Below are 144,179 nucleotides of genomic sequence, written 5' to 3'. Positions count from 1 at the left end.
AAAACTCAGGGGCTTGAGTTATTTGAGTATGGGTCGGAATTCTTTAGTTTTTGATATTGATCCCCAATGGGTACCTCCTTTCCAACTTTCCTGGATTGAGTTATCATTTTGCAAACTAGGGCCTCGTTTTCCACAGTGGCTCAAAACACAAAAAAGGATTGAATTTTTACAATTGGCTTATGCAAACATCTCATATAGCATCCCTGACTGGTTCGAAAACATTTCTTCCAATATTGTAGGATTGGATCTATGTTATAATCAGGTGTTTGGAACCTTGCCAAATTTGAGAAAATCAAACAAATCTGATATTTATGATAGGAGCATATTATTGAAATCTAACAAGTTTGAGGGTTCTTTAACCCAATATCATTCTGATGCAAGAATATTGGATATCTCCGACAACTTGCTCCACGGCCAGATTCCCCAGAAGATCAGCGAAATGATGCCAAGATTGCGATTTTTATCCCTCTCCAACAACTATTTGAATGGTTCCATTCCAACTTCTTTATGCAGGATTGAGTCGTTTGAAATTCTTCGTCTTTCGAAAAATCATCTGTCAGGACAAATACCTTCATGTTTGGGAAATCTTCAATCGTTAAGGGTGATTGATCTGTCAAATAATATGCTGACTGGCCATGTTCCAATATCCTTGGGTTCTCAACAGTTTCTTGTTTCCCTGCATCTGCAAAACAATAATCTGCAAGGAAAGATCCCAAAGTCATTAAGGAATCTAGAACAATTGGAGACTCTTGATCTTAGCATGAATGCTTTTGATGGTTTTATTCCTTCGTGGATAGGTGAAAGCCTATCTTCATTGAAAGTACTCAGTTTTCAAAACAATAAATTTGAAGGTGAGATTCCTCTGCAGCTTTGTTACCTTGCTTCTCTTCGCATAGTGAACTTGGCAAACAACATGATGACTGGAACCATTCCTTCTTGTTTTGGCAATTTTACTGCGATTGCTATGCAGTAAAACAAAGAAAATTGGGAATATTACGCTAATGTTGATCCTTATGCGGGTTTTGTAAAAGATGGCTATGCTGAGAATGTTCAGGTTCATGTCAAAGGAAGAGAGCTTGAATATACTAGAACACTTCGATTTCTCTGTTCCATTGACCTTTCAGGAAATAACTTTGTTGGAGACATTCCAAAAGAGTTGATGAATCTTTCAGGTCTACAAAACCTGAATCTATGTGGAAACAAATTAGATGGGCATATCCCTTGGGACATTGGCAAGTTAAAATCACTAGAATCACTGGACTTGTCTAAAAATGATCTCTCTGGCTCCATTCCATCCAGCATTTCTGATTTGAACTTTTTAAGTTACTTGAATTTGTCATTCAATCACTTATCTGGGAGAATTCCTTTGGGAAACCAACTTCAGACTTTGGATGACAAATCCATCTACATTGGCAACGATGGACTTTGTGGACCTCCATTGAATAATTGTTCAAAAGATGTAGAAGAATTGCCTAAAGTTCCCGAAAAAGTTGGGAATAGGGGAAAAGATGACTCTGAAATGCTTTGGTTCTACAGTGGTTTGGGAATGGGCTTTGTGGCTGGATTTGTTGGAGTTTGTGGCGTTTTGTACTTTAATGACTCATGGAGGTATGCTTGTTTTCAGCTAGTTGACAGAGTTTACAACAAGCTTTGGGTAACAGTTGCAATTAAGGCAAATCACCTGAAGAAAAAGCTTCTTAGAAACAAATTTGAAGGGAATGCATGAAAAGGTTAGTTCTTTCTCTAATCACTCATCTCATTATTCATGAATGCTCTTATGGGCAAATTAAACTTTAGTGATAATGTGAGCTAATTTGATAATTAATCTGCTTTATTGTTTTAGATATGTGAATGAATGAAATTTCAATTGCATGATCTTAATTCTTTCTGTGTTAATTCTTGATGATAGTTTTTAATGTAGGATCCAAGGTTGCTGCAGATGTTGAGAAAATTTTAAATAAAGCCCTAGTCAAGATTGGAAGAATGGAAGGCTGCTGACATGCATTTCTAGATAATTTTCTTTGAAGGGTATAAATATTTTTACGTTTTTGTGTGATTGTTTTCAGCATTTGATAACCTCCTTGTACTTTTTCTAAGGCATGAAATGTTGCCCATTGTGTAATAAAACTAAAAGTACTCATTAAAACATGTATTATTTCCTTTTGGACGGTTCATGCATTAAATGATAAAATACTATCAATCATGGTAGTCCCATACAATAATCGAATAAAATATTATCAATATTCAACCAGTTAATTATTAAAAAAATTAATTAAATAATATATTTATTAATATAAATGAATAAATTTAATTTTATTTTTATTTTTAAAACAAGTTTTCAACATATATTAAGTTATATTAATGTATATTTTAATTATATTTTAAAATTTTATAAAAAAATATTAAAAATATTTAACATATCAATGATATTTTAAAAAAATTTTAAGTTAAAAATATCAATAGGTCATAGGATCACACGAGTAATTGATTCAATTATTGAATTATTTTATTTTTTAGGTATTTTTTAAATTGATTTAATTAAAAAATTGGCCTGATTTTATATTTGGGTCAACAGGCCTAGCCCATCTGAGTTTTATAACAGTGATCAATATAGAACCTGAGGGTGGAGATCATTTATTTTTAAGGAATTACCTTCATTTAATTATTTTACATTATTTTAATTATTTTATCATCTATAATTTTTATTTTTATAAAATCTCATTAAATTTTAAATATATCTCTATTTAAATTAAATAATTATAATTTTTAATATGATATATATGTGTGTATTGCTATCAGTTTTTCTGAATCCGCCCCGTGCACTAGATATTGGTTGGGTTGTCTTCTTTGTTTTCAAATACAACTGTCTTGAGCATGTGCATTTAGTTAGACTAATCAAATTTTTAATTAAGTTTAAAATTTAATTAAATTAAATTAAAATTTAATATAATCAATATCAAAAATGTTTTAGTAATAATGGGTTATAACACCCTTGGAATCTCTTACTCGTGCCTTATCCATAGATATAAACTTCACAATATATAAATCTTGTGTTTGTGCTATGTTTACCTTAAAACTTTCATACAGTCATTTCACATATAATAATTTTATTATAATCATTAATTATAATAAATTCTATCATAGTTAATATCAAAAAATTATTCATTATATATAATAATTGCATGAAATAATTTATGATCCCAGCATATTATGTAAGCACCCCAAGATCAAGATCAATCCAAACTAATAGTTTAACTTTATTTTTCTAGTTTTAGTTTCTGTACTAAACAAACTTTTTCCAACCTTGTTTCAGCTTCTCTGTAGATGGAATTCAAGAACTTGGAGAGCATTGGTGTTCCAATCGATACACAGAATCCTTTGCTTGTTCTTTCTCCATTCTTTTTGAGATTCTACTATATTTAGAACCTAGTTAGTTCTAGTCATTATAAATTACAATAAATTTTTTTTACCTAAATTCGGTTTATTACGAATTCAAAAAATAAAATATATGATGGAACCCAATTGTTATGACCCAACCTATGGGCCGGACCGGCACTAGGACCTGGGTCAGCCTAAAGCCTCCGAGGCCCGTAGTAAGCTTAACTATTCCTTAACCCAACTCTAAGTCCCATTTGGGCCCAATTTCAAAAATTCAACCGGACAGAGTCCGACAATAAAATGGACCATTTAACGTGGAGTTTTTGACTCGCCCGATTTGTAAACACAATATATAATAAATTAGGGAGTTCAGCTTACCCTCTACATAATCAAAATGTCATAACTCAAATGAGAGCTCAGCTCTCTCATCCAATCCCATAATGCATACAATTAATAATTTTACAAGTCCAACATAACTTTTATAATACAGGCCTAAAATAAAAATAAATGCTTCTAACACATGCGAAGTCTAAAATTTAACTCAATTGTACAAAATACATTAAATACTATTAATGGAACTACGAAGAAGAAGAGCAGGTTAGCCACAACAAATAATCTCCCTGTAGCCTGGAAAAATAGATGAACAGGAGTGAGCATTTGTGTCACGATCCAACCTATGGGCCGAACCGGCACTAAGACCTGGGCCAGCCTAAAGCCCCCGAGGCCCGTAGTAAGCCTAACTATTCATTAACCCAACTCTAAGGCCCATTTAGGCCCAATTTCAAGAATTCAACCGGACAGAGTCCGGCCATAAAATGAACCTTTCAACGGGAAGTTTTTTGACTCGCCCGACCTGTTAACACAATATATATCAAGTGGGGAGCTCAGCTCACCCTCCACATACTCATAACAACATAAAAATAAATGGGAGCTCAACTCCCTCATCCAGTCCATCAACATGCATAAAATAATAAGTTTACAGGTCCAAAATAACAATTTATATTACAGACCCAATTCAATAAATACTTCTAACACATGCGAAAATTTTAGAAGTTTATAGAATTACACAAACATGAATAGACGACCTGCGAGGGAGAAAAGCAGGTTAACCTCAAAAATGTCCTCCTGTGGCCTGAAAAAATATTGAACAGGAGTGAGCGTTCGACTCAGAGAGTAAAATATCAATTTTAACCATAATCTCTATAACTATCTAAAACTAATGCACCCTGTAGAGTGAAATGCAACATCAGCAATAATTTCACATCACAACATCAAAAAGGTAATTTGGAGCACTCACACACCCATTAATATCAATCATAATATATGGGAGCTGATCCCCTATACAGCTCTCTTAAATCCAACCTGTGCCAGCGAAGAACTCAAGCCGGACTTTCGCTTAATAAACCAAATCGGGGTCCCAACGAAGAACCCAAGCCGTGTCTACCTCGAAGGATCGGGTCCCAGCAAAAATCTCAAGCTGTGTCTACCCATCCTATCCATAGTCAACTCCACATCACACGCACGCCAACGCACGCACACTGCTCCAAATTACCACAACAACATCCATGGCACTTTATAGTTATGAATGCAGCATAAAATGTGCCTAGAGTTTAACTACATAGATACATACATATAAGTGATGCATGGGCATGCTTGAACATATAATAATAGTGAAATTACAATTAAAATTAATATTTTACTCACAGTACACCGATGACTATTGTGGCTGCTAGATGTAGGAAAATAGCTGACATCGATCACCTAATAATTAAATTATAAATTTATTAGTACTAAGTCAAAATAAAATTCTAAAGAGGCAATAGACAGCCTAATTTATGCCAGAAATTTGACTGAATTTCTCCTATACCTGGGACCTACCCAACCTGCAAAAAGACTCAAATAACACTTCTAAATTTAAGTCATATCTTATCATCATTATATGGCCCCTCCTGGGCCCTCCAAATCAAGCAATACTCAAAACCTTAAAAATTACATTTTAGTCTCTATAATTGACATTTTGTAAAAATCCACTCAAACATGCTCTAAAAATTCTAAAATTTTGTCCCGCGGTCCTTAATAATATTATAAGGCTATTGCAAAATGAATTGTAATTTTCTAATCACCCATGAATATTTTATTCAAGAATTTTACTCAATTCCATAAGTTTCTAATAGCTAACATATTCTTAATTCAACCCAATTCAATATTCACATATTTAAACCTCTATCTTAAGCTTCAACCAATCATATAAAATTTAAATATCATAAATTTCAAATAATCTTATATGCCCATACGCTAAAAATCTAACTAAAATCCATCTATATTTTTCAAAAATATTCTACAATCACTCAAAAAATTCAACAAACACTATAAAATATCTCCAAATAATTTTACTTTCATCATATATTTTTCTTAGAATTTTTCTCCAATTTTTCCTATTTAAGAAACACTGTATTTGTGCTCAACAGACAGAGAAATAATGAAAATAGTCTTACCCGAAGTTTATCTGTGTCTCAAAAATTCCAAAAATTTATGAGGAAGCCTATGGAAGTTGAATTATCTCCATAGCCCACCGGAGCCACCGCCAGAACCACCGCGCACGGTGGCCGGTCGCCGGTCGCCGGTGACATTTGCCAGATCTGATCATACCACCATGTTCCTCTCCTCTTCCTCAGTCCATAGGTGGTCTCGGATCGTCAATCCAACGGTCGAATCGTTCTAGATCTGACGAAAAAGCTTGAAAAACCCGAAACTTCTCTCCTCCATATCTCACTCATCCGACCTCCATTTACTGTAAAATTGGTATCAAAAGAAAGCTCTCGGAACAAGCTTTCCAATGTCACCTGAATCGGCTCGATCGGACGTCGGATGAAGCCAGAATCTCGCAGGAAAGCCGCTGCCCACTATGCGCGTGTTTTCTCTCTCTTCTCCCTCTCTTGCCGCCGTTTCTGACGGTGCTACCAGCCGGTTGGTGGCTCGTCGGCGTCGCCCGAAGCCGCTTGGTCGCTGGTCAGTGGTGGTTGACCCCTCACCGGTCGGAAAGTGTAGAGAAAGGGAGAGAAGAGATGAGAGAAAGAGAGATGCGTGAGGGAGAGAAGGGGGGGGGGTCTGCTGGTTCTGTCTGTTTTTTTTTTTTTTTTTTTAATTATGGGTTGTTACAGTTTGACTCAGAGAGTAAAATATTAATTTTAACCATAATCTCTATAGCTATCTAAAGCTAATGCACCATGTGGAGTAAAATGCAACATCGTAAAAATTTTCATATCATAACAACAAAAAGGTCATTTGGAGTACTCACACACCCAACACTGTCAAGCAATACATATATGGGAGCTGATCCCCTATACAGCCCTCTTAATCCAATCTCTGCCAGTCGAACTTTTGCTTAATAAATCAAATGCGGGGTCCCAGCGAGTGTCTCTCAAGCCGTGTCTACCCCGAAGGACTGGGTCCTAGTGAGTATCTCTCAAGCCGTGTCTTCCCATTCTGTTCATATCCAATACCATACCACACGCATGCCACACACATACACTACTCCAAATTACCACAAACAACATCCATGGCACTTCAACAATTATGAATGTAATATAAAACGTTCCTAGTGTTTAACTACATAGATACATATTTATAAGTGATGCATGGGCATGCTTGAACATATAATAATATAGAAATTACAATTAAAATTAATGTTCTACTCACAAACTTGAACCGAGGTCACTGAGGCGGCTGGGCGGAGGAGGAAGGCTGTCCTGTCACGACTCAACCTATGAGCCGGACCGGCACTAGGACCTGGGCCAACCTAAACCCCCGAGGCCCGTAGTAAGCCTAACTATTCACTTAACCCAACTCAAAGGCCCATTTGGGCCCAATTTCAAGAAATCAACCAGACAGAGTCCGGCCATAAAATGGACCTTTCAACGGGGAGTTTTTGACTCACCCGACCTGTAAACACAATAAATACTCAATTGGGGAGCTCAGCTCACCCTCCACATACTCATCAGCATAAAAATAAATGGGAGCTCAGCTCCCTCATCCAATCCATCAAACATGCACAGAATATTAAGTTTACAGGTCCAAAATAATAATTTAGTTTACAGACCCATATCAAATAAACATTCTTAACACATGCGGAAATTCTGAGATTTAACAAGTTTATACAAACATTAATAATCGACCTGCGAGGAAGAAAGCAGGTTAACCTCAAAAATATTCTCCTGTGGCCTGGAAAAATATTGAACAGGAGTGAGCGTTCGACTCAGAGAGTAAAATATCAATTTTAACCATAATCTCTATAACTATCAAAAACTAATGCACCCTGTAGAGTGAAATGCAACACCAGCAATAATTTCACATCATAACATCAAAAAGGTAATTTGGAGCACTCACGCACCCAATAATATCAATCATAATATATATGGGAGCTGATCCCCTATACAGCTCTCTTAATTCCAACTGTGCCAGCGAAGAACTCAGCTCGAACTTCCACTTAATAACCAAATCGGGGTCCCAGCGAAGAACTCAAGCCGTGTCTACCCGAAGGGTGGGTCCCAAATAAGATCTCAAGCCGTGTCTACCCGTCCTATCCATAGTCCACACCACATCACACGCATGCCAACGCCACGCTGCTGCTCCAAATTACCACAACAACATACATGGCACTTTCACAGTTATAAATGCAACATAAATCGTGCCTAAAGTTTATCTACATAGATATATGCATATAAGTGATGCATGGGCATGCTTGAACATATAATAATAGTGAAATTACAATTAAAATTAATATTTTACTCACAGACTTGACAACGGTCCTTTGTGGCGGTGGCGGAGGAAGAAGGCATCGGCTCACGACAATTACATTATAATTATTTAATACAAATGACTCAATACAATTCAAGAAAAGACCAAATACGTCCTAAGTCGTGCCGAAAATCCGGCAGAGTCTCCCCCATACCTAGGACCTACCCAACCTGCAAAAGGGCCCAAAACACACTTCTATATTCACAACCCATATATCCGCAACTCAATCACATCACACAGCCCCTCCTGGGCCCATCAAATCAGTCATCCATCACAATATGTAAAATTTCAATTTAGTACTTATAATTTATCATTTTTGCAAAAACTACCCAAATAAGCCCTAAAAATTCTAAAACTTTGCCCCGCGGTCCTTAACGATATTACTAGGCTATTGCAAAAAGAATCATAATTTTCTGAGCTACCACGAATATTTTATGGATTTTTAATCCTATTTAAGTACAAGAAAATTATGAAAAAGCAAGGTTCGGGTTTACCTTTGCCGATTCTGACTCCGGGGACGCGCTCGGGACGTCTGACAATGGGGGGGTAGCCAAAACCTCAGTCCAATTCGGAGACTTTTCCGGTAACGGGTCTGTCTGGCCGGAAATTCATAGACTCGGTCAACTGTCGAATTTTCGCGAATTGAGGATACCTACAAGAAGCCCACAACACGGGGGTTAGTACATAAATTTTTCAGAATTTTCTAAGCTCATTTAATTCTCGGAAAGACACTGCGAAGTTTTGTGGGACCCACCGAAAAACGATGTCGGAAAAATTCGAAATTTATGTCGCCGCGAAGCTCTTGACGAGTGGAGCGCTTTGGCACTCTCGGTTTTCTCGTGGGATTCACGGTTTGTGAGAAATCTAGCCCGAAAGTCAAAATGGGCTAAAACTTCCCGGGCAAAAATTGGACAAACCGCTTGATGGATTTCGGTGTTCTTGGTGTCTATGGAAAGCTCTCGATGAGTAGATGAGTTTAGACACAAGACCCGGTTCGATTGGTGGCCGGATCGGTCGGGAAGGCGAACGGTTGCGCGTGCACTGCGCGTCGCTTCTGGAGCCATTTTCCAGCGTTCCAGGCGGCGGCCGGCCGTGGGGGAGGGCTGAGGCGGCGCGCCGGCGAAGTGGGGTGGCAGGGGAGGTGGCGGCGCGGCAAGGGGAGGAGGGAGGAGAGAGAAAAAGGAGAGAGAAGGGGAGGAGGAGAAACGCGCGCGGGAGAGGAAGAAAAGGAAGAAGAAGGCCGATCCGATTCGACCAGTTCGATCCGATTTGATCAGTCCGATCCGGTCCGGTTCGATTTGGCCGGTTCGATTCAGAATACAAAATTTTAAATTTTTACTCTGCCTCGGCACCGAAAACGAGGTCCAAAAATTCCGAAAAAAATTTTAAAAAACTCAGAAAAATTCGTAGACTCCAAATATATTTTTAGTTTTGTCACGTGGTCTTTAAATAAATTTTTAAAAATCATCAAAGTTTATATTTTCAGAAAATCGAACCCGATTTTTAAAATCCGAAAAATCTCAAATAATTTCTTAAAATTTAAATAAAATAAAAATATTAATAATACTCATAAAATAATAAAATTTAAAATTTTGGGGTGTTACATTCTTCCTCCCTTACAGAAAATTCGTCCTCGAATTTTAAACAAGGCAGAATAAAGTACATGATTATACATTAAATAGATAAGAGTACTTGCTATGCATGCCCCGTTCTGACTCCCAGGTGCACTCTTCCACTGACTGACTCCTCCACGAAACCTTAACCATAGGGATCTGTTTTGATCTCAACTGTCTCACTTGGTAGTCCACTATGGCTACAGGTTGCTCCTCAAACGTCAAGTTCTCTTTTAGCTCAATTACATTCGGCTGTAGTACATGAGAGAGATCTGGAATGTATTTCCTGAGCATGGAAATGTGAAACACAGGATGAACATGAGAAAGGTTGGGTCGTAGCTCCAACCGGTAGGCAACTGCTCCAACTCTATCTGTAACCTCAAAAGGTCCAATATACCTGTAACACCCTCCCGGTAGCAACTCCGTACATTCTACTGTTCCGGTGACCGGTGTCAGTTCGGACAGCTAGAACGTCCGGAAAAATATTTAAACTAAAGTCAGGAACCATAATTAACTCAAATATTAATAAGAAAAATTTAGGAAAAATTTTTGAAATAAAATACAACCAAGTTAAAAGAGCCGGTGCCTAAGCGATGGGTAACCAGAGTGAAGTTGCGGTTCTCGCAACGAGGAGCCCTAGACCCGGGGAAAAATTCATAAAATAATTTTTGGGACTCCAGAGAAGGGTCATTGAGGTTCCTATGGCATTAGAATGCCAAGAAAATATTTAGAAAAATTTTACAATCGGTACAGACAATTTTGACCCGTTAAGCCAAACGGAGGGCATTTTGGTCATTTCGCCTCCAGAGACGATTTTTGGCCGACTTGTCCAGTTGAGTAAATAATTATTATGACATAAAATATGAATTAATATTGATGAAAAATTAATTGAAAGTTAGTAGAAAAGAAAAGAAAAGAAAATGCAATAAAATGCCAAATATGACATATTGTGATGTCATTTAAAAAGCTTCCTCCAATCACAATTAAACAATCCTTTAATTAACTAATAAAAGAGACCAAAGGAGACCAAAAATTCTGGTCATCTTCTTCTTGTTCAGCCAAAACGTGACCTCCCCTTTTCCATAACCCTCCATGAAAATTTCCTTTAATTTCTTCCATTTCCCATGAAATTCCACTACTAAACCCTAAGTTACCTTCACTAAAACTTGTCCCCACATCACAAGAAAACTCTAGGCAGCCAAAAAGAGGAGAAATTCTAGAGTTTTCACAAGCTCAATAAGTTGAGCAAAGAGGTTAGTGCTTAATTATGCATGTATAGCTCTTGTTCCATGTTAAGGACTTAAAAATGAGTATGAAATTGTGGATTAAATGAATGAAACTTATGGGTATGTATGCCATGGATTTCGGCTGCCCTAAGGAAGGAATAGGATTGAGTGTTTGTGATGGACTTGGAGTGAACTAGAAACCATGTTTAAAGTGTATAAATATAAGGATAATGAACTAGTAGTTAATTAAGGTAAGTTGTGAAAATTCATAATGGGAATTAGGGTTTTAAGGGTGAAAATTGGACTTGGCATTTGAATTGATTAATGGACATTCTAGTGGTCAATTAGTGACCATTTAAGGCAAGTTAATCATAATTTGAAGTGAGTTAATGCATGGCAAAGTGAATGTGTAGGCTGCCTAAAGACAGCAGCAGGGTGACTGAAATTTTAGTCCACTTGCACAGCCATATCTTTGGCTGTGTTGGTCCAATTGGTGTTTGGCCAATTGTACATGAAACTAGGCTTATAATGGCACATTTTTGCTGAAGAAACCATGCCCAAAAGACCAAAGCAAGAGGACCAAAACTTGGCCCCAATCCGGATACCCTGCAACAGCACCTGCAGAAATGACCAAATGAACAGTAACTGTTCATTTGGCCATAACTCACTGTAGATGTGGTCAATTGACCTGAAATTTTTACAGCAACAAGTTAAGACATAGAAAAACAACTTTAATGAAGAAATCTACCCCAAATTATGACCAGAACCTAACCCAAATGGCAGTGGCAGTCACTGTTCATGTTACTGTAGATATGGTAATTTCTGCAGAATGGAAATCCGGCCAGCTGTGGTTTTTGGATCATATCTGGAGCTACAAAATTCCAAATGGAGTGATTCAAAAAAGGAAATTCAACTAGACAAAATAAGGAACAACTTTCATGTTTTCCATTTCTTCAAATTCCCACTGCAACAGTGCTTAATGAAACAGTAAAGTTAAGCTTCACAAACTAAAAATTCTGCTTCCCTTGGTTTAAACTTAGAAATGGTAATAGTAATCAATTCCAACAAGTTTTAAATACAAAATGTGGTATGTTTGGGGTGTTAAAACCAATACACCTATTTTCTATCCAAAAGTCAATATTTTTGTTGACCAATGAGGTGAATAGTGACACCAAAACTTGAAATTCAAAATTTGGAAAATTTAAAAGTATCAAATGCCCTAGTATACCTAACTAGATTGGTTTGGATAGTTTGGCATGCCAATAGGTTATTGTTTTAGCAGTACTGCGAAAGGAAAGGCTTTGTGCCTGTATTCATGGCTTTATGCCCGTATCCATGGCTTTTATGCCCGTATTCATGGCTTTTATGCCCGATTATGTGATATCATAGCTTTTAGCTATATTGATCGTACGTGGTTGACATTCGTCCCATGGTATGACGCCCGAGGCATGGTGCCAGTGCCAACGACCGTTATCGATCCAGTCATCCAAAGATAGGTTACTTGGGCAACCAAATGAATGGAAAAGTATAACTGTGAACTGATTATTAAAGAAAATACGAAAATTAAGTATCAGGAATGATTACAAAAATACAAGGAAGCTCAAGATCATGAAAAAAAAAAATTAATGAAATGCATGAAGAAGTTAATATCATAAAACATGATTAGCCCTCGACTAAACAATAAGTTAGTAATTACTCATTTCTTATGAACACAATAGCAAGGAAATTATTATTTTTATTTGCATATTATATTTTCTTGTATTATTGGCACCACTAAGCTTTATGCTTAGTGCGTCGCTTTTGCAACGCGTAGGTACTGAAGATTTGGACAGAGGGCCCAGTAGACCACAGATTCGGTAAGGCAGTTCACAGTTCTGCATAGTGTCCGTGTCACCTCACCGTCTATAGTGCATTGGTAGGACACTAGGCTTCATTTTGGTATTTTGTAATTGATTTTTATTTTCGTTTGTGTAAATGAAACTTATGTAATGTATTTTGATTTTCATGTAAATAATGCAAAATTGTGTTTGTAAATGGAAAAGTGAATATTGATCTGTGACTGTTACATGACTATCAAATGTGATGAATGATTGAGAAACGAATGGTTGAAAAATATTGAGATTTTGATATTGGAGTTTGTGAATAGATGAATATGATTATTAGAAGTGTTTTTCACAGGTTCCGAAGAACTGTTTTCTCCATTTTTAGCCGGTACTCCGCCGGATTTTCTTTAAAATTTTTGGAACCTCAAATAAATTACAATTTCAATAAATGAATTATATTTCACAAGTTATATTCAAAACTACGATAAAAATGAATTAAGATAAAATAGAGTGCTCCGGCACACTGAGTGGCATAACTTGCTCGGCTACACTGTAGTCGGGTAAGGGGTGTCACATTTAGTGGTATCAGAGCACGGTTTAGGCGTTTCTGGGCCTAGATTGAGTCCATACCATGCATTGCATTTTTAAGAGTCGAGGTGACACTAATGCAGATCTGTTTGTCTTTCTTATTTTGAATAGGATATGGACCCTTCATCACAGAGAGCAGTCGAGGAGGAAGTGGAGAGTCATGCTCCACCTGTAGCAGCTGAGACTGGGGTTAGGGGAGAACCTACTCCACCAGCTCAAGTAGAGCCTGCTCAGCCTCCACAGGCCATGTTCCAGCAAATGGCCGATTTCTTTAGACAAATGGCCGGAGTAATGCCAGCACCACCACCACCACCAGCTCCACAGCAGAAATCACACCTGGAAAGGCTAAGAAAGTTTGGAGCAGTGGACTTCTATGGTAAGAGAGAAGATGATTCTGTTGCAGCCGAAAATTGGTTGAACAGAACAGGCAGAATTCTAAAACAACTCCATTGCACTCCAGAGCAAAACTTGGAATCTGCTGTATCTCTGCTGCAAGACGATGCATATGAATGGTGGGACACTGTGTCCAGTTGACATGGGACTTCTTTCTCTCCGAATTTAAGAAGAAATATGTGGGTACTGTATACCTAGAAGAGAGAAGAAGAGAGTTTATTAACCTGAGGCAGAGACAGTTGTCAGTGGCCGAGTATGAGAAGGAATTCGTAAGATTGAGCCGCTATGGAAGGGAGATAGTCCCTAATGAAGCTGAAAGGTGTAAGAGATTTGAAGAGGGATTAAATGATAATATAAAGATCATGATCACTGCCTTGGGGATCACAGACTTCGCCAAGTTAGTGGAAGCTGCATTAAAAGTGGAGAAAGTGAGAATAAATGAACAAAATAGGAAAGATAGGCAGCGTAAGAGGGAATTTGGACCAGGACAGTCAAGTATACCAACTGATAGTAAGAAGTTTAAGGGTTCTAGTTCACAAGATCAGACACAGGGCCACAGAGGCCAGATTGGAATATCTATAGCTAGTTCCCCGGGCACAATAACAAGGGGATCAACCCCAGTGCCTGAATGTATGCATTGTGGTAGAAGACACAGAGGGGAGTGTCAATTGTTAACTGGAGAGTGTTTCAAGTGTGGGGCTACAGATCATTTCATAAGAGATTGCCCTCAGAGGAGTGGTTCAATAGCTCCGGTACAAGTTGATAGACCTTTCCCTATAGTTCAAAGGGGTAAAAGATCGGGTAGAGCATAAATGGCTGACATTTCACAGAAGATTGTTTCTGAGACAGTTGAAAAGCCCGAAGTCAGGGTGGCACCACAAGTATATGCTATGGAAGCTCAGGAAGAGCCAAACCCAGACACTGATGAGGCGATACAAGGAAGTGAAGAAACAAGAAGGTAGCAACTCCCCGATTACTTAAGTCAGGTAAATTTCGAGGACGAAATTTAAATTAGAGGGGAAGAGTTGTAACACCCTCCCGGTAGCAACTCCGTACATTCTACTGTTCCGGTGACCGGTGTCGGTCCGGACAGCTAGAACATCCGGAAAAATATTTAAACTAAAGTCAGGAACCATAATTAACTCAAATATTAATAAGAAAAATTTAGGAAAAATTTTTGAAATAAAATACAACCAAATTAAACGAGCCGGTGCCTAAGCGATGGGTAACCAGAGTGAAGTTGCGGTTCTCGCAACGAGGAGCCCTAGACCCGGGGAAAAATTCATAAAATAATTTTTGGGACTCCAGAGAAGGGTCATTGAGGTTCCTATGGCATTAGAATGCCAAGAAAATATTTAGAAAAATTTTACAATCGGTACAGACAATTTTGACCCGTTAAGCCAAACGGAGGGCATTTTGGTCATTTTGCCTTCAGAGACGATTTTTGGCCGACTTGTCCAGTTGAGTAAATAATTATTATAACATAAAATATGAATTAATATTGATGAAAAATTAATTGAAAGTTAGTAGAAAAGAAAAGAAAAGAAAATGCAATAAAATGCCAAATATGACATATTGTGATGTCATTTAAAAAGCTTCCTCCAATCACAATTAAACAACCCTTTAATTAACTAATAAAAGAGACCAAAGGAGACCAAAAATTCTGGTCATCTTCTTCTTGTTCAGCCAAAACGTGACCTCCCCTTTTCCATAACCCTCCATGAAAGTTTCCTTTAATTTCTTCCATTTCCCATGAAATTCCACTACTAAACCCTAAGTCACCTTCACTAAAACTTGTCCCCACATCACAAGGCAACTCTAGGCAGCCACAAAGAGGAGAAATTCTAGAGTTTTCACAAGCTCAATAAGTTGAGCAAAGAGGTTAGTGCTTAATTATGCATGTATAGCTCTTGTTCCATGTTAAGGACTTAAAAATGAGTATGAAATTGTGGATTAAATGAATGAAACTTATGGGTATGTATGCCATGGATTTCGGCTGCCCTAAGGAAGGAATAGGATTGAGTGTTTGTGATGGACTTGGAGTGAACTAGAAACCATGTTTAAAGTGTATAAATATAAGGATAATGAACTAGTAGTTAATTAAGGTAAGTTGTGAAAATTCATAATGGGAATTAGGGTTTTAAGGGTGAAAATTGGACTTGGCATTTGAATTGATTAATGGACATTCTAGTGGTCAATTAGTGACCATTTAAGGCAAGTTAATCATAATTTGAAGTGAGTTAATGCATGGCAAAGTGAATGTGTAGGCTGCCTAAAGACAGCAGCAGGGTGACTGAAATTTTAGTCCACTTGCACAGCCATATCTTTGGCTGTGTTGGTCCAATTGGTGTTTGGCCAATTGTACATGAAACTAGGCTTATAATGGCACATTTTTGCTGAAGAAACCATGCCCAAAAGACCAAAGCAAGAGGACCAAAACTTGGCCCCAATCTAGATACCCTGCAACAGCACCTGCAGAAATGACCAAATGAACAGTAACTGTTCATTTGGCCATAACTCACTGTAGATGTGGTCAATTGACCTGAAATTTTTACAACAACAAGTTAAGACATAGAAAAACAACTTTCATGAAGAAACCTACCCCAAATTATGACCAGAACCTAACCCAAATGGCAGTGGCAGTCACTGTTCATGTTACTGTAGATATGGTAATTTCTGCAGAATGGAAATCCGGCCAGCTGTGGTTTTTGGATCATATCTGGAGCTACAAAACTCCAAATGGAGTGATTCAAAAAAGGAAATTCAACTAGACAAAATAAGGAACAACTTTCATGTTTGCCATTTCTTCAAATTCCCACTGCAACAGTGCTTAATAGAACAGTAAAGTTAAGCTTCACAAACTGAAAATTCTGCTTCCCTTGGTTTAAACTTAGAAATGGTAATAGTAATCAATTCCAACAAGTTTTAAATACAAAATGTGGTATGTTTGGGGTGTTAAAACCAATACACCTATTTTTTATCCAAAAGTCAACATTTTTGTTGACCAATGAGGTGAATAGTGACACCAAAACTTGAAATTCAAAATTTGGAAAATTTAAAAGTATCAAATGCCCTAGTATACCTAACTAGATTGGTTTGGATAGTTTGGCATGCCAATAGGGTATTGTTTTAGCAGTATTGCGAAAGGAAATGCTTTGTGCCTGTATTGATGGCTTTATGCCCGTATCCATGGCTTTTATGCCCGTATTCATGGCTTTTATGCCCGATTATGTGATATCATAGCTTTTAGCTATATTGACTGCATACGTGGTTGACGTTCTGCGTCCCATGGTATGACGGCCCGAGGCACCGCGGTGCCCAGTGCCAACGACCCGTTATCCAGTCCAGTCATCCAGTATAGGTTACTTGGGCAACCAAATGAATGGAAAAGTATAACTGTGAACTGATTATTAAAGAAAATACGAAAATTAAGTATCAGGAATGATTACAAAAATACAAGGAAGCTCAAGATCATGAAAAAAAAAAAATTAACGAAATGCATGAAGAAGTTAATATCATAAAACATGATTAGCCCTCGACTAAACAATAAGTTAGTAATTACTCATTTCTTATGAACACAATAGCAAGGAAATTATTATTTTTATTTGCATATTATATTTTCTTGTATTATTGGCACCACTAAGCTTTATGCTTAGCGCGTCGCTTTTGCAACGCGTAGGTACTGAAGATTTGGACAGAGGGCCCAGTAGACCACAGATTCGGTAAGGCAGTTCACAGTTCTGCATAGTGTCCGTGTCACCTCACCGTCTACAGTGCATTGGTAGGACACTAGGCTTTATTTTGGTATTTTGTAATTGATTTTTATTTTCGTTTGTGTAAATGAAACTTATGTAATGTATTTTGATTTTCATGTAAATAATGCAAAATTGTGTTTGTAAATGGAAAAGTGAATATTGATCTGTGACTGTTACATGACTATCAAATGTGATGAATGATTGAGAAACGAATGGTTGAAAAATATTGAGATTTTGATATTGGAGTTTATGAATAGATGAATATGATTATTAGAAGTATTTTTCACAGGTTCCGAAAAACTGTTTTCTCCATTTTTAGCCGGTACTCCGCCGGATTTTCTTTAAAATTTTCGGAACCTCAAATAAATTACAATTTCAATAAATGAATTATATTTCATAAGTTATATTCAAAACTACGATAAAAATGAATTAAGATAAAATAGAGTGCTCCGGCACACTGAGTGGCATAACTTGCTCGGCTACACTGTAGTCGGGTAAGGGGTGTCACAATACCTAGGTGCCAACTTCCCCTTCTTTCCAAATCTCATGACTCCCTTCATTGGAGAAACCTTCAGGAATACATAGTCGCCTACTGCAAACTCCACATCCCTCTGTCTGGGGTTTGCATAACTCTTCTGCCTACTGAAAGCTGTTTTCAGTCGTTCCCTGATTAAAGGAACTACCTCTGAAGTGTACTGCACTAGGTCTACATCATGCACCTTCGCTTCTCCCATTTCCGTCCAACACAGAGGAGACCTACACTTTCTTTCATATAGTGCCTCATAGGGTGCTACTCCTATGCTGGAATGGTAACTGTTGTTATAGGCAAACTCCACCAAAGCTAGCTGATCATCCCATTGACCTCCAAAATCCAAAACACTCATGCGAAGCATGTCTTCCAGTGTTTGGATTGTCCTTTCAGACTGTCCATCTGTGTGAGGGTGGAAAGCAGTACTAAAGTTCAACTGTGTGCCAAGTGCCTCCTGCAACTTCCTCCAAAACCGAGAAGTGAACTGGGGCCCTCTGTCAGATATTATGGAAGCCGAAACTCCATGCAATCTGACTATTTCTCGAATGTAGAGTCGGGCGTACTGTGCCACATAATACATAGTATTCACAGGCAAGAAGTGAGCTGATTTGGTTAGGCGGTCTACAATTACCCATATCGAATCATATCCTCGCGTGGTACGAGGCAACCTAGTCACAAAATCCATAGTGATCATTTCCTACTTCCATTCTGGGATAGGGAGCTCTTGCAGCTTCCCTGACGGTCTCTGGTGTCCAAACTTCACCTTCTGACAAGTCAAGCACTTGGACACAAAGTCGGCTATGTCTCTCTTCATGCCATTCCACCAATAACTATCTTTCACATCATGGTACATCTTGGTGGAACCTGGGTGGACACTGTACAGTGTATAGTGTGCCTCTCGCATGATTTCATCTCTGAGATTGTCCACATCGGGCACACATATCCTAGAACCTTGCATAAGGGCGCCATCATTGGCAAACCCGAACTCACCACCTTCACTTTGCTGTACTCTTTCTATGATCTTCATCAATTGTTGGTCTCTGTGCTGGGAAATTCTAACTCTGTCCCGTAAGTCTGGCCTCACTGAAAAGTGAGCCAACAATACCCCCTCATCTGAAAGATCTAGGATTAAACCTTGATCCATTAACTCATGTACTTCTCGAATCAACGGTCTTTTCTCTGCTGAAATGTGTGCCAAACTGCCAGAAGATTTTCTGCTCAAAGCATCTGCTACTACATTGGCCTTCCCAGGGTGGTACTGGATGGTGCAATCATAGTCTTTCAGAAGCTCCATCCATCTCCTCTGTCTCAAGTTTAAGTCCCTCTGTTGGAAGATGTACTTCAAACTCTTATGGTCGGTGTATATCTCGCACACTTCACCATACAGGTAGTGTCTCCAGATTTTTAGTGCAAAGACTACAGCCGCCATTTTCAAATCATGGGTGGGGTAGTTCTGCTCATGCCTCTTCAGCTGCCTTGAAACATAAGCCACTACTTTTCCATTCTGCATCAAAACACACCCTAGGCCAACTCTGGAGGCGTCACAGTACACAGTGTATCCTTTACCACTCATAGGTAGTGTCAACACAGGGGCGGTGGTTAGACACTCCTTAAGCTTCTAGAAGCTCTTCTCACAGTCATCTGTCCAAATGAATGGAACATTCTTCCGAGTTAACTTAGTTAGAGGAGCTGCTATCCTGGACAAATCTTGCACAAATCGCCTATAGTAGCCAGCTAGACCCAAAAAACTTCGCACCTCAGTGACTGTTGTAGGCCTAAGCCAATCAGTTACAGCTTCAATTTTCTTGGGATCCACTTGAATACCTTCACTAGAAACCACGTGTCCCAAGAATGAGATGCTTTCTAGCCAAGATTCACATTTTGAAATTTTGGCATATAGCTGGTGCTCCCTCAAAGTCTGCAACACCATTCTCAAGTGCCACACATGTTCTTCCTCGGTCCGAGAGTATACCAAATTTCATCTATGAATACGATGACAAAATGGTCCAAAAATGGCTTGAACACCCTGTTCATCAAGTCCATGAAGGTTGCTGGTGCATTAGTGAGTCTAAAAGACATCACCAAGAACTCATAATGACCATATCTTGTCCTGAATGCCGTTTTGGACACGTCCTCAGTCCTTATTCTCAACTGATGGTAGCCTGATCACAAGTCTATCTTGGAAAAGAATCTGGCCCCTTGAAGCTGATCAAACAGATCGTCGATCCGAGGAAGTGGATACTTGTTCTTCACAGTCACTTTGTTCAGCTATCTGTAGTCAATACACAACCTCAATGACCCATCCTTCTTTCTCACGAATAGAACAGGAGCGCCTCAAGGTGAGGTGCTCGGACGTATGAAACCTTTGTCCAATAGCTCCTGTAGTTGCTCCTTTAACTCTTTCAATTCTGCTGGGGCCATCCTGTAAGGTGGCATTGATATGGGGTTTGTACCCGGAATAACATCAATACAGAACTCTATTCCCCTTTCTGGTGGCAACCCTGGAAGCTCTTCAGGGAAGACATCCATGAATTCTCTGACAACAGGAACATTTTCTATGTTGACACTTTTTAGAGATGTATCTCTCACCAATGCCAAATACCCTTGACATCCACGCCTCAACATTTTTCTAGCACTAATTGCTGATACCAAGTTATATGGAGCCACGCTCCTGTCACCATCAAAGCTAAACTCTTCCATATCGGGTATGTGGAAATACACCTTTTTGTTCCTGCAGTCTAAAGTGGCATAATGAGTTGCTAACCAATCCATCCCCAAGATTACATCAAAATCTATCATTGGTAGAGGAACCAAGTCTGCTGGGAGGATCTTTCCATCCACTACTACTGGGCTACCCGGAAAAACCATATCTACATCTATGTTGTCACTAAGCGGGGTAGCTACAGACAAAGGGCATTCTAAAGTGGTAGGGTTTCTACCCAATCTCATGGCAAACACAGGGGAGACAAATGAGTGCGTAGCACCCGGATCTATCAACTACATTAGAAGCCTGAGCATCCTGGTGGGTCAGGGTGAAAACCCGAGCTTGACCCCTACCCTGAGTGGCAAAACCCTGATACTGACTTCTACCTCCTGATCTGCCTCTAAATCCACGTCCCCCTTATCCTCGGCCCTGTTGGCCACTGAACTGACTGCCTACCATGCTGGAAGCACCCGGATACAACTGACGAGGAACATTTGCAACAGAACCCTGTGACCCCATCTGTGGCTCACTGAACACGGGGCATTCCCTAGCAAAGTGACCTGGTTGGCCACACCTGAAGCATACTCCTGAACCCATCATACAAGGTCCTGAATGTCCTCTTCCACACTGTGCACAAGGTGCCAAGGAGGATCCTGAACCAGACCCAGATGCTATACCCCGAACTGTGACCACTGCTAGATCCGTACCCTGGTTTGAACCCTCGAGATTTGTGTCTAAAACCATTTCTCTTATTCCTGCTTCTTCCTCTGTAATTATTTTGGCCACCACTATCCGTAGTACCCATGTGGGGAACACCTGAAGAACCCTCTGCTCTGTTTTTCTTTGCTCTTCCGCTGTCATCCACAGCATAGCTAATCTCTATCTGTCTGGCTCGATCAACCACCACATCAAAAGACTGATCCGACATCATGGCCAGGTTTGCATACCTCCTGTCAAGCCCCTTTAGGAACCTCTTCACCTTCATAGTTTCTGTAGCAACTGCTGTAGGGGCATACCTGCTCAACTCAAGAAATTCTGTAGCATATTCATCTACAGACCTGCCATTCTGTCTTAAGGCCTCAAAGGCCCACTGCTTTTGATCCCTGAAGCTTTCTGGCACAAACCGATTGATGAACAGTTCCACAAACTGAGTCCACGACAAACCCTCCATCCGAGGTAATATGTAGTCATTCATCCATTGTCTAGGCATAGGCCCCATGACATGCTGCATACACTCTATTAGTCTTCTATCAGTCTTCTATTAGTCTTCTATCATATCGATGGTCCTCTGCAAACCAGCTAGAGTAGCTGCCATGGGGTCCATGGGACCCTGTGCCATGAAAGACTGATCCTGAACTGTTGGCAGCTGCTCTTCTACTTGAGCAGCTCTAGGCCTCCTACCCCGCCTCCTCGGGGCAGGCGCCTCATCCTGTGCTGACACCTCGTCAGGCACATCTGGTTCTGGTGCAGTGGCAGCTCTCCTGCTTCTACGCATTTTCCTGAAATTCAGCAGCATTAGCCCACAAAATTCAAAACTGCACATTAAATAGCTCTATAGACTCATATTTACCCACAATATATGAAGCAGAAACTAGAGGCAAAGATGACAATGCAAGACGAATGTGGACCCTATTTTCCGCATATGACTCCTAGTAGACTCTTCCCAATACTTTAGACAAACATTCTCTAAGAATCTGGAGCCTAGGCTCTGATACGACATTTGTCACGACCCAACCTATGGGCCGGACCGGCACTAGGACCTGGGCCAGCCTAAAGCCTTTGAGGCCTGTAGTAAGCCTAACTATTCACTTAACCCAACTCTAAGGCCCATTTGGGCCCAATTTCAAGAAATCAACCGAACAGAGTCCGGCCATAAAATGGACCTTTCAACGGGGAGTTTTTGACTCACCCGACCTGTAAACACAATAAATACTCAATTGGGAAGCTCAGCTCACCCTCCACATACTCATCAGCATAAAAATAAATGGGAGCTCAGCTCCCTCATCCAATCCATCAAACATGCACAGAATATTAAGTTTACAGGTACAAAATAATAATTTAGTTTACAGACCCATATCAAATAAGCATTCCTAACACATGCAGAAATTCTGAGATTTAACAAGTTTATACAAATATTAATAATCGACCTGCGAGGAAGAAAGCAGGTTAACCTCAAAAATATCCTCCTGTGGCCTGGAAAAATATTGAACAGGAGTGAGCGTTCGACTTAGAGAGTAAAATATCAATTTTAACCATAATCTCTATAACTATCTAAAATTAATGCACCCTGTAGAGTGAAATGCAACACCAGCAATAATTTCACATCATAACATCAAAAAGGTAATTTGGAGCACTCACGCACCCGATAATATCAATCATAATATATATGGGAGCTGATCCCCTATACAGCTCTCTTAATTCCAACTGTGCCAGCGAAGAACTCAGCTCGGACTTCCACTTAATAACCAAATCGGGGTCCCAGCGAAGAACTCAAGCCGTGTCTACCCCGAAGGACCGGGTCCCAGCGAAGATCTTAAGCCGTGTCTACCCGTCCTATCCATAGTCCACACCACATCACACGCACGCCAACGCACGTACACTGCTCCAAATTACCACAACAACATACATGGCACTTTCACAGTTATAAATGCAACATAAATCGTGCCTAAAGTTTATCTACATAGATATATGCATATAAGTGATGCATTAGCATGCTTGAACATATAATAATAATGAAATTACAATTAAAATTAATATTTTACTCAAAGACTTGACAACGGTCACTGTGGCGGCTGGGCGGAGGAAGAAGGCTGTCCCGGCTCACTTGACAATTACATTATAATTATTTAATACAAATGACTCAATACAATTCAAGAAAAGACCAAATACGTTCTAAGTCGTGCCGAAAATCCGGCAGAGTCTCCCCTATAACCTACCCAACCTGCAAAAGGGCCCAAAACACACTTCTATATTCACAACCCATATATCTACAACTCAATCACATCACATAGCCCCTCCTGGGCCCATCAAATCAGTCATCCATCACAATATGTAAAATTTCAATTTAGTCCTTATAATTTACCATTTTTGCAAAAACTACCCAAATAAGCTCTAAAAATTCTAAAACTTTGCCCCGCAGTCCTTAACGATATTACTAGGCTATTGCAAAAAGAATCATAATTTTCTGAGCTACCACAAATATTTTATGGATTTTTAATCCTATTTAAGCACTAGAAAATTACGAAAAAGCAAGGTTCGGGTTTACCTTTGCCGATTCCGACTCCGGGGACGCGCTCGGGACATCTGACAATGGGGGGGTAGCCAAAACCTCGGTCCAATTCGGAGACTTTTCCGGTAACGGGTCTGTCTGGCCGGAAATTCACAAACCCGGTCAACTGTCGAATTTCCGCGAATTGAGGATACCTACACGAAGCCCACAACACGGGGGTTAGTATATAAATTTTTCAGAATTTTCTAAGTTCATTTAATGCTCGGAAAGACACTGCGAAGTTTCATGGGACCCACCGAAAAAGATGTCGGAAAAATTCAAAATTTATGTCGCTGCGAAGCTCTGGACGAGTGGAGCGCTCTGGTACTCTCGGTTTTCTCGTGGGATTCACGGTTTGTGAGAAATCTAGCCCGAAAGTTAAAATGGGCTAAAACTTCCCGGACAAAAATTGGACAAACCGCTCGATGGATTTCGGTGTTCTTGGTGTCTATGAAATGTTCTCGACGAGTAGATGAGTTTAGATACAAGACCCGGTCATATTGGTGGCCGGATCGGCCGTATTTTGGCCGGGAAGGCGAACGGTCATACGGCCGCGCTGCCGCTCGGAGCCGTTTTCGGCGTTCCAGCGCGCCACCATGGGGAAGGGCGAGGCGACGCGACGGCGGGGCGGCAGAGGCGGCGCGGCAAGGGGAGGAGGGAGGAGAGAGAAAAAGGAGAGAGAAGGGGAGGAGGAGAAACGCGCGCGGGAGAGGAAGAAAAGGAAGAAGAAGGCCGGTCCGATTCGACCGATCCGATCCGGTCTGGTTCGATTCAACCGGTTCGATTCAGAATACAAAATTTTGAATTTTTACTCTGCCTCGGGACCGAAAACGAGGTCCAAAAATTCCGAAAAAATTCCAGAAAACTCAGAAAAATTCGTGGACTCAAAATATATTTTTAGTTTTGCCACGTGGTCTTTAAATAAAATTTTTAAAAATCATCAAAGTTTATATTTTCGGAAAATCGAACCCGATTTTTAAAATCCGAAAAATCTCAAATAATTTCTTAAAATTTAAATAAAATAAAAATATTAATAATACTCATAAAATAATAAAATTTAAAATTTTGGGGTGTTACATGTCCCAGCTCACCTGACAATTTCATTGTAATTATTTAATATCTTTGACTCAATACAAGTTTAGAAAAGACCAAAGACACCTTAAGTTGTGTTGAAAATCCGGAAGAGTCTCCCCTATACCTATGACCTACCCAACCTACAAAATGGTTCAAATAACACTTCTAAACTTAACCAATATCTCATCATCATTATATGGCCCCTCCTGGGCCCTCCAAACCAAGCAATAATCACAACACCAGACAACTCAATTATAAGATTTCAAAACTAATATTTTTCAAAAACTATCCAAACTAATTTTAAAAATTCTATAAACCTGCCCCGCGGTCCTTAACAATATTATAAGGCTATTGCAATAGGAATCGTAATTTTTTTATCATCCACGAATATTTTATAAATTTTATTCTAACCCAATATAAGGCAAAAATTGAGTATTGTAGAGTTTGAGTTTACCTATGCCAAATCTGACAACTGGAACGCGTCCAGAACGTCTGAAAACAGTGGGGTAGCCTATAATCTTGACCCGGTTCTGAAATGGTTCTAGTAGCTTATCTGCTCGGCCCGAAATTACAGATCCGAGTGACGATCGAATTTTCACGAAATGAAAGTATATACGCGAAGTCCACAATACCAGGGTTAGAATAATAATAATAATAATAATAATAATAATAATAATAATAATAATAATAATAATAATAATAATAATAATAATAATTTGAAAATTAGGGATATTACACCAATTATTAAATATATAAATATCATATATTTATATTTTAGATTTATAATAAATTGGGTCTATACAAAAGTTTTCCATTTACAAGATAAAAACAACATCATCACCATATAGGTTAGAAGAAGCAATATAGCATTCATTTAATTCTATTTAAAATTTTTTGAAATATTAAAAAAATAAAAATTTCTTTTTACAATCTTTTTATGTTTGTAATTAAAATTTTTACTAAAAAAAAGAATGAATAAAAAAAATATTATAAACATGAAAATAAAAAAAAAATAATAATGTATACTTTACTGATGTGCCTTGTGAAGGAGAGAATGAAATTAATTAGTTATGAAAAATAAGAAATTTTGTTGGAACAAATTGAGAAACAAGAAATAACTTTGAACCACTAAAAATAAGCCAAGATTAAGCAATATAACACCAAAATCAAACTTCAACTAAATTCGGTTAAAAAGAAAGGATTTCTTTTTGATATTTTATGAAATACGATGCAACAGTAATAAAAAAACAAAAATAAGAGGATAACTATATAATGTAAACTTTGATACGAGTAATCTTGTCACAAAGAATATAATCCTAATAAAGACGTCACACAATAAACTTTTGTGATAAGTTAGAACTTCGCTACAAACAAATACTATTTGATAAGAAAAGAGAAACAACACTTGCTATTGTGATAAAAACTCAAAACACTTTGAGCTTACAAGAATTGGCCTTTATATAGGCTGATTACAAGCACTATAAAGAAAAGATAGCAAGGTTACTAAATAGAAAATTAAATAGTCTTCTAAATAAGAAATAATATTAAATTTTTGAAAAAAAGAACACTTTCGAAATCTGTCTATATATTAATGCACGAATTTGAGGAGATTTGATTAACTTTTCAGCCTTATTTCTTTCCTTATTTGTAAGATATTATACTTTTCTTTTGATTTCTTTGACTTGGTTAATTCCAAACAGTAAATGGGGCCTGTTACACACATATGGGCTTGTTTTCTTCATGGTCGATCCATTATCTTTATTTCAACTTAAGTTCGAATATTTTAGCATGCACCCAACTCACATACCCCATGGATTTGCCAAGTCCTTCTTTAATTCTGAATATAAGCAAGCAAAGTGATGAGTTTGCTCTTAGACTAGTCAATGTGTAACACCCCCGTTTGCATAGCCTGGTAGATTTCACTGTTCCGGTGACCGGTGTCGGTCCGGACAATTAAGGGGATTAGAACCATACTTAAGACAACTAGAGAAGCCATAAACACAAATAATTAGTAATGTTTAATTAGTTAACTATAAATAAGAAAAACAGAACATAAGAGGTTAAACGAGCCAAGAGTCACAGCGATGAGTGACCTCCTTGGGAACGACTGCGAAGTCATTTTAAACTCAAATTTCGAACCGTAAAATGTGACGCTACGGTCCTTAGGACCCTTATGAACACAGTGGAAAAGAGAAAATCACGAAAAAGAACTGTTAAGCCAGTCAAATAATTAGGTCAGGGAGCCAGAAGAAATATGAAATTATTTATAAACCGAGTTGAACCGGTGAGGGGCAATTTGGTCAATTGACCCCGAGAGCTGACTCTGACCTAACTGTTAAATAAAATCGGAGAAAAGAAAATTTCAGAATCGAGAATTAAATTAAAAAACTAATAGAAAAATAGAAAAAAAAAGAAAAAGAAGAAGATGGAAAAGTCAAAGGTGATGACATCATGAATGATGTCAATAAGAAATTAATTAAGTTATTTATTAATTTGGAATTTTTGGTCTTCTAAAAGGGATAAGATTAAAGAAAAGAAAAAAAAAAAAAAGAAAAACCTTATTTTCTTCTTCCTTGGTGCCGCCCACTTTCTTCCCACACTTCCTCCATGAAAATCCTTCCCTTAAGCTTACACTAAGCTTAATTTCTCCTTACCCAACCTTAATAACCCTCATAAAAACTTTATTAGAGCTTGATATTGTAACTTGGGAAGAAGACTACAAGAAGAAAGAAGGGCTAAGAGAGAGATTTGAAGCTTTAAATTGAGGTTAGTATGTTAAACTCCTTATTCTTCCATTTAAATGCATGTGTGATGATTGAAATGAGCTTAGAAATTATGAAATGAAATAAAATCATGGGAGAAGGACTAAACTGAAATTTTGGCCTGGTTGATGGGAGTATGATTGGTATGGTTTGATGTGTTTAAAGGGAATTAAAGATGTTAATAAACTTACATTAGTATGGTGTTAAGATGGAAATGCACCAATTGTGATTGAATGAGTGAGTTAGGGTTTGAATGTTAGGGTTTGTGAACCAAATTTTGAAGAAATGCATAATTGATATCTTTGACCAATTGTGAACTGAAAAATGGTCAATAATGACCAAAGGAAATGTATGGGAAGTGTTAGAATGGAAGACAAATTCGTAGGTCAATTGGTCATGCTGCTGGCAGCATGACCAAACCTTCTTTGAAGGACCAAAACGGGAATTTTACAAGCCCAATTGATATGCCACCAATTAGGGATGAAAATAGACATAAAAGGACATAATTTTCATTAAGGAACCATGGCCAAAAACTGACTAAAACTTGGTGAACCAATTGACCAAAGTGAAATGAGAGCAAGCTGCCATTGCACCAAACTGACCAAATGAACAGTAACTGTTCATTTGGTCATAATTCGAACCATACAGGTCAAATTGACCTGAAATTTTATCAGTAATTAGATAAGACATAGATATAAAACTTTCATGAAGAACACTACCCCAAATTATGCCATTAACCTAGTCAAATTATTGAGCAAAGTTGAGTTATTAAACCTGCAACTCTGCAGAATTGCCATTGAGTAGTAAAGTTCCAATGGCTATAACTCTCTCTAGAAAACTCCGATTTAGGCGATTCTTAAACCGATGGAAACCTAAGACATAGTAGAACATTTCGTATGAAGGAAATTAGACCAAATTATGGACTTAACTTGATCAAATTATTGAATGAAGTTGGACCAAAAATCTGCCAGAACCATAGTTGCAGTATGAACAGTGCACATGAACAGTAACTGTATTTTGGCTATAACTTGAGCTACAAAACTCTGATTGCGGTGATCCAAAAATGAGAATATACTTAAGGCAATAAGGAACATTTTCTATGAAGGAAGTTTTGACAAATTCCAACAGTAGATTGACCAATGGAACAGTGCAACTTTGGAGCACTAAAACCGAAAATTGACAATTTTGCCAAAATGACCTAAGCTTTGAGAAAATGACCAAAACCAATAAGTTTAATGACCAAAATGTGGTATGTGGGTGAAGTTGGAGTTCCCATACCTATTAAGCCTTAAAAAGTCAACAATTTGACTTGAATAGTATAGTGAATAGTAACCCGAAACACAAAAACTTCGAGAACGTCGAATTTATCTCAATAGAGTCAGTTAAAATAAAGTGAAATTTATTTTTGGATTTATGCTAAGTTATGGTACTGAGACACTGTGAAATTATGTGTTTCAGCTGAAAAAGACTTGGAAGCCCTGAAAGACTGAGTCAAGGCCTAGAGGCGACTCCAGTCAGGTTTGTGCACAATAAATCCTATTCAAGCATTTTACCCTTGAAAAAAAATTTGATTTAGTACGCATTATAAATTTATGAACTTTTGTGTTGCCACCTTGTGATCAAATTGCAACTTTGGAAATTGATTTGATTTTTGTATGCAATATTTGAATGAAATGTTTGAAATGGATTTTTGATTCACACTTAGCATGACAGTTACTTATTATTCCTCCTCCATTTATGGGGTTGAGATCGTTTATTTTCCTCCCTCTCTGGCTTACCAGTTGAGGTCAAGATCGGATGAGTGCTCATTAGCTAGCTAGCCACCTCCCTCATTGATTTCGATTAATGGAGTTGAGATTGCTTTGTCGTGGTGTACAACACGGCATTGATCGGAAATTTTGTGTCATGGCTTAAGTTGTGTGTGACTTTGGCAACACTGTGTTTATGAAATTATTTGACTAAACTGTGTTTAATAGATTATTTGACAAAATGATGTTATTATGAACTTTAACAATTGTGAAATGTGATTGAGAAACATTTAAATTGTGTTTGGTAATGAATAATTTATTTATTGCATTTTAAATTTTTATTGTGCACCACTGAGTATTTTTATACTCAGCGATAGCTTATTTTGCTGTCGCAGATAAGAGCAAGGAGAAAGCAGCAGAGTGAGCTGCTGTTAAATCGAGGACTACTCTGATCATTTTGTACGGGTATTATTTTATACCCTTGTAGATAATCTTGATGTAAATATAGAAATGTTATTTGTATCAATGTAAGTTGAGCAGTTGTAAATAAATTGTAATGATATTATTTTGGACTTTCTTCTATAAATTTAATATTTGTACATATGAAATTCCTACTTTATGCTTTGTGAATGGAATTATTAACTATTCTGAGATGATAAATTTGATTTGGATTGTGGAACTGTTTTGAAATAAATTGATTGGAGTTGAATTGTGATTTATTGGAGGTTGGGAGTTGTGAAATATTTTTGGAAGTGCTTTTTACAAGTCTTTGAAGAACTGGTTTCTCAAAATACAGAGGGAACTCTGTCAAAATTTTTATAAAAATTGCGGCAAAATTTAAAATGGAAAAAATTTTTATTAGTATTTAAACTTGAACAAATGATTTTAAATTCTTATCAAAATGCTCACCACTTCCAAAATGTAAGAAAATTGTTTTAAAATCCCTTGTAGGGTACTTAATGAGTTATCGGTAGGTGAAGTTCGGTAGTTCATTAAGTATTCTACGGGATCATGTTATGCCGTACGGAGGGTTAAGGTGTGACACAATGAGCCCTCCTACATCATGTCATTATATGACACATCATTTTCGCCTTGTTGATTAGGATTTGCCCTCAAATCTAATTTTTTTTCCATCTTCAAAATCATCTTCTAAGTAAGGAGAAAGATCCCTCACATTGAAAGTATATATAACCGTTAAGTGTGGCCCACAAGATTGAAATTAATGGGTTCAAATGGGCCTTTTTTAATTTTGGTCAAAAAAAGAAAGGTATCTAATGGTAATATTGAACTAGTGGAAGCATGATTATTGGGCATTAGAACCTTGAATTTAAAAAATTATTTCTAAGGTTATATGCACCATACCAAGTTTCTTATGAACCTAATCAATTTTGAATGCCCAATTACGTATCAAAACATATTTTAGCATGTATTAAAATTTCATTTGCCATTAAAGATCATGAATTAACATTTAATTCTATCAAACCCTAACTAAAAGAGGGATTTTTAGGTACTAACCTCTTGATGTATAATTGATGCAATCTTAGGATGTTTTTAGGACCCCAAATGTTGTCCTTTTAGCTTGTCTACCACAAGCACACCAAGAAGCAACTATGGTAGTCCCAAATTTTGCCTCTCAAGCTTTGCCAACCACTTGAAAATGGGGTTTAGTGCTTTAGTGAAGGTTAATGGGTATTTAGGACACTAAAAACCTTTTTTAGCAATTTTAATTCAAAGAAAATAAGGTATTTTTCTTTGAATCAAGTGAGAAAAGAAGAGAGCAGATGGACTCACCAATGCACCATCCACTTTGAAGAGAGGAAGAACAATTGATTTCGTGTCATACCTTACCCCTCTGTAAGGCATAACATGATCCCGTAGAATACCTAATGAACTACCGAACTTCACCTACCGATAACTCATTAAGTACGCTATAAGGGATTTTAAAATAATTTTCTTATTTTTGATAAGTGGTGAGCATTTTTAATAAGTATTTAAAACATGTAATTAAGTTGAAAGCTAGTTGGAAATTTTGGCCCATTTTATTTTTTTTGCAAATTTTATAAAAATTTTGACAGAGTTCTGTCTGTATTTTGAGAAAATAGTTCTTCAATACTTGTAAAAAGCACTTCTAAAAATTTTTCTCAACCACTACTTCAATTTCACAATCAAACTCAATCCATTTCAACAACTCCACAATCATTTCAATCAATTTCTCAAGTTCAAAATTCAATAATCCTCAAAATACTAACAACATTTCATTCAAATTAAATAAAATAGTTCCTCTCATATTTTATTAGAGACAAAATAATTTATATATATATATATATCATTACAAAATTTACATCAAAGGAATTTCAAACTAAATTTTTATTACAAACTTCACACAAACTTTGTACAAGCTGCTCAAGACCCATTTTACATGTCCATACATTTATGTGCAATACAGACATCAAAAGAAATATTTACAGTTAGGGTATAAATTATACCCGGTGACTTCAAGCTGATAGCTCCTCACACCTCAACAATTTCGACCGCTACTCCTCTAGTCTCAGATTCTGACAAAGAATAGAAGCTATCGCTGAGTACTAGGACTCAGTGTTGCACAACATACTAAAATAATCTTTATACAAAACTTAAATCATATTTATTCAAAAATATGGCAGAACATGAGAATTAAGTACAAATCATGCATTATGAGAAATAATTTACAAAAGTTATACGTTATGCACAAACCTCAAGCGAGTCGCCTCTTGGCCTCCACTCGGTTCCTCGGGTTCTTTCTCGGTATCATTTTCAACTGAAACACACAATTTTACAATGTTTCAGCACTAGAACTTAACATAAACCCAAAATAAATTTAGCTTCACTTTTACCTAGCTCTAACATGCTAAATTCGACGTTCTCGAAATTTTTGTGTTTCGGGTTACTATTCACTATACTATTCAAGTCAAATAGTTGACTTTCTAAGGCTTAATAGGTATGGGAACTCCAACTTCATCCACATACCACATTTTGATCACTAAACTTGTTAGTTTTGGTCATTTTCTCAAAACTTAGGTCTTTTAGGCAAAATTGCCAATTTTCAGTTTTGGTGTCCCTAATTGTACTGTTTCATTGGTCAGTTTATTGTTGGAATTTGGCAAAACTTTCTTCATAGAAAATGTTCCCTATTGTGTCAAGTTTATTCTTCTTTTTGAATCATCCCAATTGGAGTTTTGTAGCTCAAGTTATAAGCAAATTACATTTACTGTTCATGCTACAGAATTTTGTTCTGGCAGATTGTTAATTCCAATTTCGTTCAGAAATTTGATCAAGTTAGGTCCATAATTTGGTCTAACTTTCTTCATATGAAATGTTCTACTATGCCTTAGGTTTCCATCGGTTCAAGAATCACCTAAATCGGAGTTTTCTAGAGAGAGTTATAGCCATTGAAACTTTACTATTCAAATGGTAAATCTACAGTCTGCAGATTCAGTGATCCAACTTGGCTCAGTAATTTGATTGGGTTAATGGCATAATTTGGGTTGGTGTTCTCCATAAAAGTTTTAGATATATATCTCATCTAACCATTGGTAAAATTTCAGGTCATTTTGACCTGCCTAGCTCGAGTTATAACGAAATGAATAAACACTGTTCATTTGGTCAGTTTGTGCAGGGCAGCCTGCGATTTCTCAACTTCAGTCACTTTGTTCAATAGGTTTTAGTCACTTTTTGGGCAGGCTTCCTAAATGAAATTTGTGTCATTTAGTGCCTATTTTCATCCCTAATTGGTCCCATATCCATTGGACTTGTAAAATTTCATTTTTGGTCCCTCAAAGGAAATTTTGGTCCCTCAAAGGAAATTTTGGTCATGCTGCCAGCACATGACCTTATCCAATCTGAATTGGCTTTTAATTCCAACACTTCTAACACACCTCATTTGGTCACAAATGACCATTTTTCACTTCACATTAGGTCAAATATATCATTTACCAATTTCGCCAAAATTTTTGCCTCAAAACCCTAGGTTTCAAACCCTAACCACACTAATTCATTGTAATTAACTAATTCAAAGCATATAAACACAATCTTTCAACTCATTCAAGCATTTTAACATGTTTAACTCAATTAAACTCATGCAAATCACTCTCCCCTCCCTGCTGGATGAATTTCAGTCTAGTCCCTCCCACATAATTTTTTTTTATTTTAAGTTTATTTACAAGTAATTCAAGCTAAAAACACAACAATTAATCTCAAACTTTCAATTTGATGTGCTTACCTCAACTTTGATATCCAATCTTCAATTTTTCTCCTCTTTTCTTCTTTCTTTCTTGTTAAATTTCTTTCTCAAGGGAAGGGAATAAGGTTTTATGGAGTGATTATGGAAGAAGTTAGGATTTGGTAAGGGTTTCAAAGCTTGAAGAAAAGCTTTAATGGAGGTTTAACTATGGAGATATGAGGGAGAGGGAAAGTGACATTTTGAAGAAGAAGACTTTGTGTTTTATTTTTTTTTTCTTTTCTTTCTTTATGTCTTTTGTCTTATGGAAGACCCAAAAATCCATTTAATCAAATTATTAATTATGGGATTTATGGCATCATGCATGATGTCATGCATGATGTCATTTCCCTACACCTTTTTCATTTTCCTTCTTTTTTTCTTTTTTTTTTCTATTAGTTCTTTAATTTAATTTTCGATTCCAAAATTTTCTTTTCATCGATTTTATTTGACAGTTAGGTCAGGAGTCAGCTCTTGGGGTCAATTGACCAAATTGCCCCTCGCCGGTTCATCCCGGTTTGCAATTAATTCCATATTTCTTCCGGCTCCCTGACCTAATTATTTGACTGGCTTAACAGTTCTTTTTCGTGATTTTCTCTTTTCCACTGTGTTCATAAGGGTCCTACGGACCGCGGCGTCACATTTTACGGTTCGAAATTTGAGTTTAAAATGACTTCGCAGTCGTTCCCGAGAAGGTTACCCATCGCTGTGACTCTCGGCTCGTTTAACTTCTTATGTTCTGTTTTTTTTTGTTTATACTTAACTAATTGGACATTACTAATTATTTGTGTTTATGGCTTCTCTAGTTTTCTTAAGTGTGGTTCTAATCCCCTTAACTGTCCGGACTGACACCGGTCACCGGAACAGTAAAATATACTAGGCTATGCAAATAGGGGTGTTACAATTCTCCCCCCCCCCCCTTAAAATAAATTTCGTCTCGAAATTTTACCTGGTATCAATCTTTGAACAGCTGTGGGTGCTGTCTCCTCATGTCCTCCTCTCGTTCCCAAGTAGCCTCCTGGCCCGAATGATGGTTCCACAGTACTTTTACCAATGGTATCTGCTTGTTCCGTAGCTGCTTCACCTCATAAGCCAGAATCTTAATGGGTTCTTCTTCATATGTGAGGTTTGGATTCACTTCAATTTCCTCTACTGGTAGTACATGAGATGGGTTTGATCGATACCTCCTCAACATAGACACATGAAAGACATTATTTATCTTCTCCAACTCTAGAGGTAGTGCCAACCGATATGCCAAAGGACCCACTCTTTCCAGAACCTCATATGGCCCAATGAAACGAGGACTTAGTTTCCCCTTTCTACCAAATCTCCTAATTCTCTTCCAAGGAGAAACTTTGAGGAAAACTTTCTCACCCACTGCATACTCAATATCCCTTCTTTTCAAATCAATGTAGGACTTTTGACGGTCTGATGTAATCTTAAGTCGATCTCTGATCACCTTGATTTTCTCTTCGGTTTGTTAAACACTTTCGGGTCCAATCATCTTTCTTTCACCCACGTCATCCCAACACAACGGGGTTCTACATTTTCTGCCATACAAAGCTTCATATGGAGGCATCCCAATGCTTGATTGGTAGCTGTTGTTGTAAGCAAACTCAATCAAAGGTAAGTGTGTATCCCAACTGCCCTCAAACTCAATCATACAGGCCCGTAGCATGTCCTCCAAGATCTAAATTACCCTCTCAGACTGGCCATCTGTCTGTGGGTGGAATGCAGTACTAAAGTTCAATCTAGTTCCTAGGGCTCTCTGAAGACTACCCCAGAATCTAGAAGTGAACCTAGGATCTCTGTCTGACACGATGGATACTGGCACTCCATACAGTCTCACAATCTCATCGATGTATAACTTGGCCAATCTTTCTAAACTGTAGTCCATCCGGACTGGCAGAAAATGAGCAGACTTAGTTAGTCTGTCGACAATGACCCATACTGCATCATGACTCTTCTGTGTCCTCGGAAGTCCCATCACAAAATCCATTGTTATTCTTTCCCATTTCCATTCTGGTACTGGTAGTGGATGTAACAACCTAGTGGGTACTTGATGCTCTGCCTTCACTTGCTGACAAGTTAGGCATTTGGATACAAACTCTGCCACACCTCTTTTCATACCCATCCACCAGTAATGCTCCTTTAGCCCCCTATACATTTTTGTGCCACCAGGGTGCATGGCAAAAGGAGACTCATGTGCTTCCTTCAAAATGATCTGCCTCAAATTAACATCATTAGGAACACATATTCTGCCCTGGTGTAGCAATAGACCATCATCACTGATTGAGAATTCTGGTTTCTTGCCCTTTCGGACTTCTTCCATCAGCTTCTGATACTTCTGATCATTCTGAGCTGCCATTCTGATATGATCAATCAATACTGGCTATACATGCCATGCAACTGCTGTCTGCCCATCATCATTAATCTCTAAGTTGGCATGTAATGATCTCAACTCATGTACCAAAGATAAAGGAGTAACCCGTAGACTTGCCATAGTCTTGCGACTTAAGGCATCAGCTACCACATTAGCTTTCCCTGGCTGATAGTCTATCAGACAATCATAGTCTTTTATTAACTCTAACCATCTCCTCTGTCTCAAATTCAGCTCTTTTTGGGTGCCCAAATACTTCAAACTCCTATGATCTGTGTAGATGTAACACTTTTCCCCATATAAATAATGTCTCCAGATCTTAAGAGCGAACACAATGGCTGCAAGCTCCAAGTCATGTGTGGGATAATTCCTCTCATGCGGTTTTAGCTGACGTGATGCATAGGTAATGACATTTCGATCTTGCATCAATACACAGCCTAACCCATTATGAGAAGCATCACTATAAACTGTATATTCTTTACTCGGAATAGGTAAAGTCAGGACTGGAGCTTCAGTCAAACATTTCTTCAATTCATCAAAACTCTGTTGGCATTTATCCGTCCACTGAAATTTCACATCTTTTCTAAGCAGCTTGGTCAATGGAGATGCCAACATGGAGAATCCCTTCACAAATCTACGGTAGTATCCACTAAACCTAAAATCACACTGTGACATTTCTGGGTGGCCTCCAATTAAGGACAGCTTTAATCTTACTTGGATCTACCTTAATGCCCTTTTCTGATACTACATGCCCCAAGAAAGACATCTCCTTCAGCCAAAATTCACACTTCGACAATTTGGCATATAGTTGTTTCTCCCTCAAAGTCTGCAGTACAATCCGCAGATGTCTATCATGCTTTTCTGCATTCCTCGAATAGACCAATATATCATCAATGAATACCACAACAAACTGGTTGAGGTATGGTCTGAAAATAGTGTTCATTAGATCCATAAAAGCAGTCGGAGCATTAGTTAACCCGAATGGCATAACCAAAAACTCATAATGGCCATAGAGGGTTCTGAAGTCAGTTTTTGGAATACTTTGCTCTTATACTTTCAGCTGATAATAACCTGATCTCAGGTCAATTTTGGAGAACACAGCTGCACCCCTCAACTGATCAAACAAGTCATCAATGCGGGGCAATGGATATCTATTCTTTATTGTCACCTTATTCAACTGTCGATAATCACAAGCGGAGAGTGCCATCTTTCTTCTTTACAAACAACACTGGCGCTTGTCGACACCATATTTTGGCTGATCCCCGAAATCAATAAACTTCAAAACCGATCCCCAGCACTGAGTCTCCCTTTGCCAGCCAATCACATTTCCGATCTCTCTTTGCCGGACAACCACATTTTCGATCTCTCCTCAAAAGGAATCGAATCAATACCAAGTCCCCATATCATTTAAAGCCTCACCGATCTCTCAAACCAATTGTCAAGTCTCCTGACCAGTAAATTACATTTCCGATCTCTCTTGTCAAACGAAATTGAACCAACATCAAGGCCTTCATGCCACCAGTCTTATTGCCGATCTCCCTTTTAAAAGTTTGGGGATAATCGTCTGATAAAGTTAAGGTTCCAATCCGTTTAATGATGATTCCGATCTTAAGTGTTCAAATCAAGTCCCAATTTTAATCAAGTCCCGTTTAGCGTTTGTTCTCAGCCGATCTCATGCTTACAATGTTTTCCGACCTCTTACACTTGGATTAATAATCGCTTTTAGTTATTGTAATATGTTCAGACAATCAAGTGCTTATGCAATTCAGATACTTTTCGATTCCATTCATTCATTGAACAAAAAGGGAATTTCATTTCATTTCAAATCGAAACATATACAAATCATTCGGCTAGAGGATCACCTCCAGCCTGTTCTACATTTTGTTCACCCCCTTTATCACCTTCGGCCTCCTCCTTGCTATCCTCTTCATCTTGGGGAGCCAGGTCCACCATCCAGGAGAAGTCCTTCTCGGGATAATGCTTCTTGAGCTCGGCCAAGAGATCCCCATGAGCATTCACATAAGCACCGGCCTCCCTTATCACTGCCTCTTCTTCTTTTGCTTTAAGCTCTTCAGTGAGGCGAGCAACTTCAGCAGCTCAGAGCGCCCGAACCTCTTCAAGAACATGAGCCTGCTCGACCATCTTATCCTCGTAGAATTTCATCCGCTCCTCAATTTCAGATATGTAGTTTTGGGCGGACAAAAGTTGAGATCGAAGGGAAGCAGCTTCCTGACCCACCTTCTTGACATCTTGCCTCAAGCGGTGAGCCTTCTCCCGAATAATATGTTGGTTCACCAGACTCTCAACGCTAAGGCTCATAGTTTGCGTCAGGATATCGTCGAGGCTGTTCAGGGTTAGCCTATCCCAATCCTCCCGAAGGCAGATGGAGGACCCCAAGACCTTAGCGAAACCCGAGTTTTTTCGAACCGTGCGGTTCTTCTCCAGCGAATGGATCAGGATTTGGGCACCGCGGGAAAGGGTCCTCACAGGTGGTTGGGAAGGACCCCCTTCCACACTCGAAGCAACTAGAGGGGGCAGTGGTGGCTCTTCTTGACGAGGAGGGGACCGAACCACTTCTATGTCAGGGATCGGCTGTCCCGAGGGTTGAGATGAGCCTCCTTCCATCTCCCCGGGATCATGCTTGAGCGTCTGAAGTAGCTCGGAATGATTCATCTCCCGCACCTTTCCGAAGACCTCTCTCTTCCGCTTCCGGCTCTCCTTAGAAGCCTCGCCGCTTGCCATACCTGCACAGAGAAAAGGTCAGTGAGATCGCTAAGGCCCAAAGATCAGAGATATAGAAAGTCTGGCCGAGGTCGAGAGTCAAGCCCGCGTTCTTGGCCAGTGACCAGCTGCATAGTCCAATGATGCAGTTCGGCTGTCACTGCATCTAAACAAGAGAATTTCTGTCTGGCCGCTTGATCTTTCAGTTCCATCACCATTAGACCCTCTTCCCTATTCAGGGTGATGCGCTTCGGAAGTAAGGGGCCCTGGTGTAGCCAGCAACGTGGGAAACCCTCAAAGCCATTTGAAATTTTGCTCCTTAGAATAAAAAAGTGATTCTTCCAATTATTCAGGGAGGAGGGCAGATCGGTAAAGAGCCCGCAATGTGGCGTTGCCTGAAAGAACCAGTACTCATCGTCCTTTCGGCGAGTTAGCCTATGTAGCTCTGTGAATACCTTCGCCGTTGGACTGAGTCCTTTGGCTCGGCAAAGGCCTCTGAAGGCCACTAGGATCAGCCATGAGTTCGGGTGAACTTGGGCTATGTACACTTGGTGAAATTTTAGAACTTCCTTGAAGAAGTCGTCAAGAGGGAATCGTTGCCCGGCTTTTAGTTGCTCTTCGTATACCATGATCATATCATTCTCTTCGAACAAGTGATCGGCTCGAAGATCGCCGTGACACTTAATGAGTTCGTATGAATCGGGCTGAATGTTATACTCTTGGCTGAACGACTGCAGGTCGGTTTCTTGAAGGATTGATGGCAGCTCGTCTATGGGAAGGTTTTCTCTCCCTGAAGAATGTGTTTACCTCGAGGATGCTGCTTGACCGCGGGCTGGAATGGAGGTCCTAGGGGGTTCAGACCGCCCGCTTGTTCCGACTAGCTCTACCTCATCTGACGACCACGAGACCTGAATAGAAAGGGGGCTTGCCGCTCTCTGACCCTCGGCGCCGCTCATTTTCAAAGAAAAGAGGAAATTTAAACTAAAAGAAAGATCAAAACCCTTACCGGAGTGTGATCGGTGTCGGAAGAACTTGAAAAAACTAGAGGATTTTGGAATCGCTCAGGTCTCGTGGTCGTCAGATGAGGTAGAGGTAGTCCAAGGGAGGAGAAAGCCATGTACAGGTACTGAGGAAAGTATTCGAGAGACTCAGGAAATATCAGTTGAAACTGAACCCTGCCAAATGCATATTCAGAGCTAGATCTGGGAAATTGTTGGGATTCATAGTGAGCAAGAAGGGAATAGAAGTTGATCCAGACAAAGTCCGAGCCATTCAAGAGATGCCATCCCCAAAAACAGAAAGGGAGGTGCGCAGTTTCCTAGGGAAGTTGAACTACATATCAAGGTTCATTTCCAATCTCACCGCTAAAGTTGAGCCTATTTTTAGACTACTCCGAAAGAACAACACCACTCAATGGGATTCAGTTTGTCAAGAGGCTTTCAAGAAAATCAAGCAGTACCTGTCCAACCCACCAGTATTGGTTCCATCGATGGCAGGAAGGCCGCTGATTCTGTATATGGCAGTCCAACAAAGCTCAATGGGATGTGTTTTGGGGCAACATGATGATACCGGCCGAAAGGAGAGGGCTATTTATTACCTAGGCAAAAAATTCAATGATTGTGAGTCAAGATACTCTTTCTTAGAGAAAACTTGCTGCGCGTTAGCCTGGACAACAAATCGCCTCAAACACTACATGTTGAATCATAAGACATGGCTCATCTCCAGGATGGATCCTATTAAGTATGTATTCGAAAGCCCATTCATGCCAGGAAGGATAGCCAAATGGCAGGTCATACTCTCACAATATGACATTGTCTATATGACCCGGAAAGCAGTCAAAGGTAGCATGATCGCTGAAAACCCTATCCAGGATTATGAAGCTCTGGATTTTGAGTTCCCTGATGAGCATATTAATGAAGTAGACTGCGGAGAAGAAGAGCCAGCTGATGTATGGGAAATGTATTTCGACGGAGCTGTCAATTTGTCCGGTAATGGAATCAGAGCTGTATTGGTATCCCCGGATGGAAAACACTTTCCTATAGCTATCAAGTTGAAATTTGACTGCACCAACAACGTCGCAGAATATGAAGCTTGTGTGATGGGTCTACAGGCTGCCATCGAAATGAAAGTCAAGAAGTTGGAGGTATATGGAGACTCAGCCCTGATCATTTATCAAGTCAAGGGAGAATGGCAAACTAAGGATCCGAAGCTAATCCCATATCAGAAGTACTTACTGGAGCTTATTAAGAAGTTCGAAGAAATCTCTTTCACTCACCTTAGTCGAGACAAGAATCAATTTGTAGATGCCTTAGCCACCCTGGCTGTTATGGCTCAAATGGAAGAAGGGCAGATGACTCAGGTATTAAAGATTAAAGCAAGGAGTGAGCCGGCATACTGCTTCATGATCGAAGAAGAACCTGATGGTAAACCTTAGTACCATGACGTCTTGCTTTACATCAGAACCAGAGAATTCCCCTCAGGGGCGAGCAAAAACGAAAAGAGGATGATTCAGAGATTAGCATTGGGATACTTCCCCAGTGAAGAAACTCTATACAAAAGGAGCTCTAACGGTGAATTATTGAGATGTGTTGATGCAAAAGAAGTGAAGAGAATCCTTTTCGAGACTCATGAGGGAAACTGTGCAACCCATGCCAATGGGCATATGATGGCTAAGCAAATCATGAGACGGGGATATTTTTGGACTACCATGGAAAAGGATTGCGTCGAGTATTTTCGAAAGTACCATAAGTGTCAAATTTACGCGGATCCGATAAATGTTCCGCCTCACCAATTGTTCAACCTTGTTTCACCATGGCCTTTCGCAATGTGGGGCATCGATGTGATTGGTCCATCAACCCTAAGGCATCCAATGGGCATAGATTTATCCTGGTGGCAATCGATTATTTTTCTAAATGGGTCGAAGCGACATCATATGCCCACATTACACAGAACACATTTCTCAAATTCCTCAGAAATAATATCATCTACCGGCATGGCCTCCCCAATGAAATCGTCACTAACAACGCCAAGAATTTGAATGGTCCAAAGATCCAGAGATTATGTGATCAATACAAAATCCGACATCTCAATTCCTCACCATATCGTCCCCAGATGAATGGAGCAGTGGAAGCTGCAAACAAAAATCTCAAGAGAATAATCCAGAAAATGACAGTCACTTGTAAGGATTGGCATGATATGCTTCCCTACGCCCTTTATGCATACCGGACTTCTATAAGGACATCAACTGGGGCAACCCCATACTCACTGGTTTACGGGATGGAAGCTATACTACCCATTGAGGTAGAAATTCCTTCTCTACGAATTCTGAAAGAATCAGGGATTGATGAGTCAGAATGGATCCAGTCAAGGTTGGACCAATTAAATTTGCTAGATGAGAAAAGGCTAGCGGCAGCTTGTCACGGCAGTTATACCAAAGAAGAATGGCCAGGGCATTTAACAAAGGTGTTCGCCCACGTGAATTTCAACCAGGGAACCTAGTCCTGAAGAAGGTGCTTTCGAATCAAAACGATCCCCGGGGTAAATGGTCACCAACCTACGAGGGACCCTATGTGGTTAAAAAAGCATTTTTTTGTGGGGCATTGATCTTGACCCACATGGACGGTGAAGAATTTTCAAGACCTGTGAATGCCGACACCGTCAAAAGATACTATGCCTGAAAAAAAAAAAAAAATGAGTAGGGGTGAAAACCCGAAAGGGCGCTCTTAGCAAAATGTGTGAAAGAAGGTGAAAAGCCTGGAAGGGCGCTTTCTGTAAAATGAGTGAGGGATGAAAACCCGAAAGGGCATCCTGAAAGAGCGAGCAAAAAAAAAAAAAAAATCTAGGGGTGAAAACCCGAAAGGGCATCCCAAGAACCAAAAGGGAGAAATAAGGAAAGGGGCAAGAAACCAAGGATGGAAATAAACCGTCACGGCATGAGGCTTCAGAGTACTTGAAATAATGGCAGTTAAGAGACTTCAAAGCTAACTACAAGGAATGTGTGAGATCTATCCTTGTACCCTTTTTCTTTGAAACTGTACCTTTGTTTCTTAAAACCATAATAAAGTCATACTTTCTTCGCGTTTGTCTCTTTGCTTTTATCTTTCCCGTATACTCACTCTTTAATATTGTCCTTCTTCAACCTCTTTATCTAATGTGCTATTAATTAGTTAAAATTTTGCCATGAGATTAGGATTTGAAAATTGATAACCTCACGTACTTTGCTGTGAGATTTGCAAGGAATGGGCTAAAAAAAAAAAAAAAAACTAGGGGTGAAAACCTGGAAGGGTGCTTCTAGTCAAATGGGCGAAAGGAAAGTGAAAACCCGCAAGGGCGCTTTTCACAAAATAAGAAGAAAGTCGAGAACAGAAAAGGGGCATCCGAAGAAATAAGTAAGGAAAAGGAGGTCGTAGGTCAAGTCTTGTAACTTGTCCTCCATTAATCATTAGCCTTCGGGATCCTGTTAAGTACACTTCGTCGTGGAGGAACTCCTCGTGTCGAGATTAGACTTGCTTTGTAAGTTGATTTTAATTTTCCTGCATTTTAAATTTCTTGTCCATCAACCTCTGGTTCCTTGATCTAAGTTGATTTTAATTTTCCTGCATTTTAAATTTCCTGTCAATCAACCTCTGGTTCCTTGATCTAAGTTGATTTTAATTTTCCTGCATTTTAAATTTCCTATCAATCAACCTCTGGTTCCTTGATCTAAGTTGATTTTAATTTTCCTGCATTTTAAATTTCCTGTCAATCAACCTCTGGTTCCTTGATCTAAGTTGATTTTAATTTCCTGCATTTTAAATTTCCTGTCAATCAACCTCTAGTTCCTTGATCTAAGTTGATTTTCCTGCATTTTAAATTTCCTGTCAATCAACCTCTAGTTCCTTGATCTAAGTTGATTTTAATTTTTCAGCATTTTAAATTTCCTGTTAATCAACCTCTGGTTCCTTGATCCAAGTTGATTTTAATTTTTAAGCATTTTAAATTTTCTGTTAATCAACCTCTGGTTCCTTGATCCAAGTTGATTTTAATTTTCCTGCATTTTAAATTTCCTGTTAATCAACCTCTGGTTCCTTGATCCAAGTTGATTTTAATTTTCCTGCATTTAAATTTCCTGTTAATCAACCTCTGGTTCCTTGATCTAAGTTGATTTTAATTTCCCTGCATTTTAAATTTCCTGTCATTCAACCTCTAGTTCCTTGATCTAAGTTGATTTTAATTTTCTTGCATTTTAAATTTCCTATCAATTAACCTCTGGTTCCTTGATCTAAGTTGATTTTAATTTTCCTGCATTTTAAATTTCCTGTCAATCAACCTCTGGTTCCTTGATCTAAGTTGATTTTAATTTTCCTGCATTTTAAATTTCCTGTCAATCAACCTCTGGTTCCTTGATCTAAGTTGGTTTTAATTTTTCTGCATTTTAAATTTCCTGTTAATCAACCTCTAGTTCCTTGACCCAAGTTGATTTTAATTTTTTAGCATTTAAATTTTCTGTTAATCAACCTCTGGTTCCTTGATCTAAATTGATTTTAATTTTCAAGCATTTTAAATTTCCTATTAATCAACCTCTGGTTACTTGATCCAAGTTGATTTTAATTTTCCTGCATTTTAAATTTCCTGTTAATCAACCTCTGGTTCCTTGATCTAAGTTGATTTTAATTTTTCAGTATTTAAATTTCCTGTTAATCAACCTCTGGTTCCTTGATGTAAGTTGATTTTAATTTTTCAGCATTTAAATTTCCTGTTAATCAACCTCTGGTTCCTTGATCTAAGTTGATTTTAATTTTCCTGCATTTTAAATTTCCTGTCAATCAACCTCTGGTTCCTTGATCTAAGTTGATTTTAATTTTTCTGTATTTTAAATTTCCTGTCAATCAACCTCTGGTTCCTTGATCTAAGTTGATTTTAATTTTCCTGCATTTTATATTTCCTGTCAATCAACCTCTGGTTCCTTGACCCAAGTTGATTTTAATTTTTCAGCATTTAAATTTCCTGTTAATCAACCTCTGGTTCCTTGATCTAAGTTGATTTTAATTTTCAAGCATTTTAAATTTCCTGTTAATCAACCTCTAGTTCCTTGATCCAAGTTGATTTTAATTTTTCTGCATTTTAAATTTCCTGTTAATCAACCTCTGGTTCCTTGATCTAAGTTGATTTTAATTTTTCAGCATTTAAATTTCTTGTTAATCAACCTATGGTTCCTTGATCTAAGTTGACTTTAATTTTCCAACATTTTAAATTTCTTGCTATCAACCTCTGGTTCCTTGATCCAAGTTGATTTTAATTTTCTAGCATTTTAATTCCTGTTACCAATCTCTAGGTCACTAACCTAAGTAGGCCTTAGTTTCCTAACCTTGAATACCCAATCGCCCAAAATATGGGTCTGAATCTTTACATAATTCCTACATGGGAAAATTTTTCCCTTCAATAGAAATTATGTAAAGAGGGGCAGCTGTCGACACCATATTTTGGCCGATCCCCGAAATCAATAAACTTCAAAACCGATACCCAGCACTGAGTCTCCCTTTGCCAGCCAATCACATTTCCGATCTCTCTTTGCTGGACAACCACATTTCCGATCTCTCCTCAAAAGGAATCGAATCAATACCAAGTCCCTATATCATTTAAAGCTTCACTGATCTCTCAAACCAATTGTCAAGTCTCCTAACCAGTCAATTACATTTCCGATCTCTCTTGTCAAACGAAATTGAACCAACATCAAGGCCTTCATGCCACCAGTCTTATTACCGATCTCCCTTTTAAAAGTTTGGGGATAATCGTCTGATAAAGTTAAGGTTCCAATCCGTTTAATGATGATTCCGATCTTAAGTGTTCAAATCAAGTCCCAATTTTAATCAAGTCCCGTTTAGCTTTTGTTCTCAGCCGATCTCATGCTTACAATGTTTTCCGACCTCTTACACTTGGATTAATAATCGCTTTTAGTTGTTGTAATATGTTCAGACAATCAAGTGCTTATGCAATTCAGATACTTTTCGATTCCATTCATTCATTGAACAAAAAGGGAATTTCATTTCATTTCAAATCGAAACATATACAAATCATTCAGCTGGAGGATCACGTCCAGCCTGTTCTACATTTTTTTCAGCCCCTCTATCACCTTCGGCTTCCTCCTCGCTATCCTCTTCATCTTGGGGAGCCAGGTCCACCATCCAGGAGAAGTCCTCCTCGGGATAACGCTTCTTGAGCTCGGCCAAGAGATACCCATGAGCATTCACATAAGCACCGGCCTCCCTTGTCACTGCCTCTTCTTCTTTTGCTTTAAGCTCTTCAGTGAGGCGAGCAACTTCAACAGCTCGGAGCTCCCGAACCTCTTCAAGAACATGAGCCTGCTCGGCCAGCTTATCCTCGTAGAATTTCATCCGCCCCTCAATTTCAGATATGTAGTTTTGGGCGGACGAAAGTTGAGATCGGAGGGAAGCAGCTTCCTGACCCACCTTCTCGACATCCTGCCTCAAGCGGTGAGCCTTCTCTCGAATAATATGTTGGTTCACTAGACTCTCCATGCTCAGGCTCATAGTTTGCGTCAGGATATCGTCGAGGCTGTTCGGGGTTAGCCTATCCCGATCCTCCCGAAGGCAGATGGAGGACCCCTAGACCTTAGCAAAACCCGGGTTTTCTTTTTACCGTGCAGTTCTTCTCCAGCGAATGGATCAGGACTTTGGCGCCGCGGGAAAGGGTCCTCACAGGTGATTGGGAAGGACCCCCTTCCGCACTCGAAGCAACTGGAGGGGGCGGTGGCTGTTCTTCTTAAAGAGGAGGAGACCGAACCGCTTCTATGTCAGGGATCAGCTGTCCCGAGGGTTGAGATGAGCCTCCTTGCATCTCCCCGGGATCATGCCTGGGTGTCTGAAGCAGCTCGGAACGCTTCATCTCTCGCACCTTTCTGGAGACCTCTCTCTTCCGCTTCCGGCTCTCCTTAGAAGCCTCGCCGCTTGCCATACCTGCACAGAGAAAAGGTCAGTGAGATCGCTAAGGCCCAAAGATCAGAGATATAGAAAGTACCGAGGCCGAGGTCAGAGAGCTGAAGCTAGCGTTCTTGGCCGGTGACTAGCTGCATAGTCCAATGATGCAGTTCGGCTGTCACTGCATCTAAACAAGAGAATTTCTGTCTGGCCGCCTGATCTTTCAGTTCCATCACCATTAGACCCTCTTCCCTATTCAGGGTGATGCGCTTCGGAAGTAAGGGGCCCTGATGCAGCCAGCTATGTGGGAAACCCTCAAATCCGTTCGGAATTTTGCTCCTCAGAATAAAGAAGCGATTCTTCCAATTCTTCAGGGAGGAGGGCAGATCGGTAAAGAGCCCGCAATGTAGCTTCGCCTGAAAGAACCAGTACTCATCGTCCTTTCGGCGAGTTAGCCCATGTAGCTCGACGAATACCTTCGTCGTTGGACTGAGTCCTTTGGCTCGGCAAAGGCCTCTGAAGGCCACTAGGATCCGCCATGAGTTCGGGTGAACTTGGGCTATGCACACTTGCTGAAATTTTAGAACTTCCTTGAAGAAGTCATCAAGAGGGAACCACAGCCTGGCTTTTAGTTGCTCTACGTATACCATGATCATATCATTCTCTTCGAACAAGTGATCGGCTCGAAGATCGCCGTGACACTTAATGAGTTCGTATGAATCGGGCTGAATGTTATACTCTTGGCTGAACGACTGCAGGTCGTTTCTTGAAGGATTGATGGCAGCTCGTCCATGGGAAGGTTTTCTCTCCCTGAAGAATGTGTTTGCCTCGAGGATGCTGCTTGACCGCGGGCTGGAATGGAGGTCCTAGGGGGTTCAGATCGCCCGCTTGTTCCGACTACCTTTACCTCATCTGACGACCACGAGACCTGAACAAAAAGGGGGCTTGCTGCTCTCTGACCCTCAGCGCCGCTCATTTTCAAAGAAAAGAGGAAATTTAAACTAAAAGAAAGATCAAAACCCTTACCGGAGTGTGATCGGTGTTGGAAGAACTTAAAAAAACGAGAGGATTTTGGAATCGCTCGCGAAAGGCTGAAAATGACATAAGGAAGCAACTGGCTGACCCATCCCCTATTTATACCCGTCTGAGCATTTAATGCTCACGGTGTCCCAAGCGGCGCATCGGTTCGCGGGATTTGCCAGCTTTTTCTGACATGTCTCACGAATATTTTAGAAATTCCATAATAAAAAGAGACAGCTAGTTACAGATCGGTGAATTAAGGCGGATGTTTGGAAGTGCGGATCGGTTAAGGGTTGTTTAGTTAGGAACCGAATCGGATAAACACATCAGAGATCAGAAAATAATCAATGCAATAATAATAAAATGATGGTTGTCAAAATAAAATTTTATTTCTGGAAGGTTAGATTATATCATTTGGGCGATCTCTAGAGATCGGATTACATTAAAAGTCAGATTACATCATTTGGGCGATCTCTAGAGATCGGATTACATTAAAGGTCTGATTACATCATAGGGGCAATCTTTAGAGATCGGTGGAACATCCTATCTAATAAAGGCCTATGTCAAAGCCTAGTCTAGTGGCTGAATCAAAAGATTTGTCCTGCCATAGACAGCGGATAGACGTACAGCTCAAATGGGGTGATTATGACTCTCATGAGGATGGAGAGTCATCTCCACTGTCATCGACTAGAACCGAACTGTAGTCGAGACACCCAATGTGGTGAGGAGCCAAATGAACTTCAAGGGTCAGTCACCGAAGTTAAGAGGAATATTACTAGTCTTCTCGCCCAAAATCAGTTTGCCGACTATATCGGTCGAATGATTTGAGATCGATACCATTGAGGTCCTCGATCCAGGTCGGCGAATTAGTCTGGTTCTCTCACTATCATCAAATGAGGTTATCATAATTCTCCGATCACCGGGATCGTAAATTTTCAGTCGAGGAATAAAGAGGATAATCAGAAAAAGATCAAAAGCAACTATCATGGCCGGGACTATTGTCGGAGCGGTTAGAATAGGAAATGTGAGAAGGAAAGATGGGAAAATCAAATGCGGAGGGGTTTCCCATTGAAGGTATATATATAGGGAAAGTTTGAGCATTTATTGCGAGCAGAAAACGAAGTGGATGCCTCGAAAATCGAAGGAATAAATGCATTGACTGAATCAGACTGGATAAAGGAGAAGACCGGAGTAGGAGAGGTCGGAAGAGGGGAGCCTGGCATGAGAGATCGGAAAAGGATCGTGTTAGAAAGATCGGAAGGGAGGGGAGGTCGGAAAACAAAGAGAATAAGACAACTTTCACTAATTGTCATCATAATCAGAGCCGAGGTAGTTAAAACGTTGCAGACGAAATCTTCACCACACGCCTCAGAATCGCCAACATTGCTGACAGATGCCAGAGTATGTCATGACAGTGCTGTACATCCCAATCTCCACCGTTGATCTTACTTGTAAGGACGAGCCCGGAGCCCTTGGATCAAAGAAGAAGACGACAAGACCGGCGCCTTTTATTCCTAGCCCTTGGATCGCCCTGGACAAGAAAATTTAAAACCGTCAGATTAGAAGAGAAAAAGGATAAAATTTCTGAAAAGGATCTCAGCCGTTCATTCTGATTCTCTTTAATTCCCAAGCGTCAAATCATGTCCTTCAAAATCCAAACCTTCCATCTCCCTCAAAATAAATCCTGACCCTTCATGGGGAGCACCCGGTCCCTATAAATACCTGCATGAAAACTGTTCAAGAAAGGATGAAAAAAAGGGTGGTGATTATAGTGGAAAGGCTCTAAAAATTAATTCAGTTTTGCTACTCTGCTATTTTTAAGCTAGAAAGACTTTAGAAACCAGTTTTCTAAAGTATTTTCTTTGAAGAAGTATTGGACACTGAGACTCTTGATTTTCAGTTTGTTCATTGCTCTGTGATACCCTTTCTTAAGTTTCAATTCTGTTTTCACCACCTTTATATCCACTTTTATTTTCTGAAGCTCAATCTTATTCATTATCATTCCGGTTTGATTACATGCTAACTAGGCATTCGTCATTTCAAGGCAAGCATTAGTCTCCAGACTATTAGCCCGAAACACTGCAACATTCGTGACTCAATAGTTAGTTCAATAGGTTCAACTTCCTGCAGTTGAGTGTCTGAACCGTTGCCTTATCCAGTGTTCGCTTTTATTTTCTTTTTACGCTCGTAATTTTTATTAAAGTTTGTTTTATGTTAGAAGGTCCCACGTGGGTGGTTACTCTTGAGTTTATCTTTGATATATCAGTTTATGTTATTTATTTGTTCTTGGTCATTTATTATTTCCTAATGTAGGTGTTCTGGTTACGGGTAACGTATAGGTAGTTTGATAAAGTGTTGCTAGTAGTATCTTAACATAAGATTTTTTTTTAATAAACGTTCGGATAATAAATCAAAGAGTTATGAAGTCGAATCACTAGACTAGCTCGAGAAGATGACTGGGTAAGGTGGAATGTCGGAATAAAATTGAGTTTCGGAATAGCAAATGAAATAGAGCAAATGTTGCCTGCCGAAAGGTATTAGTAAGGCGATCACATAGGAGGTCAGTCAAATTCAGTCTGATGTCCCCTATCTAGTCATGAGGTACCAATGAGTTGAAAGAAGCCTCATTCGGGTCCTCGGCATCGTCGGATGCCAGAACCCTTAGTCTTAGGCTCTTATGATGTGTAGTTGTAATCAAATTTTAAGAGGTCAGAAAAATCCTTATCCGACTCCCATTCAAGTAAAAGAGATCGGAGGAGAGTTCTTATCCGATTCTCAATAAAAACTCCAATCAATATTTGAAAGAGATCGGAGGAGAGTCCTTATCCGATTTTCAATAAAAACTCCAATAAATATTTGAAAGAGATCGAAGGAGAGTTCTTATCCGATTCTCAACCAAAATTTTAATGAATATTTAAAAGAGATCGGAGGAGAGTTCTTATCCGATTCTCAATAAAAACTCCAATAAATATTTAAAAGAGATCGGAGGAGAGTCCTTATCCGATTCTCAATAAAAACTCCAATAAATATTTAAAAGAGATCGGAAAAGAGTTCTTATCCGATTCTTAACCAAAATTCTAATGAATATTTAAAAGAGATCGGAGGAGAGTTCTTATCCGATTCTCAACCTAAATTTTAATTAATACCTAAAAGAGATCGGAGGAGAGTTCTTATCCGATTCTCAATCCAAAAAAATTTTAATAAATATCTAAAAGAGATCGGAGGAGAGTCCTTATCCGATTCTCAATAAAAACTCCAATAAATATTTAAAAGAGATCGGAGGAGAGTTCTTATTTGATTCTCAACCAAAAATTATAATAAATATTTAAAAGAGATTGGAGGAGAGTTCTTATCCGATTCTCAACCAAAATTGTAATAAATATTTAAAAGAGATCGGAGGAGAGTTCTTATCCGATCCTCAATCCAAAAAAAAAAACTTTATAAATACTTAAAAGAGATCGGAGGAGAGTCCTTATCCGATTCTCAACCAAAATTTTAATAAGTACTTAAAAGAGATCAGATGAGAGTTCTTATACGATTCTCAAATCGAATTTTTAACAAATATACAAAATAACCCCTTAAACAAAACTGATACGCAACAGTAACTCACTAAGGGTTGTCTCATTTATTTATGTATCTGGGTAACCCGAATTGGTGAAAAATCAAATATTCCCTTTTACCAAGAGGATTAACATCTCCGTTCGAACCTCCTAACTATCGATTTTAATTTATGAAGAGCTTACAGTTAAATCTGCTCACCCTCATTGAGGGACGAGGTGGGGTGCCTAACACCTTCCCCACCCGTTTACGGACCCCAAACCTAGAATCTCTGTTTTTGAAGTGGTTTCATTTTAATTTATTTTCACAAATGGTTTTCTTTAATTTCCCTCAAAATTAAAGTGGCGACTCCTCACTCTTTCCCACTTCGGTGAGGGTTCGTCCAGGTGACCGCAAAATACCTTGCGATAGCACTCCCCAAGGTGACACACTAGGGCAGATAAAGCCCTTGTCAAGCAATTCTTGCAACTGCACTTTCAACTCTTTCAATTCTGCAGGTGCCATGCTATATGGCGTTATAGAGATTGGGTCCACACCAAGCATAACATTAATCTCAAACTGCACCTCTCTTTCTGGAGGTAATCCTGGCAATTCATCAGGAAATAAATCCGAAAAGTAACATACAGTAGGGATGTCCCTTAGTGCTGGACTCCCCAATTGGGTGTCTATCACATGTGCCAAGTATGCTTCACACCCCTTTCTGATCATCCTTCTGGCTAGTGCAGCCGAAATGATGTTTGATGGCAGTAAATGCCTCTCCCCATGTATTACCACATCACTTTACAAAGGAAGACCAAAATTAACTGTCTTCAGTCTACAGTCAATCATGGCGTAATGCCTGGCTAACCAATCCATGCCCAAGATGATATCATACTCTTTGAAGGGCATTTCAATCAAATCTGACAGAAAAACATGTCCTTGGATCACCAAAGGACAGTCCCTATAAATTCTGTTGACCCGCACCTCTTCTCCTAATGGACTAGTTACTAGCACTTCAAAACCCATTTGCACACATGGAACAGCAAGTGAACTGACTATGCTAGCACTAACATATGAATGGGTTGAACCCGGATCAAACAATACAAATACTTCTTGATAAGAGATAGAGAATGTACCAGCTACCACATCAGAAGTCTCAGCCTCTTCTCGCTGTCTCATTGTGTAGATTCTGGTTGAAGCACTTTCTTGTCCCGACTGACCAACTGTGCCCTGACTGCCTGAAGTAGTGCCTCTACCTCTGCCTCTTCCTCTGCCAATTAATTGTGAACCTCTAGGAGTAGGACTCTGAATAGATCCCTCAGCAGTAGTAGGAGCTGGACCATATCTCGAAGACAGAGCACTAGTGCAGTCTCTTGCTAAATGACCCTTGCCTCCGCAGTTAAAGCAGGCTCCAGTGGCCCAATAGCATTCCCCCCCATGAATCTTGCCACAAGTCTCACAGGGGGGGTAGAATGTGAACCCCTGCTCGACTGCTGACCAGACTTAGGGGGTCTCTGTCTAGAAAATCTGCCCCTACCAAATCTTCCACCTCGACCCCTGCTGGGTCCACTAAATTTCTTTCTCTTTCCAGAGGTAGCACCAGAACTCTGTTCAACTGATTTTTCCCCCTTGTCTTTTTCTGATTTCTCAGCTTTTTCTGATTTTTCTTTCACTGGGGTTACTTCTGATTCAATTCTCTCCAGTTCAAGTGCTTGAGACATAAGCTCTGAGAAGTTGCTGTGTTGAAATCCCACAACTTGCATCCTTATACTGGGCTTCAAACCCGTCTCAAATCTCTTGCACCTTGCCTGGCTGGTAGTAAGGAGACTCCCAGCATAATGAATTAAGCGGGAGAACACCCTCTCATACTCTGCCACTGATCTATTTCCTTGTTTCAAACTCAAAAATTCTTGCAGTTTCTGGTCAACATATGCATCTAGGATGTATTTCTGTCTGAACTCTCTAATGAAGTCATCCCAGGTCAGCACTGGTGGTTCAACCAAGCTGTGGGGGATAGTCTTCCGCCAATCATACGCATCCCCTTGCAGTAGCCACACAGAATACTCAAACTTTAGTTCATCTTGGCAATGCAGCTTCTTAAATACTCTATCCATTCTTTCGAGCCATTGCTCTGCCTCTAAAGGGTCCACTGTACCCTTAAATTCTGCAACCCCATACTTCAATAACTTATCATACTGTCTGGATGGAGGCAGTGGTTGTGCCACAAGTGGTTGGGGTAGAGCTTGAACAGGCATACCCCTAGCCATTTGTTGAAACATCGCAGCCATCTGTTGTCTGGCGTCGTGAGGAATCTGCGACATTTGTGAAATTTGGTGCTAGTGACCCACTAACATTCGATAAAGCTGGGGCTTCCCCTTGTGCCTTAGCTTCAACAGACTGCTCAACTGAGCGATCCCCTTCTTCCATTTCAATCTGAAGTTAGGGTATCTCCTGAACAAATAACACATGGAGATTTCCCCCCGTTAGTTCATATTCATGATGTAATGCACAGTATGTAACAATTATGGACATTGAGCAGTTGTACTTAACAAAGAAAAGACACAAATTCATAGGTTAAAACATACTTCAAAAATTTGCTCTGATACTACTAAAACATGTCATACCTTACTCCTCTGTAAGGCATAACATGATCCCGTAGAATACCTAATGAACTACCGAACTTCACCTACTGATAACTCATTAAGTACCTTACAAGGGATTTTAAAACAATTTTCTTATTTTTGATAAGTGGTGGGCATTTCTAATAAGTATTTAAAACATGTAATTAAGTTGAAAGCTAGTTGGAAATTTTGGCCCATTTTATTTTTTTCGCAAATTTTATAAAAATTTTGACAGAGTTCTGTCTGTATTTTGAGAAAATAGTTCTTCAATACCTGTAAAAAGCACTTCTAAAAATTTTTCTCAACCACTACTTCAATTTCACAATCAAACTCAATCCATTTCAACAACTCCACAATCATTTCAATCAATTTCTCAAGTTCAAAATTCAATAATCCTCAAAATACTAACAACATTTCATTCAAATTAAATAAAATAGTTCCTCTCATATTTTATTAGAGACAAAATAATTTATATATATATATATATATCATTACAAAATTTACATCAAAGAAATTTCAAACTAAATTTTTATTACAAACTTCATACAAACTTTATACAAGCTGCTCAAGACCCATTTTACATATCCATACATTTATGTGCAATACATACATCAAAAGAAATATTTACAGTTAGGGTATAAATTATACCCGGTGACTTCAAGCTGATAGCTCCTCACACCTCAGCAGCTCAGTCTGCTACTCCTCTAGTCTCTGTATCTGCGACAGCAATAGAAGCTATCGCTGAGTACTAGGACTCAGTGGTGCACAACATACTAAAATAATCTTTATGCAAAACTTAAATCACATTTATTCAAAAATTTGGCTGAACATGAGAATTAAGTACAAATCATGCATTATGAGATTTTAAATGCAAACTAAGTTCATTTCAAAGTATCAAAACACATTTCATAAAACCCACAGTTAGATCATGCCATTCGAAACAAATAGAATCTCAATAGCCAGAGGCTAAAGAGAAATCACATCACAAGGCTAGCTAGCTCAAATATATGGATATCCATTCACATCCTCTTCTACTGGCACACCTCAACACTTCTCCAGAGAAGGAATCAAAATTCGAAACTAATTACCCCCACTAGTCATGCTAGTGAGGTGTTCAAATATATGGTCATGACACTGTGGTTTCAAAACTTATCTTAACAATTTGCTAAACATTGTCATTTCAAATATACACAACTAACTTTCCACAATTTAAATCAAAACATCATAAAAATTATCATAATTCACTGATTCAAATTATTCAAAACAATATGCAGAAATAATTTACAAAAGTTATACGTTATGCACAAACCTCAACCGAGTCTCTTGGCCTCGACTCGGTTCCTCGGGTTCTTTCCCGGTATCCTTTCCAACTGAAACACACAATTTTATAATGTTTCAGCACTAGAACTTAACATAAACCCAAAATAAATTTAGCTTCACTTTTACCTAGCTCTAACGTGCTAAATTCGACGTTCTCGAAATTTTTGTGTTTCGGGTTACTATTCACTATACTATTCAAGTCAAATAGTTGACTTTCTAAGGCTTAATAGGTATGGGAACTCCAACTTCACCCACATACCATATTTTGGTCACTAAACTTGTTGGTTTTGGTCATTTTCTCAAAACTTAGGTCTTTTAGGCAAAATTGCCAATTTTCAGTTTTGGTGTCCCTAATTGTACTGTTTCATTGGTCAGTTTACTGTTGTAATTTGGCAAAACTTTCTTCATAGAAAATGTTCCATATTGTCTCAAGTTTATTCTCCTTTTTGAATCACCCCAATTGGAGTTTTGTAGCTCAAGTTATAAGCAAATTATGTTTACTGTTCATGCTGTAGAATTTTGTTTTGGCGGATTGTTAATTCCAACTTCGTTCAGAAATTTGATCAAGTTAGGTCCATAATTTGGTCTAACTTTCTTCATATGAAATGTTCTACTATGCCTTAGGTTTCCATCGGTTCAAGAATCACCTAAATCGGAGTTTTCTAGAGAGAGTTATAGCCATTGAAACTTTACTGTTCAAATGGCAAATCTGCAGTCTGCAGATTCAGTGATCCAACTTGGCTCAGTAATTTGATTGGGTTAATGGCATAATTTGGGTTTGTGTTCTTCATAAAAGTTTTAGGTATATATCTCATCTAACTACTGGTAAAATTTCAGGTCATTTTGACTTGCCTAGTTCGAGTTATGACCAAATGAACAAACACTGTTCATTTGGTCAGTTTGTGCAGGGCAGCCTGCGATTTCTCAACTTCGGTCACTTTGTTCACTAGGTTTTAGTCACTTTTTGGGCAGGCTTCCTAAATGAAAATTGTGTCATTTAGTGCCTATTTTCATCTCCAATTAGTCCCATATCCATTGGACTTGTAAAATTTCATTTTTGGTCCCTTAAAGGAAATTTCGATCATGCTGCCAGCACATGACCTTATCCAATCCGAATTGGCTTTTAATTCCAACACTTCTAACACACCTCATTTAGTCACAAATGACCATTTTTCATTTCACATTAGGTCAAATATATATCATTTGCCAATTTCTCCAAAATTTTTGCCTCAAAACCCTAGGTTTCAAACCCTAACCACACTAATTCATTGTAATTAACAAATTCAAAGCATATAAACACAATCTTTCAACTCATTCAAGCATTTTAACATGTGTAACTCAATCAAACTCATGCAAATCACTCTCCCCTCCCTGCTGGATGAATTTTAGTTTACTCCTTCCCACATATTTTTTTTTTATTTTAAGTTTATTTACAAGTAATTCAAGCTAAAAACATAACAATTAATCTCAAACTTTCAATTTAATGTGCTTACCTCAACTTTGATATCCAATCTTCAATTTTTCTCCTCTTTTCTTCTTTCTTTCTTGTTAAATTTCTTTCTCAAGGGAAGGGAATAAGGTTTTATGGAGTTATTATGGAAGAAGTTGGGATTTGGTAAGGGTTTCAAAGCTTGAAGACAAGCTTTAATGGAGGTTTAACTATGGAGATATGAGGGAGAGGGAAAGTGACGTTTTGAAGAAGAAGACTTTGTGTTTTATTTTTTTTTCTTTTCTTTCTTTATGTCTTTTGTCTTATGGAAGACCCAAAAATCCATTTAATCAAATTATTAATTATGGGATTTATGGCATCATGCATGATGTCATTTCCCTACACCTTTTTCATTTTCCTTCTTTTTTTTTTTTTTCTATTAGTTCTTTAATTTAATTTTTGATTCTGAAATTTTCTTTTCACTGATTTTATTTGACAGTTAGGTCAGGAGTTAGCTCTCGGGGTCAATTGACCAAATTACCCCTCGCCGGTTTATCCCGGTTTGTAATTAATTCCATATTTCTTTCGGCTTCCTGACCTAATTATTTGACTGGCTTAACAGTTCTTTTTCGTGATTTTCTCTTTTCCACTGTGTTCATAAGGGTCCTAAGGACCGCGGCGTCACATTTTACGGTTCAAAATTTGAGTTTAAAATGACTTCGCAGTCGTTCCCAAGAAGGTCATCCATCGCTGTGGCTCTCGGCTTGTTTAACGTCTTATGCTCTGTTTTTCTTGTTTATACTTAACTAATTGGACATTACTAATTATTTGTGTTTATGGCTTCTCTAGTTGTCTTAAGTGTGGTTCTAATCCCTTTAACTGTCCGGACCGACACCGGTCACTGGAACAGTAAAATATACCAGGCTATGCAAATAGGGGTGTTACATTTTGTTTCTTCTTTCTTTTCCTTTTATACTTTGTTAAAATCTCATTAACTCTCTTGCCATATGTCACTACTAGATTAAATCTTACTTTTGTTGACTTAATCTCATCAAGCCAAGTGTCAAAGGTAGATTGAATCTTGACTTTTATCATCTTGCATGATTGGAAGACAAATGGCAAGCTCATTTTAACATGTTACCATCTCATAGTGCCACATATCACCATGTGAAATGACCAATTTGCCCTTACTCTTCAATTTGAGTTCTCAACCCAAAATTATAATTTCTTCTCTTTAAATCAATTTATATCAAATATAAATTGATTAATTAATTAACCTCCATTAATTAATTTCTCATAATTAAATTCATATTTAATCAAATTAAATATAAATTTAATTTATACTATACATCAAATAACTTAGATTTGGTTTCAAGTCATACTAGGGACTTTTCAATCTTATTGCAAACTAAACATTTTTAATTAATTAATTAAACTCTTTAATTAATCAATTAAATCACATTTTAAATAGTGATTAGCTTGTGTAGATGTGTGACTTACTAGGCTCATTACTTATTGGCAATGAGAAATGATATTAACTCTTAATATCATTAGAACTCTTTCTTGCCATAAATGATTTCTCTAAATCATTTCAGGCATCTCATAGACCATGGCTGACACCTAGCATAGTATGCCATGGCCACCCAATTAGTAATAAAGAATACCTTAAATGAATCTTTAATCATATATTACCATGCATTAGAATTTCTCCATTACAAAATCTCAATTCGAGCTGGAGTTATGGTTAATGTCAAACCCCATTTGCTATGACATTATGTTCTCTTTTAATTCCAGTTCTTGATTAATTAGATTTTCTTGTCAGAAACTCTTTTCTAACTAAATTTGTCTGTCCTGTCCAGGAACTTGAAATATCAAGAATAATTAAATGAACATAGGATTTTATCCTTATTTACTTAGGGTAACGGATCCCATCTTAATCAATACCGATCTCCATATATAACTAGTAGGAGCCAATACATGCCCATATACCCATACACAGTACAAGTATGAAAGTAGTATCAAACTCAAACCACCTATATATAAGATAACTATGTTATCTCAGGTCTAAAGATTATATGCACTGATATGATATATGATAATACATTTACAAGAGTAAACTCCACGTGCTTGTCATAAGCGTCACTGGTTCGGCCTACTTATCATATATAAGTGCCTATCATGTTTGTTATGTGGCATGAGACTCACCACTCTATTTTATTTATATCTTATATAAATAACTTAGGAACAAACATGATTACAATCTTTGTGGATAAGTCATGTCCTTTATGAAGTATTGTAAGGCCCTCACTTTACGTAGTTTCGTACATTCAACTGTTCTGGTAACAAATGGCTGTCCAAAGAGTCAGAATGTCTGAAACTATAATTAAACTAGAGTGAGGAGTCATAAATAATTCAAATAAATGTAAGAAAAATTAAATAAAAATTTTAGAAGTGAAATACAACAAAGTTAAATGAGCCGATACCCTAGCGATGGATAACCTAATGGGAAGTTGCTATTTTCACAGCTAGAAGGCCTAAACCCAGGGAAAATTTATGAAATAAATTTTGGGACTTCAGAGAAGAGTCATTGAGGTTTCGATGGCATTAGAATGCCAAGAAAATGCTTAGAAAAATTTTTAGATTGGTACAGACAATTTTAGTCTGTTAAGCAAAATGAAGGGCATTTTGGTTATTTCGTCTTCAGAGATGATTTTTGGCCAACTTGTCCAGTTAAATAAATAATTATTATGAAATAAAATATGAATAAATATTGCTAAAAATTTAATTGAAAATGAGTAGAAAAAAAAGAAAAGAAAATGAATTAAATTAGAATTTTGACATCACTATGATGTCATTAAAACACTTCCACCCAATCACATTGTGACACATATTTATAAACCCCATTAAAAGAGATAAATGGGTAGAAAATTAACCAAAAAAATGCTTTCTTCTCTTACCTCTAACCAGCCGAAATCCCTCTCCAACCTCAAGCCACCATTAAAGCTTCATTAAGCTTTAAACTCCACTCTAATTCACCTTAAAACCTCATCCTCTCTTCACTAAAAATTACCCTTACCACTGGAGCAAGACTTGGGCAGTAATTAGAAGAAGAGAAAGTGAGAGAAAGTGAGGTGTGAACAAGCTTAGAAAACCACCAAAGAGGTTGGTGTCATATTCTTTGCTCTTACTTCCTTCTAAGCATAAATTTAAGTTAAGTTGAAAACTTGATTAAAAATGAATTAAATATGCATGATTATGTTCCATGGAATTTTGGCCAGCCTTGACATGAGTTAGGGTTAGGTGAATTTCTTAATTTAAAGTGACATATTAGCTGCCCCTAGTATGAATTATATGATTAGTACAACAATTAGGAGTAAGATGCATGAACTGAAGACTTTGGTCAATTAGGGTTAGGGTTTTAACACTCAAATTTGGATGTTGGTGCAATTGAACATAAATTAAAGTTGTAATGGTCAATTAGAGACCATTTGGCTATATTTAATGAGGAATTAAAGTGATTTGTGCCAATGGAATTGAGGTTAGAAATGCTACCTTTGATGACCTGTAGGGCTAGATGAGAGTCCAGCAAATTTGGGCAACTGTAACTTGAGTTATGCAGGTTCAATTGGTGCAGGGCCAATTGGACATGAAATTAGATACACAATGGCACAACTTTGATGAAGAAACCCTGCCCAGAAAACCACAATAGACTGACCTAAAAATTGACCAAATCTGGATAACACACATTCTACCTAGGTAAAATGAACAAATGAACAATATTCATTCATTTAATCATAACTCAAAATTTAATTAGAAATGAATTAGAACGATATTAAAATTTAATTATTATGAAATAATCTGCGATAACCTAGAAAGTATTGAATAAAATGATAAAAAGATTTTCAAAAGAGATATAAGTATATTACTACTGTGAATTTAGGAATAAATTACTTCTTAAGAGGAATAAATTAGAACAAAAGATAGTTGATACTAGAAGTATTATATTAACTTAGATTAAATTCCAGACTATCCAAAGTATAATCCATTCCTTTCTTTATTTGTATATTATTTTCTTTGTTAATTTATCGCACCACTAAGCAGTAATGCTTAGCGCGATAGATTTGTTTCCTCGCGCAGATACTGAAGATAAAGCCCAGTGGATATTAGACTGGGATTTTTGGAGTCGGATCTGCAGAAGTGTCAGAAGTGCTCAAGGTTGTCACCTCCTCAGCAATGCATGTAGATAGGGCTCACAAAAGTTATTTTATGTATTTATAATTAGTTATTATGTTGAAATGTAAATTATGGAATTGTAATTAATTTATATATTATGTAAATTGTAAATTATGTAATTAGTTTGTCAATTATGCAATTAATGGAAATTTGAGAATTTTGATATATGAGATGAGCATGAATGGATATGCATGGTAATGAATAAGAATTGAAATGTATGGACACTATCAGAAATGATGAGTATGGATGAGATCTTTATTTGAAAATGTTATTAAAAATTTCAAACAGCTGAATAGTGAATCACGTCAAATGATAATAAAATAGGGAAAACTCCGTTAGTTTCTCCAAAAAATATGGATTATTTTAAAATATAACGAGTTTAAAACTATTAAAGGAATAAGGTAAGATAAGAAAGGGTGCTCCTGCACCAAGTGTGATATGCCTTGCTCGGCTACATTATAGTCGGGTGAGGGGTGTTACATTTATTGGTATCAAAGCATGGTTTAGGCGTTCCAAGGCATAGATAGATAGAATAAGATAGTGCATAACATGCATTGCATTAATATGAGTTGAGGTGACACTAATGCAGATTTGTTTTCTCTAGTAAGGTGAAGAAATAAGGAGTTATCAGCTCCTCGACTATTTACATTAGGTAAATTTCGAGGATGAAATTTTTGTTAGAGGGGAAGAATTGTAACGTCCTCACTTTAGGTAGTTTCGTACATTCAAATGTTTCGGTAACCAATGGCTGTTCGGAGAGTTAGAATGTCTGAAACTATAATTAGACTAGAGTGAGGAGTCATAAATAATTCAAATAAGTATAAGAAAAATTAAGAAAAAATTTAAAAAATGAAATACAACAAAGTTAAATGAGCCGGTGCCCTAGCGAGGGGTAACCTAACGTGAAGTTGTTGTTTTCACAGCTAGAAGCCCTAAACCTGGGGAAAAATTCGTGAAATAATTTTTGAGACTCCAGATAAGAGTCATTGAGGTTTCGATGGCATTAGAATGCCAAGAAAATGCTTAGAAAATTTTTTAGAACCGAACAGACAATTTTAGTCTGTTAAGCAAAATGAAGGGCATTTTGATCATTTCGTCTTCAGAGATGATTTTTGGCCAACTTGTCCAGTTAAATAAATAATTATTATGACATAAAATATGAATAAATATTGCTAAAAATTTAATTGAAAATGAGTAGAAAAGAAAAGAAAAGAAAATGAATTAAATTAGAATTTTGACATCACTATGATGTCATTAAAACACTTCCACCCAATCACATTGTGACACATGTTTATAAACCCCATTAAAAGAGTTAAATGGGTAGAAAATTAACCAAAAAAATGCTATCTTCCCTTACCTCTAACCAGCCGAAATCCATCTCTAACCTCAAGCCACCATTAAAGCTTCATTAAGCTTTAAACTCCACTCCAATTCACCTTAAAACCTCATCCTCTCTTCACTAAAAATTACCTTTACCACTAGAGCAAGACTTGGGCAGCAATTAGAAAAAGAGAAAGTGAAAGAAATTGAGGTGTGAACAAGCTTAGAAAACCACCAAAGAGGTTAGTGCCATATTCTTTGCTCTTACTTCCTTCTAAGCATGAATTTAAGTTAAGTTAAGTTGAAAACTTGATGAAAAATGAATTAAATATGCATGATTATGTTCCATGGAATTTTGGCCAGCCTTGACATGAGTTAGGGTTAGGTGAATTTCTTAATTTAAAGTGACATATTAGCTGCCCCTAGTATGAATTATATGATTAGTACAACAATTAGAAGTAAGATGCATGAACTGAAGACTTTGGTCAATTAGGGTTAGGGTTTTGACACTCAAATTCGGAGGTTGATGCAATTGAACATGAATTAAAGTTGCAATGGTCAATTAGTAACTATTTGGCTATATTTGATGAGGAATTGAAGTGATTTGTGCCAATGGAATTGAGGTTAGATATGCTGCCTTTGATGACCTGCAGGGCTGGATGTGAGTCCAGCAGGTTTGGGCAACTGTAACATGAGTTGTGTTGGTTCAATTGGTGCTGGGCCAATTAGATATGAAATTAGATACATAATGGCACAACTTTGATGAAGAAACCCTGCCCAAAAAACTAAAATAGACTAAGCTAAAAATTGACCAAATCCGGGTAACACACATTCTGCTTGGGCAAAATGATCAAATGAACAGTATTCATTCATTTGGCCATAACTTAGTGTAGAAAGGTCTAATTGACCTGAAATTTATATCAATGAAATGTTTAGACAATTTAGAACAACTTTCATGTAGAACACAAACTCAAATTCTAGACTTAACCAAATGAAATTGCTAGCCAAAGTTGAGCTGCCAAATCTGGCAAAACCAGGACTGCTCAGAAATTCTGGGTAAAAGGTAATCCGGCTAGTTATGGTAAAATGGCCATAACTTGAGCTACAAAACACCAAATAGAGTGATTCAAAAAGGGAATTAAAGAAGACACAGAAAGGAATAACTTTGATTGATAACATTTGGCAAAATTTTTGCTGTAGAATTACCTAATGGAATAGTAAACTCTAGCACCCAAAATTGAAATTTTTGATTTATTTTCTATTGGTTTTAAGTATTGATTGGCAACTAATGCCAACACTTTTGTGAACCAAAATGTGGTAATTTCATGTGATTAGAACTCATATAACTATTATGTATGAGAAAGTCAATATTTTGACTTGAACAGTAAAATGAATAGTAATCTCAAAGACATAAGAAATAATGAAAGAAATTAAAGAAGCCATTATGAGTACTAATATATATAGTGTAATTAGTGAATTGAATAAATGAATCAAATGAATGTAAGCATAGGACATTAGTTCTCATTATTGTAGAAAGAAAAAATACTTTGTGTACAATGGTATAGAAGGATAATTGATGTGAATTGCGATTATATGAATGATCAAATGAATGTATAAATTATAATGAAATAATAAAACATAAGAACATTTAATGGTACTAGTGTGCCCATGTATTCCTTAGACACGTGTGTCAGATTTGATAGATTGGCATGTCAATAGGGTATTGTTTTAGCAGTACTGCGTAAGGCTTTATGCCTGTATTTATGGCTTTATGCCTATATTCATGGCTTTATGCTCACACTCATGGCTTTTATGTCCGATTATATGTTATCATGGTTTTTAGCCATACTGATATGTTATCATGGCTTTTTAGCTATTCTGATTGCATACATGGTTGACGTTCTACATTTCACGTCCCATGGTATGACGGCCTGAGGCACTGCGGTGTCCAGTGCCAATGACCAGTTATCTAGTTTAGTCAGCCTATCATAGGTTACTTGGGCAGTGAAATTTATTGAAATGAGTTAAGAATAATAGCAACTGAAAATATTAGCAATTAAATAAAAGAGTAAGAATATTAAAATAAATTAGATTAGTTATTTAATAGAAAGAATTTAAATGAATTGGAACAATATTGAAATTTAATTATTAAGAAATAATCTGCGATAACCTAGAAAGTATTGAATGAAATGATAAAAAGATTTGCAAAAGAGATATAAGTATATTACTACTATGAATTTAGGAATAAATTGCTTCTCAAGAGGAATAAATTATAACGAAAGATAGTTGATACTAGAAGTATTATATTAACTTAGATTAAATTCTAGAGTATCCAAAGTATAATCCATTCCTTTTTTTATTTGTATATTATTTTCTTTGTTATATTTGAAGGAGCAGAAGCATGAAAATTATTAGATTAGAACATTGAATTCAAAAATTTTCTTCTAGGGTCTCATGCATCATGCAATATTCATTATTTACCTATTGATTTTAATGTTCAATTGCATATTAAAACTCTTTTAATATGTATTAGCATCTATATTTGCCACTTAAGATTTTAGAATTAACAAATTAATTCATTAGAACCCTAGATTAATTCAAGAACATATGCACTAATCTTTTGATGCATTGTAGATTTTTTAATATCTTTGGGAAGCACCTAGGACCCCAAATGTTGTCCCTCTAGTTTTTCCACACCAAGATCACCAATGACAGCCCCTTGAACAGCTTCTAAAGCCTTCCCAACCAATTAGAAATTAGGGATTTGCCTTTAGAGAGATTGTAGATGTATATAGGACACTACAAATAATTTCTAGTAATTTTAATTCAAGAGAATATGAATAATTCTTTTTGAATTGATGAAAGAAGAAGAAGAAGAAGAAGAGGAGAGGAGAGGCTTAGAGGTGGCGGCACATATGAGAGAATAAGAAGAGTGGCTGATTTTTATTTTCTCCTAACATCACTTTATATAGCTAGGTCATCACTTAAAACCCTTGCCACATGTCATCACCTGATTGGCTCAGAAATTTAATTGACCTAATCACATTAAGCCAAGTGTCAAAGCTAGATTTAATCTTGACTTTGATAATCTTACATGATTGGAAGACAAATGGCAAGCTTATATGGTGCCATGTGTCCCCATCTTATGGTGCCACATGTCACCCTGTGAAATGACCAAATTACCCTTGTGTTGTAATTTTGAGTTCTGAACCCAAAATAATTATTTCTCCTCTTTTAATCAATTTATATGAAATATAAATTAATTAATTAATCTCTATTAATTAATTTCTCATAATTAAATTCATATTTAAATACTTTAAATAGAAATTTAACTTATACTATACATCTATTAACCTAAATTTGGTTTCAAGCCATGCTAGGGACTTTGCAATCTAATTGCAAACCAAACCTATTTAATTAATCAATTCAACTCTTTAACTAATTAATTAAATTATATTTAACTTGGTGATTACTTGTGTATGTGTGTGACTCACTAGGCTTATCACCAATTGGCAATGAGATATGATATCAACTCTTAATATCATCAGAAACTTTTCTTATCATAAATGATTTCTCTAAATCATTTTAGGCACCTCATAGACCATGGTTAACACCTAGCATAGCATGCCATGGCCACCCAATTAGTAATAAGGAATACCTTAAATGAACCTATAATCATATGTTACCATGCACTAGAATCTCTCAATTACAAAATCCTAATTCGAACTGGAATCATGGTTTATGTCAAACTCTATTTGCTATGAATATTATGTTCTCTTTTAATTCCAATTCTTGATTAAAAAGATTTTTCTCATCAGAAACTCTTTTCTGATTAAATCTATCTATCTTGGCCAGGAACTTGAAATATCAAGAATAATTAAATGAACATAGGATTTTATCCCTATTTACTTAAGGTAATAGATTCCATCTTGATCAACACCTACTTCCATATATAACTAGTAGGAACCAACACATGCCCATATACCCATACACAATACAAGTATGAAAGCGGTATCAAACTTAAATCACCTATATACAAGATAACTGTGCTATCTCAGGTCTAAAGATTATATGCACTGATATGATTTATGACAATGCATTGACAAGAGTAAACTCCATGTGCTTATCATAAATGTCACTGGTTCGGCCTACTTATCAGGCATAAGTGTCTATCATGTTTGTTATATGGCATGAGACTCACCATTCCATCTTATTTACATCTCATATAAATAACTTGGGAACAAACATGATTACAATCTTTTTGAATAAGTCATGTCCTTATTGTGAAGTATCCTCGATTGTGAACCAATTTATGATACTTTGTGCTAAAAATACTGTCACTCATATTCTTAACAACTTAAGAATAGAATTTCTAACAAAATATCAATGAACTTTTTCTATTACACATAAATATATTATGTAAACGGAAAAGTGAAAATGCCTTTTTTATTAATAAAACATATACAAGATACATACTAAATGATATGCTCTAGGGCATACTACTAACAATCTCCCACTAGCACTAGAGCCATTCATTTCAATATCTTAGACCTTTCTTCTCAAGATGTCGGTCTAACTGAGCTTGTGACATAGGCTTAGTGAATGGATCAGGTGGATTTTCAGCTGATGCTATTTTCTGCATGGCTACATCGCCTCGCCCAACTATCTCTCTGATAATATGGTAGTGCCTTTCTATTTGTTTGGATTTCTGGTGAGACTGAGGTTCCTTATATCCAAACAACTTTCTTTACAGTATCTGATGCAGCAATATACTCAGCCCCAGTAGTGGAATCTGTAGTCGTTCTCTGTTTGAAACTCTTCCAATTGATTGCACCTCTATTACAAATGAACATATACCCAGAGGTAGACTTTCTATCATCGATATCTGATTAGAAATCAGAATCAGTATAACCATCTAATTTCAAGTTGCCACCTCCATATATCAAGAATAAATCCTTAGTTCTTCTCAAGTACTTAAGGATATTCTTGACAGCTATCCAGTGTTCCAAAACTTAGATTGGATTGATACATGCTAGTCAAACTAACAGCATATGCGATATCCGACCTAGTACACAATATTACATACATCAAACTTCCAATAGCTGAAGCATATGGAATCCTAGCCATTTTATTTCTTTCTTTAGGTGTCTTTGGAGACATCTCCTTAGAAAGGTGGATACCATGTCTCACTGGTAACAATCCTCTCTTGGAATCAAGCATGTTAAACTTCTTTAACACCTTTTCCAAGTATAGACTTTGGGATAAACCAATCATTCTTTTCGCTCTATCTCTATAGATGCGAATCCCAATAATACAGGTTGCCTCCCCTAAGTCTTTCATGGAGAACGTATTTGACAACTATACCTTTATAGTTGTCAACATACCTGTGTCATTACCCATCAACAAAATGTCAGCCACATATAAGATAAGAAAAGTGATAGCACTACACGTGGCTCATCCTCATTTTTGATAAAACCAAATGACTTAATGGCTTCATCAAAATGGATGTTCCAACTCCTCGAAGCTTATTTCAACCCATAAATAGATCGCTTTAGCTTGCACACTTTGGAACCATTTTGGGATTCAAAACCCCTAGGCTGTTCCATGAAAATGTTTTCTTCAATGTATCCATTGAGAAAAGCTGTTTTGACATTCATCTGTCAAATCTCATAATCATAGTATGTAGCTATTGCTAATAGAATCCTAATTGATTTAAGCATGACAACAGCCGAGAAAGTCTCCTCATAGTCGATTTCTTGCCTTCGGCGAAACCCTTTCGCTACTAGCCTTGCTTTATAGGTCTCTACCTTTCCATCAGAACTAATTTGCTTCTTGAAAACCCATTTATTTTCTATAGGTACAATACCTTCAGGTGGGTCAACAAGATCCCAAACTTGATTCTTATACATAGAATCAATCTCAGATTTCATAGCATCAATCCATTTTGAAGAGTCTATATCTGATATAGCTTCTTCATAGGTAAGTAGATCATCTCCATGATCTACTTCTTCATGAGTAAATAATTCTTGTTCTTCTTCATGAAGGAAACCATATCTCACTGGTGGGTGAGATATCTTGGTTGATCTGTGAGGAATAACTGTAGATGTTTCATCAATAGGTATAGGTTGACTAGATGGATCTATATCCATCTGATCTGTTGGTTGGTCAGAATTCTCCAATTCTAACTCTATTTGCCTTCTTTTGCCTCCTTCTTGAAAAAACTGTTGTTTAAGAAATTTGGCATCTCTACTTACCATAATCTTTTGTGATGTAGGCAAATAAAATTAATATCCAAAACTCTCTTTTGGATATCTAACAAATTGACCCTTTTTTGATCTGGTTTCCAATTTATCAGTGTTCAGCTTTTTGATATAATCTGGACAACCTCAAATCTTAACATGCGTAAGACTTGGTTTTCTTCCATGCCATATCTCATAAGGTGTGAAAGATACTAATTTTGATGGAATCCTATTCAGAATATGCAAAGCTGATTCTAATGTAAATCTCCAAAAAGGAGATTGGCATATCAGTATAGCTCATCATACTACGTACCATATCCAATAGGGTACGATTTCTCCTTTTAGATACACCATTCAGCTGTGGTGTTCCTGGAGGAGTCATCTGGGAAACAATGCTATGCTCTTTCAAATATTCATCAAATTCAGTATTCAAGTATTCACCTCCATGATCTGATCGAAGAGCTTTATTACTTTTTCCTGTTTGATTTTCTACTTCAGATTTAAATTCTTTGAACTTTTCAAAGGATTTATGTTTGTATTTCATCAAATACAAATACCCAAACCTTGATTTATCATCAGTAAAGGTAATAAAATAATAAAAACCGCCTCTAGCCATTTCTTTAAATGGATCACATACATCACTATGTATTAGTTCTAAAATATTTTCAGCTCTTAGTTATTGTCCAACAAAGGGTGATCTAGTCATTTTACTCTGAAGGCAGGATTCACAAGTTGGAGTAGGCTCAGAACCCAATGAGGATAAAATTTCCATTTTCTCCAGTTTGCAATCCTATCTTCTGCAACATGACCTAATCTTAAGTGCCAAATATATTTTGAACTTGCGTTGATTTTCACAATGGCATTTCATTCTTTTAGATTGCTTGCATTAGATTTGTATTTAACATTATTATCTAAATAATAAAGTCCATCATGCATATAACCCGAACCAATATATTTATTTCCAAAATAAATATTGCAAACATCATTTATGAACTGAAATTTATAACCATCTCTAGTCAAACTAGATATAGAAACGATGTTCTTAAAAAATCAGGTGCATGCAAAACCTTATTTAAATACAAAAATATATCCACACATGTATAAAGATTTAGATCTTATGGCTAAGGGTTCAACAGTTGAGCCATTGCCAAACTGGAGTCTAATATCTCGTTACTGCAAGCTGCTAATACTTGCTATACTCTGCGTAGTTGCTATTCCAGTGCCCATTCTTCTAGCAATGGAAACACTTTTCTTTGCCTCCATCAGCTTTGGTTTTCCCTTTCTGTTTAGCTATCTTCTTGGAAGGACCAAGAATTTGAAGTTTCTTTTTTTTTTATTGCCCTTCTTCTTGTTGGACTTTCTAGCAGAAGAAGATGCAATCAAAGCTACCTCTTTCCCTTTATTGCCCGGCATATTCTTTTGGGCAATAACCAGCATGTTAAGTAGACTAGCCAAGGTGTATTCCTGTTTAGTCATATGAAAATTTGTTACAAAATTCCCAAATGACTCAGGAAGGGACTGAAGGATCAAATCCGTTTGCATTAGTCATATGGAAATTTATTACAAAATTCCCAAATGACTCAGGAAGGGACTGAAGGATCAAATCCGTTTGCAGTTGGAAATCCATGTTAAAGTCAAAATGTCCCAGCTGCTCAATAAGCCGAATCATCTTGTGGACATGATCCCCAACATTTTATCCCTCAGACATCCTCATGCGAAATAGCTGCCTAGATATCTCATACGTGGCATTCCTGTTGTGCTCACCATACAACTCTTGCAGGTGAAGGAGAATCTCACTCGCATATTGCATATTTTCATATTGCTTCTGTAACTTATTACTCATAGAAGCAAGCATATAACACTTGGCTCTCATATCATGCTCCTTCCACTTGTCCAAAGTTTCATGTTCCTCTTGAGTGGCCTCTGGAGCTAAGGGACCAGGAACCTGTGAGTCTAGAACATATCCTATATGTTCAAGTTTCAGGACAAGTTTCAAATTTCTTAGCCAATCCGAAAGATTAGGTCCTGTCAACCTATTGTGATCAAGTATGCTCGCAAGGATATTGGATGGTGGTGGTTGTTGTGTGTTCATTATTATCAGAAAATTAAATGCAAAAAATAACTAGATTAATTAGCAAATGTATCATGTAATTAACCAAAATGATTATGGTCTTTTAATCTAATTGGTCCTCCCACTAACTTAGCGAATCCTACACTTCCAAAGTAGAAAACGAAAATCCTAGTTGGATGGATTTCCAGTGGGTGATTGAATTCTTATAATCTTATTGATCATCCTCAGGCACATCCATTATTGGAATTATAATAAACTATAAGTGAGCAACTCCTTGCCCATCACATCTCATGTGAGGTTCAATCCTTTACCTAGCCCCTAATGCTCAAAATCTCAGGCACGTCCATTATTGACTTATCTTGCATTAGTTAAGTTGATCCCATTGAGCTAGTAAACATGCAAATAATTTTAATGTCCTCAGGCACATCCATTATTGGCCACCAAACCATTTACATATTTACAACATCTCATGCTTAACGAGTATTCTTAAGAAAATCTCTTAAATTAATTGCATCATATACAAGTATTTAAAATTTCTTAAAATAATTACTTCAATAGAGGGCCCATGATATAATTACCTTTAATTATACATTTTCCAACTTAATCATTTGTTTGGAAGATTTTGTGGTTGGCCTAATTACTATTATGGTCTCACTTTACACATTATCCAATTAGCATACACATATCATATACTTGCATACATTCCCATACATCTCATGCATTCATGGATAAACATATAAATATGGTATGATCATGGACTTTCTAAGGGATTCAATTCTGAGCCACCAAGAATTGAATCAGGGCATTCCTAGGTGCATTTCATTCATTCACATTACAAGAGTTGCTGAAGGAGTACATAATCAACACTTGATCTTGAATTCCTCCCACTGGTCCCACCAATGCTCTTGACCTCCTTGATCTTCTTGCAATTCAATTACATAGTAATCCTTGGCATACCAAGGCGAATTTACAAGGACCAAATGAATGAAATTACAATCCTTAAAAATATTACAACCTTTATAATACATGCCACCAAAATAAATTAAAATAAATTAATTAATTTACAATCCAAAGAAACATGAAAGAAATAAATTCAATCACATTGGTCTTTTATTGTCCATGATCATCCATCATGTATATTACTATTTAACAATTAAATAAAACAATCATACTTGAATTAAATTGAATATCTCATATTCAACTTAAAAATCCAGATTTGAATATGATTCAAACAAATTTAAAAATTCAGATTTGAATAACATTCAAATAAATTTAAAAATTCAGATTTGAATCAAAATTTAATTGTGTGATTAAAACTCCTAATTAAACACTTTAATTAGTCATGGGCCTAATTATGGGCCTTGAAACCAAGCCCAAAAGCCATACGCATGGTTAAATGCACCAAACTATACGCACCAATGGAACTCTTCTTTATACCGCCACATTGTTGGTCCAACTAGCAATGATTCAATCAACTCTTGATCAAATCACACAATTAAATCATATAATTAACAATCTAAATGGCAAATATAGTGGCTCTGATACCAATTGAAGGAGCGAAAGTATGAAAATTATTAGATTAGAACATTGAATTCAAAAATTTCTTCTAGGGTCTCACGCATCATGCAAGATTCATTATTTACCTATTGATTTCAATGTTCACTTTCATATTAAAACTCTTTTAGTATGTATTAGGATCTATATTTTCCATTTAAGATTTTAGAATTAACAAATTAATTCATTAGAACCCTAGATTAATTCAAGAACATGTGCACTAATCTTTTGATGCATTGCAGATGTGTTTGGTACCTTTGGGAAGCACCTAGGACCCCAAATGTTGTCCCTCTAGCTTATCCACACCAAGATCACCAATGGCAGCCCCTTGAACAGCTTCTAAAGCCTTGCCAACCAATTAGAAATTAGGGATTTGCCTTTAGAGAGGTTGTAGATGTATATAGAACACTAGAAAAAATTTCTAGCGATTTTAATTCAAGAGAATATGAACAATTTTCTTTGAATTGATGAAAGAAGAAGATGAAGAGGAGAGGAGAGTCTTAGAGGTGGCGGCACATATGAGAGAATAAGAAGAGTGGCTGATTTTTATTTTCTCATAACATCACTTTATATAGCTAGGTCATCACTTAAAACCCTTGCTATATGTCATCACCTGATTGGCTCAGAATTTTAATTGACCTAATCACATTAAGCCAATTGTCAAAGCTAGATTTAATCTTGACTTTGATCATCTTACATCATTGGAAGACAAATAGCAAGTTTATATGGTGCCATGTGTCACCATCTCATGGTGCCACATGTCACCCTGTGAAATGATCAAATTACCCTTGTGTTGTAATTTTGAGTTCTCAACCCAAAATAATTATTTCTCCTCTTTTAATCAATTTATATTAAATATAAATTAATTAATTAATCTCTATTAATTAATTTCTCATAATTAAATTCATATTTAAACACTTTAAATATAAATTTAACTTATACTATACATCCAATAACCTAGATTTGGTTTCAAGCCATGCTAGGGACTTTGCAATCTAATTGCAAACCAAACCTATGTCAAATTCCATTTTCTATGAATATTATATTCTCTTTTAATTCCAATTCTTGATTAAAAAGATTTTTCTCATAAAAAACTTTTTTCTGATTAAATCTATCTATCCTGGCCAGGAACTTGAAACATCAAGAACAATTAAATGAACATAGAATTTTATCCCTATTTACTTAAGGTAACAGATTCCATCTTGATCAACACCTACCTCTATATATAACTAGTAGGAGCCAACACATACCCATATACCCATACACAGTATAAGTATGAAAGCAGTATCAAACTCAAACCACCTATATACAAGATAACTGTGTTATCTCAGGTCTAAAGATTATATGTGCTGATATGATTTATGAAAATGCATTGACAAGAGTAAACTCCATGTGCTTGTCATAAATGTCACTGGTTCGGCCTACTTATCATGCATAAGTGCTTATCATGTTTGTTATATGGAATGAGACTCACCATTCCATCTTATTTACATCTCATATAAATAACTTAGGAACAAATATGATTACAATCTTTTTGGATAAGTCATTTCCTTATTGTGAAGTATCCTCGATTGTGAACCAATTTATGATACTTTGTGCAAGAATACTGTCACTCATATTCTTAACAACTTAAGAATAGAATTTCTAACAAATTATCAATGGACCTTTTCTATTACACATAAATATATTATGTAAATGGAAAAGTGAAAATGCCTTTTTTATTAATAAAACATGTACAAGATACATACTAAATGATATGCTTTAGGGCATATTACTAACAATATTATCATACCACTAAGCAGCATTGCTTAGCGCAATGGATTTGTTTCCTCGCGCAGGTACTGAAGATAAAGCCCAGTGGATATTAGACTGGGATTTTTAGAGTCGGATCTGCAGAAGTGTCAGAAGTGCTCAAGGTTGTCACCTCCTCAACAATGCATGTAGATATGGCTCACAAAAGTTATTTTATATATTTATAATTAGTTATTATGTTAAAATGTAAATTATGAAATTGTAATTAATTTGTATATTATGTAAATTATAAATTATGTAATTAGTCTGTAAATTATGTAATTAATGGAAATTTGAGAATTTTGATATATGAAATGAGCATGAATGGATATGCATGGTAATGAATAAGAATTGAAATATATGGACACTATAAAAAATGATGAGTATGGATGAGATCTTTATTTGAAAATGTTATTGAAAATTTCAAATAGCTGAATAGTGAATCACGTCAAACGATAATAAAAAAGGGGAAACTCTGTTAGTTTCTCCAAAGAATATGGATTATTTTAAAATATAATGAGTTCAAAATTATTAAAGAAATAAGGTAAGATAAGAAAGGGTGCTCCGGCACTGAGTGTGACATGCCTTACTCTGCTACACTGTAGTCGGATGAGGGGTGTTACAAGTATCCTTGATTGTGAACCAATTTATGATAGTTTGTGTGAGAAATACTGTCACTCATATTCTTAACAACTTAAGAATAGAATTTCTAACAAAATATCAATGGACCTTTTCTATTACACATAAATATATTATGTAAACGGAAAAGTGAAATTGCCTTTTATTAATAAAATATGTACTAGATACATACAAAATGATATGCTCTAGGGCATACTACTAACAATCTCCCACTAGCACTAGAGCCATTCATTACAATATCTTAGACTCATCTTCTCAAGATGTCGGTCTAGCTGAGCTTGTGACATAGGTTTCATGAATGGATCAGCTAGATTTTCAGCTGATGCTATTTTCTGCTTGGCTACATCGCCTCGCCCAACTATCTCTCTGATAATGTGGTAGCACCTTTCTATGTGTTTGGATTTCTGGTGAGACCGGGGTTCCTTAGCCTGTATGACCGCTCCATTGTTGTCACAGTAGAGAAGAACTGCTGACTCAATGGAAGGAACTACTGCAAGTTCTATCACGAACTTCTTTATCCAAATAGTCTCTTTTGCAGCATCTGATGCAGCAATATACTCAACCTTTATAGTGGAATCAGCAGTCGTACTCTATTTGGAACTCTTTCAACTAACTGCACCTCCATTACAAATGAATACAAACCCAGAGGTAGACTTTCTATCATCGATATCTGATTGAAAATCAGAATCAGTATAACCATCCAATTGCAAGTCACCACCTTCATAAATCAAGAATAAATCCTTAGTTATTCTCAAGTACTTAAGGATATTCTTGACAGCTATCCAGTATTCCAAACCTGAATTGGATTGAAACCTGCTAGTCAAACTAACAGCATATGTGATATCCGGCCTAGTACACATCATTGCATACATCAAACTTCCAATAGCCAAAGCATATGGAATCCTAGCCATTTTATCTCTTTCTTCAAGTGTCTTTGGAGACATCTCTTTAGAAAGGTGGATACCATGTCTCACTGGTAACAATCCTCTCTTGGAATCAAGCACGTTAAACCTCTTTAACACCTTTTCCAAGTATAGACTTTGGGATAAACTAATTATTCTTTTCTCTCTATCTCTATAGATGCGAATTCCAAGAATATAGGTTGCCTCCCCTAAGTCTTTTCATGGAGAATGTATTTGACAACCATATCTTGACAGTTGTCAATATACCTATGTCATTACCTATCAACAGAATATCATCTACATATAAGATAAGAAAAGTGACAGTACTATCACTAACCTTTTTATATGCACATGGTTTATCCACATTTTTTATAAAACCAAATGACTTAATGGCTTCATCAAAATGGATGTTCCAACTCCGCGAAGCTTGTTTTAACCCATAAATGGATCGCTTTAGCTTACAAACCTTGGAACTATCTTGGGATTCAAAACTCCTAGGTTGTTCTATGAAAATGTTTTCATCTATGTATCCATTGAGAAAAGCTATTTTGACATCCATCTTTCAAATCTCATAATCATAGTATGTAGCTATTACTAATAGAATCCTAATTAATTTGAGCATGGCAACAGGCGAGAAAGTCTCCTCATAGTCGATTCCTTGCCTTTGCCGAAACCCTTTCGCTACTAGCCTTGCTTTATAGGTCTCTACCTTTCCATCAGAACCAATTTTCTTCTTGAAAACCCATTTATTCCCAATAGGTACAATACCTTCAGGTGGGTCAATAAGGTCCCAAACTTAGTTCTTATGCATGGAATCAATTTTGGATTTCATAGCTTTAATCCATTTTGAAGAGTCTATATCTGATATAGCTTCTTCATAGGTAAGAGGATTATCTCCATGATCTATTTCTTCATGAGTAAACAACTCTTGTTCATCTTCATGAAGAAAACCATATCTCACTGGTGGGTGAGATATCCTGGTCGATCTGCGAGGAATTACTATAGAGTAAACTAGATGGATCTATATCTCATTAATAGGTATAGGTTGACTAGATAGATCTATATCCATTTGATCTGTTGGTTGATCAAAATTCTCTAATTCTAACTCTATTTGCCTTCCTTTGCCACCTTCTTAAATAAACTATTGTTCAAAAAATATGACATCTCTGTTTACCACAACCCTTTGTGATGTAAGCAAATAAAAATAATATCCAAAACTTTCTTTTGGATATCCAACAAATAGACCTTTTTCTGATCTGATTTCCAATTTATCAGTGTTCAGCTTTTTAATATAAGCTGGACAACCCCAAATCTTAATATGCTTAAGACTTGATTTTCTTCCATGCCATATCTCATAAGGTGTGGAAAAAACTGATTTTATGGAATCCTATTCAGAATATGCAAAGCTGATTCTAATGCAAATCCCTAAAAGGAGACTAGCATATCAGTATAGCTCATTATACTGCGTACCATATCTAATAGGGTACGATTTCTCCTTTCAGATACACCATTCAGTTGTGGCGTTCCTGGAGGAGTCAGTTGGGAGACAATGCCATGCTCTTTCAAGTATTCATCAAATTCAGTACTTAAGTATTCACCTCCACGATCTGATCGAAGAGTTTTAATACTTTTTCCTGTTTGATTTTCTACTTCACATTTAAATTCTTTAAACTTTTCAAAGGATTCATGTTTGTATTTCATCAAATATAAATACCCAAACCTTGATTTATCATCAATGAAGGTAATAAAGTAATGAAAATTACCTTTAGCAATTTTCTTAAATGGACCACATACATCACTATGTATCAATTCCAAAATATTTTCAGCTCTTAACCCTTGTCTAACAAAAGGTGATCTAGTCATTTTGCCTTGAAGGCATGATTCATAAGTTAGAGTAGGTTCAGAACTAATGACGATAAAATCCCTATTTTCTCCAGCTTTGCAATCCTATCTTCTGCAATATGACCTAATCTTAAGTGCTAAATATATTTTCAACTTAAGTTGATTTTCATCATGGCATTACATTCATTTAGATTGCTTGCATTAGATTTGTATTTAACATTATTATCTAAATAATAAAGTAACCCGAGTTAACATATTTATTTCCAAAATAAATATTGCAAACATCATTTGTGAACTAAAATTCATAGCCATTTCTAGTCAAACTAAATATAGAAAAGATGTTCTTAAAAGTATCAGGTACATACAAAACATGTCTATACATGTATAAAGATTTAGATCCTATGGCTAAAGCTTTAATAGTTGAGCCATTGCCAACCCGGAGTCTAATATCTCGTGACTGTAAGCTGCTACTACTTACTAGTTCCTGCATATTAAAAGTAATATGAGAACTAGCACCAATATCTAAAAACCAAGCTGTTGATGAATAATGAGTATCATTAGAATCTAAATAACAAGACACAGACATACCTTCTGAAGGTCTATCCTTCTTGTCCTTCAGAGAAACAAGATACTCTGGGCAGTTCCTTTTCCAGTGCCCATCCTTCTGGCAGTGAAAACGCTTTCCCTTGCCTTTGTCAGCTTCGGTCTTGCCCTTCTGTTTGGCTATCTTCTTGGAAGGTCTAGGAATTTGAGGTTTCTTATTCTTATTGCCCTTCTTCTTTTTGGACTTCCAGCAGAAGAAGAAGATGCAATCAAAATCACCTATTTTCCTTTATTGCTCAGTATATTCTTTTGTGTAATAACCAGCATGTTAAGCAACGCAACCAAAGTACACTCTTCTTTGTCATAATAAAATTTCTCACAAAATTCCCAAATGACTCAGGCAGAGACTGAAGAATCAGATCCTTCTATAGTTGGAAATCCATGTGGAAGTAAAGATGTTCCAGCTGCTCAATAAGTCGAATCATCTTGTGGACATGATCTCCTATATTCTGTCCCTCAGACATCCTCATGCGAAATAACTGTCTAGATATCTCATACCTAGCATTCCTACTGTGTTCACCATATAACTCTTGTAGGTGAAGGAGGATCTCGCTTGCATTTTGCATATATTCATGCTACTTTTGTAACTCATTAGTCATAAAAGTAAGCATGTAATATTTGGCTCTCATATCATGCTCCTTCCACTTGTCCAAAGTATCTAGTTCCTCTTGAGTGGCCTCTGGAGGTAAGGAACCAGGAACCTTTGAGTCTGAAACATATCCAATACATTCTAGGTTCAGAACAAGTTTTACATTTCTTAGCCAATCAGAAAGATTAGGTCCCGTCAACCTATTGTGATCAAGTTTGCGCGCAAGGATATTGGATGGTGGTAGTTGTTGTATGCTCATTATTATCAGAAAATTAACTGCAGAAAATAACTAGATTAATTAGTAAATGTATCAAGTAATTAACTAAAATGATTATGGTCTTTTAATCAAATTGGTCCTCCCACTAACTTGGCGAATCCTACATTTCCAAAGTAGGAAAATGGAAATCCTAGTTGGATGGATTTCTAGTGGGTGATTGAGTTCTTATAGTCTTATTGATCATCCTCAGGCGTGTCCATTATTAGAATTACAATAAACTGTAAGTGAGCAACTCCTTGCCTATCACATCTCATGTGAGGTTCAATCATTTATTTAGTCCCTAATGCTCAAAATCTATAGCACATCCATTATTGATTTATCTTGCATTAGTTAAGTTGATCCCATTGAGCCAGTAAACATGCAAATAATTTTAAAATTTAACAATTGGCCTTTTATTGTCCATGATCATCCATCATGCATATTAAAATTTAACAATTAAATAAAATATACATATTCAAAAATTAAATTGAATATCACATATTCAACCAAAATTCAGATTTAAATCTCATTCAAATAAATTTAAATTTAGAAACCCTTTCCAAATTTAATACCTTGAAAACATTTTTCAAAAATTAATTGTGTGATTAAAATTCCTAATTACATAATTTAATTAGGTATAGGCCTAATTATAGGCCTTAAGATATACAACAATTGCATGGTTGGCCCATAAACCAAGCGCATAACACAAACACTCCCTAGGGGTATTCTTCACATTCATGCCGCCACCATGGTGAGATCCAAACAGCTTTAGATCAATCCAAATTTGATCCAATCACACAATTAAACCTCATAATCAATCTTAATGGCAAATATAGTGGCTCTGATACCAATTGAAGGAGTGAAAGTGTGATTATTGGGCATTAGAACCTTGAATTTCAAAAATTATTTCTAAAGTTACATGCACCATACCAAGTTTCTTATGAACTTAATCAATTTCCAATGCCCAATTATATACCAAAACATATTTTAGCATACATTAAAATTTGATTTGACATTAAAGATTATGAATTAACATTTAATTCTATCAAACCCTAACTAAAAGAGGGATTTTTAGGTACTAACCTCTTGATGCACAATTGATGTAATCTTAGGATGTTCTTAGGACCCCAAATATTGTCCCTCTAGCTTGTCCACCACAAGCACATCAAGAAGCAACAATGGCAGCCCCAAATTTTGCCTCTCAAGCTTTGCCAACCACTTGAAGATGGGGTTTAGTGCTTGAGTGAAGGTTAATAGGTATTTAGGACACTAGAAATCTTTTCTAGCAATTTTAATTCAAATAAAACAAGAGATTTTTCTTTGAATCAAGTGAGAAAAGAAGAGAGGAGATGGACTCACCAAGGCGCAGTCCACTTTGAAGAGAGGAAGAAGAATTGATTTTGTTTCTTCTTTCTTTTCCTTTTATACTTAGGTTAAAATCTCATTAACTCTCTTGCCACAAATATCCCAATTGCAAAACAACACTACCTACCTTTTTTTTTATTATTATTATTCCATTTATCTTATTTTCTATTTTTGCTTCTTCTTACCTTTGATTTCCAGAAAAGGGTCTGCTCATGAATGATCCCTTCCCCGGGTAGCATGTAACGTAAACAAAATTATTTTCCAAGAAAATTTCAGAAAATATCGTGTATTTTTTTAGCTTCAAAATATCATATGATTTAGATTTTTGATAATGCTTGATTAATTCTCTTTTTCATTTTATTTTATTTTGAATGTCAATGACAAATCTTTATAAATATATAAATTTAAAAGTAAAATTAAAACTTTAATTAATATAAATTTAAATTTTAATAGAATAAAATATTATTAAAGTGAAATATTTAAAATCCAAACGGATCTAATGTAATGGTAAACGTTGCGCTACACTCCATGAATTGATTAAGTGTTCAATTTGTTCAATTTGTAGAGTAAACAGTATGAGAATGTCTCACTTTGCACATTTGGGTATTAACATTCTGTCAAAAGAAATATGAAAATTACTTTTGAAAATGTCTTTGGGTATAAAATTTCTTTTGAGGTAAATTTAAAAATTCATCATGTGTTTACCAATATTAATTGCTATTTAAATTTAAGATTTCACATTTTCAAATATTATTCATTTAAAGTTTATATATTTGATATTAAATATTAATGAGCTTGATATTAGTTGTAAGAGTATAATATTGGTTGTGAGAGTATAATATTGAACTTTTGGAAACCACATATCATGATTTCCATTTTATGGTTGCTATTTTTAAGTTGGTTTCATCACAAATATTTATGAGCACACATTTACAATTTTTTTTCTTGTCCCTCATTTTAAACATTTATTATTTTTTATTGCATTTTTTATTTTTTAATTTTTTTGTCAGGACTTTATTTCTTAATTTTTAATTTACAAATTTTATATTTATGTGATTGTAAAATCTCTTCAAAGAAATTACAAGATTAATATCTTATAATTATTAATTGATTTTGATGACAATGAGTAATTTACGATTTGATTTTTGGTGATTTATAGTGTCTTTTTTTTTTTTATAAAAAATTAATGTATTATGGAAAATTTTTATTTCTTACAAGATAAAAGATCTATTTAGACCCTTTAAGTTATTTTAAATAGTCACATGAGCTCTTAAAGTGTTGTTGGGTTTAATTAAGTACTTGAACTTTTAAAAAAGAGCAAGTAAGTATTTTGAATTTTTAAAAATAGATAAAATAAGTTATTGGCACAAATAAGCCCTTTAACTTCCAAAAATAGATAAAAAGACTTAACTATAATTTGTATCTAATTTAAATCCAATCAAAGTTATGAATAAAGATCTTTTAGTGCATGAAATCTTTATCAATAATTTTGTATATCTAATTTACAATATCCCAATAAATATCTGCTGTATCTTAGAGCATATTAAAAAGTTATTTTTTATTGAATAGTTCAAAAAACTTCTCTACAAAAACTACAACAAAAATGATGATAATGAAGTTTTTAAAATCATTGGCAAAGAAAAACTTATCAATAAGCTCCTAAAGAAAGTTTGGGCACAATTAGGCTCCCATAATTTTTAAATGAAACTTATAAACCCCTATACTATTAAAAATAGGCAATTAGAATCAATTTTTGAGTCACTTGAGCACGTGACCCAAACGGCTGTAAATAACTATTAAACCATTGCCACTTCCATTAAAAGAGAGCAGAGCCATGGTGGGTGAGCAACAACTTGTCTAAGAGCTACAACTTCTTCCTTTGGCAATGATATGCTTGTTGAAGAGGTTTGAGTTCATTGTTATTGATTCTTGAATTATGTATGAGATTCTCCATTTCTTAACTTCATATAAGGAGGAAGTTCTTCACTTTTTATATGAACTTGGATGGGTATTCTAGTTGAGGAAAATGTCTTTTATGTTTGGTTCCGGATTATTCACTTCATTGATTCAAGTTTTGGCTCATTTTCTCAATTGAAAGCGACTATTGTATGTTGGACAAAACAATTTTTGACATGATGATAGAAAGAAATTTGGATGTGAGAAGGCTATTTATAAAGTCATTGGAGATCCTGTATGAGATTTAGCTTGAGAACCAAGCTATCAAAAAGAGATGTAGGAAAATGGTGAACTTGTTTATCCATTATTTGATTAATAGTAGTGATGTTTTCTCTTAAAAAAAATACATTTGCCTATCAAGTCTTACTGGAACTTGTTGTATCACATCTATACAATTGGTTGTTTGCACTTTAGGTTCTAATTATTTAATTGATGCTTTGACAAATGACCTACAAAAGGTAATTATTCTTTAATCTTCTTATTTTTCCTTTCTCTTTTCTTTTTTGGGTATGTTGTTTCGGGGTGGGGATTGGTTAGAAGAGGAATCAAAGCATCGGCTGAACAAGAGGATCCTTCAATTAGTGAAAAAGAGTTGAAAAATGAGAAAGGCAAACAAATGGATAATAGTAGCACTCAAGGTATTGCTATGGCAAAGAAGGAATTGAGTTTGCACATAAGGTGTTTGATGAAATGCAAGAAATAATTCTGTTTCATGAAGTGGTGATTAAGGGATTGAGCTTTGTTATATGAGGCACACAAATTTAAGACATATACACAAATCACACAATCACACAATATAGAAAAGAGAAGAAGAATAACACTGTCACGACCCAACCTATGGGCCGGACCGGCACTAGGACCTGGGCCAGCTTAAAGCCCCCGAGGCCCGTAGTAAGCCTAACTGTTCATTAACCCAACTCTAAGGCCCATTTGGGCCCAATATCAAAAAAACAAACGGACAGAGTCCGGTCATAAAATGGACTTTCCAACGGGGAGTTTTCGACTCACCCGACCTGTAAACACAATATATAGTCAATTGGGGAGCTCAGCTCACCCTCCACATACTCATCAACATAATAATAAACGGGAGCTCAGCTCCCTCATCCAATCCATCAAAACAGACTTAAAATATTAAGTTTACAGGTCCAACATGAATATAATATTACAGACCAAATTCAAATAATTACTGCTAACACATGCGGAAATTCTAGGAGTAATTAAAATTACACAAATATTGATAAACAACCTGCGAAGGAGAAAAGCAGGTTAACCAAAATAAAATCCTCCTGTAACCTGAAAAAATATTGAACAGGAGTGAGCGTTCGACTCAGAGAGTAAAATATCAATTTTAACCATAATCTCTATAACTATCTAAATCTAATGCACCCTGTAGAGTGAAATGCAACATCCACATCATTTTCACATCATAACATCAAAAAGGTAATTTGGAGCACTCACGCACCCTGTAACATCAATCATAATATATGGGAGCTGATCCCCTATACAGCTCTCTTAAATCCAACCTGGTGCCAGCGAAGAACTCAGCTCGGACTTCCACTTAAATACCAAATCGGGGTCCCAGCGAAGAACTCAAGCCGTGTCTACCCCGAAGGACCGGGTCCCAGCGAAGAACTCAAGCCGTGTCTACCCGTCCTATCCATAGTCCACACCACATCACACGCACGCCAACGCACGCACACTGCTCCAAATTACCACAACAACATACATGGCACTTTAACATTTATCAATGCATCAAAAATCGTGCCTAGAGTTTAACTACATAAATATATGCATATAAGTGATGCATGGGCATGCTGAACATATAATAATATCGAAATTACAATTAAAATTAATATTCTACTCACAGACTTGACGACAATCACTGTGGCGGCTGGGAGGAGGAAGAAGGCTGTCCCGGCTCACCTGACAATCATATTACATTTATTTAATACAATCTGACTCAATACAAACAAAGAAAAGACCAATTACGTCCTAAGTCGTGCCGAAAATCCGGCAGAGTCTCCCCTATACCTAGGACCTACCCAACCTGCAAAAGGGCTAAAAACGCACTTCTATATTCACAATCCATATATCAACAGTTCAATCATATCACACAGCCCCTCCTGGGCCCATCAAATCAATCACCCATCACAATACGCAAAATTTCAATTTAGTCCTTATTATTGATCATTTTTGCAAAAACTGCCCAAACAAGCTCTAAAAATTATAAAACTTTGCCCCGCGGTCCTTAGCAATATTACTAAGCTATTGCAAAAAGAATCGTAATTTTCTAAGCTACCACGAATATTTTATGGATTTTTAATCCTATTTAAGCACTAGAAAATTACGAAAAAGCAAGGTTCGGGTTTACCTTTGCCGATTCCGACTTCGGGAACGCGCTCGGGACATCTGACAATGGGGGGCTAGCCAAAACCTCGATCCAATTCGGGGACTTTTCCAGAACGGTCCGTTCGCCCAAATTTGCAATCTGGCCAATCGCGAATTTCCGCGACTCGAGGATACCTACACTAAGCCCATAACACTGGTGTTAGTACATAATTTTTTCAGAATTTTCTAAGCTCCTTTAAGGGTCGAAAATACCCTTCGAAGTTCCGTGGGACCCACCGAAAAATGGTGTCGGAAAAATTCAAATTTATGTCGTTCTGAAGCTCTCGACGAATGGAGCGTCTTTGGTGGCCTCGGTTTTCTCGTGGATTCACGATTTTCGAGAAATCTAGCCCAAAAGTCGAAATGGGCTAAAATCTTCCGAGCAAAAATCGGACAATCCGCTCGATGGATTTCGGCGTTCTTGGTGTCTATGGAAAGCTCACGAGTAGATGATTTGGGACACAAGACCGGTCCAATTGGTGGCCGGATCGGGCGGATTGGCCGAGGAAGTCGCGCAGGGGGAGATCGCGCGCGCGCTTTCGGGCCGTTACGGCCGAGGCGGGCGGCGAGGAGGACGCAGGGAGGCGGCCTGGCAGCAGGGAGGAGGAGAGAGAAACGAGAGAGAAAAGGGAGAAGGAAAAAGCGCGAGGAAAGAAAAGGAAGAAGGAAAAGGGCCGGTCCGATTCGACCGGTCCGATCCGGTCCGGTTCGATTCGGCCGATTCGATTCAGGATACAAAATTTTAAATTTTTACTCTGCCTCGGGACCGAAAACGAGGTCCAAAAATTCCGAAAAAATTCCATAAAACTCAAAAAAATACGTAGACTCCAAATATATTTTTAGTTTTGCCACGTGGTCTTTAAATTAATTTTTAAAAATCCTCAAAGTTTATATTTTCGGAAAATCGAACCCGATTTTTAAAATCCGAAAAATCTCAAAAAAATTCCTAAAATTTAAATAAAATTAAAATACCAAAAATGCTCATAAATTTAAAATTTAAAATCTTGGGGTGTTACAAACACCGGATTTAACATGGTTCAACCATAATGTTTACGTCCACAAATAAGATAAGAGAAAAAGTTTCACTATGATGAAAAAGCAAAATACAATCACTCAGAAATCTCAAACCTTAACCCCTGTGTGCTTCTTGAATATTTCACAACTCTACCACAAATGGCAGAATATTATAATATTTATACTAGTTCATGCTGCGGGACTAAGTTTTTATCCTAATCGGGTCACAGCGCGAAGCCTTTGGGTTGGATTATAATTCGAGTTTATGAAGACATTCAAAATTCAAGCCATAAAAAAATAACAAGTTTGTTACTTGGTAAATATGTTTCAAGTAATGCTATTGATTTCAACTTATACTACTGATTGGTTACTTATTTAAATATTTTTGGCTCAGTTTTTGTAAGATTTTGTAACCTTTTCCTATTGTTTACTTGTATCCACTTGTTTCCATATGTATCTATGGCATCTGATTGTATTGGAAGTTTCATAAAATACTAGATTTTGAATAAATCACATATAATACATTTCTTGAGGCTTTCCATCACTACAATTGGTTGCAGTCAATAAACATGCTTCCTTTTCTACTAGAATCAGATTTGTCTTCTTGTGGGCTTTCCATAACTGGTCATGTTTCACGTGTCAATCTTACATGTCTTGAGGTTGTCACTCTTAGTTGGAACAACTTCAATTCCACAATCCCCAAATGGTTATTTAATATTACCAACCTTCAACATCTTGATCTGAGTTATAGTGCTTTCCGAGGCTCTCTTTCAACTGAGATGGGTAATCTTAATTCTCTTGCTTTCCTTGATCCGTCTTATAATTCTCTGGAAGGTAAAATACCCAAAACGTTGACCAAGCTTTGCCATTTGAGTGAGCTGCACTTGGAATCCAACACTTTCAGCGGTGAGATTTCTGGACCTTTTGGCAACTCATCCAGTTGCATCCAGAACAGTTTAGAGAATCTATATCTTTTCAACAATTCATTTTCTGGTAGTCTTCCGAATAACTTGGGACAATTTAAATGCCTAAAATATCTTTTACTTTCTCGCAACTCTTTCTGTGGTCCGATTCCTGTATCAATTGGACAGCTTTACAACCTAGACGTACTAGATTTCAGTCATAATTCATTGCAAGGAAATGTTTCTGAACTTCACTTTTTAAAGCTCAGAGGCTTGACTAAGTTGATTATGAGTGGGAATTCTTTAGATTTTGACATTGATCCCAAATGGGTTCCTCCCTTCCAACTTTCCAATATTGATTTATCATCTTGCAAATTAGGGCCTTGGTTTCCACAGTGGCTCAAGACACAAAAGAGCATTGCATTTTTACATATGTCTAATGCAAGCATCTCTGATAGCATCCCTGGCTGGTTTGAGAACATTTCTTCCGATGTTATAGGATTGGATCTATCTTATAATCAGGTTTTTGGAAACTTGCCAAATTTGAGGGAATTCAACACATCTTCTGAAGCAGGTATTCCGGATCCTATGGCTATTTCTAGGTACATATTATTGAAATCGAACAAGTTCAATGCTTCTTTTACACATTATCATTCTGAAGCAAGTATATTGGATATCTCCAACAACTTGCTCCATGGCCAGATTCCCCATAACATCAGCAAAGTGATGCCAAATTTGCGATTTTTATCCCTCTCCAACAACTATTTGAATGGTACCATTCCTGCTTCTTTATGCGGGCTTGAAAGTTTAGAAATTCTCCATCTTTCGAAAAATCATCTGTCAGGGCGAATACCTTCGTGTTGGGGAAATTTGAAATATTTAAGTGTCATTGATTTGTCAAATAATATGCTGAGTGGCCATGTTCCAATGTCCTTGGGTTCTCAAAAATTTCTTGTTTCCCTGCATCTGCAAAATAATAATCTGCAAGGAAATATCCTAATGTCATTAAGACAACTAGAATCCTTGGAGACTCTTGATCTTAGCATGAATGCTTTTGATGGTTTTATTCTTTCGTGGATAGGTGAAAGCCTATCTTTATTGAAAGTACTCAATGTTCACTCCAATAAATTTGAAGGTGAGATTCCTCTGCAGCTATGCTCCCTAGCTTCTCTTCAAATATTAAACTTGGCAAACAACATGATGACTGGAACCATTCCGACTTGTTTTGGTGGTTTTACTGCAATTGTTATGCACGAAAACGAAGGACTTTGGGACTATCAAGTTAGTTATAATCCTTATGTTTATTCTGAAGAAGATAGCTATGGTGAGAATATTCAGGCTTATGTTAAAGGAATAGAGCTTGAATATACAAGTACAATTCGATTCCTATATTCCATTGACCTTTCAGGAAATAACTTTTTTGGAGAGATTCCAAAGGAGTTGATGAATCTTTCAGGTCTACAAAACCTGAATTTGTCTAGAAACAAATTAGATGGGCATATCCCTTGGAACATTGGCAAGTTAAAGTCACTAGAATCGCTGGACTTGTCTAAAAATGATCTTTCTGGCTCTATTCCACCCAGCATTTCTGATTTGAACTTTTTAAGTCAATTGAATTTGTCATTTAATCACTTATCTGGACGACTTCCTTTGGGAAATCAACTTCAGACTTTAGATGACATATCCATCTACATTGGCAACAATGGACTTTGTGGATTTCCATTGAATAATTGTTCAGAGCATGCAGATGAATTGCCTAAAAGTCATGAAAAAGTTGGGAATACGAGGAAAGATGACTCCGAAATGCTTTGGTTCTATAGTGGTTTGGGAATGGGTTTTGTGGCTGGATTTGTTGGAGTTTGTAGCGTTTTGTACTTCAATGACTCATGGAGGTATGCTTGTTTTCAGTTAGTTGACAGAGTCTACGACAAGCTTTGGATAATAGTAGCAATTAAGGCAAATCAACTGAAGGGAAAGCTTCACAGAAACAAATTTGAAGTGAATGCATGAGAAGGTTAGTTTCTTTCTCTCTACTTACTCATTAATTATCCATGAATGCTCTCATTAGCAAACTTAAACATTAATGATGTGAGCTAATATGAAAACTAATCTGCTTAATTCATTGTTTTAGAGATGTGAATGAGTGAAATTTCTATTGCATGATCTTATTGCTGTCTGTGTTAACTCTTGATTATAGTCTTTAATGCAGGATTCAAGGTTGCTAGAGACTGCAGCAGATGTTGATCAAAATTTAAATAAAGCCCCAGTCAAGGTTGGATGAATGGAAGGCTGATGATATGAATTTCCTGATGATTTTCTTTGAAGGTTATAATATTTTTATGTTTTTGTGTAATTATTTCCAGAATTAGATGGTCTCCTTCTACTCCAAGGCATGAAATGTTGTGGATTGTCCAATAAGGTTATATTTCGTGAGACATAATAAAAGATAATAATTATTAATATAAAGTAAAAAATTTTATATATTTATCAGACATATTTATTTAATTAGTTTAGCAAAAACTCTATTCATGTGGATTTTTTTTTTAATAAGCATTGAAACAATTTTAAAAGATAAAAATTAAATAATTTAATTTGATATTAGCCAAATGCTCATGGAATCTCTAAAATTTTTCTACGCAAACACATCTTCTCCGTGAAGTCTCAAAAGAATGGTAATTAAAAAGTAGAACTGAAGAAGCATGTAAGCAATTTTTTTTTTGTCAAAGATAAATGTAAGGATTAATTGAATAGGCCATTTTTATTAATTCATATTATTCATCACCACATAAAAAAAAAACTAACAAAATATTTATAAATACTAATAAATAATAATAATAATTTAAGCTAATTTTGCATGTAAGTATTACTTTATTTTATTTTTTCCCTTTTTTATTCATGTCAACTCAATTAGTTTACCAGTGTGTTTATAGTTCAATCTTTAATACGAAAAGAACAAAAATATCTTAATTTTATTTTTAAAGAATTTAGATATGCAATGGATTGTTTTAAAAATTTTGAATATCACTAGTTTTATTTTAATAAAATTAGAGATGGTCTAACATTACAAAAATTGTTGAAAAGTCATGTACTTTTTTTTGTCAGAATTAAAATAAAAAAAAAGTTCATGTCTCCATGAAAGATTATTCATTAAAGCATATAATTATTTTCTTTGTACAGTTCCATACATTAAATGAATAAAATATTATCTATATGTATTCATACAATTATTTTAATTATTTTACTATCACTTTAAATATCTAGACTCAGTCTTTCAAGTAGATGGGGATGTGAGGATGATTTTAGTCATAGGATTAAAGTCGAATAGTTGAAGTGGAGATGTGTCATGGGAGTTTTATGTGATCGTGAAATTTCCAATAAGTTGAAAGGAAAATTTTACCGTACAGCCATACGACCGGCTATGTTATATGGTAGTGAGTGTTGGGAATGTTAAGATGGATGAGTGGCCATACTAGACTAGATAAAGTCCGTAATGAGGGTATTAGAGAAAAGGTAGAAGTGGTATCAATTGAAAATAAGTTGAGAGAAGGGAGATTGAGATGATTTGTTCATGTGAAGCGTAGACATACGGAGGCTCTAGTTAGACAAGTAGAGCACATTAGGTTAGAAGATAGAAAGAAAAAAAGGGGTAGACTTAAATTGACTTGGAGGAGAGTAGTACAACATGACCTAGAAGCATTACACATTTCTGAGGATTTAACCTAAAATCGTTTAGAGTGGAGAAAGCGAATCCATATAGCCGACCCCAAATCTTTAGGATAAAGGCTTAGTTGAGTTGAGTTGAGTTGTACTGTCCATGTAAAAGTTTCTTGTATAATTTTTTTTATAAAATTCTTCATTAAATTTTAAATATATCTCTATCTAAATTAAATAATTATAACTTGTAATTATATATATGTTGCTATAAATTTTTCTCAATCTGCATCTGGTACTAGATATTGGTTGGGCTGCGTTCTTTATTTTCAAATACAACTATTTAAAATATATGTGTGGTCCACAAGATTGGAATGGATGGTTTCAAATGTTTTTTTTTTTTTTTTTTTAATTTAAATAGTGGACAACTTTCATGAAAAAGCTTACAATCTATCCTGTTCAAACAACTCAAAGAAAGAACTAGGGGGGTTTAAAATCCACCTCGGAAACAGAGATCCCATTCTAGCATTTTTTTGCAACCTAGCATTTTTTTGCAACCTATTTGTTTGCTGCTCTAGGAATATATCTAATTACACATGAAGGATAGATCGACAAGAAACTCTTATTGTCATGAATGAAAGGCTCAACATCCCAAGGCCAAATTGAAGCATGAGAAGAGAGTAATAGAACCAGTTGCTGAGAGTCAGTTTCAACAGAGACTGGAGAAAAACCTCTATTAGCAAAAAAAAGACATACTGTTCTAAGAGCATAAGCCTCAGCTGCAAGGGGAGAATGACTGATGTACTTTGCAGCACAACCATCAATCAACATGCTTTTTGCATTCCTCACAGTCACTCCATGCCCAGCATAAAAGGATTCTCCATCAAAAGACGCATCAACATTGAACTTCACATTACCAACGGAAGGAGGAGTCCAATGGTGGCTTTGAGAGACTACCTCTCTACTAGGAGGATTCTCAGAATGCTGTTGTGGAATTGCTAGATTGAGCATTTCATTAAGAGCATTCTGAGCTTTCCTGATAGTATCACTAGGATCAAGGCGTGAAGAATTGAACACAACATTGATGCCAGCACAAAAGACTCACCAGCTTTAATTCTTTTTTATCAGTTGAGTTTGAAAAATTGAGCATCATTTTCCACCAATCAGTAAAAGAACCAAACTCATTAACTGCAGGAGTATAACTCAAAATTGAACCAAACCATGTTACCTATGCATGAGGGCAGAAAAACAGCATATGCTCAACTGTTTTAGGCTGGAGATGACAAATAGGGCATATCAGATTGCTTGCTATACTGTTCAGAGGATTTTCTTTTGTACAAATTGTTTCTGCTTGCTATACTGTTGGAACTCACTCTCCATTAAAAAGCTTTAACTTTTTGGGGTATGGCTAAAGACCAAATTCTCTTCCAGAACAGAGGCAAATGATCATATGATGCGGATGGAGCTGCAGTTACAGTAGACTTACTTTGCCATTGCTTCAACGTATAGTATACTGATTTTACTGAAGGCACTCCATGCTTTGTGAAATGCCATATAAGCTTTGGTTCTCTAGGATTCTCAGCAATACGAATCTTAAGGATAGCAATACATTCTATTGGAGAGACACTGTCTGCAAAAATATGAGGATCCCATTGATTTGTTTGAATATTAATTAGATCTGCCACATATATGATAGGGCTCCTCTGTGGTCTTGGGCTATTAGTTTTGAACCTCGGCAGAGTTGGAATCCATGGATTAGTCCAAGCGTTAACAAAATATGGACTAGCCACATGCCAGCGCAACCCAGGCTTTAAAGCTTCCTTAGCTGCCAATAAACTTTTCCATCCCCATGAAGGTTTAGATCCCAATCCAGCATCTAGAAATGATGAGTGAGGAAAATAGATCCCTTTGAGGATACCCGCCCATAATGCTTGAGGGTTTTTAATTATCCTCCAAAGCTGTTTTGCAAGGAGAGATGAATTAAACAAGTTTAAGTCTTTGAAGCCCATGCCACCCTCCTTTTTGTTTCTTGATAATTTATCCCAACTCATCCAGTGAATGCTGGCCTTATCCACTGATTGCCTCCACCAGAACTTAGCTGCCATTTTATGAAGATCTCCTCAGGCAGTTTGAAAATTGACATTACATAAGATGGGATTGCTTGAATGACAGCTTTGATAAGGACTTCTTTCCCCGCAAGGGATAGTTATCTACTCTTCCATCCAAACAGCTTCTTGGAAATTCTTTCTTTAATAAAAGCCAAAGCTTGATATTTTGATCTACTCCATTCAATTGGGAGGCCTAATATTTGGAAAGAGAGCCTGAATTTGGGATCTGAAGCATATTGACAATATTTCTTTGAACATGGATCGGAGTGTTACCACTAAAAGTAACATCTGATTTATGTCAGTTTATCCTTTGACCAGAAGATCTGCTATAAGCATCCAAGATTTCTTTTATGCTTCTTGCTTCCTTCAAAGCTGCACAACCAAAAAGAATTGTATCGTCCGCAAATAATAGATGAGTTAGAGTGGGACAATACTATTCATTTTAAAACCTTTGATCTGGTTCCTCACATGAGCTTGTTCTAGCATTCTAGAAAAAACATCAGATATTAGAAGGAATAAGCAGGGAGAGATGGGATCACCTTGCTTTATTCCTCTCGATAGTTGAAAAAAGGATGATTGGTCTCCATTAACCAATATTGCATAGCGGACTGAGGTGATAAATTGCTCTACTAAATTTACCCACTTTTCACAGAATCCCATCTTCTTCATGATCATCAAGAGAAATTGCCAATTAACACTATCATAAGCTTTGTGGATGTCAACTTCAATGGCCATTGCACCAAGTTTCCCTTTCTTCTGATGTTTAAGGGCATGGAATGCCTCATGTGCAATAGCTATATTATCCTGGATGTAGACACCATATTTTGGCCGGTTATCAAATTCACAAATTGTAAAAGTTGTAATGCAATTTTTAAATTCATGAAAATATCCTTTCCTTGAATGGATTTCCTATCTGAACATTACCCAATCCCAATAGGTTATTTCAATCATTGTCCAATCTCAAATCACCTTTCCCAACTCCATAATATTCCAAATCACTTTTGAAATGTTTCTAAGTTTCGATTTCTGGTTTGAACATTACCCGAACCCAATAGGTTATTTCAATCATGGTCCAATCTCAAGTCACCTTTCCCAACTCCATAATATTCCAAATCACTTTTCAAATGTTTCTAAGTTTCGATCGATATTCAGTCTCAAGGTTATTGGATCTTATGTTCATGTGTAATGGTTTTCTAATCTCTTTAAGGCGTGGTATCATGTTCTTTGATTGATAACCGATCTCAGGATCATCTAGATTTATATTCGATTCTATTGATTTCCAATCTCAATTAGTTGTATTTGGGCACTAATAATTCTAGAGTTAATTCTTTTGATCTATTCGGTACTAGTGCATGGAATGTGTTCTGATGTTTTTCCGATCTCATCAAGAAAATTGATCACAAAAAGAGTTTATTCATCATTCAGTAGGAGGGACTTCCCTAGCCCGATCTTCAGTTACATTTTCAACATTCACTCCCTCCTTTCTCTCTTGTTCGTCCTCACTCTCGGCCTTAATGCCCGGGCAAGCTCCTCGAGCCAGGTGAAGTCCTCGTTAGGGTAGCGCTTGACCAGCTCGGCTAGGAGATCACTATGGGCTTTCGCATAGGCATCAGCTTCCTTCACCAGAGCTTCCTCCTCCTTTGCTTTGATCTCTTTGGAGAACTTAGCCCAAGCATCATCAAGTTCCTTCTCTAGCCGAGCTGTCCTCTCTTCGTGAGACTTCACTTATTGTTCTAGTTCGACGATTCAAGCATTTGCAGTAGAGAGTTAGTTTTGCGCTACCGCTGCATTTTGGGTCGTCTTTGAGATCTCCCTCTTCATGGGATAGACCTTCTCTATGATCATGTGCTGGGTAGCCATCACTTCTAGGCTCAAGCTCATCAAGAGGCTGAGAAGATCATCGATGCTTTCGGGGCCCCTTCAAGTTCGTTCTTCAAAAAAGCAGATCATAGCGTTCAAAACTTTCACCAAGTCGAGGTTGTCTCGCACTTATTTGTTCTTCTCCAGTGATTGGAGTAGTATTCTAGCACCTTGGGAGAGTGGTCGCCTGGACGAGACTCCCTGTTCTGAGGATCCATCCTCTGCAGCTTAAGAGACTCGATGTTGGGAAGGAGGTTCAGATCAAGTGGGAGGCTCCACACTGAGGATCTGCACTTCTAGGCTCGGTTGCTCTTGGATTTGAGCTTGGGAGTTTGTTTCTTCAATCCAAGCTCTCTTCTGAGCCTCAGCTCGTTTCATCTCCTGCATCTTCTTGTTGAGCTCCTTATTCCGCTTCCAAGCTTCTCTCCCAGTCTTACCTCCCACCATACCTACACAGAAAAGTAAGTTAGTGAGATTGCTAGGGCTAAGAGATTAAAGATTTTGGTTTTACCCGTCTCAGAGCCGAAGTTTGAGAGTTACAGCTCGATGTTCTCATGGGAGATCACACTCATCATCCACCATTTTAGCTCGACCATTATCACATCCAAACACGAGTATATGAGTGATTGCTTAGTTTTTCAGTTTTTTCACCATGGCGTCCTCGATATTATTTAGAGATATCTTTTTTTCTAGTTTTGGGCCCAAGTAATTCTAATTCCGTGGGATCCCCTCGAAACCACGAGGATCTTTAATCCTGAGGATGAAAAACTGATCTTTCCAGCCTTTGAGCAAAGAGAAGAGATCGGTTAAGAGCCCGCAATTCAACTTTGCTTGAGAGAACCAAAATCCATCATCTTTTCGCAGAGCAAGCCTGTTCAGTTCGGTGAAGACCTTCACTATGGGCTCAAGTCCCTTAGCTCGGCAAAGACCTCTGAAGGCCACCAAACTCAAGGAGTTCGGATGCATTTGAGCTGCACAAACTCGGTGATACCTCAGAACATCCTTGTAAAATTGCTTAAGAGGGAACCGTAGATTGGCCTTCAATTGTTCTTCGTACGCCATGATCAGATCTCCCTCCTCAAAGAAGTGATCGGCTTGAAGATCCTCGTGACACCTAATGAGCTTGAAAGAGTCGATTAGGAGATTGAACTCTAGGCTAATTAATTTGAGATCGGCTATCCCAAGGATTGATGTGAGCTCATCCACAAGTAGATTCTCTTTCCTCATGACCGAAGCTTGTTGTTGGCTCAGTCCGACTAGTTAACTGGTGGTCGGAATGGTAGCTATAATAGGTTTGGATCTCCCACTCACTGTGGCCTCATCACCCTCTTCAAAGGACTGTGAAAAGTGAACGGAGGATAGACTTTCAACTCTCTGACCCTCGGTGCCACTTATTTTCAAGTAATGAAGTTAAAACTGACTGAAAAAAGATCAAACTATTACCATATTACAAATCGGTGTCAGAAAGTTAGGGCAAATTGAGAGAGAGTGTCGAGAGGCTTGGGGGAATGGAAAGAATAAAGTGTGAGAATGACTGAAGCCCCCCTCCTATTTATACTCATTCGAGCATTAAATGCTCGCGAGACCCTAGGTGGTGCATTGGTAAGCAGAAAATTTAATTTTATCCTAATTCTATATGTGCACCAAGAGAAGATTCTAGAGGGGGAGGGATCAGACATGTGAGGTCGGTTGAAAGGACTAACCAGAGATCGAGTAAGAGACAGTCTAAACAAAAGAGATCTACTGAAGAAGGTATTAGATAGGAGACTAATCAGAAGGATAATCAGAACCATGCAAATAATAAGGAACATAATAAATAAATAAAATAGAATAAAAAAATAAAATTGTGCTTAAAAAGTCCATTTCATTTCCAAAAGATCATATTATATCATTTGGGCGGTCTCCCTAGCCTGATCATTAATTACAGATATCCCTACCTACTCTACCTACATTCTACTCGTCTTGCTTTCATAGTTTGGACTCCGCCCAATCTCAAGATGTCATTTAAGATATATGTGGAGATCGGGAGAGTAGCTCTCGTCAACTATGGTAAAGACTACGGAAAGCTCGTTGTAATCGTCAATGTCATCGACTAGAACTGAGCTTTAATCGAGACCCCTGAGATGGTTAGGAGCCAAATGAACTTTAAGAGGCAGTCACCGATATCAAGATTGAAATTAGCAGTCCCCTTGCCCGAGATCAATCTTTGGCTCAGACCAGTAGGTAGATTTGAGAGTGAAACGATAGTTATTTTGGTCCCAAATTGGCTGTTTAGTCTAGTTCCCTCGCCATCATCAGATGATGTTCTTGTAATTCTCTGACCGTCTATGTTGTCCATCTCCATGTGACAGGCAAAGGAAGTTATCAGAAAAAAATCAAAGTGGTTGTTATGTTGAAAATCGGTGTCGGAAAGGCAAAGCATGGGGGAAGAGTAGGTTAGAGACTAGTCGGAGAGGAAAAGTGTGAATGTGAAAATGACAATTCCTTCCCCTGGTATGTATAGACCTCAGTATTTAATGCTTGCGGAACCCTAAGCGGCACGTTGGGAAGTGGAGAATTTAATGCCTTTCTGATATTTGAAGCGCACCAATGGAGACCAAGTGAAGAGAGTGGATGAAAAGATCGGGAATGTAACAGGAGATTAGATGTAAAGGTGGGAGACACAGAGATCGGATTGGTTAGAGATCAGTGAAAGAGATCAGGAGATCGGATAGATCGAGAGGTTGGAAAATCAACATAAGTTACTTTGGATCATGACCCTTGATCTACGAAAGTCGGCTTTCCCCACCATCGGATTTGAGTTTGTTAAAGCATTTCGGGTCCGATCTGTTCTCCACCATCTACTCCATTTGTAAGGAAGGATCTGAAACATCAGATCTGAGGTGGTTAAAGCATTTTGGTATGCCCCAATCCGCACCTTTGATTTCACCTGTAAGGATAGATTTTGGATCATTGGATTAAAGTAAATAACAGATTCAGCACCTTTCATTCCTAGCCTTTGGATCTATTTTGTAAGGCAAAGCCCCCAGCTGTTAGATTAAAGAGAAAAGGACAAAAGAATCCTGAACTAAATCTTAACCTTCAGTTCTTAGTCTCTTTAATTCCTGACCTTCAGATTTGATCCTTCTCAATCCACACCCTTCAATCTTGCCATCTAAAATCTTGATCGTTCATTTAAAGACCCCCGTTCCCTATAAATACCTAAATGCTTCACTGTAGAAGGGGTCTTTGGTTTTGGAGTCTAGGTCTTGGCTTGGAGTCTTGGTCTTTTGGCTTAAAGTCTGTCTTTTAGACTGGAGGTCTTAGTCTTTAAGGTTTCCTTCACACTTTGATCTTCTGTATTCAAGTTGCAATCTCTAGTTTTGTCTATATCCTGAAAAATACAGCTACTAGTACGAAAGAGGCTTTAGAAACCTGTTTTCTAAAGAATCTTTGTCTCCAGAAGTCCCAATGCTCTAGTCCCATTCTTCAGTAGATTTGTTCGATAGCTTAGTGATCCAATCTTGGTTCTTCATCAGGATCCTGCCTCGTCACTTTCATCATTTCAAAAGGCATTCTTGGTCGGCCCAGCCTTGGCTACCCTATTTTTACGTGAGACATCAACATTGGCTCTCCCGTCACCCTTATAGCTCTTTACAGGTAAATGCCTTGTTAGTCCTTCCTCTGATTGGATATGACTAGACTGTACTTATCACGCAGGTTAGAATCCGAAATTTTGGAACATCTAATCACGCTGGACTTTTAGAGTATATTAGGGTTAGATTGGCCTACCTCCCAAATATTACTTTTTGCTTGTTATAGTAACACATACGTCATTTCAAAAGTATGTTTCTCTTTACTTTTAGTAGTGTAAGAACAAGAGTTTTGGTGGTATAAATGCTGCTTGAGGTTCGGAAGAATAGTGAAGAGTTTGGATAGGAGTAAGGTAAATACGAGCGTGTTGACATGGAGAGTTCAGATTTGGTTGGGAAGAGCAGGAATAATGAAAGTGAGAGGGTTTGACACAATAAGTTCGGCTTAATATAAAGGGTTTGGATTCGATTAAAATGATTGGAAATAATGAGGGGAGAATATCAGAGATAAGTTCGGGTAAATATTGAGAGTTTGGGTGACTAATAAGAGATCGGAAATAAAGAGAGCGAGAAAAGAGTTCGGATAGTGAAAAAGGAGATCGAAAAATAACATGTGCAATTTGCCATTTCGCATATTCACATATAATCGTCTTATTCTTTACATCATTTTTTTGAATATTCCTTTTTTTTTTTTTTTTTTTTTAGTGGGAGCTTGGGAAAGAGTCATTTCCTTTAACCCCCTCCATTTAACATTTTCATTATGAAGCTCATTCTTTGTAAATTCGGGAGGTTGAGAGAGAGTCTTTTCCTTGAATCCCTGTAATTTTACATCCTTTCTTTAAAAGTTCATTCTTTACAAAATATGGGAGATCGAGAGAGAGTCCTTTCCTTGAAATCCCTAGTTTATTTTCACAGAGATTCTATGAACTCTTATCAAACACATTTCAATATTCAGTTCATGGCAGAGTCCTTCCAAGAAGCCCAAATTTTTATAGGAATAATATAAAGAGTCCTTCTTGGAGTCCTCGCACACAACGCAAGGGAGAGTCCTTCCTTAGAGTGTCTCATATACCATTAAAGGAGAATTCTTCCTGTAGTTTGGCTTATTATTAAAAAAAATGTCAAAGAAAAAATATCATTAGCTTAAGATGAAATGATATGAGTAAAGGTTTACTGTTGATTATGCCGATGATGGGACTTTTCTTCATTAACTGAGAGTCCTCATAAATAAAGAAAACTCTCTAGGTTCTAATTAACACATTCTTTTTGAATTAGAGTCCTAATTAAAGGGATGAGAATCTATACTCACATTGGTTCAAGAATAAAAATTTCACCGCACACATACCGCACCCTCAATTATTTGGATACCAATGATGAGATAAATAATGTGTGAGCCAAGAGTCCTCCTTACTCGTTATGAATCTCTAGAGACCAAATAATACCTCTTCGGAATTAGAGTCCTAATTTCGGAGAGGGAGGAATTTAATAAAACACATTTATATATAATAAATTTAATAGACATAATCCCAACCCACTTTGGGGTCGTCCCATTTATTCGTGTTCTTAGGAAACTCAAAATAGTGAAATATCAAACATTCCTTTAATGGGAACCAATATCATAATTCTAACCCCAAAATTTTCAGTCTTAAATTATGAAGAGCACATTGTTAAATCCACCTGCCCTCTTTGAGGGACGATGTGGGGTGCCTAACACCTTTCCCACGCCTATACGGACCCGAACCTAGAATCTCTGTTTTAGAAGTGGGTTTGTAAATTTTTTTTTATGTTCTTTAATTTCCCTCAAAATTAAAGTGGCGATTTCTCACTTTCCCGCTTCAGTGAGAATCGTTTGGCAACCACAAAACTCTTATGACACTAGATGCATCTATTCTGCACAAATGTTAATTGCATAGTAGAAATTATATCATTCAACCATGGTCTCAGACGGTTTAAAAAGTCTTTGAGATAATTTTGTAAGAAAAATTACAAAGACTAACAGACTTGAAGTCAGCAAAAGATTGGAGATTACCATTTTTGGACACTAGAGCTATATTTGTTATATTGATGTTGGGAGGAAAAACACCATCATGCAAAAACTCCCCGACCATACTAATGATGTTTTGCTTGATTATATCCCAATATGTTTATAGAAAATCCGCTGAAAGCCATCCGGGCCTGGAGCCTTATGTGCACCCAAGCTAAAGACTGCATTATTGATTTCCTCTTCTGACACAGGTTTACATAGTTCCTAGTTGATTGCCTCTATCACCACCCAAGGGATAAGCTGAAGAATATCCTTTGAGATCAAGACTTGATGGCTTGAAATAAATTGCTGAAGAAATTTAGAGCTTCCCTTTTGATCTCATCTTCCTGGTGAATCCATTCTCCCCTGTTATTCTTTATTTTGACTAGCCAATTTCTTTGTCTTCTCTGCATCATTGAAGAATGGAAATATGGGAATTTTTATCACCATACATTAACCAGTTCACCCTAGCCTTCTGGTACCAATAATTTCCTTTATTTGCCATTGCACCTTAAGCTGTCTTTTAACACTTGTAATTTCTGCATCAAGATCCATATTCCCAGGCCTAGAATTTAATTGGTCCAAGCATTTCTAAAGCTCAGTTATTTTCTACCTAGAATTTCCAAATTGATCCTGACTCCAGCTAAAGCGAGCAACTCTATAAGAATCAAGGTTACACAATGAATTACCATTACCTTGATAAGAATTCCATACCCTTTCAATAATTTATCAACAGTCTCCTGAGTTTGGCCATCTCATATCAAAAAGAAATTGTCGAGGATATCTCCTTCGAAAAGGATAAAGATGAAGCACCAGTGGTTTATGATCAGAAGCTACTAGCTTTTCATGAATGAGAAGGCAGTTAGGAAATAACATTCACCACTCAGCATTTACAACTACTTTATCAATTCTTTCCATAATTCGAGCTTGACCATGATGTTTATTGGACCATGTGAATCTAATCCCTTTGAAATCCAGCTCCCCTAACTCCCCTTTAAACAAAAACCCATTATATGCGTTAGCTATATGACTGTTTAAAGGCCTTCTTCCCCATTTATCCATCATCAAATTACAAATATTAAAGTCCCTTATAATGAACCAGGGTTTCTCGCAATTCCTCTAGAGATTTATCAAATTTTAGAGAAAAGGAATCCGCATATTTACATTTAAAGCTCCATACACAAAAGTTGCATGCCATGGGGAATGCTGATTGACCATAACATCAATCCAGTTCTTTAAATACTGCAAAATTTGAATAGGAAAGGAATTGTGCCACCATACAGCCAAACCTCCTGAATTCTCTCCTGGTTCCAAATAGAAGGCAAAATTGAAACCTAATCTCCTTCTCTAGACTTCCAAAAAACTATTTTTCTTCTTTGTTTCGCTAATAAAAACTATCCCGGGATTATTGTGAGAGACCAAATCTCTCAGTGTCCTCATTGTCAAGGGTTGCCCGGACCCCTGACAATTCAAGCTTATGATAGTCATGGCTGATGTGGTGGCTTTGGGCTAGCCACCATAGCCTCTGTAAAAACCCATATACATTTATTATTTATTATTATTTTATTTTAATTAGCTAACAATAATTTAATATATTTATAAAAAATATATATTTTATTAGATGGTCTGCTTATTTATTTTTAGATATATATCTATATTATTTTTGAAATTAAATATATATCTGCAATCTGAACAACCCAGTTCAATAATAACTCTTATCCCATTCTACACCTAATAGAACTCTTGAAATATATATATACCCTAATCATCTCTTCTGCTAAACTTTGCTCTCAAAACCTGGTTGTCACCTCTATCAAATACTCTCAACAGAGAATCCCTAAATTTTTCCTTCTCTATTCATTACATTCGATTCTGTTTTCAAGGTAAAAATTCTCATTCTTTATTTAATAATGGGTGAATTTGATTTTATTTTCTTTTCTCGATTTGTTACAACTACTCTAAAAATTTATTTATTTTTTCTTTGATCATTGGTATTGAATTGGGTTGATCATAATTACTGTAAGATAGTAACCTTCAATTTAGATTTTATATATATATATATATATATATATATATACAAATATCTGTCCACCGAATTCGTCCACATCTTTCCACTGAATTTCCACTGAATTCGTCCCCCCTGTTCGTCTACCCAATATATATATATATATATATATTAAAATTATTTTATTTTATTATTATTTAATATTTTTATTTTATATTTTGAGTATGTAGGAGATTCAAATATTCATTCTGTCAGCTGAAATTGTCTCTCGTCCATTGAAAATAACTATTGTCTCGGAGATTTCAGGTGAGTGGTAATTATAGTACATGGCACCGTTTTTGTCCATTTTAAAATTTCTTAGCATTAAGTTTGTTATTAAATGAAATTTTAAATCAATATTTTAACAATGATTTTATATGTGATTTTTTAGAGTTTTATTTTATTATTAAATTTTATCTCGATTTTGATTAAATAATTGATTTTGCCAACTATCTCTGCATTAGACCCATTAGAATTCCGGGAACAGGCCTTTAATGTATTTATATTGATTGATATTTGACTATAAAATTTACTGATGTGTTACTGAATTGATTTGAGATTGATTTGATTTTATTGATTTGATTTGAGATTGATTTGATTTTATTGAATTGATTTGAGAGTGATTTGATTTTATTGACTCTCTGAAACTATTGAAATACACCATTGGAATTGCACTATCAGTTATTATTTGCTATCTGAAATTTTTTATTGATTTTGATTGATTTGTACAAATTGATTTTCTGTTTTGAATTGGTACCGTGCTCTCTGCTTACGTTATCCGCACCGCCGTGTGGACTATCACGGTATTAGGTTGCATTGTCGAGTCATGCATCATTGCAGTTTATGGTTTGCATTAGTATCATATGCATTGATATCTGTGAAGGAGGAGGAAGGTATCTGATATCTGGTAGCGCGCTTACCATCTGGCCTTTGGTGATGTGGGGTATCATCATCCTGGTGCACTGTACCATAAAATTTTTATTGAATGAATTTCTTTTATATTTTTATTTTTATGAAGTTATTTTATTAATGATTTTTGATAGCATGAGCATGATTTTATTGAATAGAAAATTTATTGTGAAATAAATCAAGCGTCTGCCTGTTCCTATTCTGTTGTGTGCTATAATTATCATTCACTGAGCATCTAGCTCAAACCACGTTTTCTCTGTCTGTTATCTGTTTCAGATCAGTAGAATTCTGCAGCTGATCCAAATATTCAGTCCATTTTCTGGAGAGGGACAACTTTGATTTATTTTCATGGTATGCCCGAATTCATGTTTTCTCGGGCTATTAATTAGTTTAGTTTATTGAACAGTTTAAGTTTTTATTGAAATCTGTAGAGACTCTGCAGTTTACCTATGGGATATTTATGATGTTTATTCAGCATTTTGTTTATTTGAATCTTGTCTATTTTTGGGATTAGTAAGTGACAATATATTCATTCAAGATACTCTGATAAGGCTTGCATGATTTAAGAATACTTAAATTATGCGCCGGTCACGATTCAGAATTTTAGGTCGTGACAGCCTCAGATGTGGGACTTCCTTCTGCTTCAACTTCATTCTCATCAGTATACTACTGCTGAACTTTTTCCTCCCTTACTTCTGTTTCCTTGCTTTATAATCCAATAGGGGAGAGGAAGAGCGGTATGGGCTAAAGTTTTTAATTTAGGTGTCAGTTTGTGATTTGGGCCATATTTACGATGGTAAGGTTTGTTGGATGTGGGACTTCCATATTTCCTTATTGGGCTATCATTTTCTAGGTTGGGTTGTGGGATGCAAGGTTCTTTAGTCTTTAAGGATAGCAATGGGTTACGAGAAGGCAAATGAATGGGCCTGCCTTCATACTCGGCCTATTTGACACCTCTTACCCTACAGTATAGCCGAGCAAGATATGCCACATTGTGTACCAGAACACTATATTTTATCTCAATTATTTTTATCCTTCCTTAATTTATTTCTTTATGATGATAAAATGCAATTAGGGAGATTTGACTCATTTAAGTCATTTATTGAAATTATAAATTCATTTGAGGTTCCAAAAATTTTATAGAAAATCCGACAGAGTACCGGCTAAAAATGGAGAAAACAGTTATTCGGAACCTGTGAAAAACACTTCCAATAATCATTTTATTCCACAACTCCCAATTATCACAACAATTTTTAGCAATTTCTTATCGATTTCTCAAACTTTCCAATCATTCAATTGACATCATATTTATACTCAAATCATAAATAAATACTCAACTTTCATTTATAAACACCATTTACAGATAATTTCATTAATACATAATCACATAAGTTTTAATATACATGACAAAATAAAAGTTTAATTATAAAATTTACAAAAATACAAAACACAAAATACAAAATGTAGCCTAGCATCCTACCAATGCACTGTAGCTGAGAAGTGACACAGGACATTAGCAGATCTGACTCTCACCCTGACTGGGGTCTACTAGGATCGCGCTCCATATCTCCAGTACTTACGCGTAGCAAAAAGCAACGCGCTAAGCAATAATGCTTAATGGTGCCAATAATAAAATAAAAAGGAACTAAAAGAAAATAAATATACAGTGTGCATATTGATGTCTCATGCAGACAAATTTTTGGTAATTATTTGTAGTCTATTTATTTGGCACTTGTTATATCAATTATTTCATTAAATTTATCAACTTTCATTTTTTGTTGCCCAAGTAACCTATACTGGATGACTGGACTGGATAAAACGATAAACTGGTACTGGGTACCAAGTACCTCGGGCTGTCACACCATCGGTCACAATGTGTCTCTCGGTGTGCAACAGAACAACTAATAAGCTGTAATAGTTTTTAGGCACAAGGCCAAGTATCACTATAATATCATAATGGCTAAAAGCCATAAAATCATAGAATAGCATAATGCCATGTGCAGTACTGCTAACTGAACCCTATTGGCATGCCAACCTATCCAAACCAATCTTACTATGTGTACTAGGGCACATTACCAAGTTATTAATTGAATTTTCATGCTTTACATGTAAGGTTACTATTCATTTTACTATTTAGGTCAAATTGTTGACTTTCCAATGCATAATAGCTACATAAGTCCTAATCACATAAATTTACCACATTTTGGTTCCCAAAAGTGTTGGCATTAGTTGCCAATCCATACTTCTAACCAATGGTGAATAAATCAGAAATTTCAGTTTTGGGTGCTAGAGTTCACTGTTCCATTAGGCCATTCTACAATGAGAATTTGGCCAAATGTTCTTCATCAAAGTTGTTCCTTATTGTTTCTAGTTACATTTCCTTTTTTTTAATCACTCCATTTGGAGTTTTGTAGCTCAAGTTATGGCCTAAACACCATAACTGGCCGGATTATAATTTTTCCAGAATTTCTGGGCAGAATCAATTCTACAGTTTTTGTACACTGATTGTAGGTCAGTTTTTGGACATATTATGGTTAAAATTTGGGTTTATTTTCTTCATGAAAGTTGTAGGGCTATGTCTCAAATTTCTATTGGTAAAAATTCAGGTCAATTGGACCTTTCTACACTGAGTTATGACCAAATGAATGAGTACTGTTCATTTGGTCATTTTCCAGGGATTGCATATTAGTCACCCGGATTAGGTCAAATTTTAGAGCCACTTAGGTTGGTTTTCTAGGATAGGTTCCTTCATCAAAATTGTTGCATTTTGTGTCTAGTTTAGCCTCCAATTAGCCTTGCACCAATTGGAGTTACCTAGCTTGAGTTATGTCCCCAAGAGCACACTGAACTCAAAGGGTCCAGAATGCACACTTAAGGCAGTCTAATTCTTTACATTAGTTAATGTCACCAATCACTCCATTTCCAATTCAAACTACACCAAATGGTCACTAAATGACCATTACAAAATCATTTTGTGTTCAATTGCATCTACCCCCATATTTGAGTTTCAAACCCTAGCCCTAAAATTCCAAAGTTTCATTTTCTTGCACTAAACTCATAAACTAATGTTTTAAGTGTTACAATCATATCAAGGGCAGCCTATTGACTCATTTAATCCAAAGATATCATCAAAATCATAACAAGTCCATGGCTGCCAGAAATAGGGTAACACCTTAACATATTTATTTTCAATGGAATTTCATATATCCTAGCTCAAATTTATCATTCTAACAAGAATTTAAATGAAAGAGTCAAGGAATTGGACACTAACCTTGTTAGAGCTAACTCCCAAGTTGCAAAAACATCCTTTTTCCTTCTTCTTTTTGTTGGTTAGAGAGAGTTTAAGGTGCAAGGAAGAGTTTTTGTGAAGAGCTTGAGTGGGTTTATGGTGAGATTAAGTGGGGTGTGAAGCTTGATGAAGCTTTTAATGGAGGTTTGGGTTAAGGAAGGAATTCGGTTGGTTTGAGGGAGGAAGAAGGCAGATTGTGTTTTGATTTTTTTGGTCTCAATTATCTCTTTTTATTAGTTAATTAAGTGGTTGTTTAAATGTGATTGGTGGGAGTACTTTTAATGACATCACATGATGTCATAATTGCCTATTTCTTTCATTTTTCTTTCCGTTTCTTTTCTACTCATTTTCAATTAAATTTTTAGTAATATTATTCATATTTTATATCATAATAATTATTTAATTAACTAGACAAGTCGGCCAAAAATCATCTTTGAAGACGAAATGACCAAAATACCCTCCGTTTGGCTTATTGAGCTAAAATCGTCTGTACCGATCTAAAAATATTTCTAACCATTTTCTTGGCATTCTAATGCCATAGAAACCTCAATGACTCTTCTCTGGAGTCCCAAAAATTATTTTATGAATTTTCTCCTAGGTTTAGGGCTCCTAGTTGTGAGGACCGTAACTTCCCACTGGGTTACCCATCGCTAGGGCATCGGCTCATTTAACTTGGTTGTATTTTATTTCTAAAATTTTTCCTAAATTTTCTTTTATTAATATTTGAGTTAATTATGGTTCCTCACTTTAGTTTAAATATTTTTCCAGACGTTCTAGCTGTTTGGACCGACACTGGTCACCTGAACAGTAGAATGTACAAAATTGCTACAGTGAGGGTGTTACAGCCTAGGATAAGCCAGACATGGTAAATAGGTGGGACCAGGAATTTTCAAACTTATGGGTTGTAGGAGATGTAGAGGCTGCCTTTGTCCTTTTGATTTGGGAGAAAAAGGTAGGGTATGGTATGGTTTACGTTTTGATGACTGTGGTTGATCAGGAGTGGAAGTTTCCCATTCCTTGCCAGGGGATAAGCTGGGTGTTTTTGTAGGTTTAAGAATAGTGAATTTCAAGGTTTCAGTCTTTTTAAGGGATGGAGCTTTGGGTATCATGGTTTCTGAAGACAACAAAGAACGATATTTTGAGCGCTAATTTACCATATGGTGTGACAGGGTGGCTATATTGCAAGTTATAGGGGCTCTGGTGAGGGACTTCATGGTTATACTTTGGCTATTTGTTGTCAAATCTTAAGGTGTGAGGTGCAGAGGTAAGCTAAGGGTTGTGTTTGGGTTTTGGTTATGCATTTGGGTAACATGCACCTCCCTACTTGTCGGAAGATTCTGATTTCTAGCAGCAGCATCTTTAGGAAAAGAAGAGGATTCCTCTCTAGGTTGTTGCCTTTATTCATCGACCATATTTCGGCCCTCATCTAGGGACCGTATTCTTGCCTTCTTCCTCTATTTTCTGGACTAGTTACTTTCGTTACATTTGGGCACGTCTTAATTTGGTGGCCTAAAAGGCTGCATATGTAACACACATTCGACAACCTCTCATACCAGAATCTAATCCTTTCCATTTTCCCATCACTTCTTTTGTTTGTAAAACTCTCAATCAATAGATGATGCACATCCAATTCAATTTTTATTCTCACACATGTCCCAATCGTTGCATCGTCATCTGCTGCAAAATCTACATCCAACAGTCTATAGAAGATTTTTGCAATTTGAATAGCATTTGCTTTTATCATCCGATTTAATGGAAGTCCATGAACTTGGACCCAAAATGGACAAAAGGAAAAGTCCACATCTTCAATTTTCATTTTAGGGGACCAATTTTTGAGATTTAAAAGTTGATTACTAATCGACCACGGAGCTTCTTCTAACACCCTTCTTTTATCTCTTTGATGGGCAAAAGTAAAGAGGAAGGTTTTTTTTTTTTTTTGTAGCTGTAAAGGCCTTTACTTCAAACTCCAAAGCTAAATTCCATACTTGATGCAAGACATTTGAAACATGGGTTACCTGGATTTGTTTAGCTAAGAGAATTCACCCCACCAGTTTGATGTTGGATACTAATACTGCACCTTGATTATCGGTGTTTAGCTCTAGTGTTGTTTCATCCTAAGACAGCATCGTAGTTTTATCACATAAGTCTTCTATTGAGGGATCCACCGATTCCATGAATAAATGCTCTGTGAAGAACCAGAAGCAACGAAAAAGAAGAGCTTTAACAAAACTGTTGGTTAGAGGGTATTAACTAGGATACTCTTCGATATTGAAAGCCACACTCAGGCAGTGCTAAGAAAAGTTCTACACCAGGATGGAGAGAACACTTTTTTTCTAGGCCATTGTTATTCAACACTCAGGATGCATTGCCCCATTGATGCTATGAATTATGGTATAGGCATCTCCAACCATGGTGGTGTCGTAGGAAATTATTCTGTGAACCATGTCACAAGGATGATTTGGTACCCCCAATCAACGAAACTACGATATATTAGTAACTATAACAAAATAAAAAAATATAAAAAGTAACTGTTACAAATATAAGGGAGGTTTAACTTAACAATGCGGTTTTAATATTTATGATTTATTGTGGTTTTATTAGTTGGGTGTACCAAATTACCTTGTCACATGATACTCCAGGAGTGTTCAATAATTCTCCGTTGTTGTATGGTCTACTTTTGGCAATAAGAAGAACTTCTATACAGGCCAAGCTTCCTAGTCTTTTGGTAAAAAAAGACAGGTATCTAGTAGTAATACCCCAATTGGAATTTGGAAAACACCATTGCCTACCTTTTTTTTTTTTTATCTTTTTTTCTATTTTTTGCTTTTTCCTACCTTTAATAATTTATGCTTTGATTGGAAATTTGGTACCAATGGATGACTTGAATTTGTAAGTCTACAAAGATGAATATTTCAGTGTCTATAACTTACCCCAAACAACACTCCCAAGTCTTTTGTAGTCTATGGAGTGTTGGAAGGGTGATATTTTAATAAATATATCCTCAAATAGACCTTTCTGGTGATTTTTTTTTTGACATTCCTAGTGAAAAAGTTGATAGGAAAGTTTATGCCATGGGTGAAGAAGTTGCTAGGAAGGTTTATGCCATGGAAGAAGTTGCTAGACAGTAAAATAATTGTTAACTGATTGGAGATTCAGTGCTTATGTGGAAGATATCCTAGGAACAAATTTATGTAATAGCCATTAGCATCTAAACTCTAATAGAATAAGTTTCTTTCTCTGCATTGAGAAGTGATGAGAACATCAACTACCACTGTTATTGAGATTCGTGCCATGCTCATTCTACTTCAAAGGGTTTTGTTTTACTTAAATAACCCCAACAATTAAAGAATAGAGCTTGAATATATTCTAGTTTATGTCAAAGGGATAGAGCTTCAATATATTATACTTTGATTTCTCTATTTCATTGACCTTTCAGGAAACAACTTTATTAGAGAAATTCCATAGGAGTTGATGAATCTTTCAGGTCTACATAACCTGAATCTATCTAGAAACAAATTAGATGGGCATATCCCTTGGAACATTGGCAAGTTAAAATTACTAGAATTACTTGACTTGTCTAAAAATGAATTTAAAGGGAATGCTTGAGAAGAGGAGGCGAACGTATGATTAGATATTGAGGGAGCCAAACTTCAAATCCACTTAAAGCTCAAAGTCATAAATAAATCTCCCCTAAGAGAGATCCTGAATCTTAAATTTTTCTATCCAAGTGCTAGGCCACATACATGGCTTGGGACAAGCCACTGATACTCATAGGCTGATGTGTAACAACCTTCCCCATAGGGCCCCGGTCCAACTTATTAGTAGACTCAGAATCATCCCCAAAAGGTAACTCCTTTTGCTTCCTTATCCTTCAATTTGAACTTTTCCCACAATTGTTCGAGCTCCTTTGCTATGATTCAAGGAACATCACTAATTAACCCAGAACCAATAAAAAGAAAGTGGAATAAACAACCCTACGTATAGAAATGAGTGATAGACTAAGGACGAAAACGTTAGCCGCCGAGGTGAATGCCTACAAGGAAAACCCTAATCCAAAAATGGAGTCCTAACTAGAGAGGGAAAGAACTCCATAATTAGCGGGAGAACTTGATAATTAAACCACTAATTGAATTAAAAGTCTTAAACAGCATCCCATGGGCCAATTCTAATTCTGATTTTAATTTTTGTTTGATTTCAGTTTAATTTGGATTTAGCCAATTCAATTGTTATCTTTTTTTTTTTAAGAAAATGGTCTATTCCAATTGGATCGGATTGTCAATTTTGATCCAATTTAATTTAAGGTTCAAGAGAGATGTTGAAATCGGCCCCCAGATGATTTTGATTTGATTTAGGCTAGCATATCATTTTGATTTCAAGTTTGATTGAATATAAATTGTACTGTCCACTTGCAGATTTGGTTTTGATGGTTTTTATTTGTAGCAGACTTTTTAATCGATTGCATTTGGATAAAGAAGAGGGAGATTTTTAAGTTTATTCTAATTTCCATGCAATCACAATCTTCAGAAGTGACAAGAGGTGTAAAGATTGTGCATCCAATTGGAGAAAGGAGGCGTTTGGTTTAACTGCTTACTTTTAACTTTTGACTTAAAATGTATTTATATGTTAATTAAAAATTAGAGCCTTAACAATGTTTCACAAATGACCAGTCTTTTCTGAATCCTAGCCATGTTCGCAATTTCCCCACCATATACCTTGAAAATTTCCCACCCCACAGCACGCCCAAATCACTTTGGAATGCCTTCTCAAAGTTTGGCAGCATTGTGGAAGTCTTCATCCTGGGCAAACTCAGTCGCCATGGCAAATGATTTGGTTTTATTCATCGGCCCTCCATGCCTATCCTACGCAGTTTTTTGAAGACTTTAAATATTATTTGGATTGGCACATATAAGCTGAGAGCCTACATGTCAAGATATGGTCAGTCTCGGGGCTTTACAAGGGCATCAATGCCGTAAGTTGCCCAAAAACTAAACTCTTGTGTCAATCTACAAACTGATACTATGTTTTATGGGAAAGGTCAACATAACAAATTTCTTTGGAAGCTGAAGGGCGACAACATGAAGCAACTAGAACCGAAGAATGTTACAAACCACCCTTTAATGAATGATGCAGGAGAAAACTAAGCAGAAGGATTTGACATATGCCTTGGAAGATCAAAGAAAGAGTCATTTGGAGAGAACCATATTTTAGGGGGGCCTTATGTTGCACCAGAAACAGTAGCAAAGGAAAAATCAGGACTAGTTTTAATAACTTTTTATTAAAAGAATGATACTAACAGTTAAATACAAATCATCGTATTAAAAAAAAAAATCTAAATTATTATTTTCTTTTAGCCCTATATTTTTCATCAATTTTATTTTATCATTTTCTCATTCAACAAATCTATAATTATGATTTCTATTCTTTAAAATTTAAATTATTGGATAATATCATTAAAGGAAAGTCTAACATAATTTTTTCTTTTTTTTTTTCATCAATTTAAAACATTAATAGCTTTTTTTTTGTAATGTCATTACTGTTTTGGATTTTTTTTTCTTGCTAAAATGTCTTCATATTCAAGTTAGAAGAAAAATTTTCTTTCATAATATTAGAAGTTAAACTATGTTATTTATTTTATTAAATTTATAATTTTAATTGAATTTGTTTTTTATAATTTTTTTTTTTAAAAAAATTGAGATAAATTTGATAAATTTTTTAATATTAAGCCATCAATATATTTTAGGTTTAGCAATTCACTATAGTAATAATTCATTATATTTTTAAAATAATAGCAATTTTATTTAATTTTTAACAAATTAATTTTTTTTAAAAAAATTATAGTGTTTATTTTTATCATTATATTTATTAAATATTTTTATTTTATAATTATGAAACGATTCTATTACTATATAGAATTATTATCATTAGTTAATCAATCTCTTAAATCAACATCTAAATAAGTGATTTATTAACAAATCATATATTTTAATTGGATCGCCTAAACTAAAATTTTGGCTTCACCATTGACGTGAACATGGGGTTACAAACACTTGAAGACAACTTCCTCGTACTTGACAATGCTTAGTCTCTGTATGCAGAAGATAGCCATCTTTCCTTAAATGAATGCGAGAATGAGGTTGGTATTTGGGTCGATGATAGCAATAGAACTTTGAATATCTCTGAGGATGTTTTAATGCAGCAACCCAATTTTGAACTTGATCAAGCTATTGGAGGAACGACGCCAACCTATATTGAAACATTTAACATTAAAGATTGGGAGTCCAGAGAGCCATCTAAAACTCACTTAAGCTCCCAAAGTGAAGGGTTGGACTCCTCAATTAATCCAATCACATCCTCTGTACTAGAATTCAAGTCTCAGTCCAGCTCAGATGATCCCTCAGACGATAGCCCATCTCTCGACAGCAACCTACCACTTTTGCACTTTAAGTTTTCTAGGCTTTTAAAGAGTAAGAGATAGTCCAAAACTTTAATCGACATTTGGGAGCGTTACCCCAAATTGGCCGTGAAAAGAAGGAAGCCTTTGATCCAGAAAAGCCCAAAAAGCCTTTCATTGCTATAGACAGGCAAATAAGGCGTATAAATCAGCTTTTAAGAGCAAATTTTAGAGATTCTGATTTTCTCCCTCCTAATGAAGAAGCCAACAAAACCTTCGAAGCAGGGAACAATTTGGGAGTCATTTTTGAAGGAGAAAACGCTGCTATCGTGGACTATCTTTCTAAATGAATTTCTGTGGATCGCGGAGCTTTTATCCAAACCTATTAAAGCCAGGCAGCTTGGCATTTTGGCGAGCATCTCTTCTTTTTTTGTAATCATGTTGTGCTTCTTATCATGGAATGTAAGGGGAGTTGGGAGTTGTGCTAAACAATCTCATCTCAAAAGTTTGATAAAAAACACCAAGTGGATGTTATAGCTCTTCTTGAGACAAAATGCACTTCTGTTTCCTTTGCACTAGCAAGAAGTCTTTGGGGTATGGGAGACCTAGGTTCGACTTCCATAGATGCAAATGGTTCTTCTGGTCCTTATGGTGCTTTGGAATAAGAGATCCTTCTGTGTTAATAAATGTGAAATCTTCACTCGTTGGGTTCTAATTGAAGGTAAAATCCTCAGCTGTAATTTTAATTCTTTACTTGCTTTTGTGTATGCTCCTTGTGATGTCCAGGAATAAGAATCTCTATGGCTAGAAATTATCCACAAATTGACAGACGCAAGTGATCCTATTTTGCTTATTGGAGACTTTAATCAAGTCCTGGAGGTCACTGACAGAAAAAGTTGCAGATTTTCACTTGCTGGGATGAACAATTTTCATTCTCTTGTGGATGATTTAGGGCTGGTTGACATCCCTCTCTTAGGAAAGATGTACACTTGGATAAATTCAGTATCTATGAGTAAGATTGATAGAGCTCTAGTCTCTGCTCATTGGATCTCCAAGTTCCCCAATTTGTTTTTTAATGGATTGCCACATGCCATCAGATCATAATCCCATCATTTTGACTACAGAGTCTCTGAATTGGGGTCCTAAGCCTGTAAGATTCCTTGATGTTTGGTGGACATGGCTTAAATTTCATGAAATTGTTGAGGGCTTCTGAAAAGAAATCTCTGATGCCAACTTAGGCTTCTGGAAAGAAATCTTTGATGCCAACTCTTACTCTATGCTTCCTTTTAAAGTTAAGCTTTTGAAGAGGAAATTGCAAATTTGGAACCTGTCTGTGTTTGGAAATGTGAAAACAAAGCTAAACAATCTAAAGAGTGCTTTAGATAAGTGGAAGAACGCGGCAGAAAATCGTATCCTCACTTTTTCAGAATGGTCACTAGTTCAACACTTAAAATCACAAAAGAAGGCATGGTCTAATCATGTAGAATCAGTTTGGAGGCATAAATCAAGAGTTAATTGATGTAAACTGGGAGATAAAAGCACAAAATCTTCCATATTCAGCGTAGCAACAGATGGAGGAAGAATTATATTCGCCCTATTTTTGATAAGGGGTGCATCTTGAAAGATAAATTATCAATTCAGAAGGCTATTTTGGACCACTTCCAAGCTCAGTTCTACTAGTTATGCCCATTTGTTGGTCGTGCCCTGCTTTAAGTTACAAAAGGTTAAACCCCATTGATGCTCAAAGACTAGAAGAAGTTTTCACTTCAGAGGAGATAAAAGAAGCAGTTTGGCAGTGTGATTAGGGCAAAGCACCTAGCTCGGACGGTGCAAATTTCCTTTTTGATAAAAATGCATGGTTGTTGATTAAGGAAGACATCTTTAAAATGGTTATAGAATTTTATAACTACTCTTCTCTCCCGTACGTCGTCAATTCTTCTTTCATTGCTTTGGTACCAAAATTGTCTGCTCCTACTAAAGTGAGTGATTACAGACCTATTAGCCCTTTCCATGGTTTATATACAATTGTTTCCAAATTGCTTGCAAATTAGCTTAAGGCAGTCTTGTCCCAGATTATCAGTCACAATCAAAATACTTAAAAGGCAGGCTAACGAGGTGGTGGATTTTCATAAAAGAACTAAAAGAAGTTGTTTCTTTTTTAAATTAGATTTTGAAAAGGCCTTTGATTGTGTCAGATGGGACAATCTGGATAGAACAATGGAGCACATGGGCTTCCCCTTAAAATGGCGATCTTGGATTCTAGCTTGCATCATAAAAGCGAGAACGTCTATTTTAATTAACGGTTGTCCTACAAATGAGTTCAAGATGTTGAATGGGTTGAGGCAAAGGGACCCTCTATCCCTGTTTCTATTTGTAATTGTTGCTGAGACACTCTCTTTGATGATTTCTGAGGCATGTAATCAAGGCTGGCTCCAGGGAGTTAATGGAGGATCCGACAGTGTCATTGTTTCCCATCAATAATATGCAGATGACACAATTATCTTCTGCCAGCCTAACATTTAATGTATCCACGCAATCACTCGGACACTTAATGTTTTCCAACTCATCTCAGGTCTGAGTGTTAATTTTAATAAGAGTACTCTTCAAAAGGCTACCAAAGTGGCTGGCTGTAAAATTGGCTCTTTGCCTACCCAATATTTGGGTTTTCCTCTTGGTGTGAGCCCAAGAAACTCTGGAACATGCCTGGCAATCATTCAAAAGATTAAGAACAAACTAGCTTTTTAGAAAGGCAAGATACTCTCAAATGTCTGGGCGTCTCACACTTATAAAAGCCTCCCTGTCAAGTATGCCAATCTATTTTCTCTCCATCTTTAAAATTCCATAGGGAATTGCTTCGAAAATTGAGAAAATTTTCAAGTTATTTTTCTGGTCAGGTGGTGCAGATGTAAGGAAACTCCATCGCATAAATTAGCAGTCTCTCCTCAAACCTAAATATAAGGAAGGCTTGGGTATTTGCAATATTCTCTTGCATAACTAAGCCCTTCTTTTTAAATGGCTTTGGAGATTGCAAGAGAACCCTAAAGCTGGTTGGGCTTCAATTTTGCAATCAAAATGTCAATTCTCCAGTGACAATGGGCTTCTCTTATCATCAGGTGCTAATGTCTCTAATGTGTGGAATGACGATCAAAGTGCAATTTCCTTAAACTTTAGTAATTTCTCAATGATGGAGAATATTAAATTCTTGTTGGGTAACGGCAGAAGAGTCGTTTTTTGGCATGACTGGTGGATGGGTATGAGGATGCAGCAGTTGTGACACTAATGCTCACATTAGAAATATTTTGTTTAGAATTTTGTTGTTATAACTCTGTTGTACTTTTTGATAGAAAAATATGTTCAAATTTTGAACTAATAGGCATGGTCTTAAGTAACATGTTTGCTTAATTTAAGGGAAGTTGGTGTTGACTGTCTGTAAAAGCAAATTTTTGTATTGTCTATATAAAGCAATGAAAATATAGGGACTTTGATCTCTTCTCCCAAAAAAAAATTTTTCTGCTCTGTTTTTATTTTTTAGTCCAACAAGTGGTATTAGAGCCTTCTCTGATCTTTGAGAGGCCTGAATAATGAGTGACAAAGGAGAGAAAACCAGTCAAGTTCCCTCACACAAACAAAAAGCAATTTCAACCCCATTTGTTATGGCTGCCAGCAGCTTTGGAACTGGTCCACCACCAGTGTTTGATGGTCAAAATTCTTAGCTTTGGACTATAAAAATGAATACCTATCTGAGAGGTCTTGATCTCTGGGAAGTAGTGGAGACTGGAAATGGTCCTCTACCATTGAGAGCCAACCCCACTATGACTCAACTGAAACACCATGCAGAAGAGAGTGCCAAGAAATACAAGTCCTTGTCCATCATTCATGTTGCAGTAACAGAGACAATTTTCACAAGAACTATGGCTTGTGATAGGGGCAAGGAAGCTTGGGACATATTAAAAGAAGAGTTCCAAAGGAGTGAAAAGACCAAGCACATGCAAGTTTTAAACTTGAGAAGAGAATATGAGCTATTGAAAATGAAGGAGAGTGAACCAGTAAAGGAGTATGCTGATAGGCTCATGAAAATTGTAAATCAAATCAAGTTGCTTGGGGAAGATTTAGCAGAGAAGAGGGTGATTGAAAAGGTGTTAGTGAGCTTGCCAGAAAAATTTAAGTCTAAAATTTCCTCCTTGGAAGACTCAAAAGATTTGTCTGATATATCTTTAGCTGAATTGGTGAATGCCTTGCAAGTTGTAGAGCAGAGGAAGGCTTACAAACTTGAAGATACAAATGAAAGTGCTCTACTTGCTAGTCAAAAGGGCAAAGCTCAATTAAGTAGAGGAGGAAAGAAGCCTGCTAGTTATATAAAGGAAAAGGAGAAGAAAGATTATCAAGGCAACAAAGGGAAGGGCAGAAAAGGAAAGTACCAGCTTGGATAAATTGAGACAAAAAGGGACATTCTGAAAATTACTGCTGGTATAGGCCTGGAGTGCAATGAAGATCATGCAAGCAATTTGGGCATGTTGAAAAAGTGTGCAAGACCAAATTTGACTAACAAACTCAGCAAGCTCAAGTTGCTGAAACATCTGACATGGAGGAAAGTGGTTTTATGGCCATTAAATGTGAAAGCAAATGTGCAGCACCAAGTCTAGCATCATGGCTAATTGATAGTGGATGTACACACCACATGACCTCCAATGCAAAGTCATTCATAACTCTTGACAGAAGCTATTCATCTAGGGTCTGAATTGCAGATGGAAGCTATGTAGAAGTAAAAGGGAAAGGAGATGTTGCTATTGAGACTTCTTCAGGTACAAAAATTATTTCATATGTGTTGTTTATTCCTGAAATAAGTCAAAATCTCCTTAGTGTTGGTCAGTTGCTTGAAAAGCAGTATAATTTGCACTTTTATGATAATAAGTGTGATGTATTTGATAAATATGGTGCAAAGTTACTGTCAGTTGCAATGATTGACAGAAGTTTTCTTATGAATTGAAAAAAAACAGGAAAGCATGCTCTTACCTCTGCCTTAGATGAGACTAATCTCTGGCATAAAAGATTTTGCCACTTCAATTATGCATCATTAAAGCATATGCACAATAAGAGTTTGGTGAGTGGTATGCCTACTATGTATCACTCTATTGATATGTGTGGGATCTGTCAAAAAGGGAAGCAAAGTAGTTCAGCATTCCCAACAAATCAAGCTTGGAGAGCATCTGATAAGCTCCAACTTGTTCATACTGATGTGTGTGGCCCTATGAGGACACCTTCTCTTAATGGAAGCAAGTATTTCTTACTATTTATTAATGATTACAGTAGAATGTGTTGGGTGTTCTTTTTAAAATTGAAGTCTGAGGTGTTCTTTAACTTTCAAAGATTTAAGTCTTTGGTGGAGAATCAATGCAACAAGAAAATCAAGGTGGTGAGATCAGATAATGGGCTGACTTTACTTCATATGAATTTGAGAAGTTTCTTCAAATGGCCAGTATTCTTCATCAATTAACAGTTCCATATACTCCACAGCAAAATGGAGTGTGTGAAAGAAAAAATAAGTCAGTCATGAACATGGCCAGATGTTTGTTACTTGAGAAGCAGCTTCCAAGAAGATTTTGGGCAGAATCAATCAACACTTCAGTGTACTTGCTTAATAGGCTACCAATTAAAGCTTTGAAAGATAAAACTCCATATGAGATGTAGTTTGGAGTTAAGCCTTCTGTTAAGCATCTTAGGATCTTTGGTTGTTTATGCTATATACAAGTTCCTAAGGTGAAAAGAGATAAATTAGATGAAAGAGCTGAAGTTGGTGTCTTTGTTGGCTATAGCAATCAATCAAAAGGCTATAGAGTATGGAATTTGAAGTCTGAAAAAATTATTGTGAGAAGAAATATCAAGTTTGCAGAGGAAGCTTCTTAGGATTGGGAGAAGTCGATTGTTGTCCCTTCTAAACAAATTTCAATTGACAATGTTATTCAAGAACCACAAGCAACTGATGAAGGTGAAGGCTATGATTCAAAAGATGTTGATGATGAAGCTATTAGAGGAACAAGAAGCTTGACTGATATATACAACAGATGTAATCTAGCTATAAGTGAACCAGTCAATTATGAGGAAGCAAAAAAATCTCAGGAATGAAGAGCAGCAATGCAGGAGGAGTTTGATATGATTTGCAAAAATAATACATGGTGCCTTATTGATAGACCAGCTGGAAAAAAGGTCATTGGTGTTAAATGGGTTTATAGGCTGAAGTTAAATCCTAATGGTACCATTAATAAGTATAAAGCTAGGCTTGTTGTAAAGGGTTACTCTCAACAATATGGATGGGATTTTGCAGAAACATTTGCACCAGTGGCCAGATTTGATACTATCATATTGCTTATTACTCTTGTAGCTCATAAGTGTTAGTATGTTTTTCAACTAGATGTAAAATCTGCCTTTTTGAATGGTCACTTGTAGGAGGAGATTTTTATTGAGAAACTTGAAGGCTTCATACAAAAAGGGAGTGAGAATAAGGTTCATTTGTTGAAGAAGGCCTTTTATGGCCTAAAACAGGCACGAAGAGCCTGGTATGGCAGAATTGATGAGCATCTAAAGAAGTTGGGGTTCATCAAAAGTTGCAATGAGGCTACATTATTTGTAAAGGAGAAGAATAGGGATTTATTGATTATTTCCATTTATGTTGATGATTTGTTGATCACTAGAGGCAATTATGAGATTGTGAATCAATTTAACAAGGAATGAAGAGTGTTTTTGAAATGAATGATTTGGGAAAAATTTCATGCTTTCTGGGAATCAAAATTTCTCAGTCAAAGCAAGGTTTTTTCTTGTGTCAAAAGAAGTATTTGATGGAAGTCTTAGTGAATTTTGGGATGCAAAATTGTAAAGAAGTTAGCACTCCTCTAATTCCTAATGACAAATTAAGCATCATGGATACAGGGAAGAAGGTTGATGCAAGTTTGTATAGAAGTCTTATTGGCTGCCTTCTTTATTTTTCAGTCACCAGACCTGATGCAATGTATGCAACTAGCATGCTTTCAAGATTTATGCAAGCTCTAAGTCAGTGTCATTTCAGAGCTGCAAAGAGGGTTTTAAGATATTTGAAGGGCACAGTAGATTATTGAATCCTTTATAGAAGGAATTGTGAAGTGAAGTTAAAAGGCTTTACAAATAGTGATTGAGCTAGTTCTATTGATTACATGAAGAGTACATCAGGTTCCTATTTTACTCTTGGATCTGGAATGGTGAGCTGGAGTTCTAAGAAGCAAGAAATAGTAGCTCAATCCATTATAGAAGCAGAGTACATTGCTGCTGCATCAGAAGTGAGTCAAGCCATATGGTTGAGGAAAATGCCAGTGGATTTGAAGTGTTATGAATTGCATGCTACTGAAATCTTATGTGATAGCAAGTCAGCTGTGGCCATGGTGAAAAATCTTGTCTTTCATGGAAAGACAAAGCATATAAAAATCAAGTATCATTTCTTGAGGGAAGTTGAAAGAGAAGGTGAAGTTCAACTTATCCATTGCAGCTCTGAAGATCAAGTTGCTGATATATTAATCAAAGGTTTGCAAAAGTCCATATTTGAAGATTTGAGAGAAAAGCTTGGAGTTCAAAGCAGCATCAGTGTCAAGGAGGAGTAAAGATGCAACAACTATGACACTAATGCTGTCACATTAGAAATATTTTGTTTAGAATTTTGTTGTTATAACTATGCTGTACCTTTTGACAGAAAAGTATGTTTAACTTTTGAACTAATGAACCAGCTTATTTTAGGCATGGTCTTAAGTAACATGTTTGCTTAATTTAAGGGAAGTTGGTGTTGACTGTCTATAAAAGCAAATTTTTGTATTGTCTATATAAAGCAATGAAAATATAGAGACTTTGATCTCTTCTCCCCAAAAAAATTTTTTTGCTCTGTTTTTATTTTTTAGTCCAACAGGGTAGCTTAGCTTTAAAGTTTCTCTTCCCAAGACTCTATCATCTCTCATCTAATCAGAATGCTAGAGTTGATGGGCTGGGCTTATGGAATCACAATTCTTGGTCTTAGTGTCTTTCTTGGCAAAGAAACTTTCACTTATTGGAATCTGACTCCCTTTTACACCTTTTAAATTCGCTTAGTTTAGTTAAGCCTAGCATGTCAAAAGAGGATCGCTTGATTTAGAAGCCTGATGTCAAAGGAAATTTTTCAGTCCACTCAATATACATGTGCCTTCTAGAAGCTAACATCCAAATCTCTACCAATTTCCCTAATATTTGGCTTGGTCTGACACCACCTAAGGCTGAGATGTTGGTGTGGTTAGCATGCAATGAAAGACTATGCTATCGGGAGTGGCTCTACAAGCTTATTATCCTATCTCAAGATTAAAACATTTGCCCGCATTGCTGCACTTCAAATGAGTCAGTATCACATATTTTCTTACATTGTACTTTTGCTTGGCACATTTGGTGCTGATTCTTGAAATGGTGGGAGATTAGTTCTTTGATTCCCAATTATGTTTCCTCTCTTTTTATTCAATGGAAATCTCTCAGCTTTGGCTCGTTTCAAAACAAGTTTTGGATGAATTTGTTTTGCATAATTACTTGGTCTATCTGGCTTTCAAGGAATGATTGGATCTTCAATAATAATAAGCAATCTATGACTTCTACTTGCTCTCTTATCCTCTTCCGGCTCTCTATTTGGATGAGAACTTTAGATGCTAATTTTCCTTTTTTAGGGTTAGAACTTTTGGCTTCATCACAGTGGACTAGATCTTAGTCCAACACTATTATACTTAGGCCACTCACGGTATGGATGCCCCCTCCTATTCGATGCTTGAAGTGGAATACTGACAGCTTATCTATAGGCAAACCTGGAGCAAGTGGAATAGGTGGTGTTTTAAGGGACTCATCTGGTAATTTTTTATCTATCTTTTCTTGCCCCATAGGATTGGCTGACTCAAATTCAGTTGAGTATATTGCAATTTTAAAAGCTCCCTAGTTATCTTGCTATTGTTCCTTGTTAAATCTATTAATTGATAAAATTATATTGGAATCAGACTCCAAAGTTGCACTTGCTTGGGCAATGAAAACATCTACTACTCCTTAGTGTTTATCATCTTTTTCAAACATAATTGATGATTGTATTAATTTGCTACCTTTCGTTAGCTTTAAGCATATCCTGCGCAGGGGTAATGCCATAGCCGATGGTCTTACCAAGCAAGGATTAAGTAGATTGGATGAGTTTATTGCATTTTTTTAACCTTTTGGGGTGCGCTTATTGTAGGTTGCAATAGATTCTAGCATGGTTGGTCTACAAGGGCGAAGGCCATCAATAGGAGGATGGATGTGTTTGATGTGTAGTTTCGGTTATAGCTATTTTTGCTATATTAATTGCCTAATTGGTTTGTTGCTTCTTTGCTTTTGTGTTTATCTTGTTGTGTTCTTCTTGAGAAGTTCAATTGCAGTATTCACTTTGTGCTTTGGTAATTTTGAGCTCTATTTTAGTTTAGTTGAGCATCTCTTTTGTAACATCCTCCCTGTACATGTTCTGTACGTTCTGTTGCTCCGGTGACCTAATGTCAGTCCGGGCAAGGATGTCTGGAACTACATTTCAGTGATAGTAAATAGACATATAATGATGAAATAAATAAAAAGAAAATACAAGAAAAATTTAAGAAAAATGAAAGAGATAAAATGAAACTAGGTTAAACGAGCCGGCACCGTAGCGATGGGTGACTGCACCGGGAAGTTACGGCGAAGGCAATTGCCAACCCCAGGACTACGAGGAACCCTCAGAATTAAATTTTGAGACATAATTAAAGGTTTAATGAAATATAATTGACACTAGAAATATCAAAGAAAAAATAATAAATTAGTATAAAAAAAACGAAAAATCGAGAAACAGACAAAAATCGGTGTTACCGAAAAATCGAGAATACAACCCAAAGCGGGGTATTTTGGTCATTTGACACCTAGAGTTGCCTTTTGACCTCAATGTCCATTAAAAATAAATGGTATTACACTTTGAAAATGTCATGAAAAATTAAATTGTAATACATTATATAAATAGTAAAAGAAATGAGGTAAATGTGCAAATAATGAAAGGTTGAATAATTAAACAATAAAACTAACCTAAGTGCTCCACTAACTCCTAATTTGGGACACATATGGGACTTTTTGACAATAGATCCCACTCATTTCATCTTCTTCTTCTACAATATTCTTCTTGCCGAAATGGAGCTCTCAACCAAAACCTCCATGGCCGCACACATTGCAAGCTTCATCAACCTATCATCAAGCCATGGTTCTCACACTTCTCTTCACTAAACCTTGTCTATACACCTTGGGAAGCATACTTGGAGCAAAAAGAAGGAAGTTTAGTGAGGTTTGAGCAAGCTATAAAAATAGGTAAGTGTCCAAATCCCCTCCCTTGCTTTAGTAAACTTCATGTTTAGGTTGAGGTGAGTTGAATGATGAAGAGAATGGAAGAATTTATTGAATTATGGAATTATTCAATTTCAGCAACCATGAGAACCTATGTTACTTGAGTTTTTCTTACCTCTAATGGATGGAAAATAATATTGATTTAGTCATTTTAAAGTTATAGTAATTTAGTTCCCATGTATATGTACATTGAGTACTTGAATTTAAGGGTTTGGAAAGCAATTTGTATACCTTAGCAAACTGCCACTTTTGGCAGCCTTTAAATTCATGAATTAGTGTTTGGTTTTATAAATTTTCTTGATAAATTATGGTGAAGATGAATTGTGGGCAGTGTATGTGAAGTAATGGTTGTGAGGTATATGTAATAATCAAGTATTTTCATGTATATATTATGTTGAAATTAACTTTGTAAATTAGGGTTGTATAATGTACATGGAGCACTTGTATATTCTGCCCAAATGGACATGATTGAGATATGATAAATGGTATAAAAGTGTTATGAATGTATATTTGTAGTTTTGGGAGGAGGAGAAATATCATTTGAAAGTGTTCATTTATGTGCAGATTGTGTGTTGTGAAGGCAGAAGGTAAATTGAACCATAAGTGACAATTGGTGATCTCAATTGATATGAGGCCAATTGAAGCCAAAACTAGACATAAAATATGTCAACTTTCATATAGAAATGTTGCCAAAATTCTGCCTAGAAACTGACCTTAAAAATGACCTAATCCGGAATTGGTAATGTGCAAGCCCAGATTTTTGACCATATAAACAGTAGTCACTAAGATGACCATAACTCACTCAAAACAGGTCCAAATGACCTGAAATTTTTACCATGGAAAGCTTAGACATAGAGCTATAATTCTTATGAAGACACAAAGCCCAAAAATGGCCAGAACCAAGTCAAATTGCTTGCCCAAGTTAGGGTACCAAAATTGTCAGAACTGAATTTAACCTAAAATTTGACCAAATTTTGCACTAAAGATGTAATCTGTCCAGCTTTAGTAAATTGACCATATCTTGGTCTATTCAACTCAGAATGACCTGAAATTTGTGCCAAAAGTTCAATAAGACATAGAGCTAAAATTTTTCTTCTTTGACCAAAAGCTAAAAACCAATAGAAATAGGACATTAGGCTAGACCAATCTAGCACACTAAAACTGAAAATTTGGCATTAACATACAACGAAGCTTTGAAGTAATTTGGCAATAAATGCCAACTTGTAAAAAAGGTAAATTGCACTATATTGGCAGCATATTGAATTACAAATTGTGACATGTTGATACTAGAATCAACTTATCCATGATATCTAAAAAGGTCAATATTTGCATTGACTTCTGAATTGCATAATAACTAGTAAACTCTAAAAATAAAGAATTAAAAAATTAATCTGTAACGTGCCCTAGTTTGCCTAGTTGACTAGTTTGGATAGGTTGGCATGCCAATAGAATTCTGACAGCTGTTCTATAAATGGCTTTATGCCATACTGTGTTTTTACGGCTTATTATGCCGCACTGTGATTTTAATAGCCTACGACTATACGGATTGTGTTATTATACTTGGCTTATCACCTGATTGACTATATGGCTTTTTAGTCACACTGTTTGCACACCGGGAGACACTTTGTGACCGATGGTGTGACGGCCCGAGGTACTAGGTACCCAGTGCCAGTATATCCGTTTATCCAGTCTGGTCAGTGTATAGGCTACACGGGCAGTTAATTTAAGCATTATTAAATTCAAATAGCCAAATTCAGTTTATTGACATACAGCACCACAAAAAATTAGCAAAAATGAAAGTTTAGCAAATAAAAGTAGAATCAACAACTGCAAAGAATATCGATGTCATAAATTCATAAACAATTCATTTATTTTATTTTAGTGTATATTTCTTTATATTTGACACCACTAAGCAGAATTGCTTAGCACGTTACTTTTGCTACGCGTAGGTATTGGAGACACAGCTGGGGAGCTCAGCAGACCTACGACCGGGTGAGACATCAGATTTGCACAGGAGTCCAAAGTCATCTCCACTACACTGCATACATAGTAGGACTTAGGATCTTGTGTAATGACTATCAGTTATATTTTGATATTTTGTTATGTAATATGTATATCATAAAACTTTAAGGTTTGTAATAATTTGTACATATTAAACTCCTATAGAGAGTGTTTGGATTAATGTAAATTATGATGGATTGTATTTTAAAACTATGAAATTTTGAGACTAAAAAATTAGTTGGAAGGTTAAGATTATCATATTGAACTGTTTTTAACAGGTTTAGAAAGACAGTTTGTCCGAAATACATACGGCACCTTGCCGAATTTTTATTACCATTTTTGAAACACTGATTTTATTAAAATATGAAAATAGAAACAGTATGTTGTGAATATCACATAAAGATTTCTTAAATCAAATTGAGTTCAGAAATTGAGATAATCACAGACTAGGTGCTCCGATACGCCGTGTAGCACGCCTTGCTCGGCTACACTGTAGACGGGCGAGGGGTGTTACATCTTTGTATCACGTTTCTCTAGGTTTTTTCACCTAACATACGTTGTCCTAGGTTGGATGTGCGAGAGAGGTCTATTGACTGGGTTCTAATTGGATGGTGCATGTTAAGTTTTTCTTAGATTGTATATAAAATCAATAAAATTAGATTGCTTATAAAAAAAAAAAAATTAATTGTTTAGTAAAATTATTTAAAACTTTTAAATAGTTTAACTGTTTAGTTAAAAAGTACTTAAAATGAATTTAATTTGTCAAATGACCAAAACAGATATATCATTGAGTGTTGTAGTTATTAAAATGGGGGAGTGTTAATATTTTTTAAAAATTATTATGACAATATAGTATTTTACTTAATCAAATAGTAGTTTTAAAATAAATAGATAAGCCGTACTGCTAGAATTATGACTAGCAGTCAAAAAGGTGTAACAGTCAAAATAATAAATATATTGGGTTGTGTATAAAAGAGACTGAGAGGACTGACTAATATATTTACTATAAGCAGTTATATAGTGTTGGCTCTTAGTTGTAATTGGGTTGATGAGTAGATAGTGTTGAGCTTGTAATTGATGATTTATTATTATTGATAGCAAAAGATAGCGTGTCTGTGAATGTAGCCCTATATTGAAGTGGTGAACCATATAAATATTATTATTTTGTGCATTTATTTTGTTTCTTTGTAATTTATACACTTCTGCAGTATACAATATGTACCTTACTTGTGACTTCTAATTTATTTAAATAATTTTTTTAACTTATTAAATAATTTTTTTAACTTATAAGTAAAACTAAACACTAATCTACTTATAAATAAATTTGACCGATTTATATGCCAAACTAAATACTCTCGAAGAGGAGGCGATATTGGTAATAAGAGTACGTCCACTATCTTCGATCTAATTTATTAGGTTGTTGTGAATTTAATATGACTTATTGAATTTGTCTTCATAAATAAATTTAAAAGTTTTTATTTTTTAAAAATAAAAAATAAATAAAATTATTTTATTTCTTAAATTATTATAAATATTTTAAAATTATTAGAAGTTGAAACTCAACTTAAAATTAGGTTCCAACATATGATTTATTTAGAGTTAATTATAAAAATCCAAATTTTGCTAAAGTTTGCGGTTATAGCTAATTATTTTGATTTTAAATTATATATGCTACTTTAATTTTTAGATTTGTGTCGATTAATTGAATCCAAATTAAAAAAAAAGGGCTTTTAATTGCTAGCACTACATATCTCATATGGCACATTTAGATGTTAAACCATGCAAAAAATTATTAATTTTATTTAAAAATTTATTAAATATTTAAAAATGAATAAAATAAAATAAATATTTTACGTTCTTTTTATACACCTTTCTCTCTACCGATCTTAAACATGTTTTATATCAAGAATTTTTTTTATCTAGATTTAATTCATTATAAATTTAAAAATATAAATAAACAAATAAATTATACTTCTTTTATATTATAATGAATCAAATTTAAACGATCATTTTTATATGTGAAATTTTTAATCACTACAGTTTTGCCATGGTGGGACAATTTGAGAATGATAACATATTCCTTTCAAATTTGACTATAATTAGTACAAAAACAAAAGGCTGAATATATAATTGATGAAATTGAAATGATACACTATAACTGCAAATTTTATTATTAAAAGTTTTGAATTTTTTTAACACTACAACTCAACTCAACTCAACTAAGCCTTTATTCCAAGAATTTGGGGTCGGCCATATAGATTCTCTTTCTCCATTCTAAATGATTTTGGGTTAAATCCTCGAAAATGTATAATGCTTCTAAGTCATATTGTACTACTCTTCTCCAAGTCAATTTAGGCCTCCCCCTTCTTTTCTTTCTATCCTCTAACCTAATGTGTTCTACTTATTTAACTGAAGCCTCTGTATATCTACACTTCACATGATCAAACCACCTCAATCTTCCTTCTCTCAACTTATCCTCAATTAGCATCACTCCTACCTTTTCTTTAATACTCTCATTACGGACTTTATCTAGTCTAGCATGACCACTCATTCACCTTAACATTCTTATCTCCGCAACTCTTATCTTAGACACATATGACTCCTTCAGTGCCTAACACTTACTACCATATAACATGACCGGTCGTATGGCTGTATGGTAGAATTTTCCTTTCAAATTATTGGGAATTTTGCGATCACATAAAACTCTCATGGCACTTCTCCACTTCAACCATCCGGCTTTAATCCTATGATTAACATCCTCCTCACATCCCCCATCTACTTGAAGGATTGAGCCAAGATATTTAAAGTGATTACTTTGGAGCAGTACCACTCCATCCAAACTAACTCCTTCCCTATCACTAGTTCGGCCTTCACTGAACTTGCAATGCATGTATTCTATTTTCGTTCTACTTAACTTAAAACCCTTTGACTCTAGAATACTTCTCCAAAGCTCTAACTTTCTATTGACTCCTTTTCGCATCTCATCTATCAGAACTATATCATTTGCAAACATCATATACCAAAGGATACTCTCTTGTATATGTTTTGTCAATTCATCTAAAACTAATGTAAAAAGGTAAGGGCTTACAGCTGAACTTTGGTGTAATCCAATTGAGATAGGAAAATCTCTTGTGTCCCCTCCCACTGTGTGCACAATAGCAGTTGCTCCTTCATACATATCTTTCAACACTTGTATGTACCTAATAGATACCCTCTTTTGTTCTAACACTCTCCATAAAGACATCTCTTGGAATACTATCATAAGCCTTCTCCAAATTGATAAAAACCATGTGTAAATCTTTCTTCACATCTCTATATTTCTCCATCAAGCTTCTAATGAAAGATTGCTTCTATAGTTGAACGATCGGGCATGAAGCCAAATTGATTGGGAGAGATAGAAGTGTCATGACGTAGTCGATATTCCACAACTATCTCCCACAACTTCATAGTATGGCTCTTGAATTTAATTCTCCTGTAGTTTGAGCAACTCTATATGTCTCCCTTATTGTTAAAAATATGTACTAAAATACTCCTCCTCCATTCATCAAGCATTTTCTTTGAGTTTAAAATCTTATTAAATAATTTAGTTAACCATGCCATTCCCATATCTCTTAAACACTTCCACACTTCAATTGGTATTCCATCGGGTCCACAGGCTTTACCCACTTTTATTCGCTTAAGTGCTTCCTTTACTTCTAAAGATCTAATCCTTCTAGTATAATTCACATTCTTTTCAATTGCTCTGTAGTCTATATTCTCGCTATTACCACTTTGACTATTGTTAAAGAGATCATCAAAATAATTTCTCCATCTTTTTTTAATGTCCTCATCTTTCACCAATACTTTTCCTTCTTTATCCTTAATGCACCTAACTTGATTGAGATCTTGACATTTCTTTTCTCTCCTCCTTGCTAATCTATAAATATCTTTCTCTCCTTTTTTAGTTCCAAGTTTCTCATATAACTTTTCAAAGGTCTGCGCTCTTGCTTGACTAACTGCCTTTTTTGCCTCTTTCTTTGCTATCTTGTATTGTTCATATGCCTCATTATTATCATACTTAGGTAATTTCTTGTACCATTCTGTTTTTCTCTTCACTGCCTTTTATACTTCCTCATTCCATCACCATCTCTCTTTTGAAGGTGGTCCATGTCCTCTAGACTCTCCAAGTACTTTCTAGCTACTTCTCTAATCTTTGATGCCATCTGTATCCACATATCATTGGCCTCCACATCTAGCTTCCATGCTTCGGACTCGAGAAGCTCATTTTTGAACTTCACTTGCTTTACTCCTTTCAACTCCCACCACTTTGTTCGAGCTACACTATTTCTTCTAACCTTACTTGAATTATTCCTAAACTTGACATCCAAGACTACTAACCGATGTTGACTTGTTAAAGCCTCTCCTGGAATGACCTTGTAATCTTTGCATAGAGCTCTATTTGTCTTCCTGGTTAAGAGGAAGTCAATTTGGCTTCTATGTTGCCCACTTTTAAAAGTCACTAAATGTGACTCTCTTTTTATAAAGTAGGTATTTGCTAGTATTAGGTCGTATGCCACAGCAAAATCCAAGATGCTTTTTCCCTCCTCATTTCGGCTGCCAAAACCAAAACCTCCATGAACATTGTCATAACCTTGCCTATCATTTCCTACATGTCCATTCAAATCTCTACCGATAAAAACATTCTCTTTATTTGGTATGCTTTGTATTAGATCATCCATATCTTCCCAAAACCTTTGTTTCCTCTCACTATCTAGTCTTATTTGTGGTGCATAAGCATTAACTACATTTATTGTTTCTCCTTCTAGTACTAGCTTTACTAGTATAATTATATCTCCTACTCTTTTCACAACTATTACAGCATCTTTCAATGTCCTGTCTATGATTATGCCCACTCCGTTCTTGTTCCTCTTCTTTCTGGTAAATCACAGTTTGTACCCTAAATTATCCACTTCCTTGCTTTTCTCTCCTACCCATTTAGTCTCCTAAATGCAAACAATATTCACCCTTCTTCTTTTCAAGGTATCTACAAGCTCTATTAATTTTCTTGTAAGTGATCCAACATTCCAAATACCAACCCTGATTCTCCTCCTATCATGTTCATTCCTAATTGATCTTCTTCTATGATATCTTCTATTGTTCTCTATGCCTATCTTGTGTTCTGTTCCACTATCTGTTCTATTATCTGTCCTGTGGACTAATTTCTTTACCCACACCCGTCCATGTTGTGGGAACCCTTGCTCATTTAACACCACACCCGGGCACCGATATGGCACGTCGCTTTCTGTGAACGTCCTATACCCTTGCATATTTCTCACTACACCCGGGCTCCGATGTAGCGTGTCGTAAGTAGAGGACACCCCAACGTTTATATCATTTGAATTCATATCATAGGATGTGATGAAATTTTTATACTGGTTGTCACCTATCGCGACTCTCATCCTTTATCCGGGCTTGGGACCGGCTAAGCACAAATTACTTAGGCGGAGTTAATTTTTTTAACACTAATCCTAATTAAATATATTTAAATAAAATTATTTTTTTAATAAAATTTGACAGTTTATTAATAAGAATAATAAGATTAATATAGCATAATATTCTCATAAGAAAAAAAATATAAACATAGACAGTTAAAATATTCTATCCAGAGATGATCTGATAGAGTAGAATAACCTTCTGGGTAGCAACTAGTCCTTTTTTATATTGAACGAACAAAGAAATCTTCTACAATACTGCCATTTCGGAATCTTGTTAGCTCTGTGGATCACAAAAGATATTAAACTACCAAACGTCAATGGAAGAACCACACTACTAGGCTCTATCTCAATACCCATACTTGAGTCTCCAACAAAAAAAAAAAATTAACGATCCTGTATTTTAAATTACCAAATAAACCATTCAAATATTGAACAAAATAATGGGGAGATAGGAGCCCAATACTAGAGAAAGAACCTCATATCTATTTTTAAATGATACAAATATGAGAGAAGAAACTTAGATATGTTTAAACGAACACATATATGAGAGTTTATTAGAAAAAATAACAAAAAAACAATAAAAGGGAAAGGAGAACAATCTAAGGGTAGTCACCGATGAGAAACTCATCACTGACTAGGGAAAAAAAAAATTTAAAAGAGAAAAAGAAAGAGAGAGGAAAGAGGAGGGGAGGAAGAGTGGATGAAGACTTGATTTAAATAAAATTATTAGAAATCAAGAATTGAAAGTTTTCAACATCAAATTAAAGAAGAGAGTTTAATTATTTTAACAAAAAATGTTAATATTGTACATCCCTAGAAGAGATGTCCATCCTTGTTTCTTTGAAAGATGAGGACTCTTCCAAAACGTGATGTCTCTCATTTTTTTCATTGGATGTCTGACTCATAATATAAAAGATGTCTGTCTAATTTTTTTCCAGAAACAAACATATATCTTCCATAGAGTCTTAAAAAAAAAATAATTCAATATTACCTATAATATGAAATTTCTAAGTCTACAGAGATGAATATTAATACTTTAAAAGTCTATAATGTGTAGGGGCCAAGAAACTTACGCCAAGCTGCACTCTAAGTCTTGGGTAGTCTATGGAGTGATGATATGTATGTTCTCAAGTAGACCAGTCAGGTGAAATTTTTTATCTACATTCTAAGGGAAGACGTTGCTAGGAAAGCAATAAATTAATTAAATTGGTGACAAGACGTATAGTATGGGAAAGATTGACACACGATCAATCCTTCCAAAAATACAAGATTCAGTCTTAAATCTCAAACTCAAATACAGCACATAGCCCTTGTTTTCGCAGAAAATTATAATTGATTGATTAAAAAAAAAAACTGAAAATAAGGAAAACAAAAGAGTTTATAGAGGATTTCACAATCTCAAAATAAGAAAAAATAAACTTCCACTAAATATAAATCAATCCAAGAAAGGAAGTGAAAATATGATTTCTAAGAGAAAAAATATATATAAATTCAGAAATCGCCGCGAACACCATTCTGAGTTGAATGTTCATTCCCATTATTTTTTAGGCCGTGCATGTGATTTATACAATTTACTAGGTCAAGCCGTGTAACCTTGCGGACCTTTGCACACTATTTGATAGAGTTTTATACAAAAGAAGACACACGGTCATAGACACGACTATGGAACTGAAGTCTTGTGATGTGCCTTTTCTTTAGAAGAGGAGACACAGCCAAAGGACTAGGCTTAAGCAAGCAGCGTAATTCACCGGACACTCCATCAATCACTTCTACTGGCAAAGAACTCAATCTCAAGTTATGATCTGGATATCCAAGCTAACAATCTGGCAAATAGTTTTACAAATTAGCAACATTAAAAGTCCTGGAAATATTCCCCATCCAATGCAAGTCCACCACATAGGCATTGTGATTGATCTTCTTGGTGATCTTGAAAGGACCACATTTCCTTTGCTTTAGTTTATGACTTGCTCTAATTATCAATCTAACTCTGCTAAGGAATAGAACGTACGCAAATCTAACCTACACATATAAATCATATAACCATACAGTAAAAAAAAAAAAAAAAACATATGATTTAATGTGGTTCAACCGTAAAATTTACGTTCACGGACAAGACAAGAGAAAAAGTTCCACTATAAAAATATATTCAAAATTCAAGACGCATAGAAATAATAGTACCATAACTTCATCCATAGAAATAATAATATACCATAATTTCATCCCCAACTTCAAATGTCATAAATCTCATGTACCCATCTTCAGCTTCTTGAATTTTGCATTGGCCTTTTCTAGCTTCTTCTTCACGCCTTTTTGAACTGACTGGACTTGTTATACTAGATTTTCTGCTGCAGTACTAAGTCCAGGGACCTTTGGCAATTTTACCAAGTCCAAAGTATGATCGGGAATTTCTCTCGTAACAATAGAAAATGGTGTTCCACCTGTAGCACTATGAACAACATTGTTATAGGCAAACTCATATGGCAAATTATTAAGTCCCATTGCTTAGGTCGCTCTGCACAAATGCTTCTAATCAAATTTCTCAAAGTTCTGTTCACTTATGTCTAACCATCAATTTGCATTATCACATTATTTTATTGCATTACCACATTAACATGGATTACGATTGTTAGATCATTTTATCTAAAATTACTAGTGAAATACATTTCAACTTTATACATGTTATGTATATTTTTTATATATCTTATTCATCATAAATTTAAAATGTAAAAATATAAATTTCATTTATTTATATGTCTATATATATATATATATATATATATGTGTGTGTGTGTGTGTGTGTGTAATTTTTTGAATCTATAATAAATTGAATTTAGATAATAATTTACTGAATGTAAATTTTTTATCTTTCCTTTCATGAAAAGTGAATTTTTTATCATTAAAGTGTATACCATAGTGGCAATTTGAGAATAATAGCATATTCCCTTTGAATTTGACAATAATTATACAAAATTCAAACACTAAGCATACTATTATTTATGTGACTTGAATTTTGGATATATTTTCATGGATCTAATTTTGTCCGATTGAAATATTTTTATGAGGTCTGTGATAGTAGTGGAGACACGGGCCAATAGGCTTAGGCCCAAAGCCCATCATTGACCTTGTCGGGGATGTGGGGGGCAATGCTCTTTACGGTATGGACCAATATAAACATTGTATTTTTTGTTTCTTGTGACAGTATTGTGAGAAATTTAGAAAACATACTGAAATTAGGTGTCACGACACAACCTATGGGTCGGACCGGCACTAGGACCTGGGCCAGCCTAAAGCCCCCGAGGCCCGTAGTAAGCCTAACTATTTCTCAATCCAACTCTAAGGCCCATTTGGGCCCAATTTCAAGAAAATCAACCGGACAGAGTCCGGCCATAAAATGGACCTTTCAACGGGGAGTTTTGACTCACCTGACCTGTAAACACAATATATAATCAATTGGGGAGCTCAGCTCACCCTCCACATACTCATACAACATAAAAATAAATGGGAGCTCAGCTCCCTCATCCAGTCCATCAACATGCATAAAAAATAAGTTTACAGGTCCAAAATAACAATTTATATTATAGACCCAAATCAAATAAATATTTCTAACACATGCGAAAATTCTAAGAGTTAACAGGTTTATACAAACATTAATGAACGACCTGCGAGGGAGAAAAGCAGGTTAACCTCAGTAGAGTGAAATGCAGCATCAGCAATATTTTCATATCATAACAACAAAAAGGTAATTTGGAGTACTCACGCACCCAGTAGTGTCAAATCATAAATATATGGGAGCTGATCCCCTATATAGCTCTCTTAAATCCAACCTGTGCCAGCGAAGAACTCAAGCCGGACTTTCGCTTAATAAACTAAATCGGGGTCCCAGTGAAGAACTCAAGCCGTGACTACCCCGAAGGATCGGGTCCCAGCAAAGATCTTAAGCTGTGTCTACCCATCCTATCCATAGCCAACACCAAATCACACGCACGCCAACGCACGCACACTGTTCCAAATTACCACAACAACATACATGGCACTTTAACAGTTGTGAATGCAACATAAAACGTGCCTAGAGTTTAACTACATATATATATGCATATAAGTGATGCATGGGCATGCTTGAGCATATAATAATATCGAAATTACAATTAAAATTAATATTTTACTCACAGACTTGATAACAGTCACTGTGGCGGCTGGGCGGAGGAAGAAGGCTGTCCCGGCTCACCTGACAATTTTATTACAATTGTTTAATACAATTGACTCAATACAAATCAAGAAAAGATCAAATACGTCCTAAGTCGTGCCGAAAATCCGGCAGAGTCTTCCCTATACCTAGGACCTACCCAACCTGCAAATGGGTTTAAAACACACTTCTATATCCACCAACCATACACCCACAACTCAATCATATCACACAGCCCCTCCTGGGCCCATCCAAACAATCATCAATCACAACATGTAAATTATAGTTTAGTCCTTATAATTGACCCTTTTTGCAAAAACTATCCAAATAAACTCTAAAAATTCTAAAACTTTGTCCTGCGGTCCTTAGCAATATTACTAGGCTAATGCAAAAAGAATCATAATTTTCTGAGCTACCACGAATATTTTATGGATTTTTAATCTCATTTAAGCACTAGAAAATTACAAAAAAGTAAGGTTCGGGTTTACCTATGCCGATTCCGACTTCGGGGACATGCTCGGGACATTTGACAATGGTGGGGTAGCCAAAATCTCGATCTAATTCGGAGACTTTTTCGGTAGCCGGTCTGTCTGGCCGTAAATTCACAGATCCAGACAACTGTCGAATTTTCGAGAATTAAAGATACCTACACGAAGCCCACAACACGGGGGTTAGTACATAAATTTTATGGAATTTTCTAAGCTCATTTAATGCTCGGAAAAATACTGAGAAGTTCCGTGGGACCCACCAAAAAACAGTATCAAAAAATTTCAAAATTTATGTTGCCGCGAAGCTCTCGACGAGTGGAGCGCTCTGGTACTCTCGGTTTTCTCGTGGGGTTTACGGTTTGCGAGAAATCTAACCCAAAAGTCAAAATGGGCTAAAACTTCCTGGACAAAAATTGGACAAACCGCTGGATGGATTTTGGTGTTCTTGGTGTCTATGGAAAGCTCTCGAGGTGTAGATGGTATTTGACACAAGACCCAGCCCAAATGGTGGCCGAATCGGCCGGATTTCGGCTGGGAAGACAAAGTGGTGCGCTGCGCGTCGCTTCGCTTCACGTGACGTTTCCCGGCGTTCCAGGCGGCCACCTGCGAGCTGGGGTGGCTGGGGAGGGGCGCCAGCGAGGTGGGGAGGCGGCTGGCTGGCGAGGGGAGGTGAGAGGAGAGAGAAAATAGGAGAGAGAGAGAGAGAGAGAGAGAGAGAGAGAGAGAGAGAGAGAGGGGGGGGAGGAGAACGCGCGCAGGAAGAGGAGAAGAAGAAGAAAAGGAGCCGGCCCGATTCGGTCGGTCTGATCCGGTCCGGTTCGATTTGACCGGTTCGATTCATGATATAAAATTTTGAATTTTTACTTTGTCTTGGGACCGAAAACGAGGCCCAAAAATTCTGAAAAAATTCTAGAAAACTTAAAAAAATTCGTAGACTCCAAATATATTTTTAGTTTTGCCACGTGGTTTTTAAATTAATTTTTAAAAATCATTAAAGTTTTATATTTTCGGGAAATCAAACCCGATTTCGAAAATCTAAAAAATTTCAAATAATTTCCTAAAATTCAAATAAAATAAAATATCAATAATTACCCAAAAATAATAAATTTAAAAATTAGGGGTGTTACATTAGGGTTTAAGAGTTCTAATTAACGCTTTAATTGGAATTTTGATACCAAAGGCCATGGATGACTATTTACTATTTACTTTTAACTTTTCACTTAAAATGCATTTTTTTATTTATGAGTTAATTTAAAAATAAATAGCTAATTATATGATAAAATTATTTAAAATTAATTTTTAAATAATTTATATTTTTAAATAATTTATGTGTTTGATTAAAAGGATGTGTAATAGGAAGTGTTGTGGTTGCTGTGTAATCGATCCAATTTATTGGGTTTGTTGCGAATTTTTAATAGGATTTGTTTTGTCACGACCCAACCTATGGGCCGGACCGGCACTAGGACCTGGGCCAGCCTAAAGCCTCCGAGGCCCGTAGTAAGCCTAACTGTTCATTAACCCAACTCTAAGGCCCATTTGGGCCCAATATCAAGAAAACAAACGGACAGAGTCCGGCCATAAAATGGACTTACCAACGGGGAGTTTTCGACTCACCCGACCTGTAAACACAATATATAGTCAATTGGGGAGCTCAGCTCACCCTCCACATACTCATCAACATAATAATAAATGGGAGCTCAGCTCCCTCATCCAATCCATCAAACATGCATAGCATATTAAGTTTCTGAGTCCCAAAATAATAATTTAGTTTATAGACCCAAATCAAATAACATTTCTAACACATGCAGAAATTTTAAGATTTAACAAGTTTATACAAACGGTAATAATTGACCTGCGAGGGAGAAAAGCAGGTTAACCAAAATAAAATCCTCCTGTAGCCTGAAAAAAATATTGAACAGGAGTGAGCGTTCGGCTCAGAGAGTAAAATATCAATTTTAACCATAATCTCTATAACTATCTAGAACTAATGCACCCTGTAGAGTGAAATGCAACATCAACAACATTTTCACATCATAACATCAAAAAGGTATTTTGGAGCACTCACACACCCTGTAGTATCAATCATAACATATGGGAGCTGATCCCTATCTGACTCTCTTAAATCCAACACAGTGCGGCCGAATTACTCAAGCTCGGACTTCCACTTAATAACCAAATCGAGGGTCCCAGAATTACTCAAGCCGTGACTACCCCTCGAAGGATCGGGTCCCAGCCAATTACTCAAGCGTGGCGCCCGTCCTATCCATAGTCCACACCACATCACACGCACGCCAACGCACGCACTGCTGCTCCAAATTACCACAACAACATCCATGGCACATCAACAGTTATGAATGCAACATAAATCGTGCCTAGAGTTTAACTACATAAATATATGCATATAAGTGATGCATGGGCATGCTGAACATATAATAATATCGAAATTACAATTAAAATTAATATTTTACTCACAGACTTGACGATGGTCACTGAGGCGGCTGGGCGGAGGAAGAAGGCTGTCCCGGCTCACCTGACAATTATATTACAATTATTTAATACAATCTGACTCAATTCAAACAAAGAAAAAGACCAATACGTCCTAAGTCGTGCCGAAAATCCGGCAGAGTCTCCCCTATACCTAGGACCTACCCAACCTGCAAAAGAGCTCAAAACACACTTCTATATTCACAATCCATATGCCCACAACTCAATCACATCACACAGCCCCTCCTGGGCCCATCAAATCAGTCATCCATCACAATACGCAAAATTTCAATTTAGTCCTTATTATTGATCATTTTTGCAAAAACTGCCCAAACAAGCTCTAAAAATTATAAAACTTTGCCCCGCGGTCCTTAGCAATATTACTAAGCTATTGCAAAAAGAATCGTAATTTTCTAAGCTACCACGAATATTTTATGGATTTTTAATCCTATTTAAGCACTAGAAAATTACGAAAAAGCAAGGTTCGGGTTTACCTTTGCCGATTCCGACTTCGGGAACACGCTCGGGACGTCTGACAATGGGGGGCTAGCCAAAACCTCGGTCCAATTCGGAGACTTTTCCAGAACGTCCATGCGCCCAAATTTGCGCACTTGGTCAACTGTCGATTTTCCGCGAATCGAGGATAACTACACGAAGGCCATTTCAGGGGGTTTAGTACATAAATTTTTCATTATTTTCTAAGCTAATTTTATGGTCGTAATAATAATGCGAAGTTCCGTGGGACCCACCAAAAACAAAGGTGGAAAAATTCAAATTTATGTCGTTACGAAGCTCTCGACGAATGGAGCGTCTTTGGTGGCCTCGTTTCCTCGTGGGATTCACGGTTTTCGAGAAATCTAGCCCAAAAGTCGAAATAGGCTAAAATCTTCCCGAGCAAAAATCGGACAAACCGCTCGATGGATTTCGGCGTTCTTGGTGTCTATGGAAAGCTCTCGCCGAGTAGATGATTTTAGACACAAGACCCAGTCCAATTGGTAGCCGGATCGGCCGGATTTGGCCAGGGAAGTCGAAACGAGCGCGTGCGAGGGCATTTCGCGCGTTTTCCGCCTTTGGGCGCCACGGCCGGGAGGGTCGGCGCGCGGTCTGCTAGGGGTCAAGGTGGTCGCCGGCTACCGGGGTGGGGAGGAGAGAGAAAAGAGAGAGAAAAGGGAGAGGGACGACGCGCGCGGGGAAGAAAAAGGGAAGAAGGAAAAGGCCGTTCCGATTCAACCGGTCCGATCCGGTCCTGTTCGATTCGGCCGGTTCGATTCAGAATACAAAATTTTGAATTTTTACTCTGCCTCGGGACCGAAAACGAGGTCCAAAAATTCCGAAAAAATTTCAGAAAACTCAGAAAAATACATAGACTCCAAATATATTTTTAGTTTTGCCACGTGGTCTTTAAATTAATTTTTAAAAATCATCAAAGTTTATATTTTCGGAAAATCGAACCCGATTTTTAAAATCCAAAAAATCTCAAAAAAATTCCTAAAATTTAAATAAAATTAAAATACCAAAAATGCTCATAAAATTTAAAATTTTGGGGTGTTACATTCTTCTCCCCTTACAGAAAATTCGTCCTCGAATTTTATACAAGGCAGAATAAAGCACATGATTATACATTGAACAGATAAGGGTACTTGCTACGCATGTCCCGTTCTGACTCCCAGGTGCACTCTTCCACTGACTGGCTCCTCCACAAAACCTTAACCATAGGGATCTGTTTGGATCTTAGCTGTCTTACTTGGTAGTCCACTATGGCTACAGGTTGCTCCTCAAATGTCAAGTTCTCTTTTAGCTCTATCACATCCGCAAAGACATGAGAAGGATCGGGAATGTATTTCCTGAGCATGGAGATGTGAAACACGGGATGAACGTGAGAAAGGTTGGGTGGTAGCTCCAACCGGTAGGCAACTGCTCCAACTCTATCCGTAACCTCAAAAGGTCCAATATACCGAGGTGCTAACTTGCCCTTCTTTCCAAATCTCATGACTCCCTTCATTGGAGAAACCTTCAGGAATACATAGTCGCCATCGCAAACTCCACATCCTCCGTCTGGGTCCGCATAACTCTTCTCGCCATCTGAAAGTCGTTTTTAGTCGTTCTCGATTAAGGGAACCATCTCTCAAGTGTCTTGCACTGTGTCTACATCATGCACCTTCGCTTCCCCCATTTCTGTCCAACACAGAGGAGACCTACACTTTCTTCCATATAATGCCTCATAGGGTGCCATCCTTATGCTGGAGTGATAACTGTTGTTGTAGGCAAACTCCACCAAAGCTAGCTGCTCATCCCATTGACCTCCAAAATCCAAGACACTCATGCAAAACATGTCTTCCAGTGTTTGGATTGTCCTTTCGCATCGTCCGTCTGTCTCGAGGGTGGAAAGCCGCATCAAGTTCAATCAGTGTGCCAAGTGCCTCCTGCAACTTTCTCCAAAACCGAAGTGAATCAGCCCTCTGCCGATATTATGGAAGCTGGAACTCCATGCAATCTGACTATTTCTCGAATGTAGAGCCGGGCATACTGTGCCACAGAGTATGTAGTCTTTACAGGTAAGAAGTGAGCTGATTTGGTCAAGCGGTCTACAATTACCCATATCGAATCATATCCTCGCGTGGTACGAGGCAACCCAGTCACAAAATCCATAGTGATCATTTCCCACTTCCATTCTGGGATAGGGAGCTCTTGCAGCTTCCCTGACGGTCTCTGGTGTTCAAACTTCACCTTCTGACAAGTCAAGCACTTGGACACAAAGTCTGCTATGTCTCTCTTCATGCCATTCCACCAATAGCTATCCTTCACATCATGGTACATCTTGGTGGAACCTGGGTGGACACTGTACAGTGTGTAGTGTGCCTCTCGCATGATTTCATTCCTGAGGTTGTCTACATTGGGCACATATCCTAGAACCTTGTACTAGGGCGCCATCATTGGCAAATCCAAACTCACCACCTTCACCTTGCTGTACTCTTTCTATGATCTTCATCAATTGTTGGTCTCTGTGCTGGGAAACTCTAACTCTATCCCTCAAGTCTGGCCTCACTGAAAAGTGAGCCAACAATACCCCCTCATCTGAAAGATCTAGGATTAAACCTTGATCCATCAACTCATGTACCTCCTGAATCAATGGTCTCTTCTCTGCTCAAGGCATCTGCCACAACATTGGCCTTTCCAGGGTGGTACTGGATGGTGCAATCATAGTCTTTCAGAAGCTCCATCCATCTCCTCTGTCTCAAGTTTAAATCCCTCTGTTGGAAGATGTACTTCAAGCTCTTGTGGTCGGTGTATATCTCGCACACTTCACCATACAGGTAGTGTCTCCAGATTTTTAGTGCAAAGACTACAGCCGCCATTTCCAAATCATGGGTGGGGTAGTTCTGCTCATGCCTCTTCAGCTGCCTTAAAGCATAAGCCACTACCTTTCCATTCTACATCAAGACACACCCTAGGCCAACTCTGGAGGCGTCACAATACACGGTGTATCCTTCACCACTCACAGGTAGTGTCAACACAGGGGCAGTGGTTAGACACTCCTTAAGCTTCTGGAAACTCACCTCACAGTCATCTGTCCAAATGAATGGAACATTCTTCCTGGTCAACTTAGTTAGGGGAGCAGCTATCCTGGAGAAATCTTGTACAAAATGCCTATAGTAGCCAGCTAAACCCAGAAAACTTCGCACCTCGGTGGATTGTAGGCCTAAGCCAATCGATTCTGACTTCAATTTTCTTGGGATCCACTTGAATGCCGTCACTAGAAACCACGTGTCCCAAGAATGAGATGCTTTCTAGCCAAAATTCACATTTTGAAAATTTGGCATATAGCTGGTGCTCCCTCAACGTCTGCAACACCATCCTCAAGTGCCACACGTGTTCTTCCTCGGTCCGAGAGTATACAAGAATGTCATCTATGAATACGATGACAAAACGGTCCAAAAATGGCTTGAATACCCTATTCATCAAGTCCATGAAGGCTGCTGGTGCATTAGTGAGTCCAAAAGACATCACCAAGAACTCATAATGACCATATCTTGTCTTGAAAGCCGTTTTGGACACGTCCTCATTCCTAATTCTCAACTGATGGTAGCCTGATCGCAGGTCTATCTTGGAAAAGAATCTAGCTCCTTGGAGCTGATCAAACAGATCATCGATCCGAGGAAGTGGATACTTGTTCTTCACTGTCACTTTGTTCAGCTGTCTGTAGTCAATGCACAACCTCAATGACCCATCCTTCTTTCTCACAAATAAAACAGGAGCACCCCAGGGTGAAGTGCTCGGACGTATGAAACCCTTGTCCAAAAGCTCCTGTAGTTGCTCCTTCAGCTCTTTCAATTCTGCTGGTGCCATCTTGTAAGGTGGCATGGATATGGGGTTTGTACCCGGCACAACATCAATACAAAACTCTATTTCCCTTCCTAGTGGCAACCCTGGAAGCTCCTCTGGGAAGACATCCATAAATTCTCTGACAACAGGAACATTTTCCATGCTGACACCTTCTACAGATGTATCTCTCACCAATGCCAAATACCCTTGGCATCCACGCCTCAACATTTTTCTGGCACTAATTGCTGACACCAAGTTATATGGAGCTACGCTCTTGTCACCATCAAAGCTAAACTCTTCCACACCAGGTATGTGGAAATAAACCTTTTTGTTCCTGCAGCCTAAAGTGGCATAGTGAGTTGCCAACTAATCCATGCCCAAAATTACATCAAAGTCCATTACTGGTAGAGGAACCAAGTCTGCTGGGAGGATCTTTCCATCCACTAATACTGGGCTACCCAGAAAAACCATATCTACATCTATGTTGTCACTAAGTGGGGTAGCTACAGACAAAGGACATTCTAAAGTTGTAGGGTTTCTACCCAACCTCATGGCAAACACAGGGGAGACAAATGAGTGCGTAGCACCCGGATCTATCAAAACACGAGCCTCATAAGAATGCACTGTAAGAATACCTGCCACAACTGCATTTGAAGCTTGAGCATCCTGGTGGGTCAGGGTGAAAACTCGAGCTTGACCCCTACCCTGAGTGGCAGAACCCTGGTACTGACTTCTACCTCCTGATCTGCCTCCAAATCCACGTCCCCCTTGTCCTCGGCCCTGTTGGCCACTGAACTGACTGCCTGCCATGTTAGAAGCACCCGGATACAATTGTCGAGGAACATTCGCAACAGAACCCTGTGACCCCATCTGTGGCTCGCTGAACATGGGGCATTCCCTAGCAAAGTGACCTGATTGGCCACACCTGAAGCATACTCCTGACCCCATCAAACAAGGTCCTGAATGTCCTCTTCCACACTGTGCACACGGTGCCAAAGAGGATCCTGAACCAGACCCAGAACTGCTGTACCCCGAACTGTGACCACTGCTGGATCCGTACCCTGGTCTGAATCCTCGTGGTCTGTGTCTAAAACCACTTCTCTTGCTCCTACCCTTTCCTCTGTAATTACCCTGGCCACCACTGTCCGGAGTACCCATGGAAGGGACACCTGAGGAACCCTCTGCTCTGTTTTTCTTTGCTCTCCCACTGTCATCCGCAGCATAGCTAATCTCAATCTGTCTGGCTCGATCAACCACCACATCAAAAGACTGATCCGACATCATGGCCAGGTTCGCATACCTCCTGTCAAGCCCCTTTAGGAACCTCTTCACCTTCATAGTTTCTGTAGCTACTGCTGTAGGGGCATATCTGCTCAATTCCGAATTGCAGAGCATATTCATCTACTGCACTGCCATTCGCCTTAAGGCCTCAAAGGCCCACTGTTTCTGATCTCTGAAGCTTTCTGGCACAAACCGATTAATGAACAATTCCACAAACTGAGCCCACGTCAAACCCTCCATCCGGGGTAACACGTAGTCATTCATCCATTGTCTAGGCATAGGCCCCATGACATGCTGCATACACTCTATCAATCTTCTATCAGTCAATCAGAATTCGCTCGCCGTCACAGGAATCCAGAAACCGATATGCATCGTCTGACACATCATAAGTACCAGGCACCAACTTCTTAAAATTTATGATCTGTTTGTAAGGTTCCACTCTTGGTGCGGTGGACTGCTGCTGCTGTGGAGGGTGGACCATATACTGCGCCATCATGTCGATGGTTGTCTGCAGACCAGCTAGAGTAGCTGCCATGGGGTCCATGGGACCCTGTGCCATGAAAGACTGTTCCTGAACTATGGGTAGCTGCTCTTCTACTTGAGCAGCTCTAGGCCTCCTACCCCGCCTCCTCGGGGCAAGCGCCTCATCCTGTGCCGACACCTCGTCAGGCACATCTGGTTCTGGTGTAGTGGCAGCTCTCCTGCTTCTACGTATTTTCCTGAAATTCAGCAGCATTAGCCCACAAAATTCAAAACTGCACATTGCACAGCTCTATAGACTCATATTTACACACAATATATGAAGCAGAAACTAGAAGCAAAGACGACAATGCAAGACGAATATGGACCCTATTTTTCCGCATGTGACTCCTATTAGACTTTTCCCAACACTTTAGACAACATTCCCTAAGAATCTGGAGCCTAAGCTCTGATACCACATTTGTCATGACCCAACCTATGGGTCGGACCGGCACTAGGACCTGGGCCAGCCTAAAGCCCTCGAGGCCCGTAGTAAGCCTAACTGTTCATTAACCCAACTCTAAGGCCCATTTGGGCCCAATATCAAGAAAACAAACGGACAGAGTCCGGCCATAAAATGGACTTACCAACGGGGAGTTTTCGACTCACCCGACCTGTAAACACAATATATAGTCAATTGGGGAGCTCAGC

General features: G+C 36.9%; 3 protein-coding genes and 1 long non-coding RNA gene across 5 annotated transcripts in view; 3 read left to right on the top strand and 1 right to left on the bottom strand.

Moving 5' to 3' along the window:
- LOC131182989 (MDIS1-interacting receptor like kinase 1-like) overlaps positions 1-973 on the top strand; it is a 2,007-nt gene extending 1,034 nt beyond the window's left edge. Inside the window, exon 1 of the mRNA XM_058152572.1 lies at positions 1-973. This exon is cut by the window's left edge and continues 1,034 nt beyond it. Coding sequence (XP_058008555.1) covers positions 1-973 — 973 coding nt within the window.
- A 4-nt stretch (positions 974-977) lies between these two features.
- LOC110663869 (receptor-like protein EIX2) lies at positions 978-2,159 on the top strand. Its single transcript, XM_021823323.2, has 2 exons — positions 978-1,730; positions 1,922-2,159. The coding sequence occupies exon 1, from the start codon at positions 1,160-1,162 to the stop codon at positions 1,724-1,726; it is 567 nt and encodes a 188-aa protein (XP_021679015.2). The 5' UTR covers positions 978-1,159; the 3' UTR covers positions 1,727-1,730; positions 1,922-2,159.
- A 20,822-nt stretch (positions 2,160-22,981) lies between these two features.
- On the bottom strand, positions 22,982-137,987 carry LOC131183325 (uncharacterized). Its single transcript, XR_009151450.1, has 3 exons — positions 137,900-137,987; positions 84,083-84,140; positions 22,982-22,999 (listed from the first exon to the last, which is right to left on the bottom strand). It is a non-coding gene; the product is annotated as an uncharacterized LOC131183325 (long non-coding RNA).
- Positions 86,559-88,946, top strand: LOC131183323 (receptor-like protein EIX2). Of its 2 annotated transcripts, none has more exons than XM_058154076.1 (2): positions 86,559-88,535; positions 88,731-88,946. In XM_058154076.1, the coding sequence occupies exon 1, from the start codon at positions 86,810-86,812 to the stop codon at positions 88,529-88,531; it is 1,722 nt and encodes a 573-aa protein (XP_058010059.1). In that variant the 5' UTR covers positions 86,559-86,809; the 3' UTR covers positions 88,532-88,535; positions 88,731-88,946. The 2 variants fall into 2 exon arrangements, with proteins under 2 accessions (XP_058010059.1, XP_058010058.1); XM_058154075.1 differs by having other exon boundaries at positions 88,719-88,946.
- Positions 137,988-144,179: the final 6,192 nt, after the last annotated feature.

Source organism: Hevea brasiliensis, chromosome 9, assembly GCF_030052815.1.
Source record: "Hevea brasiliensis isolate MT/VB/25A 57/8 chromosome 9, ASM3005281v1, whole genome shotgun sequence".
Classification (NCBI taxonomy): domain Eukaryota; kingdom Viridiplantae; phylum Streptophyta; class Magnoliopsida; order Malpighiales; family Euphorbiaceae; genus Hevea; species Hevea brasiliensis.
This window is presented reverse-complemented; position numbering and strand designations above follow the sequence as displayed.

What these genes read in the sequence shown, in the direction of transcription:
- LOC110663869 (XM_021823323.2), top strand. Translation starts at nt 1,160, where the DNA reads ATGAATCTTTCAGGTCTACAAAACCTGAATCTATGTGGAAACAAATTA.
- LOC131183323 (XM_058154076.1), top strand. Translation starts at nt 86,810, where the DNA reads ATGAGTGGGAATTCTTTAGATTTTGACATTGATCCCAAATGGGTTCCT.